The following is a 141165-nucleotide window of genomic DNA, read 5'->3' as shown; positions in this document are numbered from 1 at the left end:
TTCTGATTCTGAATAAAGGACAGTTTGAAGAATTGTGCAGGGTCTCTCACACACGCACTCACACTTAACTAGACTAGAAACACGAGAAAATCTGCAGTTGCTGGAAATCTAAAGCAACACACACAAACTCAGCAGGCCCGGCAGCATCTCTGGAAACGAGTAAACAGTTGACGTTTTGGGCTGAGACCTTCCCCTCCCCCCAACTTCTTATTCTGACTTCTTGCCTTTGTTTCTCGTCCTGATGATTCTGGCTGGTCTGCTAAGTTCCTCCAGCATTTTGTGTGTGTTGCTTTAAATAGATTAGAGCTGTGTTCTTTATGGCTTAGAGAAATTGTAGGGACCTCATTGAAACTTACCAATTCTTATTGCTATCAGCCTGCATGAAGATGGAGTAAGTTCAGAGGAGATATATGGGAGAGGTGTTTTACACAGAGAGTTGTGGGTGATGCTGGGGTGGTGGTGGAGACATATACTGTACGACAGAGGTGTTTCAGAAGCTCTTAAATAGGCATATGAATGTGCCGAGGATGGAGGGATATGGACGTTGTGTAGTCAGGGGTGGCACGGTAGTGTAGTGGTTAGCACAACACTTTTCAGTACAGGTGACCCAGGTTCAATTCCCGCTGCTGCCTGTAAGGGGTTTGTACATTCCTCCCATGAACACGTTCATTTCCTCCTGGTGCTCTGGTTTCCTCCCACAGTCCAAACACGTACCAGTTGGTGGGTTAGTTGGTCATTGTAAATTTTTGTGTGATTGGGCTCAGATTAAATTGGGGAATTGCTGGGCAGTGCAGCTCGAAGGGCCGGATTGGTCTATTCCACATTGCATCTCAATAATAATAAATAAAAGAAGGGATTAGGTTAGTTAGGCATTTCTCTAGTTTATCAGTTCAGTACAACATTGTGGGCTGAATGGCCTGTTCCTGTGTTGTACTGATCCTATAGTACTTTCTGCCCGTTACACCGCTGGCATTTAGGGCAGCAATGAAGTTCCTCCATCTGTCTGTGTAGAAGGTTTCTTCATTGCTGTTTCTGTAACAATTGTTTTCTTACCAGTCAGGGTGGTTAGTCCAGAGCTTAACCCCCGAACATGGAGAACCGGTGAAACAACTCTTCATCTGGCCTCTACCCTTTGGCCTGTTTAGCATGGGTAGCCCTACGAGCACAATGTCCTGACTCCACCCAATGTTGCTCTCAGAATCATTGAGGCACACGAGTCTCCAAACCACAACCAGGTTGTGCTCCTCTTGGAGGATGTTACTATCGGTCCCAACAGAAATAGTGTGAAAGTAGAGGATGAGCCATGATGTGGATGAACAGAGGAGCAGATCTGAAGGGTCAGATGTCCTGTGCCTGCTCCTTATTCTTCTCCTCTTCTGACCCAGCTGATCAGAACTGGGACAGGATTGTTCATTGGGCTTGAACTGGGTGGAAGGTGGGAATTGAAATTCCACGGGCTCCTGTCTTCCACACTGTGAGAACAGGTTTGAATGAGAGAAACCAAAACTGAGATAAAGACATTATCAGATCAGCAGAATTTGAAAATCTGCATGGCTTACACAGCCGTAATGTTCATCCATCTTAACATTATTTTTGGCAGCACCTTTTCTCTGTGAGACAACTGGCTGCCGGTGTTGACTGTGCCCCGAAATTACAATTTACTGTAGCTGGTAAAGCTTCTGCCTCACATCTTTGGAGATCCTGGTTCGATCCTTACCTCAGGAACTGTCTGTGTGGAGTTTGAGTTTGTTACCTCCCCTCAACAGAAGCTGGTAGATCTAGCCCAGTCCCTCACCAAATGGTTCAGTAATAGTTATTACCCTACAACTATCAGGCTCCTAAATTGCTGTGGATAACTTTACTCAGCTCAACTCTGAACTGACTCCACAACTTTTAAGAACTCAGCAACTAATGTTCTCAGTATTATTTATTTTTATTAGTACAATTTATCCTCTTTAGCACATCGGTTGTTTGTCTGTCTATGTTTAAGAATTTTTTTTTATATAAATTCTATTGTATTTTTTTTCCTTTAAATGCCTGCAAGAGTGAATCTCAGGGTAGTGTATGGTAACATACACGTTCTTTGATAATAAATTTACTTTGACTTTTTTTATCATTCATTTCATAAACTTACCAGCAAAACCCTAATCATTCCCTCACCATGACAACACTATGACTTCTTAGTGCTGCTGTAAACATTTTGTCCAAACTTCTAATTGCACCATATCGTAATTTTTTAATGTGATGCACGATATGGTACCCTAAACAACAAATTTCACAGCATAGTCAGTGATAATAAACCTGATTCTGTTTCGTCTCTTTCTTGCGTAATTCGGATAATTAATATTTAATTTATGTTTTTCTTGTGAGTGTTGTGTAACTGATACTATGTGCCTGTGATATTATTGCAAGTAAGTTTTTCATTGCACTTGTCCATACAGGAATTGTACACATGACAATAAACTGGACTTTGATACATTGTGCAACAGAAAATGTGTCAAACCAGAGGCCACCCATTTCAATTCTACTCCCCATTCCCATTCCAGCATGTCAGTCCCTGGTTTCCTCTACTGCCACAATGAGGCCACACTCAGGTTGGAGGAACAACACCTTATATTCTGTCTGGGTAGCCTCCAACCTGATGGCATGGACATTGATTTATTAAACCAGGTAATTGCTTCCCCCTCTCTTTCACCATTATCCATTCCCAATTCCCTCTCTCACCTCATCTCCTTACCTGTCCATCACCTCCCTCTGGTGCTCCTTCCGCCTTCCCTGTCTTCCATGATCTTCTGTCCTCTCCTATCAGACTGCCGCTTCTCCATTTCTTTATCTCTTCCACCAAACAACTTCCCAGCTCTTTACTTCACCCAACCCTCAACTGTATGCCTGTGAAAAAATAACCTCAGGGTTGTATGTGGTGACATATATGTATTCTATCAATAAAGTTGTTGAAATTTTAAATTTTTTTTCTTTTTCAATATCAATATTTTTATCATTAATTTCTACATAAAGAATACAGAGCATATATTATGTCAAAAAAAAGATAAAATAATACCAGTACATATTTGAATCACACTTGCAACCTCATTACTCTATATTCATGTAAATTAAATTAAATCATAATATTGAAATATGATAATTTTATTATTATACAGAAAAAAAATCTAAACCCACTACCAAGATCAAAGCTGCTTGGTAAAGGAAGAAGGAAGGGAAAAAATTCCTTATCATATAGTGAAATATGTTATTAACCAACATCTGTATTTTAACAACGAATCAAAGATTTTGAAAATAGTTAAAAAATGGTCCCACAATGTGTGAAAGTCTTGGCTAGATTCAGAAATTGAAAAACGGATCTTTTCTAAATAAAAAACATGACATAATATCATGTAACCATTGAGCGTGAGCAGGCGGAACGACATCCTTCCATTTAAGCAAGAACGTCCTCCTAGCTATAAGAGAAATAAAAGCCAAAAGGTGCAAATCAGATTTCTCCAGAATAATATCTTTTTCTCCAACAATACCGAGTAAAGCAGTCAAAGGGTTAGGCTTAAAATTTACTTTGAAAAGTACAGAGAAAGTTTGAAGTACTTCCTTCCAGTATTTCTCAAGACTCAGACATGTCCAAAACATATGAATTAGTGAAGCTTCTCCATTATTACATCTATCAGAAAAGGGAGATATATCTGAATAAAAGTGAGATAGCTTATCCTTGGTCATGTGGGCCCCATGGACCACTTTCAATTGTAAGAGGGAGTGGTGGGCACATAACGATGAAGTGTTAACCAATTTAAAAATTTCATTCCAAGTTTCCTCAGAAATTGAAGTCTGTAAATCTTGTTCCCAAGATTTTTAATTTTTTTCTAAAGGAGCATTTCTCATTCCCAGCAATGTAATGTAAATATTAGTTATTGAACCTTTATGAAAAGGTTTCAAATTAAAAATTGCATCTAGTAAGTTCTTATCAGGACTTTTAGGAAATGAATGTAATTGAAATCACAGAAAATCTCTAGATATCAAGAAAAGTGGGTTTTTGGTAAGCTATACTTAGCTGACGATTGCTCAAACGAAAACAGACTCCTCCGCAAACAAATTCTGGAAGCATTTAATACCCAATCTATCCCATTCTTTAAAAACTAGATCAATCATAGAGGGTTTAAAAAATAATTAGAAGAAGTGGGACTAGAAAGAGAAAATCTCAATAAATCAAAATATTTTCTAAATTGTACCCAGATCCTCAAAGTATGTTTAACTACCAAATTGTCAGTTAGTTTACTTAAAGATAAAGGAATTGAGGACCCGAGAAGAGAAATGATAGAAAATGTACTAACAGAGTTAGCTTCTAAAGAGACCCATACTGGACAGTCCTCACAGTTAACATAAAATGACCAAAACGTAAGGTTTCATATATTGACTGCCCAGTAATGAAACCTAAAATTGGGTAAGTCTAAATCTCCATTCTTTTTAGCTTTTTGAAGATGAACTTTATTTGATTGAAAATGTTTATTTTTCCATATATAAGAAGATAAAATAGAATCAAGAGAATCAAAAAAAGATTTAGGAATGAAAACGAGTAAGGCCTGGAAAAGGCATATAAATTTAGGTAAAATATTCATTTTAATAGAATTAATTCGGCCAACCAACAATTACGAAGGGGGCGACCAGTTTGATAGTGCCCTTTTAACATAATTCAGTAAGGTAAGAAAATTTTCTTTAAGTAGGTGTTTATAATTCTTAGTAATTGTTACACCCAAATAGGTAAATTGATTTCTTACAATTTTAAAAGGAAGGTTTGTATTAATTGATACCAAATTATTCAAAGGAAAAAGTTCACTCTTATGTAAATTCAGTTTATATCCTGAAAATTGATTAAAACAGGAGAGCAAAGAAAGCACAGGAGCTAATGAAGTCTTGACATTAGAAATAAAAGCAATAGGTCATCAGCATAGAGCAAAATTTTGTGGGTAGTACCTGTTCTTAAGATACCTGTAATAACATTAGATTCTCGAAAAATTAATAATAAAAAAATTGAAAAAGAAATTTTAACTATCATCTGCCACCTTGTACTTCTTCCTCCCCACCTTCCACCTTCTTATTCTGATTTTGTCCCATTCCTTGATGAAAGCTCAGCCCAAAACATCAACTGTTTATTCCCATGCATAAGTGCTGCCTGACTACTGAGCTCCTCCAGCACATTGTGTGTATCACTCTGCGGTATCTCTTGTGTCTATGTGGCTAACAGGCGCCACCAACTGGGCTTTACTGATACTGCAGCGCTATTTGCCATTGATTCCAATACAGTACATGAAACACACATAAAAGTTGCTGGTGAACGCAGCAGGCCAGGCAGCATCTCTAGGAAGAGGTGCAGTCGACGTTTCAGGCCGAGACCCTTCGTCAGGACTAACTGAAGGAAGAGTGAGTAAGGGATTTGAAAGTTGGAGGGGGAGGGGGAGATCCAAAATGATAGGAGAAGACAGGAGGGGGAGGGATGGAGCCAAGAGCTGGACAGGTGTTTGGCAAAAGGGATACGAGAGGATCATGGGACAGGAGGTCCGGGAAGAAAGACGGGGGCGGGTGGACCCAGAGGATGGGCAAGGGGTATAGTCAGAGGGACAGAGGGAGAAAAAGGAGAGTGAGAGAAAGAATGTGTGTATAAAAATAAGTAACAGATGGGGTACGAGGGGAGGTGGGACATTAGCGGAAGTTAGAGAAGTTGATGTTCACGCCATCAGGTTGGAGGCTACCCAGATGGAATATAAGGTGTTGTTCCTCCAACCTGAGTGTGGCTTCATTTTTACAGTAGAGGAGGCCGTGGATAGACATGTCAAAATTGGAATGGGATGTGGAATTAAAATGTGTGGCCACTGGGAGATCCTGCTTTCTCTGGCGGACAGAACGTAGATGTTCAGCAAAGCGGTCTCCCAGTCTGCGTCGGGTCTCGCCAATATATAAAAGGCCACATCGGGAGCACCGGACGCAGTACATCACCCCAGCCGACTCACAGGTGAAGTGTTGCCTCATCTGGAAGGACTGTTTGGGTACAGTCGATGTTTCAGGCCGAGACCCTTCATCAGGACAATGACTTGGCCTCCCCAGCTACCTGTGGTAATGAGTTCCATTGATTCACCACCCTCTAACCTTGTCCAGTCTGAGGCTGTGCCCTTGTATCCTTCCAATGGAAATATCCTCACAATATCCACTCCAGTCAGGCCTCTCAGTATCTGGTAGATTTTCAATGAGATCCCCTCTCATCCTTCCGAATTCCAGGCCAAGAGACATCAAGTGCCCCTCATTTGTTAACTCTTTCATTCCCAGTATCATCCTTATGGACCACTGTACAGTACCTCCAACTGTACTGAATCCTTATTATATTTATTGGAAGACCAAAGTCAGCACAGATTGGTGACAACACCTCCTGCTCACTGATAATCAACACAAGCATGCTTCAAGAATGGGTACTTATCCCACTGCTCTACTTCCCTCTATACATAAGGAACACCCACCCTTCCATACCCAGTCAGAATTTCAGTAAATCTGATCACTTGACTGTCCTTCTCCTACCTGCATACAGACAGAGGCTAAAGATCAAAGTTTCAGAGATCAAGACAACAAGGGGGTGGCCACAGGAGGCAGAGGAGCAGCTACAGGATTGGTGGATTAGATCACGTTCAAGGACTCATCTGGGGATCTGAATCAATACACCATGGTTGGAACAGACTTTATTAAAACAGTTGTAGGCCAGTGTGTCCCACAAAACCATTGGGAGTCTTCCCCATTCAGAAGCCCTGGATGAACCATGAGATCTGCAATCTGCTGAGGGTCAGATCAGTGGCATTCAAGTCTGGTGACCAAGAAAGTTACAAGAGCTCCAGGTGCAAGCTCGGGAAGCCACCCCATGGGTGAAGTGGCAATTCCAGATTAAACTTGAATCAACAAAGAATGGTCAACAGTTGTGGCAGGGCTTGAATACGATCACCTCTTGTGTCGTTAGATCAAGTGACAAATGACAACAGGGCTTCACTTCTAGGTGGGCTCAATGCCCTTTACGCTTGTTTTGACCAACAAAACATGGAGGAATCATCACAACCTCCCACAGCCCCTGACGATCCTGGGATTTCAGACTTTGAGGCTGACTTGCAAACAGCCTTCAGAAGGGTGAACCCACAACAAGCAACCAGCCCAGAAGGGGCATCTGGCCAGGTACTAAAAACCTGTGCTGACCAACTGGCTGTAGTGTTCACTGAGATCTTTAACCTCTTGCTTTGGCAGTCTGAGGTATTTCACTGCTTCAAGCAGATTTCATTTATAATAGTGCCCAAGAAGAACGTGGTAATCTGCCTCAATGACTATCATCCAGAAGCATTACATCCCAGGTCATGAAGTGTTTTGAGGGATTGGTTATGAAAGATATCAATTCCTGGCTGCGAAACAGCTTTTGTCATTGCATTGGATAGCATGTACAATATTCCTCTGTTTGTTTCAGCAAACACCAAATCCCTGTGTTTTTCACACCTACAAACACACTCAGACAGAAACTCATCCACCCCAAGGATCCTACTCCCAAACAAAACAGAGCAATATTGTATATGCTATCCCAATGCAATGAGAAGTGCACAGATCTGCACATCAGTGAGGCAAAACAACCACCACAAACAGGTGGCCCAACATAGGCAGTCTTGACCTCAGGTCAGGACTCTACTGTGTACAGTATCTACACCTAATCGACAAGGGATGCTCCCTTGATGATAATAATGTGAACATTTTGTACAGGGAGGTGTTAAAAAAGCCATCTTTGTTAATTTGGAAAACCCACCCCTGACCAGAGGGAGTGGGGCACGACATCACCTATCACTTACTTACAGTTCAGTCCTAGCATCTCTACCCCGGCATCTCCACAACAGTTCACACCTCTATTCATGCTAATAATAAAATAATAATAGGACTAATGACCCTCTCATTACTTCCACGATTCATAATGATTCTCATGTGATTGTTATGCATATAGATAACTCACGGAGTTTATAAATTGGAAAGTTACCTACCATGGATTAGAATTGAAGAAGCCCCTGGGATGAGTGGTGAAACATAAGCCAGCAAGTTCAGTTGTCTTGATTTACTACGGCTTGATATACAATGACCCGGATGACTGAGAACATTCATCGACATATTGGAAGTTACCTTTCTCCGTCTTCTTTCTTCTCCTCCCTCCTTCTCTATTTTTCCATTCTGGTTACCCCCTTGATCTTTCTCCTCACCTGCTCATCACTCTCTTTTCATTTCACTCCTTCTTCCCTTTCTTCCATGGTTTTACCTTTACCAGTTCTTTACCTCTTCCAATATCACCTCCGAACTTGTGACTTCACCCCCCCCCCCCAAAAATTCACCTGCCCTGTCACCTTGTCTCACCTATCACCTGACAGCTTGTACTCTTTCCCCTCCCCCACCTTCTTATTCTGGCTTCTTCCACCTTCATTTCCAGACCTGATGAAGGATCTTGGGCTGATTGGGAGGGATTTTCAATCTTTCAATGCTACAGTCAGAAGTTCCTACCTGCTTCAAAAGGGCAACAATTATACCAGTGCCCAAGAAAAGCAGGTGAGCTGCCTTAACGATGAGGTTAGTTATTGCTACAATTAACTCCCACCTCAGCAACGCCCTGGACCCGCTGCAATTTGCCTATCGCCACAATAGGTCTACGGTGGATGTGATCTCATTGGCTCTTCATGCAGCCTTGGACCTACTGACAATACAAATACCTATGTCAGGATGTTCTTTATTGACTACAGCTCAGTGTTTAACACAATCGTTCCCACAGTTCTGATTGAAAATCTCCAGAACCTGGGCCCCTGTACCTCCCTCTGCAATTAGATGCTGAACTTTCTAACTGGAAGACCACAATCTGTGCAGATTGGAAATGACATCTCCAACTCGCTGACAATCAACTGGTATACCTCATGGAATGAACGCTTAGCCCACTGGTCTCCTCTATCCACGCCCATGACTGTGTGGCTAGGCATACCTCTAATTCCATCTATAAATGTGCTGACGATAGAACTATTGTTGACAGAATTTCAGATGATGACAGGAAGGCGTACAGGAGTAAGGTTTATCAGCAACTTGAGTGGTGTCACAGCAACAACCTTGCTCTCAATGTCAGTAAGATCAAAGAACTGATTGTGGACTTGAGAAAGGGTAAGATGAGGTAACACACACAAGTTCCCTTGAGGGATCAGAAATGAAAAGAGTGAGTAACTTCAAGATCCTGGGTGTCAGTATCTCTGAGGATTTATCCTGGACCAATGCAGCTACAGGAAGGCATGACAGCAGCTATATCCATTGGGAGTTTGACGAGATTGGGTATGTCACCAAAGACATTTGGCCCCCTATTGAAATGATGATGTCCAACAAATATGAGTCTTTTCAGTTTTACACAAGAGATTCTGCAGATGTTGAAAATCCAGTCAACCACACAAAACGCTGGATGAGTTCAGCAGGTCAGGCAGCATATACAGAGTTCATTTCAGGCTGAGACTTTCATCAGGATTCTTGCCTTTTGAAGTTTTTATTAAGAGAGTTTCATTTCCTTCTCTATTGATGAGTCAGTGTGATGGTGAGATTATACGGAGTGTAAAACCCAGAGCTCACAGTGAGAGCTGACACAAGAAAGGGTGCAGTGTGCAGAGATTGGGTCTCGGCATCATGAGCAGCTGTCTGCTTCTTCTGGGTAAGTGTTAATTCTGGAATATTTTTCTTTCTGTCTCTAGTCCACTCTTTTCCCTCCCCTCTCCACACCTCTTCCTCTCCTTCCCTCCCCCTCCCTTCTTCCTCTCCTCTCCCTCCCCTCTATCTCCCTTTTTCCTAGACTTTACTTCCCCTCCCCTTTTCTTCCCCTCCCCTCTTCTTCTCCTCTCTCTTAACTGTCCTCCTCATATTCCTGTTGCATGTCCATTCCTTTCCATTTTCAAGACTACAACAGTACCCCCTTTTTTCAACAGTTTTGATGGAAAGGTTGGGCTTGGGGTGGAGAGAGTGGAAGCCAGTACGCTGAAAGGGCACGTGTTTCAAATTTTACTTATTTATTTATGTATTTATTATTATTTGTTTTGTTTTGGATTTGCATAGCTTATCTTCTTTTGCATATTGGTTGTTTGTCCAACTTTGTTTGTAGCATTCATTGATTCCATTGTGTTTCTTTTGCATCTGCTGTGAATGCCCACAAGAAAATGAATCTCAGGGTTGTATATGGTGACATATACATACTTTGATCAGATATTTACTTTGAACTTTGAAGACCAGAGCAAGGTGTCCAGGAAGAGGAGGGTGGTTGAAGATGAGAGACGGGGTCATTGGCACGCGATAGGGAATTCTCACTACGCTCGTGTAAAGGTAACTTCTTTCCACGGAGGGTAGTGAGCACCTGGAGTGAGCTGTCAGAGAAAGTGGTCAAGGTGGGCACAATTGCAACATTAAAGAGGGATTTTGATAGGTACATGGGGGGAAGTGTGGAAAGGGTCAGAGGGTTCGGGGTCAGATGAGTGCTATATTGATATTGGACATAGTCCCCTCTACCTAAAAGTAAAATTTCACTTTTATTCCAATTTATTTTATATCCCGAGACTATACCATAATTGTCCAGCAAGGCCCTAAGTCTTACCAAAGAGCCTGCCGGGTCAGCCAAATATACTAAAATGGGATCAGCAAATAAATTAATTTTATATTCTTCCTGGGCCACTTTAAACCCCTTTATGTCTGGATCCTGTCTAACAGCCTCAGCCAATGGCTCTATTGCCAGAACAAATAGAGCTGGCGATAGTGGGCAACCTTGTCTACTAGATCTATGTAGAGAGAAAACTGGCGAAATCTGCCCATTTGTAATTATTTTGGCCTTAGACCAAATAAAGTGCTCTTATCCAATTTATGAATATTTGGCCTAGACCAAATTTTTCCGTTGTTTTAAGTAAAAAATCCCATTCAAGTCTATGAAAGGCCTTTTCAACATCTAAAGCCACTGCTACAGTCGGGTCGGCCTTCGTCCTAGCTAAATGTAATATAGTCAATAGTCTGCCAATATTATCAGATAATTGTCTATTTTTAATAATTCCTGTTTGATCGGATTTAATCAATTTTGGCAGATATCGAGCTAGTCTACTAGCCACTGCCTTTGCTATAATTTTATAAAAGTGAGATAGGCCTATGAGATGCTGGTTTTAGCGGATCCTTATCCTTCTTAAGAATTAACGTAATAATTGCTGTTGAAAAGGATTCCAGTAGAGTACGGGTCTCCTCAGCCTGAGTCACAACCCTCATAAAAAGGGGCATTAATTGATCCTTAAATTCTCTACAAAATTCAGGGGGAAAACCATGATCTCCCGGAGATTTATTAGCCTGTAATAAGCCTAGGGCTCTTTCAATTTCATCCCTAGAAAAGGGGGCATTCAATTCTTCCTGATCTTGTTGACTCAGTTTGGGAAGTTGTAAATTAGACAAGAAATCATCAATTTTCAGTGAGTCACCCACTGATTTTGATTTATATAGTTCCGAAAAGAAGTGCTTAGAAGTATCATTTATTTCTTTTGGCTTATATGAAATCTTACCTTCCCCTGTTTGAATTGTATTTATTGTTCTGGAGGTTTCTTCCACCCTCAATTGCCAAGATAGTACTTTATGGGTTCTCTCTCCTAATTCATAATATTGTTCAGGCAGCATCTCTAGGAAGAGGTACAGTCGACGTTTCGGGCCGAGACTCTTCGTCAGGACTAACTGAAGGAAGAGCTAGTAAGAGATTTGAAAGTGGGAGGGGGAGGGGGAGATCCGAAATGATAGGAGAAGACAGGAGGGGGAGGGATGGAGCCAAGAGCTGGACAGGTGATCGGCAAAAGGGATATGAGAGGATCATGGGGCAGGAGGTCCAGGCCCCCCTGTCGACTGTACCTCTTCCTAGAGATGCTGCCTGGCCTGCTGCGTTCACCAGCAACTTTGATGTGTGTTGCTTGAATTTCCAGCATCTGCAGAATTCCTCGTGTTTACGATCATAATATTGTTGTTTTGATTTTAGTATCATTTTTTCTATTCTATAGGTTTGTTTTGTGTTATAGTCTAATTTTTTATTTAGTAATGTTTTATAATTTTCCTCTGTTGTTAAATTCTGACAATCTTTTTCTAATTGTGTTATTTCTTTCTCCAATTCATTTAATTCTATTACATATTTATTTTTATACCCTTAACCTATCCAATTATCTGCCCTCTTAAGTATGCTTTTAATGTGTCCCATAACAAGAAATTATTGGCAGTTGAGGGTGAGTCCATCTCACGGAACAATTCTATTTGAGCTCTAATAAAACTGCAAAATTCTGGTCTTTTCAACAGCAGAGGATTAAAACGCTATCTATATGATGTTTTTTGTTTATCAGGCATTTCAATTGATAAAATTAAAGGTGAATGGTCCAATAGTAGACCAGCGACATATTCTGTTTGAATGACCCTACTTTCTAATTTAGCTGATATTACAAATAAGTCAGTTCTAGAGTAGGAATAGAAAGAGTAGTCTCTTTCCCTTGGATGCTGCCATCTCCAAACATCTATTACATTCAAGTCCTTCATGAAGGCCAGGGTGGTTTTTGCTGCCCTGACCGTCACAATTTTAACTGACCTATCTAAAATTGGATCCAGACAAAAACTGAGATTCCCTCCAATTAAGATATTTTCATATCCTTGAACAACTTTCAAAAAAATATTTTGGATAAATTTCTCGTCATCATAATTGGGGGCATATAAATTCAAAAGTGACCAGGATTCTGAATATATTTGACAATTGACCATAACAAATCTCCCGGCCAGATCTATGATCGTACCCTTCATCTTTACTGGCAAATTCTTCCCTATCAATACTGCTACTCCTCTGGCTTTAGAATTAAAGGAGGACGCAATTACTTGACCAACCCATCCTCTCTTTAATTTGTTATGTCCTGTCACTGTAAGATGAGTTTCTTGAAGAAAGGTAGCAGCAATATGATTTTTTTTCAGATATGTCAGGACCTTTTTCCTTTTTATCGGCCCATTTATCCCATTAACATTAAGACTTAAAAATTTAATTGCTCTATTCGTAGTTATCGGATTTTATTGGTTGATAAATCCTGCCCACAAAAAAAGTATAATTTAATCCCACTTCTTTGAGTGACTCTGAGATATTTGGTGCCATTCTCAATAGAGTATAGAAAATAGAAAGGAAACCAAAGAGGAAAGAAAATAAAAGAAAAAAGAAATTTAAAAAGAAAGGGAGAAAAACCCTCCCTACTGGTGCTCCAAGTCCACGGCACCTTAACCCCTCTTACTGTGGGGTCCGATAAACATCATACTAAAGATGGACATTCTTTAACATATAACATAATTAATCTTTTTTTAAAAAAAAGAGGCAAAAAAATTATCCACTCCCCCAATAACTCCTTAGTTAAACATCTGTAAAAATAAATTATATTCCACACCCGTTATTATTAAATATCTAACATAATCTATAATATTGAAAGTAAATATCGTTAATATGGCAATATATCCAAATAAAGAATAGAATTAAAAGAAACTTACTAAATATAACCCTAAATATTGTAACTTAATACATATCCAGCAAACCAAAAATTAAACATATCAAAAGATGACATCTACATAATCAGAACTATTCATACTAATTATAACAAAATTAGATGAACTGTATAGTTCCTAAGTCGAATAGTTCAAAAAGACCATCCATAATCAATATTTTAAATCATAACAGTCTTCATCCATAATCATATAGATTTGGTTCAAGATTATAATGTTGTTAAAATTAATCTATATTAATAAAGAAAATTAATTAATTTTCTTCATATATTTTGTCCAAGATACATTTTTCTAGGCCTCTTATTCCAGAAGAATATTCTGAATCACGATGTCTCATATATTTTTTGAATAAAGTTTATCATCTCCTGGAGGTTAGTAAAAACTTTCCTCCCTCGATCCGACAGAGTAATTCACAGCTTTGCTGGATATAGTAAAGAATATTGAAGACCTTTATTCTTTAATAACCTCCTTGTTAAGTCAAAGTCTTTCCTTTTTCTTAACTAGACCACACTAATATCTGGAAAGAAGAATATCTTTCCCCCTTCAAACTCTAGTAGCCCATTTCTCTCTCTGGCCTCCATTGCTGCAGCTGGTAATACTTTTTGTTTATCTTAATACTTCAAAAAACGTATAAGTATAGAGTGCAGCCTTTGCCCTGGAGATGGTTGGGGGATTAAAGTCCTGTGGGCTCTTTCTATAATTAATTCTTTGTCAAAATGCTTTTTCCCCAGAACTTTGGGGATCCATTCTTGAAAGAAAGTTACTGTGTTTCTTCCTTCCAATCCCTCTTTTAAATCCACTATTTTGATATTATTTCTTCTTCTATAGTTTTCAAGGGAGTCCAGTTTGTCCATTATTTTTAATTTCTCAGTCCTCCAGGAATCTTTTTTTTCCAGGCTTTGTAACCTATTCACAACATCTTTCGCATTATTTTCTAAATCCTGGGTTCACAAATTTAAAGATTCCAAAGTCTGCTTCATTTCCTTAGATTCTTGCATGATAAGGTCTAAATAACTCTCAAATTTGTCCATCCTACCGGTTAAAGTCCGGACTGCATCGGCCAACTCATGAATCGCAGCCGCGAGGTCACTACCCGAGCCATCACCACGCCGGGCCGCGCTGCCGTCATCCTCGGACCTTCTGCAGGCTCAGAGGAACCATCTGACGAGCAGGCCTCATCACCATTGCTCCCGCGTCCCTCAACTCCAGACGCTTCCGGGAGTGCAGGGCCGGCAGCGATAGCACCAGTAGGATTTCCACAATTTTTTCCTTTTAACCATTGCTTTCATTAAGGTTATATGAGAGCCTTATAAACAGGTTGTAAAGAAGTTTTTGTCGGAGTTATTCAGGGATGCGCCCGATCAATGGCACAACATCACGTGACCTCTCAATTAATTTTATTTATTTAGTAATATAGTATGGAACAGGCCCTTCTGACCCAACAAGTCACACTGCAGCAACCCACCTATTTAACTCTAGCCTAATCACAGGACAGTTTACAATAACCAATTAACCTTTGGACTTTGTACGTCTTTGGACTTTGGGAGGAAACCACAACACTTGGAGGAAATCCACACACTCGTGGGGAGAATGTACAAGCCCCTCACAGACAGTGTCAGAATTGATCTCTGAACTTCGGAATAGCCTGAGTTGTAATAACGTTGTACTGACTGCTACACTACCGTGGCACCCCTGATGTTATTTTATAAATTCCATCATTAGAATCCACTTGTAATGGACAGCAAAATGTTTACAATTGTAAAGAATTTTTCCTCTTGACACAGATATCAATGAATGTGAAAATGTTTCATGTGGATCTCGCAAAGAATGTTTGAACAGTTGGTCCTTACAAGTGTCATTGTAAGCAAGGGTACGATGAACTATATCAGGTCTGTGAAGGTGAGGACTTTAAATAACTATGAAATCAAGAATAGAATTCAAGATCTGAATTATTTGTTCTGAATGTGTTAGAAACTGAATTAAACAAAATTATGAGGGGGATACAGTAGATAGGAAAAATGCAAACAGGCATTTTCCACTGAGGTTGGGTGGGACTACAACTAGGGGTCATGGGGTAAGGGTGAAAGATGAAAAGTTTCAGAGGACACGAGGGGAAACTTCTTCACTCAGAGGGTTGTGAGAGTGTGGAACAAGTTGTCAGCACACAGGGTGCATGCAAACTGGATTTCAATGTTTAAGAGAAGTTTAGATAGGTACATGGATGGTAAGGGGATGGAGGTTGATGGTCCCAGAGCAGGTCAATGGGAGTAGGCCGTTTAAAGGTTTGGCACCTACCAGATGGCCCAAAGGGTCTTCTTCTGTGCTGTACTTTTCTATGACTCTAGGGGGCACTGCAATAGAGTAACAGTTAGTGCAACGCTATTAGAGTTCAAGGTGTCAGAGCTTGGAGTTCAGTTCCTGTGCCATCTGTAAGGAGTTTGGACAGAAGTCTGGGCAGGGTAGTGGTAGATGAAATTTAACTCTGATCAGTGTGACGGTGGAGATCTCAAAGGTTAGATATATACCATGAATAGTAGGACCCGAGAGAGTATTGAAGGGTGAAGGGACCCTAATGTGTAGTCAGTTGATCCCTGAAGCGTTTCTCTGTCTGCACAGATATCGATGAATGTACTTCCACTCCGTGTGGCCATGAAGCAACTTGTCAGAACACAGATGGTTCATTCAAGTGTATTTGCAGCACAGGTTTTCAGTCGACTGAGAAGGCTGGCTCCAGTGGAAGGAGGAGCTGTGAAGGTAATGACCATAAATAACTGTGACATAGAATAAAGATCAAATTGCCAATCCCTGGGGTGGTGAAGGTCAAAGTCAAAGTTCAGTTTATTGTAATATGCACAAATAGATGTATGCACTAGTGGAATGTAAAACTTACCTGATGTCCCGAATGGCCTAATTCTGCTCCTATGTCTTTTGATCTTTCAGTCTTACCTGCAGCAGCATCGCAGGCACATAGCATCATGTAAACGTCATTCACAACGCTCTGATTAATTGGTCCATCGGTTAATCGGAGAGCTACTTCTTTGGGAGAACTCTGAAAGAATAAAAACTAATTGTGAACATTGCCAGTATTCCCTTTGGTTACCTGGGACACTGTATGCCATTTAATTGAGGCAGGACACTGTTGCAGAACAGTTTATAACTAGCGTCAGGCATGTGAACTTGTGTGCATGTTAGACTCTATACTCTACTTCGAGCAGAGTTTTTAATGCAGTGAATTCTAAATAATTGGGACACATCGGGACCAGTACATGTTGGCCCAATCAGTGGCTGCCCCAATTAGCCGAAGCTTCATGGAAATAGATAACACTTATTAAAAAGTCAAACTATCATTTAATTGAGTAACAATTTATGTAGTTAAATGAAACACAGACTAACTAGACTACCAATTTTATTACAGTACTATCAAACTGTGTATTAGTTCTTAATAGTTATCAACAAAGGAATTAATCTACTGTGTACTTATGATTGGTTGTAAATGAACAAAATCAGTGGAGACAACTAGTGCAGATAATTGACTGCCTTTATACAGTACTTTAGACGATTGCATCCTCCAAATCATCTTTTCATTAACAACATTCAAGATGATTGTCAAAACATTTGTAATTCCTTCTTGTTGAAGTAGTGAAAGAGTTTCATTTTCACTCATGGCCATGTCTGGTACCTTCGAGTCGGAACGGTTGAAACTCTGGTGAGCAAAACAGTTCCGAGTTGCCTTGCTGCTAATTTCTTGCCAGCTATCAGTGACAATGTGGCTGCTTTTTGAACACAACTGTTGCTGTTTAAAGGCTGATTGTTCTGAGCATGGTGTACATGACTCACACTAGTTAGAAACTGTTTGGAAAGGCTGCTGCCCCAATTAACTGGCATAGTTGTCCCAAATAAATAAGGGGAAACCAGGTTACTTTCTCAATTTAGTTTTTGTTCTTTAAGAGTTGTTCTAAATAAACAGCTCCCCTAATTAACTGATAGTTTAGTTAACCGGTTTCCACTGTAGCGTCAGTTGCGTGTTTGTTTGTCTTCAAAAAGCAGTGATTTTTAAGACAATTATGAGGGGGTTTGCTCACTGCAGTTTCAAGCACTGCAGCTTGGAGATGCCAGAAATGGTCGGGAATGAAATGAAACAATTTTACTACTTCAACAAGTTAGGTACCACAAAGAATTTGAAAGTATCTACAATCATGTAGAATGTTACAATGAAAAAGAAGCTTTGGAGGATGCAATCAATAGTATTGTCTGAAGTCAGTCTATTGTCTGTGCTCTTGGCCGGTACTGATTTTGTTCATTGCATACACTGGATGAGTTCCTCCGTTGATAACTATTAGGAACTAATACAGTTTTATAGTACTTCATTACTATTGGCAGTGTTCTAATATGTTTTGTATTTCATTTAAATATGTAAATTGCTTCTCAATTTGTCTCTTTTTTTTACTTGTATAACTATTTCCATCTGGCGCATGGCCAAGTCATTAGGGTGTTGGGCTAGCGATCTGAAGGTCGTGGTTTCGAGCCTCGGCCAGGGCAGCGTGTGTGTCCTTGAGCAAGGCACTTAACCACACAATGCTCCAGTCTACCTAGCTGAGAATGGGTACTGGCCAAAATGCTGGGGGTTAACCTCGCGATAGACTGGCGTCCCATCCGAGGGTGGGGGGAGAGACTCATACTCTCGTTCACTTCATGCCACGGAAACCAGTAAAGCACCGGCCTGATGGGTCACAAGGCTCGTGACAGACTTTAAAAACTATTTCCATGAAACTTTGGCTAACTGGGGCAGTCGACTAATTGGATCAAAATGTACTGGTTGCAAAGAGTCCCAAATAACCGTAATCCACTGTATAGAAATGAAATACAATTTTTCCAAGAAAGAACACAATTCAAACAAAAATATTCTATTTTCAGGCAAAATGATTAAATGATTAAGGTCGCTTGTCTTTGACCAACTCAGGAAGACCCAAAATTCGTATATTATCCCTTCTTGATCTATTCTCCAAAGCGACCATCTTTTGTCTTAAATATTCAACGATTTTCGATTGTTTGTCTCCGAGCTTTTCCAATTCATTTGTCTTAGTATCCAGTCTGGTTAAAGCACCTTCATGTTCTTGAATCTGAGTAGTATGTTCCTGTGAAGTTTTCTGCAAAGTCTGCAGCAGAATCTCCAATCGTTTAAGTTCTGTGGTAACTTTTAAACATACATCCGAAAGTTGTTCAGACGTTTCGCTCTGAGCTTTCCGAATTAACTCCACAATAGCTTCCATAGTCACAGAAGGATCCTCTTCTTTCTGAGTAAGTTTTAGCAAGAGACATCATAATACTCCAAAAGTAAGTTTTTCGAAGCAGATTGGTTTCAGTAATTTAAAAAGAATGGAGCCATTCAAGAAATACGTCTACTCCATGCAATACCAGTAGGAGGAGTCAGGGCAATTCCTAAAATTAAGGAATAATCTCAAAACTGAGCCTCGAAGTGCAAATGTCATGGATGGGGTAAGGTCAAAAAATAGTGGGAGTTATATATCTTTGAACAGATCTAATTATTAATGCTGAATAAAAGAGAGGACTGGAATATAAAAGCATGAATATAATGTTAAAGTTTTATAAGCATTGGTCAGACTGTATTTGGGCCCCTTATCTAAGAAAAAATATGCTGGCAATGGAGAGGGTCCAGAGCAAGTTCACAAGAATGATCCAGGGAATGACACAATTAATGTATGAGGAATGCTTGACAGTTCTAGGCCTGTGCTCTCTTGAATTTCTTTAGCAGAGGGTGGTGAATTGGAGGATTCATTGCTTCAGATGGCCATGGAGGCAATGCCACTGGATGCATTTAACTTGATAGATGATAGATTAGGAAGTGTGTCAAAGGTTACAGAGAGAGCAGGATAATGGCGTTGAGAGGGATAATAAATCAGCCATGATCGGATGGTGGAGTGGACTGGATGGGTCTATGTTTTATGATCTTATGGCTTAAATACTGCAAATTGTGAAATTAGAGCTCCCAAATGAGAGAGTGGAGAAGATCAGAGGACCAGGTAGCATCTGTGGAGAGAGGAACCGGGAAAAGTGAGAAAACGAGGCAGGAAAGTGTGTCTCTGATAGAGTGGTGAGACCAAGTTGGTAAAAGAGACACAATGCCTCCAGGTAATTAGATTAGATTAGATTATGAGGACACGCAGTCCTCTTTTATTGTCATTTAGTATTGCATGCATTAAGAAATGATACAATATTCCTCCAGTGTGATATCACAGAAACACAGGACAGACCAAGACTGAAAAACTAACAAAAACCACATAATTATAACATATAGTTACAACAGTGCAACGATACCATAACTTGATAAAGAACAGGCCGTGGGCACAGTAAAAAAATTCAAAGTCTCTCGAAAGTCCCACGTCTCACGCAGACGGGAGAAGGAAGAAAACTCTCCCTGCCATGCCCGGCCACAGTCCGACTGAGTCATCCGAAAACTTCGAGCCTCCGACGAGCCCTCCGACACCGAGAACCGAGCACCATCTCTGCCGAACGCTTCGCCCCTGCCTCGGTCACCAGCAGCAGGCAAAGCCGGGGATCTTGGGGCCTTCCCACCGGAGATTCTCGATCGCACGGTAGCAGCGGCAGCGAACCGGGCATTTCAGAAATTTCTCCAGATGTCCCTCTGTGCTTCTCACGTCTGTCTCCATCAAATCAGAATTGTGCACGGCATCCTACTTACAAATACGATATCATTTCACCGGAGAGCTGCATGCGCTGCGTCGCGCCGCCATCTTCTCCTCCCGCCTCCCGCCGATGGATGAACGACTGGCGTTAGAGAGAAAGTAAAATAAAAATGTAGGATATAGAGTAGAGCATGCTGGAAATCTGAAACCAGGGATGGTGCTGGAATCTCTCAACATTCTGTTTCTCACCCAGAGGTACTGCCTGACCTGCTGAGTATTTCCAATGCTGTATTTCCAATGCAGATTCAGGGAGGGAGTGGGCAATGAACTGAAATTTAAATGTGACTAAACCTGGTCTTGCCACAGTCATGTTAAAGATGAATGGAGCACTGAGAGTCCTCTTTCCTCCCTGCTCCCGTCCAATGAAAAGCAGCTCCAGTACAGAAGGCAGGGTTGCTGCCGACCTTCCACACCGTTATCGACAGTCCCATAGAATGGAGAGCAGGGTAACAACAATCCCAGTTTCTCACAGGTGACGGGACATTTGGTTCCTTGAGTCAATTCCATCTGCTCCTTAACTCCATTCACCTGATGTTCTTTCTCAAACCATAAGGCCTCTTCCCAAGAATACTCACTCAATCCTCTGTTCCAGCGGTGGTCTTCTCTGGATTAAACAACACAGTGCTGAGTTACTCCATCCCGACCCACAGAGCCCAGGTATAAAAGGGAGCAATCCATGTTTACCATTGAGAGAGATTTTCCCGGTTCACACAGATATCGATGAATTCAAGTCCTCACCCTTGTCACAAACATGCAACTTGTATCAACGTAATGGGATCCTACCAGTGCAACTGTAACACAGGGTTTCAGGCATCACCTGCGACCACCAACCTCACGGCAGGGAAAGTTCATGAAGGTAAGAACTTGTATCAACATGAAAATGGAGAATAAATCCCAACTGACTGAGGATATCAGCCTGTCACAATTCTCCTACAGAATCCTACAACTAAAGAAGAATTTAATGGGATCTGTACTGTGTATATTGCACAAAGGAGTCTTTGTGGGGAGGTAGGAAAGTTATCATTGTTTTTTTTATTGTTTCCTTTGATAAATCTGATCATTAGTTCAAATGGGAAGGCAAGAGGGACTGAAAAGTAAACGGGAATAGCTCATTGTGGTCAGCATGGATGAGATGGGCCAAAGGGTCTTTTTCTGTGTTTGACAACTCTGTGACTCTATACTTTAGAGTTTGAGAAATGAATTCATTGACCAATCACATTCCATTAGGAATAGGAGATGGAACACTGCATTGTCCAGGGACAGGTGAGTCTGGAATTGCAGCTCTAGCTGACAAGGTGATTACTACTCCAGTCTTGGGTCCCAAACTCTCACACAGTCTAAAGTCACTTCTTGGAGCAGGTTCAGTGATGGTCTAAGTAATCGATGGGGACACAGATGTGATCCTGAGAGGGAGGGGAAGAGGCAGCGATGGACCTGTCAAGATGAGAGCAGCTTGGAAATTGCCGTCTAAGATGATAATGTTTCTCAGTTCTGTATGATTGTAGGAAGCAGCATCAATGCAATTGTTGATGGACTGGAGAAAGGTTGAGTGAGATAGTCTGGACAGGATTGAAGCAAGGACCAAAGTCAGTTGTAGTTTGCCCCAGGTGAAATACCACAGTAACACCTTTGTCCCAGAGAATGTAAGACATGTTTAGCAGGAGCAAACAATGTTTATGATTGTGAAGGATTTTGTCTGTTCACACAGATATTGACGAGCGTGAATCCTCTCCATGTCACCATCATGCAACTTGTTCAAACATACTGGCTTCCAGGGATTAAGGCACCTGCTGTGAACACCAGACTCACCGCAGAGAAAGTTTGTGCAGGTAATAATTTCATATCACCCTGAAACCGGGGCCGGGGTTGAAGCATTCGGTAGAGATGGTGCTCGGTGCTCGGTGTCGGAGGGCTGGTCGGAGGCTGGGAGTTCTCGGACAGACTCAGAGTCAGACTGTGGTCGGGTGCTTCCAGGATGCTGCATCGGCAAGTTTGCGGCACTGGAAGCTCATGGCAGGAAGGGTTTCTCCCTTCAACCGTCTGCATGAGATGAAGGGACTTTCGAGAGACTTTGAGACTTTTTCTTACGTACCCATGGAATGTTCTTCATCAAATTACGGTATTGCTTTGCACTGTTGTAACTATATGTTATAATTATGTGGTTTTTGTCAGTTTTTTTAGTTTTGGTTTGTCTTGTGTTTCTGTGATATCATTCTGGAGGAACAAATTGTGTCATTTCTTAATGCATGCATTACTAAATGACAATAAAAGAGGACTGCGTGTCCTCATAATCTAATCTAATCTAATCTCATCTAAACTGGAGAATAAATCCCAAAGCAGTGTTGGTGTCAAAAGTCCTCCAGGATTGTTCTGAAGACCTTGGAATGAATGAATCCCTTTTATAGGGGCTACACTATGTAAATCCCACAGAGAAATTGTGCTGTTAGTAAATAGCATGGTTTTCGTTTCTTTTTAATCATTGTTTCCAAATATTTTTAGGTTCAGGGACAAGAATTTATGGACCAGGCAGATCCTTTGGAATCAGGAAACCACCATGCAACACAACCTTTCGGAGCACAATTCGGCAGTTTCAGCTACCATGGTCATGACTTTTTAAGTCCAGTATCCTAATGGTCCAACATCATAATGAAAGTCAAAGTAAATTTATTATCAAAGTACACATATTTCAGCATATACAACACTGTGATTCATTTATTTGTGGGCATACATAATAAATCCATGGAACATCTACCATAAAAGAATTAATTAAACATTGCACCAACTTGGGTGCAAAAGGCAACAAACTGTCCAAATAAAAAGTAATAATAAATAAATAATCAATAAATATTGAGAACATGAAATGAAGAGTCCTTGCAATTGAGTCCATTGGTCTTGGGAACATTTCAACGATGGAGCAAGTTGAGTGAATGTATCACTTTTGGTTCAAGAGCCTGATGGTTCTTCTTCTTGAGCCCTTTAGCTCCTAGTGGAGCATAGGCCACCAACGACCTCTCAGAAGGTTGGAGTACGTCAATGTTTCTGTAATCTGTTGCATCACTGGAGAAGGTGGGGCTACTGCTGACCTCCACCGGGATCTACAGATGATGACAGACAACTTGTGGATCCAATGAGCTACCAATCATCTCAGCCTCAGACAGGTAGGACCCCAGTGGTTTCCTGATTTGATTCAATCTGGGGTTGACTGTTCCTTAACACCAGCTATCTGTCTTTCTACATCAGCTTTTTAGGCCTTTTGCAAGAAAACCAATAAATAGTTTGTTGCAACAAGTGTGTTGTCTATGTCTAAGCAACATATCTATGTTTTGCTTCATTCAGACCCACAGTCCACATGTAACAGGTATCAAACGGTGTTTATCATTTGTGAAGGAATTAGTCTCTTTACACAGATATTGATGAGTATGAATCCTTGGCCTGTAACAAACACACAACTTCGAACAGCATAGTGGATTCCTGTAAGTGCAACTGCATTGCAGGTTTCAGGCATTGCCTGCGACCACCTGCCTCACTGCAGGAAAGGTTTGCAAAGGTAGGGACAATATTAACCATGAAATGGAGAAGCAACCCTGAATAGAGGTTATCACTGACAATACTAAGGGTTTGTTCTGCAGAGTCCTGGGATAAAGAAGAAAATCTCGGGCAGTGCTCTGTGTACATCCCACTGGAGAATCACTGTGATGGCTGTTGAGTTCATAACCTGCTGAGTTCCTCCAGCATTTTGTATCTGCCTGTGTTTTTATTTTGTTTCTCTTGACACAACTGATGATCAGCTCTGAATAATGCCGTTTGTTAAATAAATTTAGTGAACAGCTGACGGTGTAACAGGTTGGTCTGACCAGAGCTGCCATCTGTAGCTGGTATGGTGGTTACTATTCCAAACCTGATCTCAGCCTCCTCACGGTCCAACACCTGGGAGCAGTCTTAGAGAGGGGCTGGGAAATCTATGGGGACACAGCCGTGATCCAGAAAGGGAAATGCAAGACTTAGAGATGGACAATGTAACCATGAGGATAGCTGTAATGATCTTCTTCTTCATGTGCCTTGCGCGTTACACGCTTGGGCGATCACAGCTCTCCACATCGAACAATCCCTCACAGCGTAAATGATATCTCACACACTTAGAACTGTTAGTTCATTCACAGTGTCCATATATTTTCTTCTTTGTCTTCCTCTACCGTGTTTTCCAGGCATACGGCCTTGTAATGTAAAGCATTCTATTTCTCTCTTTCTGATGACATGGCCCAAGAATTTAAGTTTCCTCTCATTTAATGTTCTCATTAAAGATCTTTTTGTATGGGCATGTTGGAATACTGTCTCATTAGTTATCCTAACTCTATTTGATATGTTCAGCATTCTTCTAAGAAACCACATTTCTGTTGCTTCTAAGTTTCTTTGGAGTTCTGGTGTTATAGTCCATGTTTCAGAAGCATACAGCAAGATTGACCAGATGTAACATTTTAGTAGCCTAAGCCTTGTTGTCATAGAAATGCGTCTGTTGATACAAAAGAGCAAACGAGTTTCATTTTTTGGAAACTGGTTTGGCAATGGCAATTCATCTTTCTTTTTATTTCTAGTTTACTTCAAGAGCTGTAATGATAGGTAGCTAAAATGATCACCGTAGTAGCTAAAATGATCACCGTAGAGGCCAAGTCATTGTGTGTATTCAAAGCGGAGGTTCTTAATTAGTAAGGATGTTAATGGTTAGAGGTAGGAAGCAGGAGAATAGGGTTGAGAGGGATAATAAATCAGCTATGATGGAATGGCAGAGTAGACTCTATGAGTTAAATGGCAGAATTCTGCTCCTAGATTTCATGGTCTTATGGTTTTAAATACTGGAAATGGTGAAATTGGGACTACGAATTGAGGGTGGAGATGCTCAGAGGATCAGACAGCAGCTGTGCAGAGAGAAACTGGTTCGAGGAATGGAAATTGAGAAACAGGGGTCCCTGATGTGGTGGTCACCAGATTTGTAAAGGAGACACAATGCATCCAGTTAATAGATGAATGAGCAGGTTAGAAAGAAATAGAAATAAAAATGTAGGAAACAGCGTAGAGCATGCTGGAGATCTGAAACGAGGAATGATGCTGGAAGCACCCAGTATTATGATTCTCACCCACAGATGCTGCCTGACCAACTGAGTATTTCCAGTGCAGATTCAGGGAGGCAAGAGTCAATTAACTAAGACTCGAATATGACCAAACCTGGTCTTAGTGCAGACATATTAAAGATTAATGGAGTGATAAGAGTCAATTTTCCCTTTCCCACTCTCTCCCCGTGAAAAGCAGTGGCAGCAGAGAAAACTGGGCCACTGCAGACCTTCCACCTTGTTATCGACAGCCCCATGGGATGCAACCATCTCAGCTTCCAGCAGACAACTGAATATTTGGTTCCTTGAGTCAATTTCCACGCTCCACTTCATAGAAATGTTGACAATCTTCCATAAATGTGTAGTGGAGTGTATATGGACTGGCTATATCACACCATAGTTCCCTCTAAGTTGTGTGCATGTGCGCACGCACACACATTTTTTCAACCAGCGCGCAAAGGAAATTAATGTGCACACAAAAAGTTAATTACCTAAAATAATGTAATAGTTAATAATTATACTTATTGACAATAATCTTTTAGCTAACTGTTTCTGTTAACTAGTTAGTCGTTTTTTCAAATACCACAATGCACGTCACTGATTTACGTCACCTCACCTATCCTGTTCTGGTTTGTACAGCTGCATCACAGCGGCAGCCATGTTTGGCGGACAGTGTTCATATCGTAAAGTTTACAAAGATCTGTTTCAAATCCTGTAGATAGCTTACTAAGTTTTTATTGGAAAAAATATTGATTCACTATGTCGAATTCAAAAGAAGCGAAGGGTGTGAAGCGCAGAAGAACTGCAGATTTGTTTAAAGCAGAATGACCTGACAAAATAGTAGAAACTGTTACACGGAAAGCTCATGAGGTCATGAACGTTCAGCTACGAGAAATATTTATGTATGATTCGGAAACTGGAGTTATCTGTATTGTCGTGATGCGAAAGCGCTGGAGAATTTGCCAGTGGAAAGAAGTGGGATGATATTTGGAAACTTGACTTTTTGAAGCGTCATTTGGCAAGTAAATCGCATTTGGATGATGTACAAAAGCTCAGGCAACAGAACCCGTCATTTCCCGTTACAGGAGTGCTACACATGTTACGGTTGAGTGCAGATGAGCGAGAGCGAAAACAATCAAACCCAGAGGAGATTAAAGTTGAGGTACAAGAATGGTCAGCTTTTGATTTCTCCGCAATTACAGATTGTGACTTCACATTTGTCGATGAACTTATGTCTAAAATATCATGATTTTCTAGCTGAAAATATTGTAATAGTTAGACAGTTTACTGATTTCAAATTTTCCATGCAAGAAAAAATTAAATCCAAACTGATTTCAAACTTTGCTCAAATGGTGGCATTTGTACTTCAAAATGAACAGTTTTGCCACCTTGCACAGTTGATGGACATTGGGGGAACCTTTCTTGCATCTAGTGTGGACTGTGAGCGAGGTTTTAGCCTAATGAATCAACTCAAAAACAAGCTGAGAAACTGTTGAGGTGAACGTCATCTGGATATGTTAATGAGAATCAAAAGCTATCAATGGGATGGAAGTTCTATTAGCCAAGTTAGAGGTTGCAAAGAATGGGTAAATGCCAAAGAAAGGAGAGAGAAAAAATAACTGAATGACTTAAATATGATAAAAATTAAATATCTCCAACCTGATGGCATGAACATTGACTTCTCTAACTTCCGTTAATGCCCCTCCTCCCCTTCGTACCCATCCCTTATTATTTATTTTTCTTTCCCCTTTTTTCCCTCTCTTTTTTCTCCCTCTGTCCCTCTCACTATAACTCCTTGCCCATCCTCTGGGCTCCCCCCCCTTTTCTTTCTCCCTAGGCCTCCCGTCCCATGATCCTCTCCCTTCTCTAGCCTCATATCCCTTTTGCCAATCAACTTTCCAGCTCTTGGCTCCATCCCTCCCCCTCCTGTCTTCTCCTATCATTTTGGATCTCCCCCTCTCCCCCCCACTTTCAAATCTCTTACTATTGCTTCTTTCAGTTAGCCCTGACGGAGGGTCTCAGCCCGAAACGCCGACTATACCTTTTCCTATAGATGCGGCCTGGCCTGCTGAGTTCACCAGCAGTTTGTGTGTGTGTGTGTGTGTGTGTGTGTGTGTGTGTGTGTGTGTGTGTGTGTGACTTAAATATGTATGTTATTTTGTTGTTATTCTGTGCAGTTTTGTGTCAAATATTTTGTAAACCTACATAAACTGTCCCATGTGTGCATTCAGTGCGCACATACTTTTGTCGCAGTAAAAAAATTGCACAACATAAGATTTTTGCGCACACTGACTACTAAAAATTAGAGGGAACATTGATCACAGCCTGGTATTGAAACACCAATGCCCTTGAAAGACAAATCCAACAAAATGTCATGGATAGGGCCCAGTCCATCATTGGGAAAAGCAGCTTCCATCATCAGGGCACCTCCAACCAGTACATGCTCTCTTCTTGCTGCTGTCCTTAGGAAGAAGGTACCAGAGCCTTAGAATTCACACCACCGGTTTCAGGAATGGCTGCAACCCAAAGCCATCAGGCTCTTGAACCAGAGGAGATAATTTCACTCAGTTTCATTTGCCTCAGCATTGGCATGTTCCCACAAGCATTGATCTTACTTTCAAAGACTCTTCGTCTCATGTTACATTGAACATAGAAATTTACAGGCCCTTCGGCCCACAATGTTGTGCCAACCATGTAACCTAATCTAGAGACTGCCTAGAATTTCCCTAGCATGTAGCCCTCTATTTTTCTAAGCTCCTTGTATCTATCTAAGAGGTTCTTAAAAGACCCTATTGTATCCGCTTCCACCACTGCTGCATGCAGTGCATTCCATGCGCCCACCACTCTCTGTGTGAAAAACCTACCCCTGACATCTCCTCTGTACCTATTTCCAAGCACTTTAAAACTATGCCCTCTAGTGTAACCCATTTCAGCCCTGGGGAAAAGCCTCTGACTGTCCATACAATCAATGCACCTCACCATCTTGTGCACCTCTATCAGGTCACCTCTCAACCTCTGTCGCTCCAAGGAGAAAAGGCCATGTGCATTCAACCTACTCTCACAAGGTATACCCTCCAATCCAGGCAACATCCTTGTAAATCCCCTCTGCACTCTTTCTATAGTATCCACATCCTTCCTGTAGTGAGGTGACCAGAACTGAACACAATACTCTATGTGGGGTCTGACCAAGGTCTTCTGTAGCTGTAACATTACCTCACGGCTCTTAAACTCAATGCCATGGTTGATGAATGCCAACACACCATAGGCCTTCTTAACAACATTGTCAACCTGCGCAGCAGCTTTGAGTGTCCTATGGACACAGACCCCAAAATCTCTCTGATCCTCCACACTGCCAAGAATCTTATCATTTATATTATACTCTGTCTTCAAATTGGACCTACCAAAATGAACCACTTCATACTTATCTGGGTTGAAGTCCATCTGCCACTTCTCAGCCCACTTCTGCATTCTATCAATGTCTCACTGTAACCTCTGACAACCCTCCAGTCTACCCATAACACCTCCAACCATTGTGTCATCAGCAAACTTACTAACCTGCCCTTCTACTTCTTCATCCAGGTCATTTATAAAAATCACAAAGAGGAGGGGTCCCAGAACAGATCCCTGCAGAACCCCACTGGTCACCAACCTCCATGCAGAATACGAACCACCCACAACCACCCTTTGCCTTCTGTGGACAAGCCAATTCTGAATCCACAAAGCAAGGTCTCCTTGGATCCCATGCCTCCTTACTTTCTGAAGGAACCTTTCATAGGGAACCTTATCAAATGTCTTACTGAAATCCATATAACTACATCCACTGCTCTACCTTCATCAATGTGTTTTGTTACATCCTCAAGGAATTCAATCAGGCTTGTAAGGCATGACTGCCCTTGACAAAGCTATGCTGACTATCCCTAATCAGATTATGTCTCTCCAAATGCTCATAAATCCTGCCTCTCAAGATCTTCTCCAAAAACTTGCCACCACTGGTCAGACTCACAGGTCTACAATTTCCTGGGTTATCTCTACTCCCTTTCTTGAACAAGGGAACAACATTTGCAACAATCCAATCCTCCGGTACTTCTCCCGTCCCTATTGATGATGCAAAGATCATCACAAGAGGCTCGGCAATCTCCTCCCTGGTTTCCCACAGTAGCCTGGGGTATATCTCATCCAGTCCTGGTGACTTATCTAACTCAATGCTTTTCAAAAGCTCCAGCACATCCTCCTTCTGAATGTCTATATGCTCGAGCATTTCAGTCCACTGTAAGTCATCTTCACATTGCCAAGGTCTTTTTCCCTGGTGAATACTGAAGCAAAGCATTGATTAAGTACCTCTGCTAGCTGCTCTGACTCCATGCACTGTTTTCACTATCGCACCTGATTGGTCCTATACTCATACAGCTCATCTTCTTGCTCTTCACATACTTGTAGAGTGCCTTGGGGTTTTCCTTAATCCTGCTCAGCAAGGCCTTCTCATGGCCCCTTATGGCTCTCCTAATTCCATTCTTAAGCTCCTTCCTTGCAACTTTGCAATTTTCTAGAGCTCCAACAGTACCTAGTTTCTTGAACCTTTTGAAGGCTTTTCTTTCCTTCTTAGCTAGATTTTCTACCTACTTTGTACACCACGGTTCTTTAACTCTACTATCCTTTCCCTGCCAATCAATATTATGTTTTCAGTATCTATCGCCTACTTGCTTGCTTATCTATTTATTTATTTATTATTGTTATTATTATTATTTTTTGTTTGTAATAGCACAGTTTGGTTTCTTCTTCACACTGGTTGACCGCCTGTCCGCCTGTCAGGACATCAAAGCTGGGACTCAATTGCAGACCAAGTACTGTGCGCACTGTAATATTTACTGAGTGGCAAATTCGGGGGCGGGGGGGGAGGGCAACAAAGTCAGTGTCAAAGTTCAGGCAGAGATCAAAACATCCAGAAAAATCCAAAAACCAGAATCAGGAAACAGGCAAAGTCGATATTCAGACGGATAGAGTACACATACGAATGCTGGAATGGCTCAGGAAAATTCACTGGCACAATCTGGCAACAAACAGGTGAAAACACAGGACTGAAATGCACTGAGCAATAAACAGAGGGGCAGAGGATAGGTGGAGCACAATGAGACACAGGGGGCAGCAATACAGGTAGTAATGAGAAACAGGTGAGAGGCAGAGTATTCAGTAATACAGGGGCTGGAGTAGAGCAGGAACGGGGACAGAAGCACATGGGGCATGAAAACAAAGAAGAGCACAATGGCAAAACAAAACCACAAACTGACGGCTAGGGGGAAAACACACAAAAAGACAAAGTTCAACTGGAGGTACTGACACCACCCTAGTTGAGGTTCTTTCATTGATTCTATTATGGTTATTGTTCTGTAACTGTATTGAGGATGCTCACAAGGAAATGAACCTCAGGGTTGTATATGGTGACATATCCGGACTTTGACATTAAAACTTACTTAATGATTTGAACCGATTTCCTGCCTCAACACATAAGTGCCCTTCCTAACAACAGCTCTAATCTATTTAAAGCAACACACACAAAATGCTGGAGGAGCTCAGCAGGCCAGCCAGAATCATCAGGACTAGAAACAAAAGCAAGACGTCAAAATAAGAAGTTGGGGGGAGGGGAAGGTCTCAGCCGTAACATCAACTGTTTACTCGTTTTCAGAGATGCTGCCTGGCCTGCTGAGTTCCTCCAGCATTTTGTGTGTGTTGCTTTGGACTTCCAGCAACTGCAGATTTCCTTGTGGTTTCTAATCTATTTAATCTTTACTGTGTGTGTCTGTCCCTGCACACTTCTTCAAACTGTCCTTTATTCAGAATCAGAATTAGGTTTAATGTCACTGGCCTATGTCATGCAATTTGTTGTTTTTCTGCAGCAGAACAGTGCAATACATTGAAAACTGTAAATTACAATAATAAATCTGAACAAAGATAATGAGGGGGTGTTCATGGGTTGGTTAATTGTCTGTTCAGAAATTCAATGTGGAGACGACAAAGCTGTTCCTAAAATGTTCAGTGTGTATCTTCATGCTCCTGTACCTCCTCCCCGATGGCAGCAATGAGGAGAGAGCATGTCGGGAGTGATGGGAGTCCCCAGTGATAAATGCCGTCTTCTTGAAGCATCATATTTTGAAGATGTCCTCGATACTGGGGAGGATAGTGCTCATGGTGGAGCTGACTGAGTGTGAACCTTCTGCAGCTTTTCCCAGTGGTGTATAGTGGCCCCTCCAAACCAGACAGTGATGCAACCAGTTAGAATGCTCTTATACCCCTTCATAACTAGTTCACCCCCCTGTCCTGTTGAAGAATGTGAGGGTGGGGTAGACAGGAAATCTGCAGGAACTTTGTGAGACTTGGCAACCAGACTTTCTTCTGTAAAAATCCACTTCCCTGAAATAATCCTCATTAAAATACAAGTTGCTCTGTCTAGGTCCCTGAAACCCTTCCACCTGCATCAACAGCAACATCGGCTGCACAGGACCCTACACCAGTGAATCAGGTCTGTCCATCAGATTGTGATCAAGACCTTAGCCATGAGGCTCAGTGAAACTCCTAAATGCTGGAATTACTTGAGCACCTTCAAATAGATTAGAACATAGAACAATCCAATATAGTACAGGCCCTTTGGCCCACAATGTTGTGCTGACTCTTTAACTTACTCTAAGATCAAACTAAGCATTTCCTCCAACATAGCCCACCATTTTTCTATCATCCACATGCCTATCTAAGAGTTACTTAACTTTCCCTAATATATCCGCCTCTAGATTAGCCTGGCTTATCCTGTTGTTATATACAGGCTGCAATGAAGTTCCTTGTTTGCAAGAAGCCCACAGATTTACCAGTATACACAGCAATAATACACTGAAGGGCCACGTTATTCTGTGTCTCCTGTACCTAATAAAGTGGCCACTGTATATTTTCACAAATAAAACGATGTGAGGTGTTTTACATTTATGAAAAATGGTAACAATTCATTTATTATACCCCAAAACACTGAACACAAAGTGCGGTGACAAAATTCCATGTAATATGTCATCACGTTAGAACAGCCTCTTAAAGTGAATCCCAACTAATCGTCAGTAGTTGTGATTTCTGTATGTTTCCACCAATTACATTGCCGTACACAGTCCCCCTCAGAATTCACTAAAACTGGCATTGTGAGCCTGTCCGGAGATCGGATGAGCCGCCCGGCTCGGATCCCATGTCCTAGGGGTGGAGGAACCGCAGGTGTGTTGAGTATCGTAAGGGGGCCTCAGAAGATGTCGGTGGCCTCATGGAGGACAAAAACAAATGAGATGGAATGTGGGTCACCAGGAACCCAAGAGTGCTGTACACCATGAGGGAGGCAGGAATAGGTACAGAGGAATTGAATTTACTGAGGAGGGTGGAATGTTGTTGAGAGTCTGACCAGACAGTCACTGTGTCAGGAATGAAATCACCAGGCACTCGTAATGGCTGCCCGGGTACCAACTCAGCAGAGGATGACTGCAGCTTCTCTTGTAGAGCTGTTCTGAGCCCCAGCAGGATCCACGGGAGATGATGATGCCAACACTCATCCATCGGGGAGGCCCTCAGAACAGCCTTTAAGCAGAGGTGAAACTGCTCGGGAAGGCCATTGGACTGCATTGATACACTGTGGTGTGATGTAACCTCACCCCGAGGTTCTGGGTCATTGCAGCCCAGAGGTTTGATATGAGTTGAGGATAGAGGTCAGAGGAAATATCAGACGGTGTACCAAACCGAGCGACCCAGGGGCTGACGAAAGCCTGAGCCACGTCTGTGGCCGTTGTCGATGCTGGAGAGATGACCCCTGTCTACCTCGTGGTGCGATCCACCGCGGTAAGGAGGGATGTGAAACCATGGGATGGGGAAAGAGGACCAACAAGGTCCACATTGACATGGTCAAATATTGCTCAGGAACCTCAGACCATGCCAATGGCACTTGAACATGACGGTTAATTTTTGCCCACGGGCTGCAGTCCAATCACGTACATCCTTCCGAAGGCCGTGCCACACAAACTTTAGTGCAAACAGTTCCTGTGAGGCCTTCCGGCCCGTACATGAGAGGCCATGTATGGAGTCAAAAACAGTCCGTCTCTAGTTTGTGGGCACAGTGAGGCGAGGGTGACTGGTTGAGATATTGGAGAGGAGAGAAACCCCAACTTCCCCAAACCTAATGTCAGCAAACCACAGGCCCATGACTGATATTCGCAGACATGCCACCCTGCAAAAACTCATTTCAGGGAGGCAGCACCATCAATTTGCGGGAAACTTCCAGGAGAGGTGGAATGTCTGCAATAGAGTACCTCCTTAGCAGCTGGCCTGCTAGTTTAAATAACGTTAGCTATGCTAGTGAACGAATGATGCCTGTTAAACTCACCTCAACATGTCTTTTACAGTCTTAACCCACCATGGGCAATAGAAAAGTCACTGTTGCAAACAGTGCAGCGAGCAACGCTGCCATTATTTTTGACCCCTATTAGGCAGGGGTACACTTTAGTGTAGTCTGGGGTGACGTACATTTTATATTTTCTTTTTTTGGAACACTCTGCTACTCTGACTTTTTGGAACTCTCTCGCTCTTGCTCTCGCTCTCTGTCGTGCGTGTTCTCTCGCTCGTGGTCACTCTCACTTGCACTCGCTTTCTTGCTCTTGCGCTCGCTCTCTTTCATGCGCTCTCTCATGCTCGCTTTCAAAAAAATCTATTTCCGGGACGTTGTATATAATTTACGGGCATCCGGGAGCCGCTATTAATTTGTGGGAGACTCCGGGAACTTCCGGGAGAGGTGAGATGTCTCTATTCAGTAAGCCTGGGTCAGTAGCTTGTTTGGCTGCCATGCCAGCATAATCAACCCCTATTTGTATGGCCTCAATGTTTGGCCATGAGAGGCAATCAGCTACGGCATTATTTTTCCCCTTGATATGTTGTATATCAGTTGTGAACTCTGATATGTAGTCCAGGTGGTGTTGCTGACTTGCAGACCAAGGGTCTGATATTTTGGCCATCGCATGCACGAGGGGTTTGTGGTCAATGAACATTGTGAAATGGCAAACCCCTAGAAGAAAGTGAAAATGGCAGACAGCCAGATAGAGTCTGAGAGGCTCATGGTCTAACATTCTGTACTTCCTTTCGGACAGGAAGGAGCTGCTGACTGAAAAATGTGAGCAGCTGCCACACGCCTCTGACCAACTGTTCATGCCCAGCACCCACAGCATAGTCTGTATCAGAATGGGGAAACCCACGAGGACAATGTACAGACAGCAATGGAATTGAACTCTGAACTCTGACACCCCATCTCTGAAAGTGTTGTGTTACTGTGGCGCCCCGGTCCAATCCAACACTGCAAAAGCTGTTAATCGTTGGACTTCCTCACCATCAGGAAACAGCAGCAAGAATCAGTTCCTCAAACCTGATCCACCATCACGTCTAATCTGATTTTAACTGGAACTCCACAGGCGGCATAATGAGGGCAGAAAGTACAAAACCATTTCCCCATGGTGAAGCTGTCCACCACTATGGGACACACACTCAGTGGCCATTTTATTAGCTTAACTCGTATACCTGCTCGTTAATGTCAATATCTAATCCACCAATCATGTGGCAGCAACTCAATGCATAAAAGCATGCAGACAGGGTCAAAAGGTGCAGAAGAGCATCCCTGAATGCAGAACACATTGAATTTTGAAGTAGATTGCGACAGTGGCAGAAGACCATGAGCATACCTTTAGTAATGTCTATTGTGTACAGGAGGTAACTCATAAAGTGGCCACTGAGTGTAGGTGATTGGACAAAAATTATAAACAAGATGGATTCAACACAACATCGCTCCTTGCTGTCCCTGCAGGCTGCAAATTTTCTACCTCCCCGCACTACCCCCAATGGTGCATATTGGTGGCTTCCTGAGTGATAACAACACTGTGAGCAGCTAACAGTGTGAGAGCAGCACCTCCTGCCCTGGATGCAGTCATTTTCCAGCAAGCCCTCCCAGCAGCAGCTCTTTGAGGGTAGGAGCAGTCAGTGGGAGATGTGGATGGTGTTAAAGTGGTTTCCACAGTACTCTAATGCTCTCACTCCCCATTCACACCATATCCTATGTTTTCACTGCTCAGGGCTGATCTAAACATCAGCCCAAGCCTTGAGCCCAGTTTCTGTAACTTTCTTGCTTATCTCTTCAACATCCTTTTCACAATGGTTTTAGAGTAGCAGGGACAAAATTAATCACTTATTGTATGTTGTTTGGACTGGGTGGTGACCGTAACCTTCATTTGTTGAAGGATGTTAATTCTGTTCACAAGATAACCTTCAATGTTATAGTCATTATAACTACAGAAGTCCAAATGTCAGTGAAACAAATAAAACTCATTCAGGACTTCCATTTGGAAGCTCCCCCCACAGTCTGAATCGTTCCAGCAACTGAGGGAGGTGATGGGAAGGTAAGAAGAGAAGGGGTAGGAGGGTAAGCATGGGAATGGAAAAGGAGATAAAGGGGAAGGAGGAATTAGAGGAAGTTACTTTTCTCCCTCCTCGCTTTCCCTCCCTCCTTCTCTATTTTTCCATTCTGGTTAACCTCTTGCCCCTTCTCCTCACCTGCTCATCTCTCCCTCTTGTTCCTGTCCTCCTTCCCTTTCTTCCATGGTTTTACCTTTACCAGTCCTTTACCTCTTCCAATGATCACCCCCCCCCCAGCTTGTGACATCATCCCCCTCCCCCACACACTCACCTTCCCCTTCACCTGGTCTCACCTATCACCTGACAGCATGTACTCTTTCCCCTCCCTCACCTTATTATTCTGGCTTCTTCCCCCTTCATTTCCAGACCTGACGAAGGATCTTGGGCTTGTTGGGAGGGATTTTCAATCTCTCATTGCTACAATCAGAAGTTTACATATGCTTCAAAAGGGCAACAATTATACCAGTGCCCAAGAAAAGCAGGGCGAGCTGCCTTAATGACTATTGTCCAGTAGCACTCACACATATAGTGATGAAGTACTTTGAGAGGTTAGTTATTACCACAATGAACTCCCGTCCCAGCAATGACCTGGACCCAGTGCAATTTGCTTGTTGCCACAATAGGTCGACGGTGGATGCGATCTCATTCGCTCCTCATGCAGCCTTGGATCAACTGGACAATACGAATATCTATGTCAAGATGCTCTTTAGCACAGAAGTTTCCATTGTTCTGATTGAAAATCGCCAGAACCTGGGCCTCTGTACCTCCCTCTGCAATTGGATCCTCGACTTCAATCCACAATCTGTGCAGTTTGGAAATAACATCTCTAACTCGCTGACAATCAACACAGGTGCACCACAGGGATGATACGTAGCCCGTTGTTCTACTCTCTCTACACTCATGACTGTATGGCTAGGCATACCTCAAATATCATCCATAAATTAGCTGACAACAGAGCTATTGTTGGCAGAATTTCAGATGATGACAGGAAGGCGTACAGGAGTAAAGTTTATCAGCAACTTGAGTGGTGTCACAGCAACAACCTTGCACGCAATGTCAGTAAGATCAAAGAACTGATTGTGGATTTGTGAAAGGGTAAGGTGAGGGAACACACACAAGTTCTCATTGAGGGATCAGAAATGGAAAATGAATAATTTAAGGTTCCTGGGTGTCGGTGTCTCTAAGGATCTGTCCTGGACCCAACAAACCAATGCAGCTACAACGAAGGCAGGACAGTGGCTATATTCATTAGGAGTTTGAGGAAATTTGGTCTGTCACCAAAGACATTCGCAAATTTCTACAGATCTACTGCGGAGAGCATTTTAACTGGGTTCATCACCATCCAGTATGGGGGTGGGGGAGCTATTTCACAGGATCAAAATAAGCTGCAGGAAGTTGTGAACTCCGTCAGCCCCAACATGAGCAATGGCCTCCGTAGTATCCATGACATCTCCCAGGAGTGATGATTCAAAAGGGTGGCATCCATCATAATGACCCCCGGGTAATGCCTTGTTCTCATTGCTACCATCAGGAAGGAGGTACAGAAGCCTGAAACAGTCAACAATTCAGTCATTCCCTCTGTCATCTGATTTCTGAATGGCCATTGAACCACGAACATAACCTCACTAGTTTCTTTTATTTTTATTTTTACACTACTTGTTTAATTTAACTGTTCAATTATATATATATACTTAATGTAATTCATGTTTTATTCTAATGTTTTATTGTATTGTACTGCTGCAAAGACAAGTTTCACAACATATGCCAGAGATATTAAACCTGATTCTGATTTGAAACTCGGCTGTTTAACCTCCTGCAAAGATACTGCCTGATTTTCTCAATTCCTCCAGCATGCTTCGTGTCTTTGCTCAAGATCTCCAGCATTTGCCAAATCTCTTGTGTTTACTTGTTCTCTCTTGTTCTGTTATTGTGAACCACCACCCTTGAGTGACAGATACATTCCTGTGGCTGCTAATTAACGAGTCCACCCTGCTCACACTGATCTATTCACTGGGACAGAGAGTGTGGACTCGGTCATTGGAATGATGACTTGGTGCACAGATCCTGAACGGGTATTTGGACCCCTATTGAATTGGTGGTTGGGCCACAACCCCACGATGCCCAACTTCACACAAGAGATTCTGCAGATGCTAAAAATACATTCTAACATACACAAAATGCAGGAGGAATTCAGCATTTAAGGAGGGGAATAAGGAGTTAATGTCTTGGGCTATGACTTTCATCAGGTTCTTGCCTTTAGACATTTTCAGGAAGAGAGTTTCATTTCCTTCTCCGTCGTGGAGTCAGTGTGATACGGAGTATAAAACCCCAAGCTTACAGTGACAGCTGACACGAGAAAGGGCGAGGTGTGTAGAGAATGGGTTTCGGCAACATGAGCAGCTGCCTGCCTCTTCTGGGTAAGTGTTAATTCTGGAATATTTCTCTTTCTGTCCCTGGTCCACTCTTCTCCCTCCCTGCCCTTCCCTTCCCCTTAACTTTTCTCATTATATTTCTGTTGCTTCTCCATTCCTTTCCATTTCCAGTTCTACAGCAGTACCCCCTTTTTTCAGCAGGGTTGAAAAAATCTATCCAACATTGTTTTAAATATATTTACTGAGGTAGTCTCCACAGCTTCAGTGGGCAGAGAATCCCACAGATTCACCACCCTCTGGTAAAAGCAGTTCTCATTTCCATCCTAAATCTACTCCCACAAATCTTGAGGCTACGTACTCTAATTCTAGTCCCACCTGTCAGTGGAAGCAACTCTCCTGCTTCTGACTAATCTATCCTTTAATAATTTTATATGTTTCTGTAAGATCTCCTCTCATTCTTCTGAATTCCAGTGAGCACAGACCCAAGCGATTTGATTGGATTCAAAGTTGACTTGATCATAGAAAGTAGTGGTAGAGGGATGTTATTCTGACTGCAGGTCTGTGACCAGTGGTATTCCACAGGGATCAAAGCTTGGACCTCAGTTGTTCATGATATATAGAAATGACTTTAATGGAAATGTGGTTGAGTGAGTGAGTAAGTTCGCAGCTCATTCAAAAAAAGATTGGTGTTGTTATGGATAGTGTAAAAGATTGCCAAAGATTACAGCAGAATATAAATGAAAGTTTAAATTCAAATCCAAATTAAATTTATTATCAATGTACATATATGTCACCATAAACAACCCTGGGATTTATTTTCTTAACCGGCATTCACAGTGAATACAAAGAAACACAACAGAATCAGTGAAAAAAACACACTAAACAAGATACGTAAAAATTCACTGTGCAAAACCCAACAAATTGTTAATTAGTAGCAGATACGTTCAGGATGATGTCCGATGCAGTTTAATCTGTCCAAGTGTGAGGCATTGCACTTTGACACATCAAATGTGAACGGACAGTACACAGTTAATGGCAGGACCCTTAACAATGCTGATATTCAGAAGGATCTTGGGGTCCAAGTCTATTGTTCCCTGAAAGAGTCTGCACAGGTTAATAGGGTGGTAAAGAAGGCAATTAGCATGCTTGCCTTGCCTTTGACGAATTGAGTTTAAGATTAAAGAAATTATAACAAGAAGTCCTGATCTAACAATCAACCTAATTTGACCTTGTGTTTTATTGTCTGCCAGTCAGTGCATGATATTTTTAACATTATTCTGCAATCTGTTATTGTTTTCCCTCCTGCGACCTCAAAACACTGTTCTAATGAAATGATGTGTAGGGATGACATGCATAACAAAGTTTTTTGTTGGAACTCATTTAATGTGAAATTAATAAATCAACTGATCAGTTTACCAGCTGTGTAAAGTTCTGGTTAGGCTGCAACTGAAGGATTGCATTCAGTTCTGGTCGCTCTAGTCTGGGAATGATATGAGGTTTTGGAGAGGGTGCTGAAGAGATTTGCCGTGCTGCTGCCTGGATTGGAGGGAGTGTGTGGTAGGGAGAGGTTGCGCAAACTTTGGTTATTTTCTTTGGAGTGGCGGAGGCTGAGCAAAGGACAGATAGAAGTTGATAAGATTAGAATGGCAGAGATAGAACAGAGAGCTGGTATGTTTCTCTCAGGTTGAAATTTCTAATACTGGAGGATGTGTTTTTAATGGTGGGGGGGGTGTTTTGAATTGAGATGTGCGAGGCAAGTTTTTAACACAAGGTAGGGGTTACCTGGAATGTGGTAGGCACATGAATAAGCAGAGATGGATATGGACATTGTTTTCGTAGAAATGAAGTGTTTAGTTTAGTTACTGGTTTCATTAGTTCAACAAAATACCGAAAGGCCTGTTCTCTGTTCCTTGGCCAATTGAATGAGTCCAGAGCCCAGTAAAAGTATTCTTTGCCCATCCTTTTGAACATCTTCTCCTGGTTGAAGAGGGAGAGGAAATCAGTGGACCAGCCTTCTGAGAATGTTGGACCAGATCTCGGACAGAATGGATGTCACCCTGAAAGGACCAGCCATGAACTCATGGTATTGTTTAAAGTGGATTGCATGGGCCAGCACATGACCCAGGGGGAGACTAAACTCAAGCTTCTGAGGAAGTGAGAGTCAGCAGACCCAGGTTCAGTATTGATCTCAGGTACTTTCTGTGGACTTCACAATGTTCTTCCTGTAAATGTTCCTCTGGGTGTTCCAGTTGCCTCTCATATCCCAAAGATATACAGGGTTAATTTACATTGTAAGCTACCTCTTAGTGTAGGTAAAGAACAAAATAACGAAAGGGAAGTTGATGGGCATCTGAGGGAGAAGGTTGCCAGGAAACAGGGAAATAAGAAGGGAAGCAGGACAGATGGGATTGCTCTGCTGGAGCTAGTGTGGGATGGATGGGCTGAATGGCTTCTGTCTGGCACACAAGTGAGTAACATGGCAATGAGCACCCACTGTCACGAGAGGGATATCCACCCAGTCACATGGTTTTCCCAAATGCCTGCTTCCAGAATCTCTGAGGATCTCCAAGGTCATCCTGGCCTGCCCTGGTGACTGATCTTATTCAGAGTTGGTGGAGGACAATGGTCAGTTCCACCAATGTTCGGGAGTATCTGAGCCAATGTTTGGAAGGTCATCGTACAAACTGTGTGTGCATCCTGGCTGGATTGATTAGGCGAGAACATTTCTGTTAAAGGTACAGGCCAAGTCTCCTATTTCCTCTGGATCCTTGACTGGGAACAGAGAAGGAAAATGGTCAGAGATGGAGGACCAGCTATAATTATCATACTGACAGCACAGGCTTGAAGGCTTGAATGGTCTCATCCTATCTTCTATGTTTCTATGAGCAGGAGGGGCTGTCATTGAGCATATCTTCATGATCTGGTGAGGAAGCCTCCACCATTTCCTCACCAGTTAGAAGAGGGAGTCACAGAACAAAATTATCTGGGACCTTGCATATGAGTTTTAGTACATTATGAGCTGCAGGTCTGTTAGCAGACTCTTCAAACCCTGGTGCCTTTGTCCCGGGACAGGCTCTTTTACAGCTTGAGTCAGAGTCTCAGTCTGTGCCCATCTCCAGGAATTCCATCCCAGACCTCAGCCTCTGGTCTGCTCCCTCACATCTGTTTGATTGGATGTGGTGGAGGTAGCTTTACTCTGTATATAACTCATGTTGTCTCTGCCCATGATATATTTTTGGGACAATGTGAAGGGAGCTTCGTTCTGTACTTACCCCATGGTGTCCTTGCCTCAGACGTGCTTGTGGTACATTGCAGAGGGAGATTTACCATGTATTTAACCCATGATATCCCTGCTCAGAATATGTTTGATGGGATGGCACAGAGGGAGTGTTACTCTGTATTTAACCCACGTAGTCACTGCTCTGGGAGTATTTGATGGGGTAGTGTTGAGCAGGGATTCCAGACCCTTTTTTATGCCATGGAGCCTGACCTTTTCCCGAGGGGTCCATGGACCCCAGTTGTGAACTCCTGATATAGAGGGAGATTTAAGTTGTGTTTAGCCCTCTCCTGCCCTGTCTCTCTACATTTGCTTTGTGACACAGTGGATGAGCAACTCCCTGCACTCATTCAGTTGGAGTTTCTGATCAAATCCATTTCATCCTTGATCTAAATAATGGTTGGGGATGAATATTATTCCGACTCTAACAATTGCTGGGTGAATGGAATGTGTTGCCAGCGTGGTGGTTCAAAGTACATTTATTACCAAAGTATGTACACATTACAGAATCCTCAGATTTATTTCCCAATAAGCAGCCACGAAACAAAGAAACTACATATAAAGAATAAAATAACCCATACAAAGAAGATTGTGGAACACCCAACGTACAATGTAAAGCAAACATCATGCAGACAATAACAGCAAACAAATAGCGTTTCTGAACTGAAGTCCGTAAAGAGAGTCCCAGAGTCCAGCGCAGAGCCAAGGAAACGTTGTGGAGCAGCGATCAGAACCAGCTCATACTTCGCCCCAAGCCTCGACACCCTGACCTTTTCAATCTGGCCCAGTACTTAACTCTCCATACGAACAATGGGTTCTGCCACATGGATACACGGGACTTCGCCTGCTTGATTCAGCCTGTAAATCTCCATCCGCACATTGTGTTCAGTCGTTCGATACCGTCTGGTGCCTGGACCCCGTGGCTTCAATTCGGCCTATTCTTGACCTTTCACACTCTTCCACTCTCTTGTTGACAGGTCTGCCAGGTCGAATTGCCTCCAAATCCAAAGAGAAGTTATAGACAATTACTTGTGATGATTGTAGTATATGTCATTAATCTGCCTTGGAATTCATTTTCTTGCAGGCATTTTCTGGAACATAAACAAATGCGATAGAATTTATGAAAAACTATAAATAACAAAGGATGACTAAGAACTGAGTGCAAAAGAATTCAAATCATGCAAATAATAAAAAAGTAAATATATAATACAGAGAACATGAGATGTAGCGTTCCTGAAAATGAATCAATAGGTTGTGGAATCAGTTCATCGTTGAGGAGAGTGAAGTTATCCATGGTAGTTTAGGAGCCTGATGGTTGTTGGGTAATAACTGTTCCTGAACCTGGTGTTGTGGGACCTAAGGCTCCTGTATCTCACCATCCAGGTGTTTTCTGAAATGTCCACGAACTCACGAATACTATCTCATAACACCTTGTTTGCATATTAGTTAATATTTATAATTTAAATGTTCAATGTAAATATTTTGTCAGGGTAGGTATATATTACCATGTGCCAACCTGAGATTTATTTTTTTGAAGACATTTGCAAGAAAATAAAGAAATACAGCAAAATTTGTATAAAACTCTATATAAACGAAGACTAACAAACAACCAAAGTGCAAAAAGAAGACGAAACTTGGTTCTCACACCACTAGGTTCAGGAAGTTATTACCCTTAACTATCAGCCTCCTGAACCAGTGCAGATAACTTCAGCAGGTGATGTGGAGTCAAGTGAGCTTTGGACACCAGTGTCAGAAGTCAATACCGGTGGCTGGATTTTGGTCACTGAGAACAAAGCACAGACACTCCTGTGATCAATGCCATCAATCCAAAGACTGGTTTTGCCCAGCTCAGGAAGTGGGGCTATTAACTCTCTCTCCCTCCCATAGTTGTCACCAGCCCTGGTTATGTTCAGTATTGGGGTGTTGTGTTCCAGGAGGGAAGGAGTAACAATGACAGAACCAAAGTCTAACTGCTTCATTTTCATTCTTCTAGTTATCTTGTGCTGTGGTATGTTCCAAGACATTCTGTCCCAAAATCACAACTGTCCAGCAGGTCATCAATTTGAACCATCACAAAACAAATGTTTCGGTGAGTTTTAAATTCCCTCAGGTGACTGAGTTTGGTTGAGGTTTAAATGGGTGATACAATCCAATTAATGGTTTCAATGAATGTACATTCGGTGCCCACTTTATTAGGTACACATGTACCCCTGCTCATTAATGCAAATGTCCAATCAGCCAATCATGTGGCAGCAACTCAATGCACAAAAGCATGCAGACATGGTCAAAGGGTTCAATTGTTGTTCAGACCAAAGATCAGGATGGGGTAGACATGCGATGTAAGTGACTTTGGCTGTGGAATGATTGTTGGTGCCAGACAGGGTGGGTTGAGTATCTCAGAAACCGCTGATCTCCTGGGATTTTCACACACGACAGACTCTAGAACATCCAGTGAACAGCAGTTCTGTGAGTGAAAACACCTTGTAATGAGAAAGTGTTATTTTTTTTAACTCCAAAACATAAAACGAATTAAAAGCAAAACCACAGAGCCAGAGCCAGGGATAACTCATGTACATTTAGTTTTGTTTAAATGAACCAGAACACTTAGTCAAACAATATATTTACAATATTACTCAAATTACTCTGAGCCAAGGATACCTCATGTACGTTTAGTTTTGTTTATACTTTAGTGAGATGTGCGAGTATGATGTGGTGGCATGATGACGTACGCCATTCACATACTTTTATTTTTTTACAAATAACCCAGAATTAATTAAATGAATACAAAATGCTTCATCAAAGAATATATTTACAAACAGGTCAAATATTTCTGAGATATTAAATACACATCAGAAAGATCAGAAATACAATTTATTTTATTTTTCACTCTATATCTCTAAATAAAATATTCATTTATTTGAGATGTTGAGTGAAACAGGTCCTTCTGACCCAATAAGCCACACTGCAGCAACCCCCCTATTTAACTCTAGCCTAATCACAGGACAACTTACAATGACCAATTAGCCTACCAACCAGTACATCTTTGGGCATTGGGAGGAAACCACAGCACTTGGAGGAAATCCACACACTCCTGGGGAGAATGTACAAGCCCCTCACAGACAGTGTCAGAATTGATCTCTGAACTTCGGAATAGCCTGAGTTGTAATAACGTTGTGCTGACCGCTACACTACTGGGGCACCCCTGATGTTATTTTCTAAATTCCATCAACTACAGTAGAATCCACTTGTAATGGAGAGCAAAATGTTTACAATTGTAAAGAATTTTTCCTCTTTACACAGATACCAATGAATGTGAAAATGTTACTATATGTGGACCTCACAAAAGTTGTTGGAACACAGTTGGTTCTTACAAGTGTCAATGCAAGCAAGGGTACAACACAGTCAATCAGGACTGTGAAGGTGAGGACTTTAAATAACTATGAAAGAATGAATTTTAAGACTGGGTTATTAGTTGTGAATGTGTTAGAGACTGTGAATTGAACACAATTTTGAGGGTTATAGATAGGGCAAATGCAAACAGGCTTTTTCCACTGAGGATGGGTGGGACCACAACTAAAGATCATGGGGTAAGGGTGAAAGGTGAAAAGTTTAAGGGAAACATGAGGAGGCCTTTTTCTGTGCTGTACTTTTCTTTGACTCTATGAGGCACTACAGTAGAGAGGCGGTTAGTGCGACACTATTACAGTTCAAGGTGTCAGAGTTTGGAGCTCATTTCCAGTGCGATCTGTAAGGAGTTTGCACGGAAGTCTTGGCAGGGTAGTGGTAGATGAAATTTAACTCTGATAAGTGTGACGGTGGAGATCTCAAAGGTTAGATATATACCATGAATAGTAGGACCCGAGAGAGTATTGAAGGGTGAAGGGACCCTAATGTGTAGTCGAAAGATCCTTGAGGTGTTTCTCTGTCTGCACAGATATCGATGAATGTAATTCCACTCCGTGTGGCCATGAAGCAACCTGTCAGAACACAGAGGGTTCATTCAACTGCATCTGCAGCTCAGGTTTTCAGTCGACAGAGAAGACTGGCTCCAATGGAAGGAGGAGCTGTGAAGGTAATTACCATAAATAACCGTGAAATAGAATAAGGATCAAATTGCCAATCTCCAGGACGATCAACCTCAAAATCAAAGTTCAGTGTATTGTAATATTCACAAATATACGTACGTATGCACTAGTGCAATGTAAAACTTACCCGATGGGCCGAACAGCCTAATTCTGCTCCTATGTCTTTTGGTCTTACCGTAGCATCATCACAGGCACATAGCATGACATAAACATCATTCATAACACTCTGATTAACTGGTCCTGTTTGGGAGAACTCTGAAAGAACAAAAACTAATTGTGAATGTTGCCAGGATTCCCTTTAGTTACTTGGGACAGTATGCCATATCCAAGAAGAGAAGTTCTGGCAATGGAGAGGGTTTACAAGAATGATCCTGGGAATGACACAGTTAATGTATGAGGGACGTCTGATGGTTCTAGGCCTGTACTCACTTGAATTTCTTTAGCAGAGGTTGGTGAATCAGAGGAATTCATTGCCTCAGATGGCCATGGAGGCCAAGTCATTAGGTGTATTTAAAGTGCAAGTTGATAGATGATAGATTAGGAAGTGCATCTAAGGCTACAGGGAGAGGCAGGATAATGGGGTTGAGAGGGAAATCGGCCATGATGGAGCGGGCTCAATGGGCCTATGTCTTATGGCTTAAATACTGCAAATTGTGAAGTTGGAGATCCCAAATGAGGAAGTGGGGAGGCTCAGAGGATCCAACAGCATCTGTGGAAGGAGAAACTAGAAAAATGAGAAAATGAGACAAGAGAGTGTGTCCCTGATAGAGTGGTGAGACCAAGTTGTTAAAGGAGACATAATGCATCCAGGTAGTGGATGAATGACCGCAGTTAGAGAGAAAGTAAAATAAAATGCAGGATGCAGAGTAGAGTATGCTGGAAATCTGAAACCAGGGATGGTGCTGGAATCTCCCAGCATTCTGTTTCTCACCCACAGATGTTGCCTGACCTACTGAGTATTTCCAATGCTGTACTTCCAATGCAGATTCAGGGAGAGAGTGGGCAATGAACTGAAATTTAAATGTGACTAAACCTGGTCTTGCCACAGTCATGTTAAAGATGAATGGAGCACTGAGAGTCCTCTTTCCTCTCTGCTCCCGTCCAATGAAAAGCAGCTCCAGTACAGAAGGCAGGGTTGCTGCCGACCTTCAACACTGTTATCGACAGTCCCATAGAATGGAGAGCAGGGTAGTTACCACCCCGGCTTCTAACAGGTGACCAGCTGTTTGGTTCCTCAAGTCAATTCCGCTCTTCTTTAACTCCATTCACCTGATTTTCTTTCTCAAACCATAAGGCTCCTTCTCAAGAATAGTCACTCAATCCTCTGTTCCAGCAGTGGTCTTCTCTGGATTAGACAACACAGTGCTGAGTTACTCCATGCCGACCCACAGAGCCCAGGTATAAAAGGGAGCAATCCATGTTTACTGTTGAGAGAGATTTTCTCTGTTCACACAGATATCGATGAATGCAAGTCCTCACCTTGTCACAAACATGCAACTTGCATCAACGTAATGGGATCCTACAAGTGCAACTGCAACGCAGGGTTTCAGGCATTACTTGCTACCGCCAACCTCACGGCAGGGAAAATTTGTGAAGGTAAGGACTTTGTCTCAACATGAAAATGGACAATAAATCCCAACTGATTGAGGATATCAGTTGTCTACAATTCTCCTGCAGAGTCCCACAACTAAAGAAGAATTTAATGGGCTCTGTCCTGTGTAAATTGCACAAGGGAGTCATTGTGGGAGGTAGGGAAGTTATCCTTGTTTTTTCTGTTGTTTCCTTTGATAAATCTGATGATTTGTTCAAATGGGAAGGCAAAAGGGACTGACAAGCAAATGGGAATAGCTGATTGTAGTTGGCATGGATGAGATGGGCCAAAGGATCTTTTTCTCTGCTGTATTATGATTCTATATTTCAGAGTTTGTGAAATAAATTCATTGACCAGTCATGTTCCTTTAGGAACAAGAAACAGAATACTGAATTGTCCAGGGTCAGGTGTGACTGGAGGAGGCAACTCTAGCTGGCATGGTGATTACTATTGCAAACTTGGTTCCCAAACTCTCACACAGTCTAATGGCACCCTCTCAGCGCAGGTTCAGTGAGGGTCTGAGTAATCCATGGGGATGTGGAGGGGAATAGTCAACGATGGACCACACAAAGATGAGAGGAGCTTGGAGCTTGGCATCAAAAATGATAACGTTTCTCAGTTCTGTATGATTGTAGGAAGCAGCATCAATGCAATCGTTGATGGACTGGAGAAAGGGTTGATTGAGATGGTCTGGACAGGATTGAAGCAAGGACTCCTCCATGTGTCCCACCAAAGTTCAGGTGTAGCTTGGCCCATGTGAATTCCTACAACCACGCCTATGTCCACAACAAAGTGAGAGACGAGTAAAAGATACCAAGGAGTGCAAAGCCTCTCTGTATCACCCTCTCACAACTTGTTACAACACATCGGGTTCCTACCTGTGGAACTACATTGCAGGGTTTCAGGCATCTCCAGTGACAGCCAGCCTCACTGCAGGAAGGTTTTGTGAAGGTACAGACTTTATATCACCATGAAAGTGAGAATTAATCACAAGGCTGTGTGGGTGTCATCAATATTCCAGGATTGTCTTGAAGATATTCTTGGAATTAAAGTATTAACTCATAGGGTCTGCATTGTGTAAATCACGTGGTTGGTAAACGTTGGTGCTTTCTTTGTTTTATCGTTATTTCTAGATACTTTTAGATACAGGGACAGAATTTATTGGCCAGGCAGGTCCTTTGGACACAGGAGATCATGCAATACAACTTTGAGGACTGAGTCCAATCTGATTGACAGTTTTAGCTCCCGTGGTCATTACTACTACAATCCTGCATCCCAGATTCCCACATGGACCAACATGTCACTCTCTGAGCCCATTCAGTGGAGGGGCTGGGAAATCTATTGGGACTGAGATAGATGTGATCAACCCCAATCCGGGTTCAGGGCCACATTAAAGTTGAGTAGAGCTATGGGCATCCAGTGCACCTCCCCACTGCCAGCTATCCACCCCAGTAACACCCAGTCATTAATGCACGACTCCATCAGAATCAGATTCCTGTGTATTGTCACTGAAATCCGTCGTGAAATGTCTTGTTTTGCAGCAGCAGTACAGTGCAATACATAAAATATACAATTAATTATGATAAGAAATATGTATTTAAAAATTCAAACGTCCAATTTAATTTCAGAGAAATGTACATAATATACATCCTGAAATGCTTTTTCTTCGCAAACATTCACAAAAACAGAGAAGTGCCCCAAAGGATGAACGACAGATAGACATGAGAATCCCAAAATCCCCCCCGAGCTCCTCTTCCTCATGCGCGTAAGCGCAGCGAGCAACAATCCCCCCCCCTCCCTCCCACCAGCAAAAATAAAGCAAGTATCGGCACTGCCATCGAGCACTCATCGTGAGCAAAGCAATAGCAAAGACACAGACTTGCAGTTACCCCACAAACTTCACATTTCGTCCGGCATTCAACATACCACAGGTAAGGGAGAAGGAGGCGTCTCCATTTTTTCCCCCAGCGAGCAGGGAGACATAACAACAGCCCACTGGTTTACGATGTTAAAAGTCCATTACATCACTTTTTTCGAGCTCTGTGCCTGAAGTTCGCAGAGATCCCGGGTCTTCGGGCCCACAGCAGATATCCCAACTCCCCTGACGACACACGGGTCTCCTGCTGTGAAACCAACCCTCGATCCGCCCGTCTCCAGAGCCCCGAGATCTTAAGCTTCCGATTTCGAGCCAGATTCTCAGGCCAAAATCTTGGCATGCTGAAACCCTGAGAAAAGGTCCCATTCCTGCAAAGATCCGAAGTCAGGGATGCAGGGCAGGGTCTTCAAAAAAACCCTGAAAGGGAAAAATAAAGACATTAAAGATGGAAATAGGGGAGGGGGTGGCGTCAGTGTGCATGCTTATGGATTAGACGTGTTTGCTCAGTTTTCCCCTCTGAGGCCTCGATAAAATTACTACTATACCTTATTTTATTTATTCATGGGCCAACAGTGTGAGCTTACTCTCTTTATCTAAACTAAGTGTATGGAAAAGTTTGACAATGCTGAAGGCAAACAAAGCCAAGACCGCTGACTGCCAAACTACCGGAGCTAGTGCTAATGCTAACAACAGGCCTGTAAATAACTTCTCCGCGTCTGAGATACCGCCGGACAAAACTTACGCCATGTGCAAGGAATTAGGTCAGGAGATCTCTCAGTCATTTCTGCGCGGCATTAACGACCGCTTTGATGTTTTTGAGACCAAGTTCCAGACGCTTGTGGCCTCATAGGCCGATCTACAAGCCCGTGTGGCTAATCAAGAACTAACCGCTAGTGACCTCCAAGCATGCGTGCAAGTGCTTGAAGCTAAATACTCAGAGCTAATGAGACAAAACAGCCAGCTCCAAGCTAAAGTGCTTGACTTAGAGGCTTGTTCCCGGAGACATAACATTAAGATTGTAGGGATTCAAGAGGGTGAGGAGGATGGTAATCCCAATGAATTTGTTTCCAGACTGATTCTCAAGTTGCTTGGGGTAGAGCATTTCCCGCACCCGGTTAACGTTGACCGTGCACATCGCTCTCTCCAGTTGAATCCGGCCACCGGTGCCAAGCCGCGCACCATCTTGGCACGCATTCACCATTTTCAAGTGAAAGAGCTGATCTTGTGCCATGGCAAACTACGACCCATGGAGCATAAGGGAAACAAGGTCTTGATCTTCCCGGACTATACCAGTGAGGTGATGACTCAACATCGTGCCTTTTAGGATGTACTGCAAACTCTGCGTGATGGAGGAATCAAGAACGCCCTGCGGTACCCGACTAGGCTCTATATTTATCATCAGGATGGAGGAGCGCGTATAGTCTATGACAACCCGAAGGAAGCAGCACAATTCATGGAAAGGAATAATGCACTCAAAGGGGAGTAGATATACTGACACTGTTTATTCAGCTTATACTTGTGCCAGTTTATATGTTGGGATAAGGGGAGTGACCTGCTTGCTAAATGTAGTTTTACAATGCTGTATACCGCACTGATATTTAATTGCAGAGAATGTTTTGAATATGTCTGTTATTACAATGGTTAATTTTGAGTTGGTGTCATGAATGCCCAGCTTCAGGTGCGGACATTGGATAACTCTCCCCAGCCCTAATACCATTTGTATTGTATAGTTTGCGTTAAAAATTTTCTCGGAGAGGGGGCTTGTGATAATTGTGTAATGTTATTTACCTGCCCAGCAGCTCCTTTTTGGATGGAAATGGGGAACTATGTGTCCGGTTCAGGGAGACACGAAGCGGGGTGGGTTAGGGTGTGTGCTGTTCCTGTTTACGGCTCAGACATGTTTTTTTTGTATGTTGTGTTCTCATGAGGCTGCCGGTTATTTTGCATTGTTTGCTATGTTTGTGCTCAACTGTAATAATCTCTTTTTTATTCTCGTATGCAGGGGTCTCGTGGTAGAACGCAGCTGGGGGGAAAAGCTATTACAATAGTCTCGTGGAATGTTAAGGGGCTTGGTCATGTTATTAAGAGGGACAAAGTTTTTAGACATCTCAAATCTCTATCTGCAGACGTGATTTTTCTACAGGAAACTCATATCAAAGTAACTGAGCAACACAGATTGAGGTCTAGCTGGATATCGCAGGTTTCCCAGTCACCAGTTACTTCACATGCCTGTGGTGTGGCTATCCTTTTTAGGAAAAATATTCGATTTCAACTCACTTCCATGACCACAGATCCTCTTGGCAGGTATATCATGGCCTCTGGTAACCACTAATTCGTTTCCACTAACCTTCCTTAATATTTACGGTCCAAACACAGACGAACCAAGTTTTTTTAGGGAAGTTTTTGATTTACTTCCGGATGCCAGTAATTCAAATATAATAATCGACGGTGATTTGAGTTGCTATCTAGATCCATATTTAGATAGATTGTCCTCCCGCCCGCCCTCAAATATCGTGTCAGTGCAGGTCCTAAACAATTTGATTAAATCTTGGAATTTAGTAGATATCTGGCGAGTTCAACATCCCACCGACAAGGACTATTCTTATTATTCTCATGTTCACAAATTCTATAGTAGAATAGACTATTTTTTGGTTGGTTCTCATTTAATTTCTCGCGATACCAATACAAAATATCATAATCTATTAACCTCTGACCATAGCCCCTAGACAATGTCCCTAAATCTCTCTCTTCCCAAACAAATCTATTCCTGGCGTTTTAACCCTTCCCTACTCACTGATAAGAAATTTATAGAAAACATCTCCATCAGTTTAAAAGATTTTATAGAAATTAATGATAATGGCGAGGTGTCAGATTCCACACTCTAGGAGACATTAAAAGTTGTAATTCATGGGTACTTAATTTCATATGAATCCGCTGCTAAGAGGGAGAGAGAGGGGCGATTATTAGAGATTGAGAATACTTTCCCAACTCTCGAAGCGACATACCAGGCCTCGAAATCCTCTGAAGACTGCAATAAGATAATGAAGCTTAAATATGAGTACAATTGCACCTTGGGTAAATTAAGACAAAAGCATTTCGAAATGGGGGGACAAGCCTGGGGGGCTCCTGGCAGGGCAGCTTTAGGGGCGCTCAGGCCTCAAGGTCAATTGACTGCAGTAGATCCAGGGCGGGCACCCTGTTAACCAACCCCAAGGAGGTAAATGACTGTTTTAAAGAATTTTACAGTGAACTCTACACTTCTTAATGCGATGCCACTCAATCTGATTTGAATGACTTCTTTGACTCTCTTGTAATGCCGAAACTTAGTGACGCTGCTAGGGAGGACATAGATTCTGACTTCACATTGCAAGAAATAACTTCTGCCATTAAGTCATTTCTGTCTGGTAAGGCAGCTGGGCCAGATGGATTTGGCTGCAGATTTTATAAGAAATTTTGGGATATCCTTGCCCCACTTCTCCTCAGAATGATATTTTGCTCTAAGAGGGAAAAGCCTTGCCTAAAACATTGTACGAGGCCAATACTTCCCTTATTCTAAAGAAAGGTAAAGAGGAAACAGACCCGGCCAGCTGCCACGGTAGACCCCCTCGCCCTAAAAATAAGAACTCACCCAAATATTGTGGGTTTGAAAGTGGGAGGTATTGAAACACTTAATAGTTTCTGTGCTGACAATATGATACTGTACTTACAAAACCCAGAAAAATCAGTCCCCCTTCTTCTAGATTTAATCACTTCTTTTGGCAGACTATCGAGATACTCAATCAATTAGACAAAAGGTGACTTCATGCCCCTCTCCGAAGTCTACACGCTGGGTTTTTTTGGAAAGTGTCCCGTTTAAAGTAGTTAAAGATCACTTTACTTATCTTGGTTTGGTAATACCCAAAGATCGTAAATTAATATTTAAATTAAATTTCACAGAGTTTATTTCAAAACTTAAACAGAATATAGAAAGTTGGAAAACCCTACCTCTGTCCATGATTGGTCGTATAAATTCAATTAAAATGGTTTCCCTTCCTAGGTTTCTCTATCTTTGTCACAATCTCACCATTTTTCTTACATCAGCCTTCTTTAAAGAGTTGGACTCCATAATTTTGTCTTACATCTGGAATTATGAGAATCACAGGACTTCAAAAATCCATTTGCAAAAGCCCAAGTCTGAAGGATGGCTGGGATTACCTGTATTCAGACATTACTATTGGGCTGTCAATGTTAGGGCTCTAATCAACAGGGGGCTCCAGATAACTCGGTCCCTGGGGCCCCCTTGTGGCTATATATGGAGTCTAACTCTGTTGTCAATTCCTCCTTGCCAGCCATGCTGCTCTCTAAGTTAGAAAAGCCTGGGATTTTAAAAAGTTTAAGTTTTTTTGTTTTGAAAAATTCCATCAGAATTCTAAATCAGATTAGGAGCTTTCTGAATTTACCAGAGACCTCTGTACAAACACCAATCTGTTTCAATCACTCCTTTCTACCCTTAGGGTCAGATAAAACCTACCATGCTTGGAGGGAGAAGGGTCTGGTTTCTATCAAAGACCTGTACATAGAGGGACGGTTTGCAACATTTAGTCTGCTGAAAGAGAAATTTGAGCTGCCTCATTCGCACTTTTTTCGTTACTTACAAATTAGACACTGCATTCAATCTAACATTTGTGATTTTGAAATCCTTCCAGGGAAGCATATATTTTTTGATATCTTAAAGAACCCTCCTGACTCCAAGCATCTCATTTCTAAGTTTGTACATTTGTTCGATAGTTGTATTACAGCCTCTACTGTGAAGATCAGGGAGGCCTGGAGAAAGGAATTGGGCATTGAACTGTCTGAAGCTGCCTGGGACAAGAGTTTGTCATGGTACAGGCTTGCTCTATTAACGGCAGACACCAGCTGATCCAGTTCAAAGTTGTCCACCGTCTCCATTGTTCTAAACTCAGGCTGCACAGGATTTACCCTTCTGTCTCACCAATATGTGACAGATGTCAAGGGACGGAGGGCACGTTGTCACACACCATTTGGTTTTGTCCATCACTGACCGGATTTTGGTCCAAAATACTTGACTGGACTCAAAGGCCTATAAAAGTTCCTTCCCTTTGGAAGTTCGTCTCGCCATCTTTGGCTGTCCACAATCTACTTTATGCATCCCTACAACAGTCTCTGATGCTGGGGATGACTGTCGCCAAAAGACTTAACTTGAGGGAATGGAAATCACCCTCTCCCCCTTCCTTCCGGAGATGGATGGCTGGCACGATCTCAGTCATACAGATGGAGAGACTTAGGTTCTTCAGAACAAATTCAATTATAAAATTTTCAGCTATCTGGGATCCATTTCTTGCCTACCTAGACAAGACTGGGGGAAGATGAATAATTTCCCCACAGCTGATTTCTCACGGCCCTCATTTGAAACTTAAGGCTGCCTATACTTGTGCGTCAAATGTATGCCGTAGGTACGGCGTAGCTGCGAACCCTACGTCGTAGCCTAACGCGCACATCTCCCAAAATTTAATTACGCGTTGCGGCGTCGCAGACGGCAACAACTGTGATCGGTCCGCTTGGTAGCATCGCATTTCCTCCTACACTGCAATAGCTTGCCATTGGGCGACTGAAGGGCAGGGAAGGAACTCGGGCTGCAATGCTTTCCATAAAGCTTTACAGACTTCCGAAATTATGGAGGACCCTGTGCTTGATGCCAGTTTGTAGCTGGCTGCTACAGCCTGTTGACTTCCACATGAAGCTAAAACTCGAATGATGATTGCCAGTCTCTGAGTATACTGTGCGCACACTGATGCGAAATAAATGGTTGGAGACGATGAACCAAATCATCAAATCTACCTGCCGACATCTGAAAATATTTGAAATGCATTTCTTCGTCCATGTCTCTCAGTGGCCGGACAAGCACAGAACATTCACCGTCCTTCAGTTTCAGTCACCATTGTTTGAAGTTTGAGTTTCTTCGTGTTGAGTTTCAACACGAAGAAACTCAACATAGTGGCATAGAAACCCCACCGCCAACTAGCATTTTGGCGGTGAATTGCAGAGTGACGCAGACACACCAACGCATAAGTATAAATGTTCACAACGGCGTAGCCCACTTCCATAGGCTGCGGCGTAAGCTAGAACGCACAAGTATAAATCAGCCTTTAGAGATAGACCTTGTCACTGAAACTGCCTCACTGTAGGCTCGTAATGAATTAGTTGTCACTGTGAATTCAATCTCCACTGGTGATGAATGGAAAGGTGAGTCTTCTGTCACTATGATAGTGTAGTGAGTACTCGTGGAACAACCAACAGCAAAATTGTCAGTAGAAAAGATGTCTTTGTGTTCCAATATCTTATAAGTTATTCTCTTTTTCCATTCCTCTGGTATTGGTGAGTCATCAAAGTTGACTGACTTCAATGTCAACTTCCCTAACAGAGGAGACTATTTCTCTTCCTTTTTCTTTACTGGGAAACTAGAAACTCCTGACACCTCCTCCTGAGGTGTTGCTGACAATCACTGTTCTTCTGTTAGAATAGACAGCCAAAGATTTCTGTAGTTATGTCTCACCAGCACTCCTGCAGGCAAAAGTGAATTTTCTTCCTGATTGTCAGGAGCATCCACAAAAATGGCTGGGGTACTGGGCTCTCCTGAAAATCTGGGTACTCCAGTCACTCTAACTCCTCCGGCAGAAGGTACAGTGTCTGGTTTAGACTGAGTATACCACACATTTCCTCTTTATTCTCATCACCCTGCACAGGAGAAACTTGCACATTCTCAAAGGCAGCTCTGAATACAGGGAGAATAGATGAAGTTCTCAGAAAGTTCTCTCCCTTTCTCTTTTTACATGCTCCCATCAGCCTTCTCACAGTGGAAGAGTTTGTTCCCACAAGAATGGTAACTTTGCCTTTGACAACTGGATCCGGGCAAACCAACACAAGTGTATCAATAGTCTCAGCTACTGCAATATCTGCTCTTGAATACACCAGTGTCAACGACAAATAACCATCATGAGGGTAATCATCTGCACTAAGCCTCCAAACCCCAAGGGCACTGACAGGAGCCAACAGTAAATGTGTCAAATCCCTGTTGAAAAGGATCTGCAGAGTAAAGTAACTTGAGAACCCACGTCAAGTATGACTGTAGCACAAATACCTTCAGAATGTCTGGAGACATCAGAATTTGGCCCTACTAAGCCTTCAGGAATAATTTTTTGCACCTTAGTATTGCTGTTGATACACTGCTTGGAACGTGTTTGCTCCAGTACGTCAGACTGTTCCTTTACTGGGTCCATCTGTTGTTTTCCATCATTTTCTGTTTGATTATCCGCTGGTTTACTATTTGAAGATTTCCCTGTCTCTCACAATCTCGTTTGAAATGTCCGTCTTCTGCACATTTGTAACAGAGAATACCAGTCCTATCCTTCACCCATGCAGCAGCATTGCTCTGCTTTGTGATTTTCACAGGTGGGTTGGGCTTTCCAGTGAACACGTCATGTTTATCTGCAACATTAACAGATATCTACTGAGACATATCAGCTTGAATGTTTCTCACCTCATTTCTCAAAAGTTCTACTTCTGTGGTATCAATGGTTACTTTAGCAATAGGGCCTACATCTGAAGACATTACTTGGCTTTGGAAACATTTCACTCCTCAATCTTATTTTCTTAGTGACTCAGCAAAAGATGGTGGATCACACATCTTGTGGGTCATTGGAATACGTCGAGCAACCATAACTTGTGACAGTGTGCCCTTCATAACTTGCTCCACCCTCAAGCAGTTTATCTCAGAAAGTTGAATGCGTTCTTTGGGGCACAAGCAATGCGACAGTTTATCTAGCTGTAGGAGGGAAGCAGAGAGCTTCTCTCCTTCCTCTCGGAATCTCACCAGGGGTTCCGCTGAACTTTCAGTGGTGCCAAAACGTTTTTCAGAGCTTGCATAGAGCTAACGGATGTGGCAAAAGGATATTCTGCCTTTCGAAACCTCACTATAATCAGCAGCAGGACCCTCTAAACTCTCTAGCAGTCTCTGTGTCTCTATCTTGTCTGAGCACTGCCACTCATCCAGCTCAGCTCAAGTCTGATCCTTCTTCTCTACGCTTGACTGCAGAGAACATTCTCAGCTTATGGTAACCTTGGATATCAGCAGGTACACTTTGGCATTTCTCGACCAGTGATGTGATAGCAGAAACCAGCTTAGAACTTAGATCAACAACTGAAGGAGTTAGTAGATTCTTAACATCAGTCAGAGTTTTCCCTTCATTCTTCAGAAAAGAGAGCAACTTGAACTGAAAATCTTCACCCTCAGCAGCATCTGGAGTTGTTTCCTGAGCAACTCTAAACACATGAACTGGCCCTGTCACTGTTCCCCTGGTATTCCTATCACATCAGGCAGAGTGAGTTCAGTCACATCACTCCAGGTCTGGACTAGCACAAAGTATCTGCCAAATGATTTGTTGAAACGTCAATCATTCAGTGTAACTTTTCCCAGAGCTTTCAGAAGACCCAAGGCTTTAACTAAAGTGTCATTATTAACATAAGCAGAAAGATTGCTCGTTACACAAGCGCTGTGAGCAAATCACACTAAACACAAATCTGTGTGGTATTTATATCACCTTAATTATGACACACTTTAAATTGCACAGAAAATAACACTGGTGTAACGCTGACTTGAACACGAGTAAACAGGCTATCCAATCCTTACACAGACACAGTCGCACATTCATCACGGATGATGCTCCCAAAATGAAACCCTCTTGGCTTCAATTAGGGATGTCGTACTGGAGTAGTAATGACCACGGCAGCTAAAACTGCCAACCATTTTGGATGTGGTCCTAAAGGTTGTGTTGCGTGGTTTCCTGTTTCCAAAGTTTTATGTACGCTTGACAAATAATCAAGAATCTTGAAACCTGAATCTTGAGGATGGAAATATGGTGACCTTGCTTCAACAAGCCTGTGTGATGAGAAGCACCAATATGGTAACTCACAAATTCCCCATGAAAGGATCTGGAACTCAAGCAATGAACGCCTTATTCTGTTGTAATTGAACCTTATAAACCTGTGAAGTCTATCACCACAGCAAAGAGCATCAAACAGATGAAAAACACCATCATCTGCAATGTTCATCTCCCTGATCTGGAAAGAATTTGGAATTCAGAGCAATTTTACCAGAACAACTGCACCAATACAAGTAGTCAGCTCTTGAGCAAACTCTTCAGAGTGAAATGCAAGTCAAGTCTGCAAAAAGTGCTGAGCAGATCAAGTTGTGTCAGAGGTCATGAAGTGTGAAGAACTGCACAAAGATGAATTACAGTAGAACAAGCCAATTCTGAAGGAAACAGCAAAGCCAAGTTGCCTATACTCGTAGACTTCAGTATCAAAATGCTGATGAAAGCAGCTGCACTGTAGAGTGCTCACCCTTCACACTAACTGTTCTCTGACGCAACTTGATCTGCTAAGCACTTACTGCAGACTTGATTTGTATTTGCCAAAAATGCTCTCATTGCATGACTTCCAGGCTCAGGGGAATTTGAGAGTTATACATTAGTGGTTCTCATCACGCAGAATAGACTTAACAAGCTCACCATATTTCCATTCCCAAGATTCAGGTTTCAAGATTCTCGATGGTAGATAAAACCGAGAGTGAAATGTGTCATTTGTGCTAACAACCAGCGTACCCGAGGTTGTGTTAGGGGCAGCCCACGAGTGTCACCACACATTCCAGTGCCAACATAGCAGGCCCACAATGCTCAGAAGAACAACACAGAACACAAAAAGTAACAAAGCAACAACAGCAAAACCAAGCCCAGTTCCTCCCTCCCACCAACACACATACACAGTCCTTTAACCCCAGGACAGGCCTCGAGCGGACCAGACTTGGGACTGCAGACACCAGGTTTCTTCCTCCCCCGTGGACTCATGGAGATCTGCAGATCTGGCTCCAGCCAATGGGCCTTGACTTCTGGACTTCTGATTGGACCATCAGACCTCAATCATCAGCATCGATTCCAGGGCACACCGATCACCAAACACCAGGCCTTGACCACTGAACACCTATCGTGAATCCAGGGGGTCATTCCAGGAGGATATTACAGATGACCTTTTGAGACAATTTGTTGATTTTAGTGAGAGATATCCCTATGACAAATCATTTCCTAAATTGCAGCTGCTGTGGAGGAATTTGAATTACGATTGGACCCGGGCTGCTGGGCCTGTGGAGGAGCATCTGTAGTAGATGCAGCACTGTGTCTCCCTGATGCTAGATCCAGGGAAATCCATTCAGGAAATGGTTAATAAAATGTAATGTAGAGTATGAGGAACAAAGATCTGAGTGAAGCTCCTGTGGGACTCCATACACTATTTACTTTCCAGTCAAGACCTATTGTAATTTTCATCATCTTTACTCAGAGGGTAGAGTGAGAGTAGAACAAGCTGCCCGTGGAAATATTGGAAGCGGGTTCAATTTCAACATTTAACAGAAATTTGAATAAGTACATAGATTGGGGGGGGGGGGGTTATGGAGGGCTATGTTCTGGGTGCAGGTCAATGGGGCTAGGCAGAATAACAGTTCAGCACAGACTCGATGGGCAGCAAGGCCTGTTTCTGTCCTGTCCTCAATGACTACATCTGTGTTGGTAATATGTGTACCTCTGTTCCTCTCTACAACAGATGTGGATGAATGCCAGGATAAAAATGCGTGCGGAGTGAACACGATCTGTCGCAACTCCTTTGGGTCTTTGTACTGCGTCTGCAAAGCGGGATATTACCAGAACCAGGGAGACATTCAGCTGGCCTGTACAGGTGAAAATAGAGTGATTACTGAGAGCTGAGAATCAAAACAAACAATGCTGGAAACAGTACAGAAGTCAGGGAGAATCCGTGCAAAGAAGAAGAATTTGTGTTTCAAAGTGTTAATGAAGAGTTTTAAACTTTGAAACATCAACTCCATTTATCCCTACACAGTCTCTGACAAAGCTGCTGAGTTGTATATGTGTTGCTCTGGATTTCCAGAATCTACAGAATATCTTGCGTCTCTGCAAGTTTCTGAGTATCATTGACTGTCAGGAGACACTTTGGGGTGCAGAGTGAGGCTGGGGCTGGGTTAGTGTGGGGTGTGTAGGGACAGTGGGGTGAGAGGTTGAGGTTGGGTCAGTGTGGAGTGTGTAGAGGACGGTGGGGTGTGAGGCTGAGGTTGGGCCAGTCTGGAGTGTGTAGGGGACGATGGGATGTGAGGCTGAGGTTGGGTCAGTGTGGGGTGTGTAGGGACAGTGTGGCGTGAGGCTGAGGTTGGGTCAGTCTGGAGTGTGTAGGGGATGGTGGGGTGTGAGGATGAGGTTGGGTCAGTATGGGGTGTGTAGGGGATGGTGGGGTGCGAGGCTGAGGTTGGGTCAGTCTGGAATGTGTAGGGGACGATGGGGTGTGAGGCTGAGGTTGGGTCAGTGTGGGGTGTGTAGGGACAGTGTGGCGTGAGGCTGAGGTTGGGTCAGTCTGGAGTGTGTAGGGGATGGTGGGGTGTGAGGATGAGGTTGGGTCAGTATGGGGTGTGTAGGGGATGGTGGGGTGTGAGGCTGAGGTTGGGTCAGTCTGGAGTGTATAGGGGATGGTGGGGTGTGAGGCTGAGGTTGGGTCAGTATGGGGTGTGTAGGGGACGGTGGGGTGTGAGGCTGAGGTTGGATCAGTCTGGAGTGTGTAGTGGATGGTGGGGTGTGAGGCTGAGGTTGGGTCAGTATGGGGTGTGTAGAGGACAGTGTGGTGTGAGGCTGAGGTTGGGTCAGTGTGGGGTGTGTAGGGACAGTGGGGTGAGAGGTTGAGGTTGGGTCAGTGTGGAGTGTGTAGAGGACGGTGGGGTGTGAGGCTGAGGTTGGGTCAGTCTGGAGTGTGTAGGGGATGGTGGGGTGTGAGGCTGAGGTTGGTTCAGTATGGGGTGTGTAGGGGACGGTGGGGTGCGAGGCTGAGGTTGGGTCAGTCTGGAATGTGTAGGGGACGATGGGGTGTGAGGCTGAGGTTGGGTCAGTGTGGGGTGTGTAGGGACAGTGTGGCGTGAGGCTGAGGTTGGGTCAGTCTGGAGTGTGTAGGGGATGGTGGGGTGTGAGGATGAGGTTGGGTCAGTATGGGGTGTGTAGGGGATGGTGGGGTGTGAGGCTGAGGTTGGGTCAGTCTGGAGTGTATAGGGGATGGTGGGGTGTGAGGCTGAGGTTGGGTCAGTATGGGGTGTGTAGGGGACGGTGGGGTGTGAGGCTGAGGTTGGATCAGTCTGGAGTGTGTAGTGGATGGTGGGGTGTGAGGCTGAGGTTGGGTCAGTATGGGGTGTGTAGAGGACAGTGTGGTGTGAGGCTGAGGTTGGGTCAGTGTGGGGTGTGTAGGGACAGTGGGGTGAGAGGTTGAGGTTGGGTCAGTGTGGAGTGTGTAGGGGACGGTGGGGTGTGAGGCTGAGGTTGGGTCAGTCTGGAGTGTGTAGGGGATGGTAGGGTGTGAGGCTGAGGTTGTGTCAGTATGGGGTGTGTAGGGGATGGTGGGGTGTGAGGCTGAGGTTGGGTCAGTCTGGAGTGTGTAGGGGACGATGGGGTGTGAGGCTGAGGTTGGGTCAGTGTGGGGTGTGTAGGGACAGTGTGGTGTGAGGCTGAGGTTGGGTCAGTCTGGAGTGTGTAGGGGATGGTGGGGTGTGAGGCTGAGGTTGGGTCAGTATGGGGTGTGTAGGGGACGGTGGGGTGTGAGGCTGAGGTTGGGTCAGTCTGGAGTGTGTAGGGGACGATGGGGTGTGAGGCTGAGGTTGGGTCAGTATGGGGTGTGTAGGGGACGGTGGGGTGTGAGGCTGAGGTTGGGTCAGTCTGGAGTGTATAGGGGCTGGTGGGGTGTGAGGCTGAGGTTGGGTCAGTATGGGGTGTGTAGGGGACAGTGTGGTGTGAGGCTGAGGTTGGGTCAGTGTGGGGTGTGTAGGGACAGTGGGGTGAGAGGTTGAGGTTGGGTCAGTGTGGAGTGTGTAGGGGACGGTGGGGTGTGAGGCTGAGGTTGGGTCAGTCTGGAGTGTGTAGGGGATGGTGGGGTGTGAGGCTGAGGTTGGGTCAGTATGGGGTGTGTAGGGGACGGTGGGGTGTGAGGCTGAGGTTGGGTCAGTCTGGAGTGTATAGGGGATGGTGGGGTGTGAGGCTGAGGTTGGGTCAGTATGGGGTGTGTAGTGGACGGTGGGGTGTGAGGCTGAGGTTGGGTCAGTATGGGGTGTGTAGAGGACAGTGTGGTGTGAGGCTGAGGTTGGGTCAGTCTGGAGTGTGTAGGGGATGGTGGGGTGTGAGGCTGAGGTTGGGTCAGTGTGGGGTATGTAGGGGACAGTGGGGGTGGAGGCTGAGACTGGGGAACAGCTGAGTGTGAGGTGGACGGTGGGGTGTGAGGCTGAGGTTGGGTCAGTCTGGAGTGTGCAGGAGATGGTGGGGTGTGAGGCTGAGGTTGCGTCAGTCTGGAGTGTGTAGGGGATGGTGGGGTGTGAGGCTGAGGTTGGGTCAGTATGGGGTGTGTAGGGGACGGTGGGGCGTGAGGCTGAGGTTGGATCAGTCTGGAGTGTGTAGGGGATGGTGGGGTGTGAGGCTGAGGTTGGGTCAGTATGGGGTGTGTAGGGGACGGTGGGGTGTGAGGCTGAGGTTGGGTCAGTCTGGAGTGTATAGGGGATGGTGGGGTGTGAGGCTGAGGTTGAGTCAGTGTGGGCTGTGTAGGGGACAGTGGAGGTGGAGGGTGAGACTGGGGAACAGCTGAGTGTGAGGTGGATGGCGGGGTGTGATTTTGGGTCAGTTTGGGGTGTGTAGAGGACGGTGGGGTGTGTCGGGGACTATGGGGAGTGATTCTGGAACTAGGTCAGTGGGTTGGGGATAGTGCGGAGTGAGTCTGGGTCAGTGCAATGTGTTGGAGATAGTAGGGAGTGAATCTGGGGCTGTGTCAGTTTGGGGTGTGTAGGAGAGTGAGTCTGGAATACTGAATCTTCTTTTAGACCAAAGGGTCTGAAATAAAGCCAATCTCCACCATTCCACCCAGAGGGATCCCTGGAAGAAGTTAGAATACCTGCTATCTCACGTTTCCAAGGAAACCTTGTCCACGGGCCACCCCGGGGAACAAACTGGTCCCCTAAGAGCTGCTCCGTCTTCCTATATTGTTTCTATCTTCTATTGGGTGTTCCTGTTCATGGGTGCTGTCGTTAGGGGATCAGCAGGTTGGGTCCAAGCGGGCGGTGTTGATCCAGAATTGTTTTTCCAATTCCCTTTCTGGTGCTTGCCATTCCTGTTACCCATTTTACCTGCCTGTTAATTGTTCTCTACAAAGGACATAAACACTTAAGACAAACAGAGACGTACACTCAAAGACATAAAGTCGTATCCTCCATATAATTCTCTTTCCCTTTTTGATCGGCCAATGGGTCTGGGTTCTAATCCCAAGGTTTCAGTTGCCTTCGTTGTAATACCATTCTTTAATTGCTTTCGTTGTAATACCGTCCTTTAATTGCCTTCATTTTAATACCGTCCTTTAATTGCCTTCATTTTAATGCCGTCTTTTAATCAGAGCTGTCAGGCCCTTTCTTCCAAAGCCTGTCTTGTTCCGAGTCAGAATTCAGCAATGGCCACTGCCTTAATTCGTGAATTCATGGGGAACCTTTCCGCATGTCTCCGTCAACACGAGGTTACAATTCAAATTTATACAGTAAATCCAATTACACGAGGTCAGCCGGACACACTATTTCCACAATTTATACAATAGTAGCACCTATACAATCAGATTCTCATTGATCAGAGTACCAAACAAGCCGTTGTTGTCTCTCAAACAATTAGCACCCATGCAATTGGTTCCTCATCGATGACATGACCTATTGTCAGTTAGTACAAAGAAGACAGACTCATCGTGTTTTTTATCTCATGCTCTCCCCACGATTCTGCCAAATCCCCCAGTCCTAAAGACCATTCCTCCACAAGAGGGTTATGTTGATCTCCCTACACCCTCCACCACCACCCACCCTAAACTCCACATCAGCCTTGAATTTACATAAGGTTCATCCACCATCATCGATGAAGACCTCGACACCATTAGTACTGGTTACGAGGTCAAGTTTGACGCTCAACCCAGCACGTATGGAGAACATGCAGTGGAGCCGGCCGGATTCGAACTCAGGACCTCTTGCCCCGAAGTCCAGCGCTGATGCCACTACGCCATTAGCCAGTTTATGATGGCACTTGATTTGGATTTAAGTGAGGGAGAGTTGCGTGGCGTCAGCCTCACTCTCTCTTCCCAATTCCCATCTGGATCCAGTGGCAAGACAAGAGTTGAGACGGCTGGAGATGAGACTAGGTGCAGTGGATGACCAGGACATCTTCTGTGTCTTGTCCTGCTCTACATATTCCACGATGCTTGCAGAGGCTGCTTTCTTGGCCATTCGATCTTCCATTGGTCTCGTCTGCTCAATCCACTGGAGCCTGTCTTCACATGCTGGGATAGACAACTTCCTATCTCACCGAGAGTTTGAGACCCGTTGGCTACCCTCACCTGGTTTAGCCGGCTTGTCGAAGCCGTTGCCCGGGGTGTGGCCACAGTCGCATGCAAACAGCTACGGGGAGCCACAGGTGAGAGCTGAGTGCCAGGTGGGGACCAAAGGTGGATGAACCACCTTGAAAAGGATGTGACGTGTTCCCCACCAGAGGTGCTACCCCTCCCTGACACCCCATAGTGTTTTGAGAAACCACGGCTCACTGAATTCCAAAGATCTGCAGCCCTCTGATGAGGAATTCCTCATGACCCCAGAGCCCCAATCCAGAGACTGATCTCAGACACAGGCAGCTCACCCCAGATGCTCAGACCAATGGCTCCAGTCCTCAGGTCAGTCGCAAGAGGAACAGGTTAGACTTGTCCCTGTGAGTGGTGGGAAGGTGATGAGTGAGCAGAGAATGGGATTGTAGAGATGGAGGAGTGTAGACAAGATTATTTAACGTATAAAGAAGATAATTAAATTCAGCACCTTGTCACTTGGTGCTGAATGGTCTCACCCCAGCCCATTGAAACAACTTTAAATCAAACATGGGTCCTGATGTCTCACACAGAAAATGTTGGAGGAACTCGTCGGTCAGGTAGCATCCAAAAAGAGAAATAAATAGTCGTCATTTTGGGCTGAGACCCTTCATCAGGACTGGAGAGGAAGTGTGAAGAAGACAGAATAAGAAGATGGGAAAGGGAAGGGGACAAGCTGACAGGTGATCGGTAAAGTCAGGTGAGGGGGAATGTAGGTGGGACGGGGAGGGGTATGAAGTAAGAAGCTGGGAGGTGACAGCTGGAGAGAGTAAAACGGGCCGAAGAAGAGGAAAGCTTATAGGAGAGGAGAGTGAACTGAGGGAGAAAGGGGAGGAGGAGGGACACCAGAGGGAGATGATAGGTTGCTGAGGAGAAGAGAAGGGATAAGAAGAGAGCCAGAGTGGGGAACGGAAAAAGAGAGAAGGGAGAGGGTGAGAAATTACTGGAAGTTTGAGAATTTAATCTTTATGCTGTCAGGTTGGAGGCTAACCAGACAGAATATGAGGTGTTGCTCCTCCAACCTGAGAGGGCTGATCACTTACACATTTAACTGGTTTTGTGGCTGTGGAGATGTTGACAAATTGTCCCTCCCAAACCAACAATGAGGCCCATACTAACATTTCCACATTAGTGTGGCTTGTGTCAACATTACAAGTACAATGCCAGCCAGAGTATCAGTTCCTTTGGGTGCCAGTGGGCATGGGCTTGGGTGAGGCATTCACAGTTTTTCTTGGGGTCCAGAAGATGTGGCATCAAGTCACAGTACGGTGTGTCTGGGTCTGATGCTGCTCATTGTGGGAGTACATCAGCCTGGTGTTACAGAGATCAGCGCTTCCCTGCCTGATCGGTGAACACCAGGAAGGCAGTGGTAGAGTTGGCAGGTGGATGCACAGATCTCTAAAATGCCATTTTCATTCCAGTGGATCCACTTTCCTGTCCTGTCTCTGAGATGCAGAACTCTACGCTGTCACAGTGCAACTTGAATTATCCAGCAAACTCCCAGCAGGTATGAGAACTCCTTCCGTTTCTCCAAGATTCAAACTTAACTTCCATTATTCCCGGATGTGGATCTATTGGAATGTTTTCCTGCATATGCAGTCCTCACCAGAGTCTCTTTTCAATATTTTTATTAGTTTCAACATCGAGGAATACAGAGTACAAGAAAGTGTATATAAAAGGTCAAAAAAAGATTTTTAAAAATTACCAATTACATTATATCTATTCAAAATAACAATCTCATTACCCGGTATTCATGTAAATTAGTCAATAATTATATTGAAATATACTAATTTATTACAAAAAAGGAGTCTAACCCCTACCAAGAGCGAAGCTGTTTATTACGGAGGAAAAAGGTAAAATACCTTCTCGTATAATAAAAAAATAATAATAGCCAACATCTGAATTTAAACAACGAATTGAGGGTTTTGAAAGTTTTGAAAATAATTCAGAAAGGGTCCCCACAATGTTTAGAAATGTTCAGAAATTGAACAATGAATCTTCTCTAAATCTAAGCATGATATAAAGTCACATAACCATTGAGCATGAGTAGGAGGAAAAATATCTTTCCACTTAAACAAAAGCGCCCTCCTAGCTATAAGAGAGCTAAAGGCCAAAATATGTAAATCAGATGTCTTCAGCTTGGTATCTTGTCCTACAACAATACCAAATAGGGCCGTCAGAGGATTAGGCTTAAAATTGACTTTGAAAAGTAAGGACAAGGTTTGAAAAACTTGCTTCCAATATTTTTCAAGACACAGAGAAGTCCAAAACATGAATTAATGAAACTTCTCCATTATTACATCTGTCACAGTAGGAAGATATATCTGAATAAAAAGGAGATAGCTTATCTTTAGTCATATGGACTCTATGTACCACCTTAAATTGTATGAGAGAATGGCGAGCATATAGCGATGAAGTATTAACCAGTTTAAAAATTTCATTCCAAGTTTCCTCAGATATTGATGTCTGTAAATCTTGTTCCCAGAGATGCTTAATTTTGTCTGAAGGAACATTCCTCGTTTCCAGTAACATACCATAAATATTAGATATTGAACATTATGAAAAGGTGTCAAATTAAAAATTATGTCTAGTAAGTTCTTGTCTGAGCTTATAGGAAATGTGCATAATTGAGATCTTAGAAAGTCTCTGATTTGTAGATATCTAAAAAAGTGAGTTTTGGGTAAGCTATATTTAGCTGACAATTGCTCAAATGAGAAAAGATTTCCTCCAACAAACAGATCCCAAAAACATTTACTACCCAACCTGTCCCATTCTTTAAAAACTAAATCAGACATGGAGGGTTTGAAAAAATTGGAATAAATGGGACTAGAAAGGGAAAATCTCAATAAACCAAAATGTTTTCTAAATTGTATCCAGATCCTCAGAGTACGTTTAACTATTAAATTATCAGTTAGTTTACTTACAAATAAAGGAAGTGAAGATCCAAGAAGAGAAATAATAGAAAAGTTATTAACAGAGTTAGCTTCTAAAGAAACCCGTACCGGACAGTCTACACGTTCAATATAATATAGCCAAAATGTAAGATATTGTATATTAACTGCCCAGTAATAAAACCTAAAATTAGGTAAGGCTAAACCTCCAGACTTTTTAGGTTTTTGAAGATGAACTTTATTTAAATGAGGATGTTTATTTTTCCATATATAGGAAGATAAAATATGTTCAAGAGAGTCAAGAAAGGATTTAGAAATAAAAACAGGTAAAGCCTGAAAAAGATATATAAATTTAGATAGAATATTCATTTTAATAGAATTAATTCGTCAAATCAACGATATTGAAAGAGACAACCAATTTAATGATAACTTTTTTACATGGTTCAATAAAGTAAGGAAGTTTTCTTTAAACAGGTGTTTGTAATTCTTAGTGACTGTTTGACCCAAATAAGTAAATTGATTCCTTACAATTTTAAAAGGGAGATTAGTATTAATTGATACCAAATTATATAAAGGAAATAATTCACTCTTATGTAGGTTCAATTTATATCCTGAAAATGGGCTAAAATGGGAGAGAAAAGAAAGTACGCAAGGTAACAAGGTCTCAACATTAGAGATAAAAAGCAATATATCATCAGCGTAAAGCGAGATTTTGCCGGTGATACTTCTCCTTAAAATACCACAAATATCATTAGATTCTCGAAAAGCAATGACAAGGTGTTCTAAAACTAGATCAAAACTAGATCAAAAAACAAAGGACTCAATGGACAGCCTTGTCTAGTTCCGCAGTGAAGATTAAATGGTTTGGAATTTTGAAAATTAGTAAGAACCCGAACAGAAGGAGATAAATAAAGTAATTTAATCCATTGAATAAAATCTGGTCCAAAATTAAATATTTCTAAGGTCTTAAATAAATAATTCCATTCAACCCGATCGAAAGCCTTCTCAGCATCTAAGGATATCGCACATTCTGATATCGCCTGAGAAGGAGAGTAAGTAATATTTAATACACGGCGTATATTAAAATGGGAATGTTGGTTTTTAATAAATCCAGTCTGATCATCAGAAATAATAGAAGGTAAAATATTTTCAATCCGACGAGCCAGAACTTTAGAAAGAATTTTAGTATCAACATTGCGTAATGAAATTGGCCTATATGAAGAGCATTCAGCGGGGTCCTTGTTCTTTTTTAGGATAAGTGAAATAGAAACTTCATAAAAAGATTGAGGCAAACTATCCAATTTGAAAGAATCCAAAAGGACTAAGTGTAACTGCGGTATAATTAATGAAGAAAAAGCCTTATAAAATTCTCCAAAAAAATCCATCTGCACCTGGAGCCTTCCCCGAGTGTAATGAATATATCGCCTCGGCGATTTCCTCAGAAGAGGTGGGTTGATCTATCTGTTTGCAATTATCTGCAGATAGTGCAGGGATATTTAATTGATCTAGAAAATTATTCATTATAGTATTATCTTAAGGGGAATCAGAACTATAAAGTTTAGAATAGAATTCTCTAAGGGTATCGTTTATTTCAGAGTAATCAGTTGTCCTATCACCATTAGTTTTGCAAATTTCTTCAATTTGTCATTTAACTACAGAAGTTTTTAATTGGTTGGCCAATACATTGCCTGATTTATCTCTGTGAATGTAAAATTGAGTCCTATCTTTAAGAAATTGAGTTTCAATTGGATATGTTAACAGAAGATCATACTTAGTTTTAACTTCAACACGTCTTTTATATAAAACAGGATCTGGAGCTATAATATATTTTGGATCTAATTGTTTCAATTGATTGATTAATTCAATTCTTTCTTTATTAGCTTTATTCTTAACACTCACAGTATAAGAAATAATTTGTCCTCTAATATAGGCCTTGAAAGTATCCCATACAATAAGATTAGAAGTCTCTTCCTTATTATTCTCTTCAAAAAACAAAATAATATACTTCTCTAGAAATTTAAAAAATTTCTTATCAGGTAACAAAGTTGTATTAAAACTCCAAAATCTGTTGGTTTGAGGAAGACCAGGGAGTTTTAAAGACAAAAATATAGGAGGATGATCTGAAACAGCAATCTCTTTATATTCACAAGAGCGAACTAATGAAATAATTTGACTATCAATAAAAAAATAATCAATCCTAGAATATGTATGATGAACATAGGAAAAAAACGGACACTCCCTATCTAAAGGATGTAAAAAACACCAAACATCAACAATACCACACTTCAATAAAAAGGATTGAATAAACAAAGCTGATTTATTAAGAGACGCTGGTTTAGAGGATGATTGGTCTAAAATTGGGTCTAGCCAACAGTTAAAACCTCCTCCCATCGCCAAGAATAAAGATTCAGATCTGGTAAAAATGAAAAAAAACGCTCAAGGAATCCTGGATCAGCTGCATTTAGGGCATACACATTGGCAAATACTATTAATTTATTATCTAGTTTTCCTGAAACTATAACAAAACGTCCTTTAGTATCAGACACTACTTTATGTTGGACAAAGAAAAGTGTGTTATCTATAAGAATTGAAACTCCTGTAGATTTGGCCTGAAAAGAAGAGTGAAAACAAAGTCCGTTCCAACGGCTAAAAAAAACAGTAGTTTATCACATTTGTGTATGTGAGTTTCTTGTAAGAAAATAATGGGGACCTTAAATTTCCTAATATAAGCAAAAATCTTATTACGTTTAACAGCGCAAACAACAGGAATTCTGCAGATGCTGGAAATTCAAGCAACACACATCAAAGTTGCTGGTGAACGCAGCAGGCCAGGCAGCATCTCTAGGAAGAGGTACAGTCGACGTTTCAGGCCGAGACCCTTCGTCAGGACTAACTGAAGGAAGAGTGAGTAAGAGATTTGAAAGTTGGAGGGGGAGGGGGAGATCCAAAATGATAGGAGAAGACAGAAGGGGGAGGGATGGAGCCAAGAGCTGGACAGGTGATTGGCAAAAGGGATACGAGAGGATCATGGGACAGGAGGTCCGGGAAGAAAGACAAGGGGGGCAGGGGAACCCAGAGGATGGGCAAGGGGTATATTCAGAGGGACAGAGGGAGAAAAAGGAGAGTGAGAGAAAGAATGTGTGTATAAAAATAAGTAACATGATTCTCTCGTATCCCTTTTGCCAATCACATGTCCAGCTCTTGGCTCCATCCCTCCTCCTCCTGTCTTCTCCTATCATTTTGGATCTCCCCCTCCCCCTCCAACTTTCAAAGTTCTTACTCACTCTTCCTTCAGTTAGTCCTGACGAAGGGTCTCGGCCTGAAACGTCGACTGCACCTCTTCCTAGAGATGCTACCTGGCCTGCTGTGTTCACCAGCAACTTTGATGTGTGTTACGTTTAACAGGGTGATTTAACACTTTCACATTAAAACTGAGTAAATTAATAGTTTGGTCCATTTTTAATATTATTTAAAGGAAGGGTTAAAATCCCAAAACAGATTCTAAGAACAAAAATATACCCCCGCCCACCTCCCAAAGAAAGAAGACTGACCAACAGAAAGCCAGCATCTACAACTACGGACAACCCCTCAAAAAAACCTGGTGATCACTCCAATTAGTTTCAAGATTATTTATATTCCAAGCTAGACTAAACAATATCCAAACAAGAGATTTAATTCTCGTATATCAAAAATACAGTATTAAAAATATGAAAGGAAATTAGGTACAAAGGTTTACCAAAAGTAAAGGATACAACTATTCATACAGAAGGACATTAAACATTTAATCTTAAATCTCATGGGAAAGCAGACGAAGCACTTAGCCTTCAAATTTAAAAAATCTTTGTGCGTCAGCACTCAGACGAAACCATTCGAAGGATCCATCTTTAATGAGATTCTCAGTCAAAATGGGTAGCCAAGGGACAGGTTAAAACCCTTGTTAAAAAAAATTCCAACAAAGCTTGTTTAAACTGAGCACATTCCTGCATAACCTCAAGTGAATAATCTTCGAGAATCTTAATATTCCACCCTATAACCTATCATGCGCCTTTGACGGGATTAGCGAATTAAAAGTTCCTCATTTTATCTTGTGCCTTCATGTAAGGAGAAACTAAACAGCTGGCCTTCAGATTTAGCCTTCGGATTTTAAAAACCTGTGTGCTTCAACAGTCGAGCCGAACCATTTGAAATTTCCATCTGTAAGTGTGATTCTGAGTCAGGCTGGGTAGCGAAGGGAAGGCTTGAAACCCTTATTAAAAAGCTCGGACATAACTTCTTTGAACTTAACGTGTTCCTGCTTAACCTCAGGGGAATCATCTTTGACACTTCTAATCTTGCGACCATTATAATCAGTCATGCCTCTTCGATGAGATTCGTGAATTAAGAGTTCCTTTGTTTTAAATACCTGAAAACAGATTATTACTGATCTTGGTCTCTGACCCTTAGGAGGTCTAAATGCACGAGATCTGTGAACTCAATCGATCATAGGCACAGACGTCAAAATCTCCGGAAATAACTCTTGCAAAAAGTTTGCAAAAAACTCTGTAGGGTGGTTACCTTTCATTAATTCCTCGAGACCCAGAACCCATAGGTTGTTCCTTTTACTTCTATTTTCTAGGTTAATAATCTTCTGTTTTAAATTTTCGTTGGACTTCGATTGCTTTTCACCAAGCTTCTGCAATTCATCCACTTCCATTTCCAGAGATGACAAAATTAATTCATTCTTTTTTATACGTTTATCATGTTCATTAAGAGTTTGTTGAATAGAATCCAATTTACCATCTATTTGTTTAAATTCAGAGCTAAATTGTTGAAACTTCTCAGAGGCTTCTCATGTATGACTTTACAGCAAATCCATGATAGAATCCAAAGAAGCAGGGGAATCACAAGATCACAAGGCAAAGGAGCAAAGTAGGCCATCTGCTCCGCCACTCCACCATGAGCTAAACTATTCTCCCATCTAGTTCTAATTTCTGGCTTTTTCCCCATATCCCTTGATACCCTGACTAATTAAATACCCATCAATCTCCTCCTTAAACACTCTCAACGATCGGACCTCCACAGCTGTATGTGGCAACGAATTCCACAAATCCACGACCCTCTGTCTAAATACATTTCTCCTCATCTCTGTTTTAAATGGGTACCCTCTAATTCTAAGACTGTGGCCTCTTGTCCTGGACTCACCCACCAAGGGAAACAACCTTTCCACATCTACTCTGTCCAACCCTTTCAACATTCAAAATGTTTCTATGAGATCCCCTCTCATTCTTCTATACTCTAATGAATACAGTCCAAAAGCCGACAAACGCTCCTCATATGTTAGCCACTGCATTCCAGGAATCATCCTCATAAATCTTCTCTGAATTCTCTCCAACATCAGTACATCCCTTCTAAGATGGGGGGCCCAAAACTGCACACAGTATCCCAAATGAGGTCTCACCAGTGCCCCATAGAGCCTCATCAACACCTTACTCTTGTACATTATTCCTCTTGAAATGAATGCCAACATAGCATTCGCTTTCCTTACTGCCGATCCAACCTAGTGGTTAACCTTTAGGGTATCCTGCACGAGGACTCCCAAGCCCCTTTGTACTTCCGATTTTTGAATTTCCTCCCCATCTAAGTAATAATCTGCTCGATTATTTCTTCTTCCAAAATGTACAACTGTACATTCCTCAACATTGTATCTCATCTGCCATTTCTTTGCCCACTCTCCTAAACTGACCAAGTCTCTCTGCAACCTTTCTGTTTCTTCAACACTTCCTGCTCCTCCACCTATCTTGGTGTCATCCGCAAACTTAGCCACAAAACCATTTAATCCATAATCTAAATCATCGATATACATTGTAAAAAGAAGCGGCCCCAACACCAACCCCTGCCGAACACCAGTAGTAACCGGCAACCAATCAGAATAGGATTCCTTTATTCCCACCCTTTGCTTTCTGCCTATCAGCCAATGCTCCACCCATTCCAATATCTTTCCTGTAATTCCATGAGCACTTATCTTATTAAGCAGCCTCATATGCGGCACCTTATCGAAGGCCTTTTGAAAATCCAAATACACAACATCCACAGCCTCTCCCTTGTCAATCTTATTCGAGATTACCTCAAAAAATTCCAATAGGTTGGTGAGGCAGGATCTTCCCTTCATGAAACCATGCTGGCTTGGGCCTATTTTCATAACCTCATCCTTAAGGATCCACTCCAATAACTTTCCAACTACCGATGTCAGACTAATAGGTCTGTAATTTTCTTTTTGCTGCCTCCCTCCTTTCTTAAACAGCGGAACTACACTTGTGACCTTCCAGTCCTCCAGAACCATGCCAGAGTCTATTGATTCCTGGAAGGTCATTTTCAATGCCTCTACTATCTCCAAAGCTACCTCCTTCAGAACCCATGGGTGCACCTCATCCGGTCTGGGAGACTTATCTATTCTTAGTCCATTTAGCTTCCCAAGCACTTTCTCTAAAGTAATCATGACTGTACCTAATTCTATTCCCGGAGACCTCTGGCTATCAGGTATGTTGCTAATGTCTTCCACTGTGAAGACTGATGCAAAATACTCATTTAGTTCCTCTGCCACCTCTTTGTTACCCATTATAATTTCTCCAGCATCATTTTCAATCGGTTCTATATCTACCCATGTCACTCTTTTACTCTTCATATATTTTTTAAAAACTCTTAGTACCCTTTTTTATGTTAATTGCCATCTTCCTTTTGTAATTCATCTTTTATTTCCTAATGACTTTCTTAGTTTCCTTCTGTAAGTTTTTAAAAGCCATCCAGTCCTCAGTTTTCCCACTAATTTTTGCTTCCTCGTACACCGTCTCTTTTGCTTTTATTTTCACCTTAACCCCTCTCGTTAGCCACATTTGTGCCACTTTTCCATTCATGATTTTCTTTTTTCTTGGAATATGTTTTTCCTGCACTTTCCCTATTTCTTGTAGGAATTTCATCCAATTCTGCTCTACTAACCCTCCATTTAGATTACTTTTCCAATCGACTTGGGTCAGTTCCTCTCATACCACTGTAATTTCTTTTGTTCCACTGAAATATCGATACACATGATACCAGCTTCTCCTTTTCAAATTTGAAACTGAACTCAATCATATTATGATCACCACTTCCAAGGGGTTCCATTACCTCCAGCTCCCTAATCGCCTCAGGTTCATTACACAGTGCCCTGTCCGAAACAGCCAATCCCCTGGTGGGCTTATGGACAAGCTGCTCCAAAAAGCCATCCCATAGGCATTCTATGAACTCCCTCTCCTGAGATCCAGTACCTTCCTGACTTTTCCAATCCACTTTCATATTAAAATCCCCCATAATTATCTTGACATTTTCCTTCTGACATGCTTTTTCTCTTTCCAACTGTAACTTGTAGTCCATATTCCGGCTGCTGTTTGGAGGCCTGTAGCCTCCAAAATAGGAATCATCCTTTTTAGTACCCCTGGCCCTCCTTATATCCATAATGAAAGAACATCACACTTAAAAAATAAGTTTCAAGACAGGTTGGAAAGTGCAAGATAATTAGAGTTGGAGCAATGGCAGATTGCTGTTACTCCATCAGCCACCACCAGGATATCCAGTCCTCACCAGAGTCGACAGTGTTTCTTGGGCTGTCAATGATCATGTGGGTACCAAAGAGAATTAGTTTTAATTTGGCATCATGTTCAGCACAGATATTGTGGGCTGAATGGCCTGTTCCTGAGCTGTAATGGGCTATGATCTGTGTATTATGGAAAACAGAGCTAGAGAGGAGCAAATGTGAAGGGAGGGAGTGTGGACTGGGTAGAGAGGGCATAGGAAGGCCCAGAACTAGTGGGCAGAGTCTGAAAGTTAGGGCCACGCCTGTCAGGAGTGAAATTTGAAAAGTCTTGTACACAAAATGGTGGTGGAAACTAGTAATTAAACACCAATCTAAACTAATTCATTCTGCCCACACAACATCCATATCCATGACTCTCTGCATGTTCCTGTCCTTATCTAAGAGTTCTTAAGTGTCTCTGTCATGATGTAAAGAGAATATAAAGGAATGAGTTTAACATTAGCATCAATGGGAGTTTGAGGGTCAGCATAGACTCAATGGGCTGAAGGGCCTGTTTCCATGCTGTCTGAACTCATGACTGAATTTCAACTCGATCAGCTGATCATTGGTCCGTGGCTCTGGAGAGTTTGGCCAAGAACTGTACCACAGTTCTGCCAGACCCTATAAAGCGTGTTGGAATGCTCTGAGACTGCCATTGCTTGCTGCTTTTCAATGCTCAGAGGTGTCCTTTCATTGACACCATGACCTCTAATAAGAGTTGCCATTCGACACTATGTCAGAGTCGCCTGTGAAAGGCTTCATTTTCAGACTTTATTTTAGAGGCTACATCTTCAGACATTATTTTTTTCAGATTGCTTGTTGCTCTTGATTATTTCTGTTTGTTTGGTTGTCCTAGTACATTTAACTGTTGTCTTCTTCCTCTGCCCAGTTAAACTCTGCAGAAGACGTGCTGAAGTTAGCTGATTGCTACCGTGATAAAATCTGTCAGAATTTCAGTGGGACAAACGATACCAGGGTAAGAAATTAGAAGCCCAACAATTTTATCCTGTGGTAAAAATGGTGTGTTCCTGAGGTGGAGAGAGTAAAGAGGATATTTACAAGGATATAGTCAGGAAAATTTTGACTGAGGAATGACTGATAAAGTTGGCTTTCTTGGAGCAGAGAGCACTGAGGATATATAAAGGTCTGTTCACCTCTCCAGAAACATCAGTAACAATGGACAAGAAGTATTTGGAAGAAAGTTGGGAAGGAAGTTGAACAGATGCTTTCTTCAGCCAGAGGATCTTGAATACATTGTCAGAAAGAGAGGCAAAGATACTGTATCTAAAAAGTACAGTACTTGAGGGGGGATTTTTTTCTGCCAGAACTGGCAAGGTGACTTGTTATTTTCACATTACAATCTATAAGAAGGCGTTGGGCAAACTTGGGTCATTTTCTCTGGAGCATCAGAGGCAGAGGGTGACAGGGGCAGAGATAGAGTAAACAGTCAGAATCTTCCTCCCAGGGTAGAAATGTCAAATACTGTAGGACATGCATTTAAGGTGAGAGTGGGGAAGTTTAAAACAGATGTGTGGGACAGGTTTTCAACAGAGTGTTGGATGTCAGGAACAGGCTGCCAGACGTAATGGTGGTAATAGTGGTGTTGAAGACTCTATTCAATAAACACATGAGGTTTCAGGGAATGAAGGGACATAGATCATGTGGATACAGAAGAGACTTTGTTTTAATTTGGCATCATGTTCAGCACAGATATTGTGGGCTGAATGACCTGTTCCTGTGCTGTACTGTGCTATGATCTGTGTATTATGGAAAACAGAGCTGGAGAGGAGCAAATGTGAAGGGAGGGAGTGTAGGGTGTGGACAGGGTAGGGAGAGCAAAAGAAGGTCCAAAACAAGAGGGCAGAGTCTGAAAGTTAGAGCCATGTCTTTCAGAAGTGAAATTTGAAAAGACTTGTACCCTCAGATGGTGGTGGAAACTCAGAACACTCCTCAATGACCCATCAATTCTGGGTCAAAGATTGATTCTAAACCCAAGATGTTAACTGAAGGTAGTAACGGGATGGGGGAATTGTCACAAGATGGTGTTAGGTTACATGGGTGTTACAGAATGGCGGTATGTCCTTACAGCACCTTTCTCACGGAATCACAGGATATTCACAACTCAACAGGAGGCCATTCTGCCCATTGTATTTGTGCAATTCAACCCAATCCCATCTCAGTTTTGGCATCGTACTTTCTAAATGTGGTGAGAGTTTCTTCATCTGCCAGCCTGATGTGCCTTGTATTTCTGCCACTTGTAATATGGGCAGTTGAGCAGATGTACTGGAGATACAGGTGTCCTAAGTAGACATTGAATCTGGGTAGAATGAGGTGACACCAGAAAATGCATTTGCATCCCAGAATCGTAGAAGCCCAGCCCCAATGAAGCACCTTGACCTGAAATGTTGACTCTCCACTTCCCTCCATAGATGCTGCCTGACAGCCACTGAGTTCCTCCAGCTTGTAGTGTGTGTTGCTGCAGAAGATGCACCAACATCCAGAGCAGCACAGGATTGGAAATGACAGTTTTATGGGACAATGTCCATTGCTCTTGCCCACACAGTGTCTGCACTGGGATGGTTACCCCGAGGATAACGGAAAAGGCAAAGGGAGTCATGAAGAGCTAGAGAAAGAGTAAGGGTTGGGAAAGTGGAGCAGAGGAACAAAAGGCAATGGAGAAAGAAAGGAAGTCAAAGATGGAAAGCAAAGGGAGAGAAAAAGGGAGTGGAGTAGAAGGGGAGAAAAAAGGTGGAGAAAGATTCAACAATTAGTGCAGTAGGAATAAAAACAGGAAGGGGTACAAATCCTTCCATAAAGAAGAGAACTTCTTAAATGTAGGCTTTCAATAGCCCCAGGAAAATCAGCAGTCATGGAAAACTAAAAGAGCTGCCAATGTTCAAAGTAAATTTATTATCAAAGTATATATATGTTGCCATATACAACACTGTGATTCATTTCCTTGCAGGCATTCACTGGGAAATAAAGAAATAAAATAGAATTTATCAAAAACTATAAATAACGAAGGGTGACATATGACCAATGTGCAAAAGAAAACAAATCTTGCAAATGATGAAAAATGTAAATAAATAATACTGAGTCGTAGAGTCCTTGAAAGAGAGTCTGTTGGTTGTGGAGTCAGTTCAGTGTTGAGAATCACAGAATCAAGTCTATCATCACTGACATGCTGTGAAATCTGTTGTTTTGAGTACAGTACAAGACATAACAAATTATTATAATAATTTGACAGTCTTCATTTTGAATGAGTTCTATTGGGTTTCTTTGTTTTGTGGCTGCCTGTAAGGAAATTAATCTTAAGGTTGTATATAGTATATATCCTTTGATAGTCAATGTACTTTGAACTTTGAACTTTCAAATTATGACAAAAGTGGAATAGTGAGATTCACAGACCATTCAGAAATCTGGTGGTAGTGAAAGAAGCTGTTCCTGAAATGTTGATGGCGTATCTTTAGGCTTCTCTGCCTCCTTGATGGTAGTTATGAGAAGAGAGCATGTCCTGGTGGCGATGGTCCTGAATGATGGATGCTGCATTCCTGAGGCACTACCTTTTGAAGATATCCTCAGTGGTGGGGAGGGTTGTACCATGATAGGTCTGGTGGAGCGTACAACCCTTTTCAGTCTCTTTCAATCCTGTTATTAGAGCCTCCATTGCTGAACTCCGCAGGTCAGGCAGCATCTGTGGAGAGGGAAACAAAACTAATGTTTTTGCTCAATGACCCTTCATTGGAAAACCATCATTTTCCATTTTTTCCCAGACATCCAACATCTGTAGTATTTTGCTTCTCAATTCATGAGGTGTTCCTTTTCATCTGTAGGATTTGACAGTATTTGTAAACAGTGTTCTTAATAGTTCCTGGCTGAAGAGCATGGACACCACTCAAAGGCTGAAGGTGGTAAGGGCCACAGTGGACCTCTTGGAGAACATGGCAATGGCGATTGCTCTGAAACTACCTAGTTCAAAGGCAGCGATCATAGAAACAAATTCTTTTGGTAAAGTATTGGATTCTGGAAACATTGACTACTGGAGCAAAGGTCCTCATTGCTAGTTATCGAAACTGTGAAACTGGTTTCAAGTTAAGGGGAGGAAATGTGGAGATTATTTTCTCAGTAATCAGCTGGTTTTGAAAATGATTAATATGTGGGCTCTTGATAGAAATCTTTGTTTAATATTTCTAAAGCTTAAAAATCAATCAGGCTACAATGTGGAAGAAAGAAAAATGCTGGAAGTAGTCAGTAGTTCAGGCTGCATTTCTGGAAAGATAAATAGTTAATGTTTCACGCTGAAGAGATTAACCATTTTTCATTCGAATGTTTATGCCTGACCTGCTGAATTTACCAACATTTTCTGCTTTTATTTCTGATTTCATGAGGTTGCTTTGGAAGGCTGTGCTGAAACGCTCCCTGGGCAGGGCAAAAAGCATTATCAAGGATGCATCTCACCCTAACCATGGACTTTTTACTCTCCTCCCATCCGGTAGGCGCTACAGGAGCCTCCGTTCCTGCACCAGCAGGCACAGGAAGAGCTTCTTCCCTGAGGCTGTGACCTTACTGAACCTCACATCACAGCGCTAAGCAGTATTGCACCCATATTGTACTGTCTCAGTACTTTTATATTCGTGTGCTGTAGCACTTACTTCTTGTTCGCAGTTATTTTGTAAATAACACTATTCTTTGCATTTCTGGTTAGATGCTTTGTATCTATACTCAGCACAATGACAATAAAGTTGAGTCTAATCTAATCTGATCTAGACATGCCACATCACTGATTGTGAGTGTCCGCTCTCATGTTTTGCACAATTTACCCTCACCCTCACTGTTGTCTGTTGAACACACTGTCTAGGCTGAGGGGGTACCACACCATCAGAGTTGCCTGATTTTGCATGGGACATTCTGTCATTTGTTCTGTTGGTGGGAATGCAGGACATCATATCATAGAAGACCAGGAGAATTATACCAAAAGTCCCAGACAAGATTATCCACAAACCCTCATTCACATTATATAATCAGTTATTTAATTTCTTTGTGACCTCACTGTCTGCAAACAAACTACTCCAAAGAATTCACCAACAGTGTAGTATCATAGAAACGTTGTGCAGAAGGCCATTTTACCCAGTGAACCCATGCCAGGTCTCGACAGGATATTGCAGTCTGATCATCTCCTGTTTCTCAATAGACCTGTAATTATTTTCTCTCCAACACTCATGTGTTTTCCCATTTGAAAGCTCATGATGAAATAGCTCCACTTCCCATCCAAGCAGTCAGTTCTGTGACCACTCACTGTGCGGAAAGGGTTTCTCTCCTGGCACCCCTGGTTCAACAATAGTCACCTTTAAACCTCTGGTTATTGGTTCTCCATCCCTCTTCAATGGAAGACCATTCTCTGCCCAAACCATTGACAATCTTGAAGATTTTTATCAAATTATCTCTCAACCTTCACTGCTAAAGAAGAACAATGCCACATTCTCTGGTCTGTCAATGGATCTGATGTTCCTCATTGACTGCATTTTCCTGCTCTATCTTCTCTGCACTCCCTCTAAGCATGGTAACCGAACAAAAAGTAGCTCAATCATCTTTAATGTTAATTCCACCACACTTCAAAAATAACATGTAGGAGGACGTTCTGAAGTTGAGAAAAAGACTGAAGTCATGAAACTTCAGTCTTCCTGATATAGGAGTGGAACTCCTCACTAACTCTGGTAAGGAGTCAAGATCACTGTCCATGCTACGGATAAGAAGTGCTGATAAGATAGATATTAGACCTGGTGAACTAACATATTTGAGCCAGAATTTATCATTTTACCTGCTTTTGATCAGTGCCACCAGACAGTGAAGAACATGCAAGAGTATTTTCTCTCAGTTCTGTGGGAACTGAGATTAATTGTTTTCTTACTACAGTAAGCTAATTCAGCCCAAGAAAGCCCAGTTGCAAATTGTATCCACCAGATGGGATTCTCAGAATGCCTGAACAAGACCTTGCAGAGAGGCATTGATTAAAGAGTTATCAGCAGAGGTAGAGAGAGAGAGAGAGAGAGAGAGAGAGAGAGAGAGAGAAAGAGAGAGAGAGATAATATCCTTTTTGCCACTGAATGCTTCACCTTACTTTGCCTTTCCTCATAGTTCTTAAGGTCAAGGTGCCTAAAAGGAACAATGCGGGTGCAGACCAACAGGTGAAATTGGAAACTCAGAATAATTCCTTCGAGATTTACTGGAGAACTATTGCTGGAGAAAATAACACTGGTAAATTTTCTGTCTCTTTCCCATGCTTGTGTACACAGTATAAGAATGAGTTTGGCCAATGATTTACAGACTCATTCACAGGGGATGTTCTACCTTGCCCAAGTTGTTGACTGAACTATTACTCTGTGGGATCAGTCTGTGTTCCCCTACATCAAAGTATGCTGCTGTGTTTGGTCTTATTGAGTAATCCTCAGTGAAGACAATTCTGCCTTGAGTAGAAACCAAACACAGTTCAGAATGAGCAGTGCTTGGCCACTGTTTTTAATCCACGTGTAATCGACATTAAGATCCAATTTATGGTTTCAAACTCTGTATTAATCTGAGAGACCTCAGTATGTAGTTTGTAGGCTGACAGATATTTGCTACGTTCAGGATATCTGCTCATTTGATTGTGGAGAGGGTCAGCAGGAAGTTCAATAGAATGATTGTGAGAATGAAAGGGTTAACGTATGAGGGAGATAATAAGAATGAGGGCGGATCTCACTGAAATATGTCGAATGTTGAAAGGCCAGGGAGAGTCTTGCACCAGAGAGCACAGCCTCAGCATACAAGGACATCTCTTTGGAATAGAGGAGTGCAGGTATTTCTTCAGTCAGAGGCTCTGGAGGCCAAGTGATTGGGTATATTTAAAATGGGGCTTGACAGGTTCATGATGGTGCTGATAAGTGGCAACTCTTTGCATGCAACTCAGATGGGAATCATGAGGGTGTACCTTCAGGAACATACTGGACATTACCAAACCAAAACCCATGGATAAACCAGGAGATTTGTAGACTGCTGAGAGCTAGATATGTGGTATTCTAGACCAGTGATCCAGAACTACACAAGAAGTCCAGGTATGACCTACAGAAGGCTATTTTAAGAAAGAAAAAAACATGCTAATTGGAGTTGGAGATGCAATCAAATACACATCAGTTCTGACAATATTTACAAGCCATTACTTTCTCCAAGGAGAAACCTAACGTCATGAATGGCTTTGAAAGAGAGAATAAATCTATGCTTGTGTGAATCCCTGCAGCATCTGGTGACCCTGTGTTCTCTGTCTCAGAGGACCACATCAGAACGGCTTTCAAGAGGCGTCAGATCCTGATGGTGTGCCTGGTAGGGAAATGAAAACCTGTGCTAATCAACTGGTGGGAGAGTTCAAGAACATCTTCAATCTCTCAGTGCCATAGTCAGAATTTCCCACCTGCTTCAAGAGGGTGACATCCATACCAGTGCCCAGGAAGGGCGGGGTGAGCTGCCTCAATGACTACCACCCAGGTGTACTCACAACCACTGTGATGAGGTGCATTGAGAGTTTGCTCGTGGCCAGAATCAACTCCTGCCTAAACAAGGAGCTGGACCTGTTGTGAGGGTGCCAAGGTTGCATAGACACCTCGGGCATCAGAGTTCAGAGTTCAATTCCAGTGTCCTTTGGATGCAAGTTTGTACATTCCTTTCTGTGTGTGTATGCCTTTCTGCTGGGTGTTCCGATTTCCTCCCACCATTCAAAGTCAGTCCGGTTAGTAGTTTATTAGGCTACGGTTAAATCAGTGGGTTGCTGGGCAGCAAGGCTCAAAGGGTCAGAAGGGCCTGTTAAACGCTGCATCTCTATATAAAATAGAATAAACTTTGCCTGTCGCCACAATAGGATGCAGTCTCACTGGCTCTGCACTCGGCCTTGGATCACCTGGATAATAGCAACACTTACATCAGGCTGCTGCTTATTGATTCCAGCTCAGCGTTCAACACAATCATACCCTCAATTCTGATCAACAAACTCCAAAACCTGGGCTTCTGTACCTCTGTCTGCAAATGGATTCTTAACTTCGTCATCAGGAAACCGCAGTCAGTGCAGATCGGAAATAACCTCCTCCTTGCTGATAATCAAGACTGGTGCACCTCAAGGATGTGTGCTTACCCACTGCTCTACTCTCTCTACACCCATGACTGTGTGGCTAGGCACAGCTCAAATTCTATATTTTTTTGCTGATGACACAACCATTGTTGACAGAATTTCAGGTGGTGATGAGGTGTACAGGAGTGAGATAGATCAGCTGGTTGAGAGGTGTCACAACAACAACCCTACACTCAACATCAGTAAGACCAAGGAGCTGATTGTGGATTTCAAGAAGGGGAAGTTGAGGAAACACTCACCCTCATCAAGGAGTCATCAGTGGAAAGGGTAAACAGTTTCAAGTTCCTAGGTATCAACATCTTTGAAGGTCTGTCCTGGACCCATATTGATACAATACCAATATGCACGACAGCAGCTATGTGTAATTCAGAGTTTGAGGAGAAGTGGTACGTCACCAAGGACACATGCAAATTCCTACAGATGTTCTGTGGAGAGCGTTCTAACTGGTTGCATCACTGTCAGGTATGGAGCGGCCACTGTGCAGGATTAGAAAAAGCTGCAGAATATTGAAAACTCAGCCAGCTCCATCAGGGACACATTCAAAAGGCGATGCTCCAACAGGTAGCATCTGTCTTTAAGGACCCCCAGCACCCAGGACATGCTGTCTTCCCATTGCTACCATCAACGACGCAGAATCACGTACCTGAAGACACAGGACCCTCTCCGCCATCAGATTTCTCAATGGACAATAAAACCACGAACACTACCGTTTTACTTCATACTATCTTTTTGCACTACTTAATTAATTTAATTTTCTGTATGTATACTATTTATCGTAATTTAAAGGTTTATTATTATTATTGTTATTATTATGCATTGCAATGTACTAATGTCCTAAGAAACAAATTTCACAACATAAGCCAATGATGATAAATCTGATTCTGATTCTGGTTAGCAAGGTATCAACGTTTAAGGGGAGAAGGAAGGAGAATGGGGTTCAGAGGGATAATAAATCAACCATAATGAAATGGTGGAGCAAACCCGATGGGCTGAATGGCCTAATTCTGCACCTTTGTCTTATGGTCTTATCTTCTTTCCCAGAAAGACACCATTTTCTGTGGATCTCCAGATTTTGAACTATTCACAAGACACAGGTCAGGAATGTGATGGACTCTCACTTACCTGGAAGAGTATAGCTTAACCAACACAAATTAACTTAACACCATCCACGATAAAGCAGCCCACATAATGATCTCCTTGTCCATCCCCACTGAGAGCTGATTTTAATACTCAAAGACTTACAAAGCACTACTGCAATGGGTGTGTTTTGTGTCGACCTGCCTTTATATCCAGTTGCTGGTGTGTTTCAGTGATATTTCTCCACATTCACCAAAGGCTGATCTATTATCTCCACAGAGTTTCAGGCCGTTTCCTTAATTGTATTCAAAGACTTGGAATCCCTGCTGAACCAAGAGATTAAAGGTGGCCGTCCATCTCAGAACAATGTCTCATTAAACTCCAAGGTGATAGCTGCCACCATCAGCAACAAAGCCGTCAGCTCTAATCTGAAGGAAAAGTTCAATTTGACTCTGAAACTCAACCAGGTTTGTAGACAAAATCTGTGATGTTCCCCAATTGAAAATGAGCTTCCTGCTAAAATGCAAAATGGGAGGCTGAACAGCCGCTGAGCCTGAGTTTAGGTATGACATTTCCATGGAAGCTGGGTTTGGGCATTTCAGGTCAGTTTATGGTGGCCTTTCCAGTCACCATTACTCAGTGGGGCCTGACAGAGGAAGTGGAGATCCCTCATCTGAGAGAGACGGGGGATTGTTTAGAGACTGGTGGTGAGACACAGAGGAGGAGAAGCCCCTTGCTGTCATTTCTCAGGTCATTGAGTAACTGGTTACAAAGTACAACCACCATTTCACTGAAAGGAAAATACCCATTACTGCATTACTGTAATTACCCATTCAGCCATCGAGTTTGCACAGTAGCAGAAAGGTTGACGTAATGCCTTACAGTGCCAGCAATAAGACCCGCCAGTGTCTGTGAGGAGTTTGTACTTTCTCTTCATGACCACATGGGTCTCATCAAAGACTGTGTTGGTCTTTGATACAAATGATACATTTCACTGTAGGTTTCAAAGGTTTTATGTTCATGAGGCAAATAAAGGTAAACTCTTCCAATTCTGTTGCCCTGCACTTCACAAGCTTGATGGGACAATGTAGATGGAGCTTCTCTCTGTTTCTAACCAGTGTCTCCTGTCCTGTGACTGTGAATATTTAACTTGTTATTAAAATATTTTCAATAATGGTTTGAAGAATTTCTCCTTATCTGGAAACAGGAAAAGGAAGTCGGTGAAGAGCTAGAATGTGCCTATTGGAGTAATACCGAAAAGAACAGTGTCTGGAAATCTGATGGTTGTGAACGGATCGATTCCAATCAGACCCATGTAACCTGCCAGTGTAACCACCTGACAAGCTTTGCTATTTTAATGGCTCCAGTTAAGATTGAGGTAAGAAATCATTCAATAGAAAAATCTGTAGTCAGATAAAAAGGGGGGAATGAAGAGAGCCAGATTGAAAGAGACACAAACATAGAAACAGACCCTTCAGCCCACATTCTCCATGCTGACCATTAACAATCATCTACATTAAAATTTGTTCTGTAGCTTTCTATATATTGGTGATACAAATCCTCCTCTAGATGTAACTGAAATGTGGTGATGCACCTGCCTCTGCCACCCCCTCATGTGTTCCCAATGGGTGAAACAATCCTTCCATAAATCCCTTCAAAATCCATACCCCTTCCTCTCAACCTCAGCCGTCTGCATTTCGACGCTTATGCTATGGTGTAAATTTTCCCAGTATCTATTCGTTCCATGCTCTGTCAGCATCCTCTGCTCCAAGAAAAACAAAACAATGATGTCATGCAAGTCAAAAGGTGGTTCAGAAAGCATATGGTGTGTTGGCCTTCATTAGTCGGATGGGCCCGGGGGAGGTTGAGTTCAAGAACCACAAAGGAATATTCCAACTCGATATAACTGTGGGTTAGATCGCTCTCAGAGCACTGTGTTCAGTTCTGTTTGCCTCACTATAGGAATGATGTGGAAGATTTAGAGAGGCTTCAGAGGGGATTTACCAGATTGGAAAGCATGTTGACAGGAGGCTTGTAAGAGGGGGAGTCCCTCTGTCACGATTTCTCAGGAAATGATGTAGCCACAGTTACAGAGAACAAGTCCAGCAAATCACTCAACTGCACTCTAGCTGTGGTCTACACAATGTTGCTTGAAGTTTTACCATTTCCTGCCTGTACTGTATTTATATTTTATTCCCTGACTAATGCAGGAAGTAACCGATGCCTTCTTTACAGCCTTAGCAACCTCTATTTCCATCTTCAAGAATACATTGACTTTACACACTGTTCCTCCACACACCAGGTCCTCACCATTCACTCTGTAAGACCTACACTTATTACAGATATTCAGGGATCACAGACTGAGGAGCAACAAACAATCTGCTGGAGGAACTTAAGGGGTCGAGCAGCGTCTGTAGGGGGAAAGGAATTGTCAAAATTTCAGGTCCGAACTCTGTATCAGGACTGAGGTGACATTCTGGTTCTGATTCAGGATTTCAAACCAAAACACCGACAGTTCCTTTCCTCCCACAGACACTGCTCGACCCGCTGAGTTCCTCCAACAGATCAATTATTGCTCCAACCTTTATTAGTCATGCCAAGGTTATGGTACGGTATTAGTTATGGGTTCAAGCAGTTGGCAGAGATGGTACTTGGTGCTCGGTGTCGGAGAGGTGGTCAGAGGATCGGAGTTTTCGGACAGACTCAGAGTCGGACTGTGGTCGGATGCTTCTGGGATGCTGCATCGGCAAGTTGGCGGCACTGAAGGTTTACATTCTGCGTGGGATGATGGGACTTTCGAGAGACTTTGAGACTTTACCATGCCATGGCCTGTTCTTATCAAATTACGGTATTGCTTTGCACTGTTGTAACTATATGTTATAATTCTGTGGTTTTTGTTAGTTAAGTCGGTTTGTCATGTCTTTTCGTGATATCACTCTGGAAAAGCATTGTATCATCTCTTAATGCATGCATTACTAAATGACAATAAGAGAGAACTGCGTGTCCTCATAATCTAATCTAATCTAATATAATGCCATCCATGGAGACTCTATCACAGTAACTCTGTCCCTGGAGGCACTATCACAGTAACTCTGTCTAATGTTGTCCCTGGACACTCTATCACAGTAACTCTGACCCTGGACACTCTATCACAGTAACTCTGACCCTGGAGACTCTATCACAGTAACTCTGTCCCTAGACACTCTGTCACAGTAGCTCTGTCTAATGCTGTCCCTGGAGACTCTATCACAGTAACTCTGTCCCTGGACACTCTGTCGCAGTAACTCTGACCCTGGAGACTCTATCACAGTAACTCTGTCTAATGCTGTCCCTGGAGACTCTATCACAGTAAGTCTGTCCCTGGAGACTCTATCACAGTAACTCTGTCTAATGCTGTCACTGGAGACTCTATCACAGTAACTCTGTCCCTGGAGACTCTATCACAGTAACTCTGTCTAATGCTGTCCCTGGAGACTCTATCACAGTAACTCTGTCCCTGGAGACTCTATCACAGTAACTCTGTCTAATGCTGTCCCTGGAGACTCTATCACAGTAAGTCTGTCCCTGGACACTCTGTCACAGTAATTCGGACCCTGGACACTCTGTCACAGTAACTCTGTCTGATGCTGCCTCTGGAGACTCTATCACAGTAATTCTGTCTGAAGCTGCCCCTGGGGACTCTATCACAGTAACTCTGTCCCTGGAGACTTTATCACAGTAACTCAGTCTAATGCTGTCCCTGGAGACTCTATCACAGTATCTCTGTCCCTGGACACTCTGTCACAGTAACTCTGTCCCTGGACACTCTATCACAGTAACTCTGTCTGATGCTGCCCCTGGAGACTCTATCACAGTAACTCTGACTAATGCTGTCACTGGAGACTCTATCACAGTAACACTGTCTGATGCTGTCCCTGGAGACTCTATCACAGTAACTCTGTCCCTGGACACTCTGTCACAGTAACTCTGACCCTGGAGGCTCTACAGTAACTCTGTCTGTTGCTGTCCCTGGAGACTCTATCACAGTAACTCTGTCTAATGCTGCCCCTGGAGGCACTATCACAGTAACTCTGTCTAATGTTGTCCCTGGACACTCTATCACAGTAACTCTGACCCTGGAGACTCTATCACAGTAACTCTGTCTAATGTTGTCCCTGGACACTCTGTCACAGTAACTCTGTCTAATGCTGTCCCTGGAAACTCTATCACAGTAACTCTGTTCCTGGAGACTCTATCACAGTAACGCTGTCTAATACTGTCCCTGGAGACTCTATCACAGTAACTCTGTCCCTGGACACTCTGTCACAGTAACTCTGTCCCTGGAGACTCTACAGTAACTCTGTCTGATGCTGTTCCTGGAGACTCTATCACAGTAACTCTGTCTAATGCTGTCCCTGGTGACTCTATCACAGTAACTCTGTCTAATGCTGTCCCTGGAGACTCTATCACAGTAACTCTGTCTAATGCTGTCCCTGGAGACTCTATCACAGTATCTCTGTCCCTGGACACTCTGTCACAGTAACTCTGTCCCTGGACACTCTATCACAGTAACTCTGTCTGATGCTGCCCCTGGAGACTCTATCACAGTAACTCTGACTAATGCTGTCACTGGAGACTCTATCACAGTAACACTGTCTGATGCTGTCCCTGGAGACTCTATCACAGTAACTCTGTCCCTGGAGACTCTATCACAGTAACTCTGTCCCTGGACACTCTGTCACAGTAACTCTGACCCTGGAGGCTCTACAGTAATTCTGTCTGATGCTGTCCCTGGAGACTCTATCACAGTAACTCTGACCCTGGAGACTCTATCACAGTAACTCTGTCCCTGGACACTCTATCACAGTAACTCTGTCTAATGCTGCCCCTGGAGGCACTATCACAGTAACTCTGTCTAATGTTGTCCCTGGACACTCTATCACAGTAACTCTGACCCTGGAGACTCTATCACAGTAACTCTGTCTAATGTTGTCCCTGGACACTCTGTCACAGTAACTCTGTCTAATGCTGTCCCTGGAAACTCTATCACAGTAACTCTGTTCCTGGAGACTCTATCACAGTAACGCTGTCTAATACTGTCCCTGGAGACTCTATCACAGTAACTCTGTCCCTGGACACTCTGTCACAGTAACTCTGTCCCTGGAGACTCTACAGTAACTCTGTCTGATGCTGTTCCTGGAGACTCTATCACAGTAACTCTGTCTAATGCTGTCCCTGGTGACTCTATCACAGTAACTCTGTCTAATGCTGTCCCTGGAGACTCTATCACAGTAACTCTGTCTAATGCTGTCCCTGGAGACTCTATCACAGTAACTCTGTCTAATGTTGTCCCTGGAGACTCTATCACAGTAACTCTGTCCCTGGACACTCTGTCACAGTAACTCTGACCCTGGAGTCTCTATCACAGTAACTCTGTCCCTGGACACTCTGTCACAGTAACTCTGACCCTGGAGACTCTATCACAGTACTCTGTCCCTGGACATTCTGTCACAGTAACTCTGTCCCTGGAGACTCTATCACAGTAACTCTGTCCCTGGACACTCTGTCACAGTAACTCTGACCCTGGAGACTCTATCACAGTAACTCTGTCTAATGCTGTCCCTGGAGACTCTATCACAGTAAGTCTGTCCCTGGAGACTCTATCACAGTAACTCTGTCTAATGCTGTCACTGGAGACTCTATCACAATAACTCTGTCTAATGCTGTCCCTGGAGATTCTATCACAGTAACTCTGTCTAATGCTGTCCCTGGAGACTCTATCACAGTAAGTCTGTCCCTGGACACTCTGTCACAGTAATTCGGACCCTGGACACTCTATCACAGTAACTCTGTCTGATGCTGCCCCTGGAGACTCTATCACAGTAATTCTGTCTGATGCTGCCCCTGGGGACTCTATCACAGTAACTCTGTCCCTGGAGACTCTATCACAGTAACTCTGTCTAATGCTGTCCCTAGAGACTCTATCACAGTATCTCTGTCCCTGGACACTCTGTCACAGTAACTCTGTCGCTGGACACTCTATCACAGTAACTCTGTCTGATGCTGCCCCTGGAGACTCTATCACAGTAACTCTGTCTAATGCTGTCCCTGGAGACTCTATCACAGTAACTCTGTCCCTGGAGACTCTATCACAGTAACTCTGACTAATGCTGTCCCTGGAGACTCTATCACAGTAACTCTGTCTGATGCTGTCCCTGGAGACTCTATCACAGTAACTCTGTCCCTGGAGACTCTATCATAGTAACTCTGACTAATGCTGTCACTGGAGACTCTGTCACAGTAACTCTGTCCCTGGACACTCTGTCACAGTAACTCTGTCCCTGGAGACTCTACAGTAACTCTGTCTGATGCTGTCCCTGGAGACTCTATGACAGTAACTCTGTCCCTGGAGACTCGATGACAGTAACTCTGACTAATGCTGTCACTGGAGACTTTATCACAGTAACTCTGTCCCTGGAGACTCTCTCACAGTAACTCTGTCCCTGGACACTCTGTCACAGTAACTCTGACCCTGAAGACTCTATCACAGTAACTCTGTCCCTGGACATTCTGTCACAGTAACTCTGACCCTGGAGACTCTATCACAGTAACTCTGTCTAATGCTGTCCCTGGAGACTCTATCACAGTAACTCTGTCCCTGGAGACTCTATCACAGTAACTCTGTCTAATGCTGTCCCTGGAGACTCTATCACAGTAAGTCTGTCCCTGGACACTCTGTCACAGTAATTCGGACCCTGGACACTCTATCACAGTAACTCTGTCTGATGCTGCCCCTGGAGACTCTATCACAGTAATTCTGTCTGATGCTGCCCCTGGGGACTCTATCACAGTAACTCTGTCCCTGGAGACTCTATCACAGTAACTCTGTCTAATGCTGTCCCTGGAGACTCTATCACAGTATCTCTGTCCCTGGACACTCTGTCACAGTAACTCTGTCCCTGGACACTCTATCACAGTAACTCTGTCTGATGCTGCCCCTGGAGACTCTATCACAGTAACTCTGTCTGATGCTGCCCCTGGAGACTCTATCACAGTAACTCTGTCTGATGCTGCCCCTGGAGACTCTATCACAGTAACTCTGTCTGATGCTGCCCCTGGAGACTCTATCACAGTAACTCTGACTAATGCTGTCACTGGAGACTCTATCACAGTAACTCTGTCCCTGGAGACTCTATCACCGTAACTCTGTCTGATGCTGTCCCTGGAGACTCTATCACAGTAACTCTGTCCCTGGAGACTCTATCATAGTAACTCTGTCCTGGACACTCTGTCACAGTAACTCTGTCCCTGGAGGCTCTATCACAGTAACTCTGACTAACGCTGTCCCTGGAGACTCTGTCACAGTAACTCTGTCTAATGTTGTCCCTGGACACTCTATCACAGTAACTCTGACCCTGGAGACTCTATCACAGTAACTCTGTCCCTGGAGACTCTATCACAGTCGATTCCTGAACGTGGTTCTCCACTCTGTGCTTGCAGACTGATGACAGGCACTTGGAGGTGATCACCTATATCGGCCTCATCATCTCCCTGCTCTGCCTCGCCGCCTCCATTGCTGTATTTGTCAACTGCAAATCCATCCAGAATGCTAACACCAATCTTCACAAGCACCTGAGTATCACCCTCTTCCTGGCACAGTTCATCTTTCTGATCGGAATGCGGATTAAACAGCCGGTAAGAAAACCAAATTCCCGCCTCTAATTCTCATAGAGTTTCTGAATGTGCAGTTGGTCAAATTCTGCAGCAAAGGCAGACTTAACGTGGGTGTAGTGGTATCTCAGCCCCTCCACTCTCCTCTGGTGTCCTCTCCTTCCATTGGCTCATCGTGACCAGCGTGCCATCCCTTCAATCAGATCCTGATTGCAATGGTAGCCAAAACCTCCGAGCATTGGAGACTCACCCCTTCCCCACGGTCTTGTCACCACAGAACGTTGCCCTTTCTCTCCCTCTGCCCTCCTACCCAATGACCTCACTGGACACTCCAAGCCTCCTTATTCACATTCACCTTAGGGTGTAGTGGTTTACCCCTGTCACTGAGTTTACGGGTCCCTGGAGAATGAGTGACATCAGCACACTTTGCAGATCTGGAGCTGCAACAAGACCTTTTATAAAAAGTACCAAAGATGTTCTCAGTTTATGGACTCACAAGAGTTTGTAAACACTGGAGATCTGGAACAAATCACAAAGGAGCTGGAGGAACAGAGGAGGTCAGTCAATGTGAAACGTCTAATGTCCATGTCCCTTCATAGATACCTACTGACCCTTGGAGTTCCTTCATCTCCTTTGTGCATTATTCTAATTTTATCACTAAATTACTACTCATTAATCAATCTTTGGTGTATATCACCACCGTTTTCTTTATATGTTTGCGGATTATCTCTTCCATTGTGTACAGGTGTTTGTGTACTGATTTATTTCAGAGTCTCTGTGTTAGTATCTCTGATTTACACACACAAAACGCTGGAGAAACTCAGTGGGTCAAGCAGCATCTATGGAGGGGAATAAACAGTTGAGATTTCAGGCTGAGACTCTTCATCGGGATTGGAAAGGAAGGTGGCAGAAGTCAGAATCAGAGGGAGAGGAGAGGGGAAGGAATACAAGCTGGCAGGTGAGAGGTGAGATGAGGTGACGGGGAAGGAGTGTGGGTGGGGCGGGTTGAATACAGCAGCTGGTAGGTGATAGGTGAGATGAGGTGAGGGGGACGGAGTGTGGGTGGTGGTGGTAGGTGTTTGAATACAGCAGCCGGGAGGTGAAGAAGTTAAGGGGCTGAAGAAAGAGGATTCTGATTGGACGGGAACGTGGAGCAGGGGAGAAAGGGTAGGATGGGAACTGGGGGAGGTAATAGGCAGGTGAGGAGAAGAGAAGAGGTGAGAGGAAGCTGGAAAAGGTTGTCGGTCCATTTCTGATGCTGTGTGTTTTTCTCTGTGTCTGTATGAATGTCTTCAGCTGTGGTTATCTCTCTCTGTTTCTTTCCACTTGTGTGTCTCTGACTCATCTGTGCATGTTCCTGCCTGCATCCCTGTCTCTGACTGTCCTCTGCTTTTGCCCAGAGCTGCCCACTATCCACTGTGTTGCCTCTTTCTTTAGGTTGTGTGCGCCCTGATTGCCGGGTGTCTGCATTACCTCTTCCTTGCTGTCTTCGTCTGGATGCTCCTAGACAGTCTGCAGCTTTTCATCATGTCCAGAAAATTGACAGTCACCAATTACACTCGCACACACATCATCAAACGAAGATACCTGTACGTTTCTGCTTATGGTGTTCCTGCTGTGATAGTCATTATCTCAGCGGCAATATACCCCGGAGGCTATGGAACAGAAACCACGTGAGTATTAAATGATAAGGAAATGTGATAGAGTGATACAACTGACTGTGACGCAGAAAGAGGCCATTTGGTCCATCAGGTCTCTGCTAGCTTCCTGTGGAGACCCCATCAATCCCATTGCCCCTCCTTATCTCCCTCTACCCCTGCATCTTATCCTCCCACACATGGCCATCAACTCCCCTTTGATGCTTTCTCCACCCATCCACAACAAGGGGTAATTTATGTCAATAACACACCGTTGGGATGTGGGATCAAACCGGAGCTCTAAGGGAAATCCTGACACTGTGATGGAGACAACATGCAAACTCCACTTGGACAACAACCAAGGTCAGGATTGACCCGCGTCCCTGGAGGCAGCGGCGCAATTGGCTGCACCACTGCCCTAACGCAGGACGTGATCTGAGTCCTGTACCAGCTCTGAGAGCAAAGCATAAAATTCACCCGATATCCTTCATCTGAAACCTTGATAATATTGTATTAAATATTCTCCAGGTGGAGACTGCATGGAGAGGTGTGGGAAGCTGTGTTGAAACTTGTAAAAAGGAAAAGACTTGCGAGGGTTATTGTGGGTATTGTCTGAGTTGCTCCCGGGTACTGGAAAGGGTTTGAATTCACCCGCTGACAGATCCTGTCCCAACTGATCTCAGCTGCTGTACCACTGAGAAGTGTGAGATTGGCCCAGGGCCAGAGGAGAATCCTCAGAAGGCATAGGGGCAACAGAAGTCTACCAATCAACCATGACTGGAACCCATTTCCGTAGTCGTGGTCCACAGCTCTTTACACCCTGATCCATCACTCACTTCAGCAGCCTGTTGACCTGTGATCAAAGGGGAGAGTTTGCAATGACCTGATATCCTACTTATCTCTATCCAGGGACCTGCAGAATTAAGTCTGGCTGAGATCCCAGCATCACAGAACATTGCAGAGCTAGTCGGCTAATCCCCTCATCTTCTTCTGGGATTGACCACAGTGAGAGAGGAAAACAAGGCTTCTGTTGAAACACCAGTTGCCTGATGCTGTGAGACTTGGTCACTATCAACCCCAGTCTCTGCATGTGGGGCAGGGAGGGAGGCGGTGTGGCGCCCCTCCCCGTCCTTCTCAATTCTCTCCTGTGCTAGGTAGCTCTGCCCTCCCAGTTTACTGACAGTTGCTCAACTCTGTGTACAGAGATTGAGTTCCAGTGCAGAGCTGAGAAGGAGTCACATTGTCACTGCTGCTGTCATTGGAGGACATATCGGAGCCAAATCCTGTCTGTAGTTTTGGACGGACAGAACTTATCCCAACAAACCATATCAAAGGAGAGCGCAGGCCATTTTTCCCCACTTTCAGGCCAACATCCCTTAACCAATGGCATTGATTGGTCATCAGCGCACTGTTATTGTTTGGGATCTTGCCATGCAGAGATTGGCTGCCGCTTTCCTGCACTGTAGATCCACTGACGTTCTCAATGTATTTCACAAACTGACTGCCACTCAGTCACAAAACTCTTCCATCCTCACAGCTGTTGGCTGAAGCACGAGTTGGGGTTTAACTGGAGTTTCCAGGGCCTGGTCTGTTTCGTGATTCTGGTAAGCTTCCTGTTTCTCTCTGCATTGCAGCCATTCCAGACCGGGGTTCTCCAAAAGCTCAGTGGGGAAGGATCACAGTCAGGGGTGGTGCCTCTGCTGAGGGGCTGTGTCCAGTGTCACAACCCCTCACCAATCACTCATGGACTGTGAGAAGCATCCGTGTCCTCTCAATGTTAATGTGTCTGACACTCAGTGTGGTCGGCACATTTGATAACTGAAGAAATATCAGTGAAATTGCACCTCTGACCTAGGGGCTGGCCTTTGACCTCTGATCTGCTGCTTTCAGAATCAGAATCAGGTTTATTATCACCTGCATGTGTTGTGAAATTTGTTAACTTAGCAGCAGCAGTTTAATGCAATACATAATAGAAGAAGTAGAAGAAAAAAATAATAATAATAAGTAAGTAAATCAATTACAATATACGTTTGTTGAATAAATTAAAAATCGTGCAAAAACAGATATAATATACATTAAAAAAAGTGAGGTAGTTTTCACGCGTTCAATGTCCATTTAGGAATCGGATGCCAGAGGGGAAGAAGCTGTTCCTGAATCACTGAGTGTGAGCCTTCAGGCTTCTGTCCCTCCTACCTGATGGTAACAGTGAGAGAAGAGCATGCTCTGGGTGCTGGAGGTCCTTTATAATGGACACTGCCTTTTTGAGACATTGCTCCTTGAAGATGTCCTGGATATTTTGTAGGCTCGTGCCCAAGATGGAGCCCACTAAATTTACAACCCTTTCTCCTAACCCTGAGCCATTGCCCCTATCAACTCGAACCCTGTGTTATCCTGAACTCCAGCCACTGACCAACAAAAAGGATGCAGCCAGCCTACACATCCTGGGTAGTTCCCTCCATCATTACCCCTCCCCCCCAGACCCTCCCTGAGTCGTGTGTGCACTGGGCCCAGTGATACTGGAACCTTCATTGTTGCTTTCATCCCTTTGAGACATTGGCACATTTGCAGATTAGGTACCACTTTACCCCAAGTCTTGGGACAATTTGTAAAATGCTTCACTCTTTGGAGTTAATGAAAGATTTTGATCAAAAAGCAAGTTCCTGCTGTTAAAGTATGGTATCTCTTTCCACCATCTTCATCGTCCTATTACTTATCACTGAGTAGGGTGAGCCTAGGTTTGGGTTTGGTTGTGTCCGTCTGCATAATTAAAAGGAGCAGCAAGGAGGAATAGGCAGGTTGAGGGGCACCAGGTCTTTCATTCAGGGCAGGATGGAGGAAAGAAGCAGAGAAACTGGGGGCCTGCTTCCCAATCTTCTGGCCTGGAATTCCCAGCTGACAGATCCCACTGACTCACCAGAGTGGTGAATGGTGAACAATTCCCATTTAATTCTTCTCCTGGGCTTCCTAGTCATCCCAATGCATCAGGATTCTGTGGAAAATCCCACCCCCTGGAAGAATGTTGGTTTCCAAAATGTATGAGTGGAGAGTCTGAGGGGAAGACATGGGGGATAAGCAGAAACAAGAGAAAATCTGCAGATGCTAGAAGTCCAAGCAACACACACAAAATGCTGGAGGAGCTCAGCAGTCAGGCAGCATCTATGGAAAAGAGTACAGTCGACATTTCGGGCCAAGACCCTTTGGCACCATTCTCTGTGTGTTGCTTAGATTTCCAGAATTTGATTACTACACTGCTGAGTCCCTTCCAGGTATGGCTACCCTGAAGGAGTTTAAATCTCTCCAGAACTGCTGAAGGGTCTCAGCCCGAAACACTTTTCCATAGAAGCTGCTGGCCTGCTGAGTTCCTCCAGAATTCTGTGGGGACAAGCAGAATTTTAGATAAAGAAAAAGAGAGTGTCACGGGTAAAGCCAATAATCATTGAGAAGTAAGTGTGAGTGTCAGTGAATGAGAATGGAAAGTAGGAGGGGTGAATTGAGTGCGGGATTTGGGGGATCCGTTCTGCCTTGCTCATGAAAGTCAGTCTTTCTCTCACTCTTTCATTTTCCTTCCACCATTCTCTCACACACTCTTTCTTTCTCTCGCACACTCTTTTTTTCTTGCAATCTCTCTTTCTCTTGCACTCTCTCTTTCTCTCTCTCCAGGTCAATACAGTCCTTTTATTTGCAACTCTCTACTTACTGAGACGCCATTTGAACTCGCGCAACAAGGAGGTGTCGAAGCTGAAGGAAACCAAGTAAGTGACTTGATGGATGTATATAAGATGATATGAGGCATGAAGTGGACAGCCAGCATCTTTCTCCCAGAGCAACAATGGCGAATACGAGATGGCATAGTTTAATGTGATTGGAGGAAAAGTACTGGGGCGGGGGGAGCTCAGTAATAAGTTGTTCACACAGGGAGTGGAGGGAGTGTGGAGCACACTACCAGGGGTGGTGGTAGAGGCAGGTACATTAGGGACATTTGAAAGACTCTTAGATAGGCACATGGATAAATGTAGAGTGAAGCCCTCTGTGGCAGGGAAGGGTTAGCTTAATCTTGGAGTAGGTTAAAAGTTTAGCACAACATCATGGACGGTAGGGTCTGTACTGTGCTGTGTTCTCTGTTCTATGTTCCACTATGTCCATCACTAGCCTGGCCTCTCAGGACCCTGACATGGGGCAGAGTCCTGGCACGGAAGCTGCTGTTGTCCATGACCTGGCAAAACACAGAGACGCTCCTACTGAGAGCCAACAGCACATGACCCATGTGGCTAGGTCCCAAATGTCTCAGTCATCCTTGATTTTACAGAGTAAATATACGCACTTGCTTCCTCTTTGGATTATTATAGGGAGGGGACACCATGATCTCCTTGCACATACCTCACCTTTCAGAATCAGAATCAGGTTTGTTATCACTGAAAAACTTTATTATCACTGACATACTGATAGTCCCTTTATTAGGCATATCTGTTAGATACACCAACATCTTCTGCTGCTGTAGCCCATCCGCTTCAAGGTTTGATGTGTTGTGTGTTCGAAGAATCTTTTCTGAACACCACTGTTGTAATGCATGGTTACTTGAGTTACTGTCACATTCCTTTCAGCTTCAACCAGGCTGGTCATTCCCCTCTGACCTCTATCATTAACAAGGTGTTTTTTTCCCACAGAACTTCCACTCACTGGATTTTTTTTGAAACAAAATTTGTACTATTCTCTGTAAACGCTAGATACGGTTGTGCATGAGAATCCCAGGGTATCAGCAGTTACTGAGATATTCAAGCCACCCCATATGGCACCAACTGTTATTCCACAGTCAAAGTTACTTACATCACGTTTCTTCCCCATTCTGATTAACAACTGAAACTCCAGACCATGTCTGCCTGGTCTAAATTGCTGCCACATGATTGGCTGATTATATATTTTCATTAACAAACGTGGTTACCGATGTGCATAATGAAGTGACCACTGAGTGTATGTCATGATATTTGTTGTTTTGTAACAGCAAATGAACTGTTATCTTTTATATTAGTGTTTTGTTTTACAATTGATCCCGGGTGAGTGAGTGGGATGAGAATTAGCAGGTTCCCAGGAAGGGTCTCTGTCCATGGTGCTGATCTCTGCCGATGGTGACACTGGAAATGGGGTGCTAGTCAGGTCATTGGCCCAAAGTTGTTGGTGGAAATGTACTTGTGTACATGCCATGTGAGCACAGTGTCGGGACTGACACAGTTGTTGCCACTTACCCTCAAACCCAATGACCAGGAACGGGAGCACAGACAATGTAAGGTTGACGGTATCACCAAAAGATGAGACACATCATTAAGGTCTCATTCAGAAGATAATTCAATAATCTGAGCATGACCAAGCAGAGCCAACATTGTATCATAAGAAAAACTCATGAATCCCATCGTCAATCTAATAATAAATAAGGTAGAAAAGGAGGAGCCATTGGGTTTTCAGAAGGCATTTGGACTTTATGACAGAAGTACTCCTTCTGGGGCTAGATCTGCATAGACAGATGAGGTGATTCTCAGCAGCCCTAAAGGCTTCTTCCCACTCGCCCTGAGGTTCCATTCTCAGTTATGTGCACAAATTGACTGGTGTGCTCTGCAGAGAAGGTTTACCAGGCGGCTCCCTAGGCTGGGTTGATGTTCAAGAGACGTTTAAGCAGAATGGAACTTCACTCGGTATACTTTAGAAGGGTGAAAGGGACCAACTTTGCAAAACAGATGATTAGGAAGGGGGCAGATAAGATGTTGAGCAGATGATGGGGGCACTCAGAGCAAAGAATAGTTTCCGGATGGGAATGACACATTTCAAAATTGAATCAGGAGAGACTTCATACCTTGAAAGACTGTGATCAACCCCGGAGTGATGCAGATATGCAGTTATTGAATATTTTAAAGACAGAAATTGACAAATGTTTGAGCTATGAGAGAGTCAATGGGTTTGCAGAGAGCAGGTAAGTAATGTGGAAACCAAGATTAGACCAACCACGATCTTACCAAATCATATGGAATGTTCAAAGAGGCAATTCCTGCACCTGCTTCATGTCTTATGTAACACAACATCCTGAATTGGCAATATATCACTGCTCCTCTGCCATGACTGGGTCTAAAACCCTGAGGGTATGAAAGATCCCATATGAAAGGAATTTCATCGTTCCTGTATTTTACATTCACCTGGTCTCTTTTTCTTCTTCTCTACAGATCCCTAACCATTAAGGCTGCAGCACGGATGTTTGTTTTTGGATCCACGTGGATCTTTGGAATATTTCAAGTTGATAAGAGCACTGCAGTGTTCTCCCACTTATTCACGGTCATCAACAGTCTCCAGGGTCTGTTCATTTTCCTTATTTACTGCATTTTCAATCGCCGGGTAAGAATCTCTTCCCTACAGACACAAACTGTGAATGGTTGGGCACTCAGGGTGTAAAGGAACAGAGGAACCCAGGAGTATGAGTTTGAAAACAGTGTCAGAGGTGGACAAGGTGGTGAGAAAGGCATCTGGCACATGGGCCTTCATTAGTCAGGGCAATGAGCATTGGAGATAGGACATTATTGTGTAGCTTCATAAGTTCTTGGTGGGGATACACTTGGAATATGGTAGATACTTTTGGTCACTCTGTTATCAGAAAGTCGCGGTACATTGGAAATATTTGAAGATGTTTCCAGGATTAGAGGGCCTGAGTTATAGGGAGCAGTTGACCAGCTTTGGTCTCTAATCCTTGGAACGTAGGAGAATGAGAGTCAAAATTGCAGAAATGTTTATAAGTATGAGAAACATATATAAGATGGGTGATAAGTCTTTACCAGAGGATTGGGGAGACCAGAACTAGGGGGCATAGATTTAGGATGAGAGGGGAAAAATTTAAAAGGGACCTGAGAGGTACGGGGTGGTGAGTATATGGAATGAGCTGAAGAAGAAGTGGTTGAGGCAGGTACAGTGGTTTAATTTAAGAAATATTTTGGATATGTACATGGAGGGTTGCGGATTTGAGGGTTGTGGTTTGAAAGGAGCAGACTCAATGGGTCGAATGGACTAATTCTGCTTCAATATCTCATGGTGTAGCAAGGAATTTGGAACTAATGGGTGGGCACTGTATATGGCTTGAGCTTTTTGAAGGGCCTCTATTGAAACTGTATTGCTCTATGACTCCATAACTCTATGAATTTCTCCTCCTGATCTTACTCTCCGCATATAATCATAATAGTGATGAATAGTTAGAGAGCCTCTTACTAAACTATGAATTTGAAGCAAGAGTCAGCCACTTGGTCCTTTAGGTTTTCATTGCCATTTAATAAGATCAGGCTCATATGTTCATGACCTCTAATGTTCATTTTCATCTCACCTTCATAACCTTTCACCCCCTTATCCAGAAGCTCTCTGCATCTCTGTAAATTTTTTCGAAGATCATGATTTCATTGCTCTTTGATAAAAGAAATTTGGTGGACTTGCTTCTGTCTGAGTGATCCACTGGACGTGCCAATGGGACGCAGTTACAATATAAAATTTAATTCTTACTTGGTTTTAGGACTCTGAAGGGTGATTGAAAGGTAGTTTTATTCTGCTAGGTAGGAATTAACAAATTCTTTAAAGCATGCTACATCATAATAGTTAATGTGTAAAGGTTTCTCTCACCACTCAAAACCATCTTATGATATTTGCATAACCATCACAAAAATAGATAGTGATGACCATTGCAAAAATAAATAACAGAAAATGAAGGACAGGTTCAAAATTCATGATTAGCGCAAAGAATCAAACAATTTAATTGTGCAAAAATAAAATTCATTTAAACTGAGTGTGACTAATGTATCATTCTCATTTCATTGAAGGTGGTTGATGAATTTAGGAAATGGTTGACCAGTAAACAGAAGAGCATTACCACAGGGTCCTCACAGATGGAGATGAACACGACTGAGGTGAGAAGCTTTCTCCAGAAGGACAGAAACATTCAGAAGGTCGGGCTGTGTCCACGGAGGCAGAAATAAACTAAATGACTTGAGTCGATGATCTTCCATCAAAACTCCTCCAATGAAAGATCATCCACCCAAACCATTGATGGTCTCTTTTGACATCTGTAGAGGGAGAAAGAGTGAATGTTTTTGGAGCGTTCATTCCTCCAATCAGGCATGGGCTGTGAAATGGGAAATAATTCATAGACAATCACCACCTCCATCAAGAGCCCATCAATCCACTTACCCCTGAGATTCAATGATGTCATTGAGTCCCTTCCATCAACATCCTGTAGCTGTCACCATTAACTAACTGAACCAGACCAACCACATTTACTGTAGTATACATGTGGAATGAGCAGCCAGAGGAAGTGCGAGAGTTAGGTGCAAGAACAACTTTTAAATGGTAGTTGGATGTAAATAGATCAAAAAAGTTTAGAGAAATAGGGGCTCAAAGTAGGCAAATCGGATCAGCTAGGGTGGGACATCTTGGTTGGCATGGACTAGTTGGTCCAGAGGCCTGTTCCCTTGCTGTATCAGAATGGGAATCAGGTTGTAGGAGCAAACTGAAAGATCACACAGTTGATATTTGAAATAACGAGTGATTTATTCAAAACAGGTGCACACCATGCTTTTGCTTGCATGGTGGGGGGGGGGAGCAGTGTCAGTGATTTTGCTGGTGCAAGTGGGGGAAGGTGTGGGGGAGGGTCAGTGCTTGTGCATGGGAGAGGGGAGGGTGGGTCTTTGGGATTCTAATGTTTCTGTCAGTCATTCTTTGGGTATTGTTTGTTTTGTTGATGTCTGTGAAGAGTGAGAGTTTCAGGCTGTATACTGTGTACTTTCTCTGATGTTATTTTGAACCATTGAACACCATGAAACCAGGCAAAGCTGATCTAGCTGAGCGAGAGTTTGATGCAGCTTTTACACTCTCAGTTGATGAGATTACCTGTAAAACTACATTTTGTTAACAGAATGGTATCTATAGGAAGAGTTAATTGAGTCTAGGTCAGATTGCAAAATAAAACGATTATCCACAGGTCCAGCAGTTTTCCATTTTTTATCACAAGAATAAGTACATGCTATTGCATAAATAAGATTTATGCAGTTTCCTTTTACCACATTAGCACAATCCACATCACTATTTACTAATTATTAACCCTCACAATTCTTTTCCCGACAATACAGGTTTATTATGTTGTGAAATTACTTGTTTTCTGGTCCCAGCACTGTGCAAAAGTTACCAAGAGTTACAAAATAAATACTGTAACTGGATAGAGTTCATGGTCTGTTCAGAAATCTGATGATAGAAGGTTCCTATACCTCGTCCCTGACGGTAGTAACAAGAAGAAGACATGTCCCGGATGGTGAGGGTCTTTAAAGATGGATGCACCTTCTTGAATCTCCTCGAACTCCTAATGAAGGAGATGGTATTTGAGCAGGGCCGAGCCACATGAGTTTGAATCTCCTCGAACTCCTAATGAAGGAGACGGTATTTGAGCAGGGCCGAGCCACACGAATTTGGACAGAGTGGAGACATGAGCTCAGCACACATCCTTGACTGTCAGTGAGGAGGAGATGTTGTGACTGATCCATAATGATTGGTCTCCCGACAAGGAACTCTATGACTGTGAATCACTTGGTGACAATAGTGGGCCTGACACACTGCTGGATTCCTACAACATTCTCTCATGATCTCAGATCGAGACCCACACACCACCCAGAACCACCAATTTAAGTCCCACGTTGGTGAGGTTACTACTCCTGGTCATAGTCAGTGTCCCACTCAGCTAAAGCTCTGATCCATGGAAATAGTGAGAATACTTCTGCTTCCACTTGGCTTTTTGCTGCCCTCTGCTGTTGCATGAGATCTGATGATTGAATAACAAGTCAGTTTGCTCCCCTTGCTGGGAATGGAGTCTGCAGGGTCTCGGCAAGGTATCTTGACCTTGCCCCATCCCCTGCCCACCACACACAAGTAGGCACCAGCTTTCCAACAGGCTATTGTGGGCCAACACAGGTGATGAACACACTGTGGTTCTCGTTCCCATTCAAGCCCTCCTGCTGACCATGAATCCCAAGGAACTTTGACTTTACTGGCAGAACCCCCCAGGGCAGTGAATAGAAGAATTTTACCTCCTTAAAGTTGTCTTAACTCGATTTTGTCTGGACCAAGACAAATAATAGGAATCTCATTTTGCTTTATCTAGACTTATAAAGTAAAACAATCAGAGGCATTCAAGACCTAATGACAAGATTCTTCTCAGCGGAGTTTCTTTCTTTCATTCTTTTTCATTCTCGCTGTGCGTCTGGCTCTGAAGATCGTGGGTTCAAGACCCACTCCCAAACACAGAGAGCTCTGTTGGACGATTGGTCATACCTGCAGAATTATTTGGCTTGCACTGAGCTTGTAAAAAGGCACGATCTAACTGGAATTCTAGAACTGTCTGTATATGAAAGTGAGTCTGTATAGGAATACGTATGAGATTTGGTGTTGTTATGAGTGTGATTATAAATAAGTTTCAGGATTTGCTAAATTTTCAAGTTTTACACAGATATCCTGTTATTCTGATTGTTGTTCCTTATGAGATATATGACTTTGGTGTCAACATCGTTGAGATATTTCCTAAACTCAATGTGAGATACGAGATTTGAATTTGACTTTCATAGTCTATGAGCCAGTGGGGTTGGTCGGTACCATCTGAGGGGAATAATGCTCAGTGATTTTTGGCAAGGTATACATCTCTAGAGTTAGAAAGTATGTGATAGCATTGCACCAGTGGTAGCTTTATTACTTCAAATAAGTCATCACTTTTTGTATACATTCCATATTAACATCAGTCTGTCTGTCTGTCTAGGTACCATATCTGATGTGGACTTTGGTGACCATGGTTTTCCATATAGATCTATCCCTCGTTCTTTGGATGACTTCCATTTCCTCGATGTGTAGCCACCTGGCTAGGCATTTGATGTACATAAACCAAGGTCTTCCTCTAGATTTTCTCCCCTCGATCTTTCCAGAGAGTATGAGTTTTTCTCGTTCATCTTTCCACATGATGAGTTCTAGGAATCTGAGTTGTCTTTCTCTTATTGATGGTATGAGTGATCTAACTGCTTGGGCTCTTCTGAGAACTTCTTCATTTGATCTGTATGTGGTCCATGATATTTTTAACATTCTCCTGTAGAACCATCTTCTAGTCTCTTTTCCATTGCTAGGGAAATGGTCCAGCATTGACTTCCATAAGTCAGGATAGAATAAATATAGCACTGTAGTATTCTGTTTTTAGTGTACGTGCTCATATTTCTGTCTGTTAATATGGTCTTCATTTTTTGGAAAGCTTCTTTTGCCATTGCTATTCTGTATTTGATATCTGTGTCGCACCTGCCATTACTTGTTATTAGGCTGCCAAGGTATCTGAATTTGTTGACTTGTTTGATGTTTGTATTTCCGATCTTGATCACACTTTGTGGGATGTTTGTCTCTCTGGAGATGACCATGCTTTCTGTCTTCTTGGTGTTGATTGAGATGCCTCTGCGATTACTTTCTGCTGCCACTATAGTGAGTAGTTCTTGAAGTTTTGTTTCTGAGTCAGCTATTAGTACGATGTTATCAGCATATCTGATGTTATTTATATTATGGCCTCCAATTGTGAATCCTTTGATATCTTTGATACTTCTCAAGATATTTTCACTATACAGGTTGAATAAGTCTGGTGAAAAGACACATCCTTGCCTGACTCCTCTCATGATATTCACATACTCACTCACTTCTTCTGTTCTGATAGATGCTGTCTGGTCCCAGTAAAAGTTTTTTAAGAAACATATATCTTTCCCATCTATGTTAAGATCTTGAAGCATTTCCAGAAATTCTTGATGTCTGTCAGTGTCAAAAGCTTTTGTATAGTCAATGAAACATCAGTACAGCAAAAAATATTACTCCCCCCCCCCCCAAAAGGTAAAAAACCTCATTTGGAGAGATTTCTGGAGTTTTATCAATGTCATGATATTTTCCATATTTTTGTATCAAATCAAAACAATCTTAAGCTTTTGTCATGGTATATAGAATTACAGTACAAAAATTCAAATATGGGGTTCCACATGGCCATAACCTAGGCCCCATTTGGTTGTAAAATGAATATATTTAATCAAAGACTGCTTTCCATACCTTGTTTTCCATACTTTCATAACCTATTAATAATCATAGTAATTTTCCAAGTCTTCCACATCTTCCTCTGAACTTTCCACACTCTCTGAGGTGGATGCCTGGTTCTCACAGTCTGCCAGTCTACACATGTCAGTACACCTGAGGGCATTTGCAACACACATACATCTTGGGAGTGAACATTTTTTTGGACGGTTACAGGCCAGTAGATCCAGGATGGCATTGGGTGCTGGCTGGCCTTCCATTCAGTCCACCACCAACTGTTCAGCTTCCTCTTCTCTCTCCATCTTCCATCCTTTGCCAACAGGGCTTGGCACTTGTGGGTCCCTCTCCAAACATCTTCTCCATATACCAGCCTGGTAGTTGGCTCGCTGTTCATGTTTTGTTAAGCAGTCCTTGCATGGTGGGAGTTGATGACTTTCGATTTCACCTTTTTTGGCACAAAAGGTGATACCTGAGCTCATTGACCTTGGTGGTCGATGCTTTTGGGGCATACAGGGGACATGTAAATGCCTCCAGTTTTTCCATCAGTTCTAGGGAGAGGTCCCATTCCTGACCCAACTCTAAGAATGTGTCCTGAGTTTCCCTGTTGCTGGTCAGAAGTTATTATAGGGCACTTGTCTTCCCTTTGCCTGCAAAAGCTCCTACAGTGTCACATCCTGTATATGCGTGTAACCCAATGACAGCCCTACAAACCTCTATGCCAACAGTGACAGCAAACTTCCTGATGTCTACAAGCCTTGTACAGGTTCTAGTGCCACACTTCTGGAACAATGGGGCCTCAATCTTATCACAAAATGCTAAAGACATGATAAAGTCATCTCTGTCTTCTGAACAGATCACTACAGATTAGTATCCCTCTCTCGTGGCACGGGCAGCATGGAGAAGTAGGCGGCCATCTGCTTCTTCTTGTTGACACTGAAGAGCTGACGCCTGCTCACTGTCCTGAGATGTGATTCTGTAACATTTGTCATTCACAGTTGCAGACAGAATCTTCTCCTGTAGCTTTGCTCTGTACTCCGCCTTCCTCCATTCATGGACTATGAAGCTAATGAGACTATTTTTGTTACTGACTTTGGTCAGGAAGCTCCTCTACTGCCTCACCATCTGTGTGTCTGTGATACGTTGCAACTCATGACCAGTCTCTTCACCCCATAGAGATCTTTCACTATTCTTGATAGAGTTCTCCTTCTATGTGTCGAACACAACATCTATTCTGCTACTCTGACTGCCTTCCCTCAGAGCCATACCCAGAATTGTTGTGGCAACATCTCTGAAAGTATCTTGATCACCTTTCACTCTTTGGACCAAGTTCATTCATCAACCTCTGTAGCAGAGTTTCCCGGGAGTTGCTCTTTTACTGCTACATTTTTCTGCAAGGTTGTGGCTAAAGTAGCTTTATTTGTCTTTCTCAGCAATCCTTCTGGTGTGGACAGGGCCCAGGCAATGGTCCAAGGGGATGAGAAAGGATATCCTCCATACGTAGACTGCGCCCTTGTGCCATCACTATGATGCGTCCAAACAAAGACTTGTCTGCTTTCAAGATGATCGCCCTCCCATTTGATTTCACTTTTCTCTTCTCATACATATCACTGAATGTTTTCAGCTTGTTGGTTTTCATTGAGTCATGAAGTTTCTTTGCTGGTGGGTCTTCCTCTAGTCTCTCATCCTTGAAGGTTATATAGCATTGCTCACCAATCTCATATGCCTTCATCAGGTCAGAGGCAATGTCCTTGGGGGCTGCCTTTACTGTAGAGATGCTAATGAGGTCCCGCTTCTCTGCAAATGGGTTGACCCACTCATGTGTGAGGCTAACCACTGCTGAAACTGCTTCCTTATCTTTCTAGATTCTTGGCCGCTGTAGCTCCGCATGACAAAGCGCTGATTTGTTGCCCTGCACCATCTCCCTTAACTGTCCCAGGAATGCACTGTGGTGCTCAGCTGTTATGTAGTAACGCTTGATAGCTCCAGCATTCAGGCTGAACCGTGATGTGCCTCCAGGAGTCTGTGTGTCTTTGTTCACTGTGGCTTCAATAGCCTAGTCCACAGGGATCTGCCCAAAGGGGTTGTTACGTGACAGCTGCACTGAGAATTGGCCTGTCTTGAAGGCCTCATACACAGAAAGACTCTTCTCTGGGAGGTTCGTCATCTGAGCAAAGTAAGGGGACAGGTACCTGGCATAATTCATCTTATCATAGGCAAAGCACCATGGGATCATGGTTTTATAGCATGGAGGTCACCATGCAAGCTACCACCGCTGCAACGCTATCACATATTTTCTAGCACTAGGGGTGTATACCTTGCCAAAAATCACTATAAGAATTATTCCTCCCAGATGGTACCGGTGGCCTAAATTTGGGTCCTGGCTCACGGACTATCACCTAACATATTGCATCTGTACAGCTTAGGCATAAAGATCAGGTACACAATGCACACCAGACTCTTAACGGATACAAAACCCATGTAGCAGATTGGTACAGAACCTGGATATGTGCACAGTTCATGTTCACACGCAGACACTCACTACAGAGACCGAAAGCACATGTATAGCAGAAACATACACACAAATGCACACGTGCACACACTGGCACACATAAAAGGCAAACGTGCACATGTACACAGAGCTCTGAAACACACGTGCAGCAGAGACACAAACATACGCTCACACAGACGCACACAGAAAGGCATATGCACACGTGCGGGCGCGCACGCACACACACACACACACACGTACACCATTCAAGTGCTGATTTTAGCCTGTGGTTGGGTAGCAAAGCACACTTAACCATCACACCCTCTCCTCTTCTGCCATTATAAATGGAAACTCACAGTCAGTCTTGCTTTCTACATCCAGTTTGAAACCATCTGTACAAGAAATGGATATATTTTTTAGTTGGATTAAGGCTCTTTATTTACCAATTTGTGCATGCTTGAAAATCACTTTATTGTTGAATTCATAAAATAAAAGTATCTTAAATAAATATACCTTATTGCACTAACAGTGCAATGTGTAATAATTAAAAATGAATGAGATTTTGAACTGTAGAAAGGGGGTTGTACATGGATTATCACATGGTGAGGGGAATGGCCCCCGGTCATACCAGAGAGATGGGTGTGGCAACACGAGTCAGAGATGTTACGTCAGGGGCCTGTCCTCGACTGACCTGAAGACCCATGAGATGTGTTCTTGGCACAGCCTACTGGAACATCTGTCTCCTTCACTGCCCACAGACACCAGATCATGGTCTCCAAACAAGGCACCTTTCAGCCCAAATATTCCCCACAACCAGCACAGCTTCTGGGGGCTGGTGCTGGAGGGATTAATGTCTCCGATCGGATGATCCTGGAATGATTCCCAGATCCCAGCACAAATTCCCTCTCCTCTCTCCCCCGTCATCCCACCAATGTATCTTGTAGGAGGCCCAGTAAAATGGGAATCTTAGAAAAATCAGAGAAGGAGATTTTCTGTTGGTCCATAGACCCTGTTTTTGGCCAAGTCAATGGCTTCTCATCCTAAGGATACTCCCTCTGTTCTGTGAGTTAAGGTTCACCTACAAGGAATTATAGGAAAAGACATTATTGTCCACAGACTCCTTCCATTGTGCACGCCCTACTAAAGATGTTGAGGACATTGCTACTGGCCCATTTCTACTGAAGTTGTTGCTATTTTGCTGAGTTACACAACCATTCCTGACCTCTCCTAAGCCCCTACTTCTCTAACTAACTCTCCTTTCAATCCCCATCCTCCTGACCTTCTCAGTCCAATTAACATCTCTTAACTCCACCTCTGGTGTTGCCCCCCAACCTCATCCTTCATAGACCATTCCTCCACCCATGGTCTCCCTGCATCCTCTCGGTTCTGGATGGAGTGGGAAACGGTGGAGATCACAAAGTGAAAGTCTACCTCCTTTGGGATCTGGATCTTGGTGAGTTTATTGTTGTTCTCTGGGTCTTCAGTTACAATAAAACCATAAATAAGCAGTACAAGAGAATAGTGAGGTACTGTCCATGAAAAATCCTTAGACCTTTCAGAAATTGGATGGTGGAGAAGAAGAAACATTTCCTAAAATATTAGATGCGGGTCTTCATTTTTAAGAGGTGGTGCAGCGTCCATCACTAAGGACTCTCTCTACCTGGGACATGCCCTTTTCTCATTTTTTCCATCAGGAAAGAGGTACAGGAGCCTGAAACCCAACACCCATCATTTCAGGAATAGCTACTTCTTCTCCGCCATCAGATTTAGAATGGTCCATGAATTCTACCTCACTATTCATCTTCTGCTCCATTTATTTGTTTTTATAACATATAGTATGTTTTATGTTTTACATTGTACTGCTGCCACAAAACAATTCATTTCATGATATACTATATGTCAGTGTAATAAACCCAATTCTGATTCTGACCTTGGTGAATTCATTGTCAGCTCTCTGGTCCTCAAGCCTGTGTTTGGGGTCTGTCTCCATGCCCCTCTAATTCTCACAGGTCCACCAGAAGTTGCCCTCCCCCTCTCTGAACTTGGACCTCAGGAAGTTGTGGGCTGCAGACTCCCCACCTGAGAGCTGCATTGATATGAAAGGGTTTTCTTTCCTTCCTCTCCTGAGGACCCGCTCTGTGTCGGTCTATTTGTTGTGGTGTAGACAGCTGTCCCATTCTTGCAGCTCTCAATGTCTCCCCCCCCACCCCACACGTGACAGGCTAGGCTTTGCAGACACACACACTCCTGTTCTGCTGTTGTCCATTCCTATCTCTACAGTCTCGTCCCATCCTTTCCTCCAGTTCAACAGCAGCCAGCAATTGCCAGTCACCTTAGATAAAGGTAAAGATATAGATCAGCTGTCACGTACCCTCTGACGGGTTAAAGAACCTGCAGAAATGGAAAACACTTTGGAGTCCAGTATTGCTATTAACTAATGGTATTTATTAGTAACTACGCAATACAGTAATATAAATGCAGATAAATCAAACAGGTTAGCAATGATTATATATAAGTAAGTGTGAAAATATATGAAAACCAAGCTTCTTCAAGACTAGGGGCAAATGGATAGTCTTACGATGATGAGTAAAGTTCAGTTCAGTTCGTGGTGTTGAGTTGAGTAGTGACAGAGAGAGAGGGGGAGCTTCAGGTGAGCTGACACCGTTGATCTTCCCATTGTCCTTCAAAATCCTTCAGAAGTCACCAACTGTGACCACAACAAAGGGGACCATTCTTCTGTGGTGGAATTATCAACCCAGGCGAGGGTCGGTCACACGAACAATTCCCCACCGGTCACACCCTTTTCACACTGTCAGAGCCATTGATTGATCTACCTGATCGATCCTCCAAAACCCAGCTTTTCTGTGGGCACAACAAAGCTCATTCAGTGTCCAAAACCATGTGTCTGTAGGTCTAACAGTTGACCTTCTATTTATCTCACCATGCTGAACACCAACTCTCCATCAAGCAGCTCCTCCTTTCTCTCTCTGTATGAACTTGGAAGCTGCCAGTGTCCTTGCAAAGTGTAAACGTGCTGCAGAGAAACCATAACACCATGTCAAAGCAGTTTTCGCCTCTCTCTTAATAACAAGCTGTCTGGTGTTGAACAACTCTCCCTCTTTTCAAAAGCACAGTTCACAGGGGTAATTAGATTAGATTATGAGGACACACAGTCCTCTTTTATTGTCATTTAGTAATGCATGTATTAAGAAATGATACAATATTCCTCCGGTGTGGTATCACAGAAACACAGGACAGACCAAGACTGAAAAACCGACAAAAACCACATAATTATAACATATAGTTACAACAGTGCAAGCAATACCATAACTTGATGAAGAACAGGCCATGGGCACGGTAAAAAAAAGTTCAAAGTCTCTCGAAAGTCCCACATCTCACGCAGACGGGAGAAGGAAGAAAACTCTCCCTGCCATGCCTGACCACAGTCCGACTCTGAGTCATCCGAAAACTTCGAGCCTCCGACCAGCCCTCGAACACCGAGTACCAAGCACCATTTCTGCCAAGCACTTTGACCCCAGCCCTGGCCGCCAGTAGCAGGCATAGCCGAGGATTTTGGGGCCTTCCCTCTGGAGATTCTCAATCGCACAGTAGCAGCAGCAGCGAACCAGGCATTTCAGAAGTTTCTCCAGATGTTCCTGCGTGCTTCTCACGTCTGTCTCCATCAAATCAGAATTGTGCACGGCATCCTACTTACAAATACGATATCACTTCACTGGAGAGCTGCAGGCACTGCGTCGCACCGCCATCTTCTCCTCCTGCCGAGGACCCCGTCACAACACCGAAACATACAATGAAATCAAACATGTGCTTGGGTAGCTCACAAGCATTGCTACAGATCTGGCAACAATGTGGCATGCCCGCAGCTTACCAACCCTGACCTGTATGTCTTTTTGGAATGTGGGAGGAAATCAGAGCATCTGGAGGAAAACCACACGATCACAGGGAGAACTTATAAACTCATTACAGATAGTGTCAGGAATTGAACTCTGATCTTCTGATCACTTGTGCTGTAAAGTGTTACGCTGACTACATTACTGTGTTGTCCTCAGTTCAGCACCATGCCATCCTATTGTCATGGTCTGGTCTGTGAAATCCAGATTCTGATTCACAGTCTGGTTCATTGATGCTTATTCCAGGTTTTCCTGTTTTCCCTTGTTCCATTGTGTGCCTTAATTGAGGCACCTGATTCTCGTTTTGGGCTGGCACATAAAAACCTCTGCAAACCAAGGATTGGCTGCTGGACTGTTCCCTTCCCCTCCCCATCTGAATCCCCGAGTTACCTCGGCATTCATCCCGGCCCTGCGTCCTAGGAGGAGTCCCGGCTCCGTACCCAAGGGCCTAACTGAGCGGAGTCCAAGAGCTGAGCCTAGCCTAGTCCAAGAGCCAAATCCTGGCCTGGAGTTCCTCACCCAGCCTAGGAGAACCTTGCCCAGCCCAGTGCTGGAGTTCCATCGTCCTGTGCTGGAGTTCCTTCTTCTAGCCTAAGCCACGTCCAAGAACCTCATCTAGTCCAAGCCATGTCCAGAGGAAGAGTAAAATGGGGTGATTCACCCAGCATCAGCCTGGACTCTGGATCGGAACTGGTCAAGTTGCTCCAAGCCTGGCCGACCTTGCAGCATTCTCCGCACAAATATCCATGGACAGGGAGAGCCATCCCCCTGACTGAGGGTGTCACATGGGGGCGCTGGGAGCAGACGCAAATGCAAGACACAGACACGTCTTGTGAGGTTAACTAAATTGAGTTTATTGCTCGTTACAAGGAGAGCAAAGCAGAAGCGGGAATAGCGTTATGGACAAGGATTCAGGCCCTGGACTAGGTTGGGACTAAGGGTCTGTGCCAGGACTCGGAAGGCGGACCTCCGGAGCCAGGGACTCGATTCTTGAAACCTCCGGAGCCAGGGACTCTTCTTATTCACGGGACAGACTCAGACACTGGACATAAATCACTGAGCCGGGAATCCTCCTTAGATACAGGACGGAGTCGGGACTCTTCTTGACACGGGGTCAGGACCCTACCAGGGTACAGGACCGGGACCCCTTTTCGACGCAGGACATGAATACAGAGACCACACAACGATGGATAGTACTATAACTGGGCGCAGGTACGCTCCAAGCAGCGGCGAGCTCTTGTCTCACCCCGGCGGGTTAACTTTGACTGACCCGCTCTGGCAAGAGAAGGCGGCTTGCTGGCACTTGCTTCGGGAGGAGACTAGGCCTGCTCCGGCCACATGACATTGGCTCGCACCAGCTTCGGTGACTTATTTAGCGTTCTCACGGGGAACGGCTGAAAGCCGCAGACTATAAACTGCCGGTTCAGCCGAGAGTAAATTGACCCTAATCACCAAGCCCGAGGGACACGGGAAAACAGGGAACCAAAGGGAAACAGGGAGTCAACGGTCCGGATTGTAACACAAACAAAGTAAATTTAAAGGGACCCCGATCCGGACCATGACAAAGGGAATGTGATAGCTCTGTGTACATTGCTTGATGGCCGGATACAGAGCCGATCCTCAGGAAAAACCGATTCACACAGAGGCTGCAACCAACTCCTTTCATTGATTCTCAGATGGGGAGTCTGCTGTCCACACCTTCATGTGTGAGTTTAGGGAGGAGAAGGACAACCTCTGCTGAACTTGTGAGGATTACAAGGACATAGAGATGACACCAAGGATGGGAAAAGGTCAGGAAATTTAACAGTTATTTTCTTCAGCAATAGTTCTGCAGAAAATCTCTGAGGAATTATACTGAGCTTCTAATTTCCCCAATGGCTTCCCACTCACATTTTTTCCCTCCAGGCACCTGGATCTGAAGAATTATGAGGAAAGGTAAGGGAATGTGAAGCATCCAGCTGCAAAAAGAACGTCCTCTCTCTCTGCCTCTGATGATAATTCTTTCATCAATGCTTCCCAGCAAAGTCTTGTTCAAGCTTCCTGAGAATTCCACCTGATGGATATAATTTGTGCAGAGCTTTCTTGGGTTGAGTTCGCTTAATGTAGCCAGAGAAGATAATCTGTCTCAGCACCCACAGAACTGAGAGAAAAAATATATCTGACCTTCCCTGTCAGGTAGCTCTGATCAAAAGTAGGTGAAAGGAAGATTCAGGATCAAGTGTGTTAGTTCTCCAGTACTTGTTGGCCATGACACGTAGTGATCTTGCCTCTTTTCTGGAGGTACTGTAGACTCCCAGCTGTGTGTGTGAGGCCATACACAGATTATGTTGCCTTGGCAGCCTACCAAGCTACTAACCCAGAGGTCCAGCCTCACTGAACAGCAATCACGGGCCTACGGTTGGCGGAGATTAATTTCGGGGAAGCTGGAGTTTCTCTCCTGTGTGATGTCTCAACCGGTAACCTTCGTCCCAGAGGGCCCACGAAGTGGAGGCAGGCTGTTTTTGACTCCATATGCGGCCTCTGGTATTCGGGCCAGAAGGCATCAGGGAAACTGGTTGCACTAAAGTTTGTGTGGCACAGCCTCAGAAAGGACTGCATGATTGGACTTCAGCCTGAGTGGAGTGTGTGAAATTAATCATCACGTTCAGGCACCGCTGGCCACTGGCACTTTATAGGGTCCCTGAGCAATGGTTTGACCATGTTAATGTGGACCTTGTGGTCCTTTTCCCTCCTCCTGCATTTTCGCTCACTTCCATACCATGGTGTTCTGTACCACCAGGTGGCCAGAGGTCGTCCCTCTAACATCAACAATGGCTGCTGACATGGCTTGGGCATTCATCAGCACCTGGGTTGCTTGGTTTGGCACCCCAGCTGATACCTCCTCTGACCACAGTCCCCAAATCTTGAGAAAGATTACATCATACCATGGTGTATCACCTACAACCCAATGGACTACGCGACCGGTTTCATCACTCCTTAAGGTCTGCTCTGAGGGTTTCCCTGATGGATGAATATTGGCATGATCATCTTCCGTGGGTCCTGCTGGGGCTCAGAATAGCTCCAAAAGAGGACCCCCAGTTGACCATGGCTGAATTGGTATACAGGCAGCCGTTATGAGTGCCAGGTGATTTTATTCCTGAAGCCACGACCGTCTGGTCCGCCTGTCAACAGCATTCCCCTCCACCCTCAGTAAATTCAATTTCTCACATATTCCTACCCCCATCATAGTATACAGCACTCTTGGATTCCTGTTGACCTACATTACTTATTTGTTTCGTCCAACATGACACACACCAACATCCCCTTCCAACTCCTTAAAATGGCCCGTTCCATGTTTTGGAACTGAGAGAAAAGAAATCGTCAAAGAAAAGAGGGGTAAATAAGAATGCATTTTGTTAGATCGCCTTAAACTGGCCCTCCAAGATTTGGAGGACTCTGCTATCATGCCCTTGCTTTTACGACATGACTTTGAGCAAGTCCTCACAACCAGAGGCCTCAGCTGTTCCTCCACCCATGGAACATAGGACCTGTGTCAGGCCATTCGCCCGAACTCCGGTCATGCTCCTAACTCCAGTTTTAGTGAATTCTTGGCAGTGCCTGTGTAGGGTAACGTAATTGGCAGATATGCACCTAGTTCACAACTACCAGCATTGAATGGTGCTCATTTGAAAAGGTTTTTCTGATATTATGATGTAATTATGGAAAGAAATTTTACCGCTGTTTGCGTTCGGGTTTTGGTGTTCAATAAATAAGTTGATACGGTTTTTCTAAAACATAAAGTGCTTCTGTTATTATATTTGTGACAATCTACATGGTTATATGTTGGGGGTGTGTCCATCATTGGTCAAGGAGTATGGTTATATTTCGGGGGGGGATGTCCATCATTGCACAAGGGGTGTGGTTATATGTTCGGGGGGGTGCCTATTATTGGTCGTGGTGCATGTATCATTGTTCAGGGTTGTGGTACGATTTGGGGGAAGTTTCTATTACTAGTCATGGTCTGTGCATCATTGGTCAGGGTGTGGTTGTAGTTTTGGGTGGGTCTATCGCTGGTAAGAGGTATAGTTATATTTTATGGGTGTGTCTGTAATTGGCAATGGTATATTTGGGATTGGTTCATCATTGGTTGGCCAGTGGTGTAGTGGCATAAGCACTGGACTTTGAGGTGGGTGGTCCTGAGTTCCAATCCGGTCTGGTTCCAACTGGGCAGCACCAGTATCTGCGTGGAAGAAAGGCCTGGTAATCTATTTCTGTATCTTGCCACAAAAACCCTACAGACAATTACACTATCCGTAGAGTTACCATGAGTCCAGGATGACTCGATGGCAGTCAACAAGTTTCCTGTGTCACAACCATGGATTCGGCAGCGCAGTAGATACGGCATTTACACTTGTGAATTTGTACATGTCAGGTAATTATTATTTCATTGTGATAGTATTTAACTCCATTCTTGTCGTCATAGTGCTTATCTCAACGTCTCGCTGCTGTTTTGTATTCGGCCTTCCCTGAGATATTGGACTTTCAAATCACTGACTCTGAAGACCAGCGGTATTTGTATAGTGTTTAGATGTTCTTTTCAGCCGCAGTATAGGCGTGGTTTTCCCGAGAGTTTTAGTTAACTGCCCTGTTTTGGCCTAGCGTTTATTGCTTTATTTTCCCTTTAACGCTGTTCGTATTAAGGTCCGTGAACTATCGACCTGCTTCAGTGTCTCTCACTCTGCACTTGGGCAATATCTGAACCGCGGTGACAACAAGTCTCGACCAGAAAGATAGACCCAGCAGAGAGAGAGCAGCTGAACTTGACTGTGAGATTCATTGGTCAGGTAGGAGATAAACTACAGGCAATGGAATCCGTTCTCAGTGAAGTAACGGAGGCAATGAGGCAGATAACCTCGTGCCGACAAGCCCAGTCTCATTTGAAGGAACAGGTATCTTCCCTAGCCGCAGCTATTCAATAGCTCACCACAGACAATTGGACTCGGGTGTTTGCGATTTCCGCACTCACGGCCGCAGTCCACGAACTTACTGTGAACAGCCAGCATGAGCTGACAGCCACTAACGCTCTCGCCAGCTCAATTCAGCAGCTTCAGGCCGCTTCAGTCCCATTCCCAGCATCTCGCAGGTCCTCCTTTTCTGCTGCGCCGACAATCTCTGCGACTAATGCTCCCGCTCCCGGACCAGAGCCGACTCCCACGGCCGTTCAGGAACTGAGTATTCCACAACCAGGCAGATATTCTGGTGATCCCGATGGTTGCAGGAATTTTATTACTCAATGCGAGCTGACATTCCAAGCCCAGCCTGATCGTTTTGGTGATGATGCGCGAAAGTTGGCGTACATGGTCAATCTTCTTGACGGACCTCCACTCAGCCTGTTCAACGCTTTACGGGAGCAAGGATACCCCGCAACCCAGTCGTTGTGGCGGAATTAAGGAGGGTTTTTGATATTCCAGAAAGGGGTCAGGAGGCTGCCCACCGACTCTTGGACCTGCATCAAGGCAGAGGAACGGTGAGAGCCTATGCAGCCAAATTCCATACCCTAGAGAAGGGATGGAATGAGAGATCCCTCATAACCGCCTTCCAGCGTGATCTGAATGCAGGGGTTCCGCATGAGATCGCTGTCCAGGACGAGCAGGATAGTCTGGATAATCTGATTATTCTGACCAATCGAGTTGACGACCGGGTAACTGAGTGGCGCAGGGGAAGAATGTTTCAAACTTGCAACGCACACCAGATCACCGTCCTTCCTCGCCCTCTCCCCCTGCCTCACCAGATCACCGTCCTTCCTCGCCCTGTCCCCCTCCCTCACCACCCAGCACCCAATCCACCGACGAGTCTATGCCAGTGGGGCGCATGCGCCCGTCTCAGGAGGAACGAGCGCGGCGCCGCAGGACAAGTTCCTGCCTCTACTGTGGAGATCCAGGACACTTCTGGGTGGCATGTTCCAAGCGTCCAGTAAAAGAGAATACCCGTCAGCAGGGAGGGGAATCCTGACGGGTCGGTTCTCTCTTCAGTCAGCTTCCCCTCATTCTGTAACGCCCTCAGTTTCCTTGTCGTGGAGGTCTCAGACCCATGAACTTAAGGCGTTTATTGACTCCCGTGCAGCCGGGAATCTTCTTATGGACATCTCTGTCGCTCAGAGATGGGGACTTCCAACTCAGGAATTAAGAGCAGATGAACGTCAAGGCGCTGAACGGTCCACCTTTGGGAACCGGTCAAATCCAGCTTTCCACCCAAACCCTCCAACTGGTACTCGAAGGCAACTATCATGAAGAAGTATCTTTCTATCTGGTTAATTCACCTGAACTGCTACTGGTTCTTGATCTGCCCTGGTTATCCCGACATAATCCACAGATCGATTGGTCTCTGAAGGTACTCCAAGAGTGGGGACCAGCATGCCTGTCTACCTGTCTGGGTCCAGCTCAAACTCCATCCCATGAATCCCCTCCTGTGTCAGCTAAGGATGTGGGCCTGTCTGGGATTCGGGCTGAATATGCGGATCTCCTTGATGTTTTCAGTAAAAGAAAAGCCGCCACCCTGCCCCCACACCGGCCATCCGACTGTGCCATAGACCTCCTACCTGGCACTAGTCCTCCCCGGGGCCGGCTCTTTTCCCTCTCTCGTCCTGAAACGGTGGCCATGGAGGAATACATTAAGGAGGTATTCAGCATGGGGTTTATCCGTCCGTCAACCTAGCCGGCAGGAGCGGGCCTCTTTTTCGTGAGCGAGAAAGATGGGAAGCTCCGTCCCTGCATTGATTATCGGCCCCTGAATAGCATCACTGTGAAGAACCGCTACTCTCTTCACCTGCAGGTGTCTGCGTTTGAACATCTCCGGGGAGCAACAATATTTTCCAAAGTTGATCTGCATTCCCGGCAGGCTGATCGGCTCCGTTGACAGGTCAAGCCATTCAAGCCAGGATAGGAGGCTCTGGTTGGCATCAAGGGATTTTCCCCTGAAAGTCGAGAATGGGAAATTGGCACCACGCTACATGGGTCCGGTTGTAGGGGAAAAGGCTGTCAACAAGGTGTTGTATAGATTGCATCTGCCAGCATTGCCAAGGATCCATCCAGTATTCCATGTTTCCCAGCTCAAGCCGGTTACTACCTCTGCCCTGGGCCGATAACCTCCCCCTCCTCCCCGCCTGATAGATGGTTCCCTTGTGTATACTGTGCGGCGCTTCCTGGTTACATGATAGTGATGGTAAGAATTGGAGGAGATGGCAGATGAATGCGTGGCTGAGGAGTTGGTGCAGGGGGCAGGGTTTTATATTTTTGGATCATTGGGATCTCTTCTGGGGAAGGTGGGACCTGTACAGATTGGATGGGTTGCACCTGAACTCGAGGAGGAGCAATATCCTTGCAGGTAGGTTTGCTAGCATGGTTCGGGAGGGTTTAAACTAATTTGCAAGGGGGATGGGATCTGGAGCGATAGAGCAGTGAAAGAAGTGCATGGAGTAAAGCCAGATCTAACATATAGAGAGGCTTTGAGGAAAGAGAAGTAGAATAAAGGGTGTAGAGGTAGTAAGGTAGAAGGGCTAAAGTGCAGGTACTTCAATGCAAGAAGCATCAGAAACAAAGGTGATGAACTGAGAGCTTGGATACATACATGGAATTATGAAGTAGTGGCCATTACAGAGACTTGGCTGGCACCAGGGCAGGAATGGATTCTCAATATTCCTGGATTTCAGTGCTTTAAAAGGGATTTTCAGGGGGGAAGGGAAGGAGGGGTGGCATTACTGGTCAGGAATACTATTACATCTTCAGAAAGGGTGGGTAATGTAGCAGGATCCTCTTTTCAGTCAGTATGGGTGGAAGTCAGGAACAGGAAGGGAGCAGTTATTCTATTGGGGGTATTCTATAGGCCCCCTGGTAGTAACAGAGATACCGAGAGCAGATTGGGAGGCAGATTTTGGAAAGGTGCAAAAATGACAGGGTTGTTATCATGGGTGACTTTAACTTCCCTAATATTGATTGGCACATGATTAGTTCCAAGGGTTTAGACAGGGCAGAGTTTAAGTGTGTCCAGGACGGATTTCTGTCACAGTATGTTGACAGGCCGACTAGGGGGAATGCCATACTAGATCTAGTATTAGGTAACGAACCGGGCCAGGTCACAGATCTCTCAGTGGGTGAGCATCTGGGGGACAGAGACCACTGCTCCCCGGCCTTTAACATTATCATGGAAAAGAATCGATTCAGAGAGGACGGGAAAATTTTTAATTGAGGAAGGGCTATATGAGGCTATAAGGCTAGAACTTGCGGGTGTGAATTGGGATGATGTTTGTGCAGGGAAATGTACTATGGACATGTGGTCGATGTTTAGGGATCTCTTGCAGGATGTTAGGATAAATTTGTCCTTGTGAGGAAGATAAAGAATGGTAGGGTGAAGGAACCATGGGGGACAAGTGAGGTGGGAAATCTAGTCAGGTGGAAGAAGGCAGCATACAGGAGGTTTAGTAAGCAAGGATCAGATGGGTATATTGAGGAATATATGGTAGCAAGAAAGGGGCTGAGGAGAGCAAGAAGGGGGCATGAGAAGGCCTTGGCGAGTAGGGTAAAGGAAAACCCCAAGGCATTCTTCAGTTATGTGAAGAACAAAAGGATGACAGGAGTGAAGGTAGGACCGATTAGAGATAAAGGTGGGAAGATGTGCCTGGAGGCTGTGGAAGTGAGCGAGGCCCTCAATGAATACTTCTCATCGGTATTCACCAATGAGAGGGAACTTGATGACGGTGAGGACAATATGAGTGAGGTTGATGTTCTGGAGCATGTTAATATTAAGGGAGAGGAGGTATTGGAGTTGTTAAAATACAAACGTACATTAGGACGGATAAGTCCCCGGGGCCTGATGGAATATTCTCCAGGCTGCTCCACGAGGCCAGGGAAAAGATTGCTGAGCCTTTGGCTAGGATCTTTATGTCCTCATTGTCCACGGAAATGGTACCGGAGAATTGGAGGGAGGCAAATGTTGTCCCCTTGTTCAAAAAAGGAAGTAGGCATTTATATAATGTTTATATAATTTTTTTTCCTTGAGACATTGTAAATGTTGTTTACTTTGATGTACTCGTGTTTATTTTGGAAAAAAATAATAAAAAGATTTGAAAAAAAATAAAAAAGGTTGTAGGGATAGTTCGGGTAATTATAGACCAGTAAGCCTTACGTCTGTGATGGGAAAGCTGTTGGAAAAGGTCCTCAGAAATAGGATCTATGGGCATTTAGAGAAACATGGTCTGATCAGGCACAGTCAGCATGGCTTTGTGAAGGGCAGATCGTGTCTAACAAGCCTGATAGAATTCTTTGAGGAGGTGACCAGGCATATAGTTGGGGGTAGTGCAGTGGATGTGATCTACATGGATTTTAGTAAGGCACTTGATAAAGTTCCACATGGTAGACTTATTCAGAAAGTCAGAAGGCATGGGATCCAGGGAAGTTTGGCCTGGTGGATTCAGAATTGGCTTGCCTGCAGAAAGCAAAGGGTCGTGGTGGAGGGAGTACATTTGGATTGGAGGGTTGTAACTAGTGGTGTCGCACAAGGATCGGTTCTGGGAACTCTACTTTTCGTGAATTTTTATTAATGACCTGGATGTAGGGGAAGAAGGGTGGGTTGGCAAGTTTGCAGATGACACAAAGGTTGGTGGTGTTGTGGATAATGCAGAGGATTGTTGAAGATTACAGAGAGACATTGATAGGATTGAGAAGCCGGCTGAGAAGTGGCAGATGGAGTTCAGCTCAGAGAAGTGTGAGGTGGTACACTTTGGAAGGACAAACTCCAAGGCAGAGTACAAAGTAAATGATAGGATACTTGGTAGTGTGGAGGAGCAGAGGGATCTGGGGGTACATGTCCACAGATGACTGAAAGTTACCTCACAGGCAGATAGGGTAGCTAAGAAAGCTTATGGGGTGTTAGCCTTCATAAGTAGAGGGATAGAGTATAAGAGTTGCGAGGTAATGATGCAGCTCTATAAAACTCTGGTTAGGCTGCACTTGGAGTACTGTGTCCAGTTCTGGTCACCTCACTATAGGAAGGATGTGGAAGCATTGGAAAGGGTACAGAGGAGATTTACCAGGATGTTGCCTGGTTTAGAGAGTATGCATTATGATCAGAGATTAAGGGAGCTAGGGCTTTACTCTTTGGAGAGAAGGAGAATTAGAGGAGACATGATAGAGATATACAAGATATTAAGAGGAATAGATAGAGTGGACAGCCAGCGCCTCTTTCCCAGGGCACCACTGCTCAATACAAGAGGACATGGCTTTAAGGTAAGGGGTGGGAAGTTCAAGGGGGATATTAGAGGAAGGTTTTTTACTCAGAGAGTGGTTGGTGCGTGGAATGCACTACCTGAGTCAGTGGTGGAGTTAGATACACTAGTGAAATTTAAGAGACTACCAGACAGGTATATGGAGGAATTTAAGGTAGGCGGTTATATGGGAGGCAGGGTTTGAGGGTCGGCACAACATTGTGGGCCGAAGGGCCTGTACTGTGCTGTACTATTCTATGTTCTATGTTCTATCTCACCGGGTACGTGGTAAGGTCCAGTACCTTGTGGACTGGGACAGTATGGCCCAGAGGAACGTACTTGGCTCCCAGCGAAGGACATCTTGGACAAGTCGCTGATCCGGGACTTCCAGCGGACACAGCTCTGTGGCGTCTCAGGGGCTATGACTCGAGAGGGGGGCCCTGTCACAACCACGGATTCAACAGCGCAGTAGATGTGGCAATTGCGCTTGTGAATTTGCACGTGTCGGGTAATTATTATTCAGCCTGATAGTATTTAACTCCATTCTTGTCGTCGTAGTGCTTGTTGAGACTTGGACAGAGCATAGCAACGCTTCGCTGCTGTTGTGTATCCGGCCTTCCCTGAGATACTGGACTTTCAAATCAACTGACTCTGAAGACTAGCGGTATCTGTTTAATGTTTAAATGTTCTTTTCAGCCACAGTGTAGGCTTCGTTCTCCTTTTAGAGTTCTAGTTAACGGCCCTGTTTTGTCCTCGCGTTTATTGTTTTACTTTCCCCTTAACACTGTTCGTATTAAAGTCTGTGAACTATCGACCTGCTTCAGTATCTCTCACTCTGCACTTGGGCCATATCTGAACCGTGGTGATACTCCTGTATTATTTCCTTTCGAAAGTTGCATGGCTTGGACAGAGTAGATGTGCATAGGATGTTTTCCATGGTGGGGGAGACTAGGGCAAGAGGGCACAGCCTCAGGATAGAGGGGGTCCATTTAAAACAGAGATGCGAAGAAATTTCTTTAGCCAGAGGGTGGTGAATTTGTGGAATTTATTATCACAGGCAGCTGTGGAGGTGTTGGTTGGTGTATTAAAGGCAGCGTTTGATAGGTTCTTGATTGGACATGGGATCAAAGATTTTGGGGGAAGACTATGAGTGGGGCTGAGGAGGGGAAACAGGATCAGCCATGATTGAATAGTGGAGCAGACACGATGGGCCAAATGGCCTAATACTGCTCCTATGTTTTATGGTCTTGTAGACCATTGGTCAGGTGTGTAATTATTTGTTGGGAGTGTGTCCATCATAGGTCAGCATTGTGGTTATATGGTGGGGTGTGTTCATAATCGGTCAGGGGTGTGTCTATATGTTGGGGTGTGGCCATCATTGGTCAAGGGAGTGACTATATATTGGGGGCTAGCCCATCATTGGTCAGGACTTGGTCAAATTTTGGAGTGTATCTATCGTTGGTCAGTGGTGTGATTATGTTTTGGGTGAGATCATCATTGGTCAGGGGAGTGGCTACATCTTGGAGGTAGGTCCTTCATTGGTTAGCGGTGTGGTTATATGTTGGAGGTGTGTCTGTCATTAGTCTGAGGTGTGTTGAGGAAGGGGCCTGTCAAGGTACTCCATGGGAACCACCTGTTGCCTCTGGGTCGGGAGGTGAAGGTAGACCCAGAGCCCGAATGGGAGTTTACGGCTAGGACAAGGACTCTGCGAGGGCGCGGGGTGAGGGAAGAGCCCGCTACGGAAGAGACGGGGCCAGTCCCCACCTCGAAAAGGGATACGTCATCAGAAGACGATGATTCGGACGTGTGGTACCTGTTTCCATTCGCTGATTCCCCAGTGCCGGGAGAAGAGGCTGCTGTCCCTTGCCTCACTGAGTTAGAGGAAATGAGGGAGGGTGTTGCAGAGCCGCCTGTATTACAGCCGGGACTGGGGAGGAGAGGATGGAGCCAGAACCTGAGGCAGAGTTCTCACAGGTGCTGAGGGGTCCCCGTGAGGGTGAGGGTCCAACAGGTAGGCCCGGGGTGTCACCTGGGGTGTCTGAACAGGAAGAGTCAGCAGAGGAAGTACAGAGGTCTCAGAGGAGTAGGCACCCCCCCGGAGAGGTTGATGTATACAGCGCCGGGAGAACAGGGTGTGATCTCTACAGCCCTGGGAAGTTATGTCACTTCTTTATGCACCTGGGTTGGGTTTTGTGTTTTACAAGAAGCACTGGTGAACCCTGTTAATGTCATGAGGGCTTGACTTTTATTTGGTGGGGGGAGAGTGTACGGGGTCTTTCTTTTTTGTATGTTAAATTTAAAATGGCTTCTTTGTTATGTTATACTGGGGAATGCTTCTTTGTTATGTTAAATGCTGAGAAAGTCTCTAACTAGACAGTTGCTTGGGTTAATACAGATAGCAGGGTGCTATTAGCCAGTGGGTGGTCATGTATCGTTTTGTTTTCGGATGATAATACTGTCTCATATGTCTGGGGACGGGGTTTTGGCGGGGAGTCTGAGGGGAGACGGGGTTTTTGGGGGGGAGTCGGAGGAGAGACGGGGAGTCGGAGGAGAGATGGGGAGGATGGCGGAGAGACGGGGAGTCAGAGGGGAGACTGGGAGTCGGAGGAGAGACGGGGTTTTTGGGGGGGAGTCAGAGGAGAGACGGGGAGGACGGCGGAGAGACGGGGAGTTGGAGGAGAGACGGGGAGTCAGAGGAGAGACGGGGAGGACGGCAGACGGGGTTTTTGACGGGGAGTCGGAGGAGAGACGGGGAGTCAGAGGGGAGACAGGGAGGACGGTTGAGAGATGGGGAGTCGGAGGAGAGACAGGGAGTCAGAGGAGAGACGGGGAGGAAGGAGGAGAGACGGGGAGGACGGTGGAGAGACGGGGAGTCGGAGGAGAGACAGCGAGGACGGCGGACGTGCGGAGAGGCTCCGGTCGATCACTTCCGGTGATCCCGAGCCTTGAGTCGACAGGGTCTGGGTGGTCGTCACGAATTGATTGAGCCTCAACGGTTGTGCATGAAGAACTTGGACTTTGATAAGTCTGGCGCCTCTTTTTTTTTCCATTTCTTCCTTTTCTGTATCGAATTTATATTAATGTCATAGAATTAGTAATATCTATAAAGTGTACTTGGTAAAACGTACTGGGTGTGCTGGCTGATGATTGATGTTTGGGATTGATTCGTGCAGCAACCGACTCCGTGGGAAGCGTTGAGGCAGGTGCTGGGTGGGATTTCCCCCAGACATATACGAGCCAATATAACTGAGCGTTACAGGTGTGTCTTTAGCATTTGTCAGGACATGGTTTTATTTTGTGGGTGAGTCCATAATTGATCATGGAGATGTATGTTGGGGTGTGGCTCCATCATTTGGGTAGATATAGTTATACGTTGCAGTGGGTCTATCATTAATCAAGTTAGTTAAGTTTGGTGAGTGTTCATTGTTTTGTGTATGGGTATTTATTGTGTTTCCATCAATGGTCAGTGTCTGCTGATATGTGGGAGTGGATCTATCATTAGTCAGGGTGTGTTTATCAATTGCAGTCATTAATATATTGGCCAGGGTGTGGTTATGTGTTGAGGTGTGCCAGTTATTGGTCAGCATGTGGTTATATTTTGCAATTTCTCCACTACTGGTCAGGTGTGTTGTTACACACTTTGTGGTGACTTTATTAGGTACAAGAGTGGAATATGGTGTTGTCTTCTGTTGTTACTGTTGCCTTCCTTTCAGCTTGAACCAGTTTGGTCATTCTCCTCTGAACTGTCTCGTTAGCAGGGTTTTTTGCCCATAGAGCTACTGCTCAATGGATCTTTTTTGTTTGCTTTTTACGTCATTTTCTGTAAACTCTACAGACTGCTGTGTATGAAAATCCCTGGACATCATCAGTTTCTGAGATATTCAAACCAACCCATCTGCACCAACAATTATTCTACAGTCAGGGTGTTGTTATATTTTGGAGGTGGAGATATGATTGGTCAGGCGTGTGGCGTATTTCCATCAATCGCCAGGGTGTTGTTATATTTTCGGGGTGGAGTTATGATTGGTCAGAGGTGTGGTAATATATCGGAGATGGGATATCATTGTTCAGTGTGTGGTTATATTTTGGTTTGTTTTCTACATTGCTCTGCGTTTGATTATGTGTCGAGGTGATTCCATTACTGAGGTTATCATCCTGTGGCTCTCTTTGGTCAAACTCTACACTGACCGAGTTCCGAGGTTAGGATTGAACCTGGGACAGTGGCACCTTGAGACAGACGCTCTGTACCACACACATTTTACAGAATGTTTTACACATTTTCAGCACTCCTGAGTGCCAATGTTGCAATATTTCAGACCTGTTTTCATAGCTGGATCTGAGTGAATTTCACTGACACTGGGATGAACTGAGATCGGAGCATTGGCACGGGAGGTCAGCAGGTGACTAGGTCTGAAGAAGGTAGAGGAAGAAAAAGGTGGAGGTGGAGACTTCCTCCAACTAATTATCATCATTGACGATTGTTATCACTGACAATCACAGGTATCCATTGTTAAAGGACTATTAAATGGTCCCCTAGCACAATATGGATTAACTCGATCTCACAATCTACCCCTCTCTCTGCTCTGCACTTTCTCTGTAACTATAAAACTTCAATTAATTTATGAATTTTATTTAGACATAGCGAGGGACAGGCCCTTCCGACCGTTTGAGCTGCACTGCCCAGCAAACCCATGATTTGACCCTAGCCTAATGACCTATTAACCTACATAATGATAAATTTTTGGACAAACTCCACACTGAAGTTCACTGTCATTGAGATGAACTGAGATGGGAGTGTTTCACTTTTGAAGGCTTCCCGCTTAGCAAGTACACCTTTGCCCAAAAGCAACCTGTACCGTTCCACACCGCTCAGATCCTTTCTGATACCATCAAAATAGGCCTTTGTCCAATTTAGAATCTCTACCCTGGATCAGAACTTCTCCATTATTGTCTTGAAACTAATGGCATTGTGACCACTTGATGCAAAGTGTTGCTCAACACAATCTTCTGTCACCAGTACTGTCTCATTCCCTAACAGGAGATCTAGCATTGCACTCCCACTAGTTAGGACTATATATTGATGAAGGAGACTCTCCTCTATACATTTGACAATCTCTATCCCATCCTGTCTGGCATCTCTACTGTCCTAACTGAGCGGATGTAGAGCGAAGAAGGGTAAAAAAAAACTTCACCGAGAGCTTTTTTGCCTTCTCTTCACTGATGACTCTCTTCACTGAAGCCTTGATGAGCTGAAGCCTCACCACTTTAACTCTATCCACTCAGACTCTATCCACTCACACTTTCCCCTGCCTGCCTGGAATTTGCACTTGCTCATCAATCCCGAACACTGATTGGTCACTGGGCAAAGATCAGATAAACTGCTGCAATCTTGTGCTGCCTTTTTCCACTCAAGCACTGGACCTGGATAAAATCCCCCCTCACAAGCACCTGACATCCAGACAGGTTGCTGGTGAGAGTTCAAGGACACTGGGGTTTCCATACCAGGCAGTGATGCTGCCAGCCAATATACTCCCGACTACCCATCTGTAGAAGTTTGTCAAAGTTAGAGAGTGGAGACTCAATGGTAGAATTTGTTACCACAGGTACCTGTGGAGGCCAAGTCATTGTGTGTATTTGTAGATTGTTAAGCTCTTGATTGGTAAGGGCTATTAAGGGTTATCAGGAGAAGTTGGGAGAATGGACTTAAAAATCAAGTCATTATTGAATTGCAGAGCGGATTCAATGGGCCAAATGGCCTAATTCTGCTCTTATACCCTGTGGTTTATACAGCTGTACCCCTTCGATAAACCTCTTTACCTATCGATTGAACAATATGCGGAAACTCTCTCTGAGTTGGGGTGAATGGAATTGAAGAATTTAGAGGAAAGATGGATAAAGGGACAGAATGATGGGCTGATAGTGGGAGCGAACTTTCAGAAAGAGAAACACTGCCACAGGCTCGATAGTCTGTCTCTGTATGCATTCTGTATAACCAGATGGAAACCTGTACAGGTCCTTACAATATTTCTAAGTTAGACATTTTTCACAAGAAGAAAATGTTATACAAGCTACAATAAGATCCGAGAACCATAAAAGAAAAACTCCTTCCATTACCTGCAGGTTGGTGAGCATTCATGTATTGGAATTAATGGCAAAAAGCACTGCAGTATCAATAAAGCTCAGTTGGGGGCGCCAGTTAGCCACATAGACACACGAGGTACTGCACCACGCTGGAGATCGAGAGTGATACACACAATGTGCTGGAGGAGATCAGCAGGTCAGGCGGCATTTATGAATCGGAATAAACACTTGACATTTCAGGCTGAGCTTTCATCAAAACTGGAAAGGAAGGGGACTAAATTCAGAATAAGAAGGTGGGAGGAAGGGAGGAAGTTGTAAAAGGTGGCAGGTGATAGTTAAAAGCTTGCAGTAAAATTTACTGTCAGAGTACATACATGACACCACATACAACCCTGAGATTATTTTTCCTGTGGGCACATTTAGAAACTAGGAGAGGGGAAGGGGTGAAGGAAAGAGCTAAAAGTTGATTGGCAGAAGAGATAAAGGGCTGCAGAAGGGGCAATCTGATAGGAGAGGACAGAAGACCATGGAGGAAAGGGAAGGGGGAAGGAACACCAGAGGGAGGAGATCGACAGCTAAGGAGATGAGGTGAGAGAGGGAATTGGGAATGGATAATGGTGTAGGAGAGGGGAAAGCAATTACCTGAAGTTTGAGAAATCGATATTCATGCCATCAGGTTGGAGGCTACCCAGACAGAATATAAGGTGTTACTCCTCCAGTCTGAGTGTGGTCTCATTGTGGCAGTGGAGGAAGCCATGGACTGACATGCTGGAATGGGAATGGGGAGTAGAATTGAAATGGGTGGTGACCGGTTTGACACATTTTCTGTTGCACAATGCATCAAAGTCCAGTTTATTGTCATGTGTACAATTCATGTATGGACAAGTGCAATGAAAAACATACTTGCAATAATATCACAGACACATTGCATCAGTTACACAACACTCACAAGAAAAACATAAATTAAACATTAATTATCAAACTATGCAAGAAAGAAAAGAAACAAAATCAGGTTTATTATCACTGACTTATGCTGTGGAATTTGTTGTTTTGGGTAGCATATTGTGCATCAGATTAAACAATTACAGTATGTTATAATTAGAAGTTTCGAGAAACTGTTTACTGCAGTGCTAAGGAGTCATAGTGTTGTCATGGTGAGGGAGTGATTAGGGTTTTGCTGGTAAGTTCATGAAATGAATGATCAAAAAAGTCAAAGTAAATTTATTATTAAATTATGTGTATGTTACCATACACTACCCTGAGATTAACTTTCACAGACATTTACAGGAAAATAAATACAATAGCATTTATGAAAAATTATACTTAAACATAGACTGACAAACAAGCAATGCACTAAAGAGGATAAATTGTAGAAATCAAAATAAATAATACCGAGAACATAAGTTGCTGAGTTCTTAAAAGTGGGTCTGAATGGATCTGGAATCAGTTCAGAGTTGAGGTGAGTTAATTTATCCAAACCAATTCAGGAGCCTGATAGTTATAGGTGTAATTACTGTTCCTGAACCTGATGGTGTGGGACTTATGGCTGCTGTACCTTCTGCCTAATGTAGCAGTGTCACGTACCCCGTGACGGGTTAAAGAGCCAGCAGAAATGGAGAACACCTTGGAGTTTGGTATTGCTATTAACTAATGCTATTTTATTAGTAAGCACAGTTCATAAGGGATAATTCAGGATCCTGTCACACCTTCCTCCTTCTAGGAAAAAGTTTGATGAAGCAGTAAAGTTTTTAGTTTTACTGTAGATCACAAAGTTTGAAACAATACATGTATGATTATCAGATAACAGAGCAAAACATGTACAACTTCTAACTTAACATCTGGGATAAACAATCAGATATAATGTTGTCAGTACCTTTTACATATTTTATTTTCAGGTCATATTCTTGCAAGATCAGACTCCAATTTAATAACCTTCTATTCTTATCTGTCATTTTAGTTAAAAACACCAATGGATTATGGTCCGTGTAAACCACAAATGGTTTCTGGGCAGGGCAAACATAGACTTCAAAATGCTGTAAAGCCAGAATAAGTGATAGCAACTCCTTTTCAACAGCAGAGTAATTTTTCTGGTGCACATTAAATTTCTTTGAGAAATAAGCTACTGGATGTTCAATTTCATTATCATCCTTTCGCAATAATACTGCCCTGGTAGCGTCATCACTAGCGCCTACCGCGATCAAAAATGGTTTATTAAAATCAGGTGCTTTGGGCACAGGATAATAACACAGGATGGTTTTCAGGCGTTCAAATGCCTCCTGGCAAAGGTCACTCCATACAAATCTTTCACTCTTCCCTAGTAATTTTGTTAGGGGGAGTGCGATATCAGCAAAGTTCTTACAAAACTTACGATAATACCCAACCATTCCTAAAAACCTTCTTAAAGCTTTCTTGCCCATCGGAATGGGAACCTCAGCAATAGGTTGAACCTTGGCCTGTACAGGAGCCAGTTGGCCCCTGGCCTACTGCATAGCCAAGATACGTGACAGCAGCATGACCAAGCTCACTCTTAGCGAGGTTCACAGTAAGATTTGCATTGGACAGCCTTTCAAACAGTTTTTCTACAGCTGCAATAAGCTCTTCCCACGTGTCATTCCATACAACCAGATCATCAATATAAGCCCCTGTATTTTCTGAGCCCTGACTTACTGAATTCATCATCCTTTGGAATGTCCCTGGAGCTTTTTCCATCCCAAAGGGTAAAACATTATCTTCATACAGCCCAGAAGGTGTGACAAATGTAGATACTGCTTTAGCCCTCTCTGTCAAAGGAACACACCAATATCCTTTCGACAGGGCAATCTTTGTAAGGTATTTAACCTTTCCCACTCTATCGATACAATCACCACTCTCTTTCCTTGTTCCTTCTTGTTTCCAATTTCTTGTTCAACCATTCTATTTTCCTCTAAGTTCATTCTGTAGGGATGCTTTTTGATCGGCTCGGCTGAGCCTACAATGACCTCATGCACTGCAGCCGTGCACTGTCTTGGAATGTCAGGGAATAAATCTTTATACTTGCTAATTATTTTACCAATTGTTTTTGCTGTGCAGGCTCCAACTGATGAACCTTGTCAGTAATGTTTTTCAAAATAAAGGAATTCTCAAATCTTGTTGATACTATATTCAGCTTGTTAAAATTACCTGGTATCTGATTACCAGCTTCCATGACTCCATTTGTTTTCATAACAGTACTCACAGGTGCTATCCTATCAAACCAGTGTTCCACTTTAATTTGGGAGTTTTGCAAATTCTGCTTTGCAAGGTCACAAGCCTTGTTAAGCCTTTCTCGAAATTTCAAAACATAATCCAGTACACTGACACATACCTCTGGACCAGACCACTGTTCTCTGAGTAGGGTCAAAGGTCCTCTGGGCCTGTGACCAAAAACAAACTCAAACAGACTACACCCCAATGATTGTTGAATCGAATCCCTAACAGCAAATAAGAGTAGGGTAACCCCCTCTTCCCAGTTTTTTCCATTTTCCACACAATATGTTTTAATCATGGTCTTTAGAGTGAAGTGGAACCATTCCAAGGCTCACTCGGACTCTGGGTGATATGCAGATGACACAATGTGCTTAGCTCCCAGTTCTCCAACTATCCTCTGGAATGTTCTCGAAGTAAAGTTACTACCCTGGTCAGATTGAATTTCTTTGGGCAGACCTACCAGTGTGAAGAAATTGATGAGTGCTTTTACCACAGCCTTGGCCTGGACATTTCCGAGAGGCAGGTCTTCAGGGAACCTAGACGCAGCACACCTAATTGTTAACAAGTAAAATGACAAGTTGCAGTCTTTGGCAATGGGCCAACACAATCCACTATGACCCTAGGAAAATGTTCACCAAAAGCAGGGATCGGTTTAAGTGGAGCTACTTGAATAACCTGATTAGGTTTCCCCAGAACCTGGCAGGTATGGCAAGTCCTGCAAAAATTCACAACATCCGTTCTTAAGTTAGGCCAGAAGAATTCCTTCATAATCCTGTTCACTGTCTTTCTCACTCCAAAATGTCCACCTGAAGGCATACTATGAGCCATATTTAGGATCTCAGCCCTGTAAACTTTCATAACCAACACCTGCTGCACAATAGTCCAATCCTCAATTGCAGGCACAGTAGGTAGTCTCCACTTCCTCATTATCACCCCATCCTTAAGATAATATCCTATTGACTCTTTCTGAATTTCATTCAGGAGAAGAAGAAGGCGGGAGGAGAAGATGGTGGTGCGCCTGCGTGTGCGCAGCTCTCCCGTGAAAAATGATATCGTGTCTGTTAAATAGGGGCCGTGGACAATTCTGATTTGATGGAGAATGGACGTGAAAGCACAGAGGAACATCTGGAGAAATTTCTGAAATGCCCGTTCGCTGCTGTCGTTAGTGTGTGGTCAGGAACTTTCGGAGGGTGGGCTTCAAAATCCCCGGTCTTGCCTGCTTTTGGCAACCGAGAAGGAGGTCGAATTGTTCGGACAGAGATGGCGCTCAGTACTCGGTGTCGGAGAGCTGATCAGAGCTCGAAGTTTTCGGATGACTCAGAGTCGGATTGTGGTCGGCATGGCAGGGAGAGTTCTTCCTTCTCCCGTCTGCGTGAGATGTGGGACATTTGAGAAACTTTGAACTTTACTGTGCTCACAGACTTCTTCATCAAGTTATGCTATTGTTACACTGTTTGTAACTATATGTTATAATTATGTGGTCTTGTCAGTTTTTTCAGTCTCGGTTTGTCTTGTGTTTTTGTGATATCACACTGGAGGGAATAATGTATCATTTCTTAATGCATGCATTACTAAGTGACAATAAAAGAGGACTACGTGTCTTCATAATCAACATCATCCTCGGAGAGAGCTGTCTTCCTTAAAACCACAATTTCAGAATCTTGCTTCTGTTCCTCTATAAATTCCTTTCTAGACAAGGACAAACCTTTCTCATCTACCTTACTCTCATCAGCTTTATTACCCAAATCCTGCTGTAACATGGAAGTTAAAGAAGTCTGTGACAAACCATACTGATTTGAACTCCTGGTTTTGCTATCATGGTTCTCAAAATGCCCCTGCCCCGAAGTATCTGCATCAGCAGACTTTTTAGACATGCTTCGAGTGACTGCGCAGGCAGAGTAAACATCAGCCTTTCTGTATGGGTCATTAGCAGCTGCCTTGCTCGTTAACTGAACTGCTGGATAAACATCACCTTGAATAGGTGTCAACCTCCCCCCCATTGCTTACTAAACTTAGCACTATCACCAGACTTACGAAAACCAAGTTTAATTGTGAAAAATCCCAAACAATCCATTTATTTTATTTCTACAACCTTTATCTCGATCTGTCTCCATAGTAATTCCCGGAAACAGCTTCTCAAAATCAAAACAGACCTTTTTCTCCACAACACCATCGTGAAAAGCAACTTCATAACCTTGAAGGTGTTTACAACCAAATGTTAAAACAAAATTCGACAGAGTGGCACATACTTCATTAGCAGGTGTCACGTGACTGGCAACAATGAATATAGAATTGAATTGAGTCAGGTTTTATAAAACAATCAAACATTTATTGAACTCTGCTCAATATATAAAAAAAACAAAAAATAATCTTAACCAGAAGTTAACTGCTTTGCGGCCATTTAACAAGCCACCACTCAGTACTAGTTCTTAAAGCGATAAATGTGAAAGCAGTTCTTAAAGCGGTAAATTCAAACACAGTTCTTAGAATGGTAATTTCGAAAGTCCAAGAGATTTATACAGTCAATTAGCAGAGAATTTCCTGAAGTAAAGAATACCTCGAAGACACGACGTCACACCAGCTGCATATGCCTTGTCCGCAGGATTCATGACGACTGAAATAAAACAGTTTAAAGGCACTGATCTTTCCCTCTGGATACTAGATCCTGCACAGCCTTTTCTGCCACTTTTAGCAGAGGCTATCTCATGCAGATCACTGTTTCTTGAACGAATTCAATAATGGTTGATCCTTTCAACCGTCGAACGACTCCTTCATGTTCCCGTCTTCACTCTCCAATACTACTGAAAAGATACATCAACAAACCTGGCAGCGATTGATTAAATTGCTGGCCCAAGACTGTTGTACCTTACAATAGAACGTAACACTTCGTTTTAAATCAAAACTGCGTCATAAAGCAAATACGCAGCGGAGCGGAGTATCTGGCTAACGTTCTAACTGGAAAACAAAAAAAAACTGCATATATACCTGGTGAGAATAGGTCATCATGTGACCTCCACAAGACCATTACATTATCCTCATAAGACAGTCACAAGATATCCATGAGGTATGTAACACAGGCCATTGTCCTGAAAACAGGGTCAAAGGTCGCGAAACTAATCCAAACTTCACAAGTACTTTATTCCAAAGTCCAGAAACAACACTTTTCTCAATATCTGCAGTAACATTTACCTCATGAGTTTTCATCTCATCGCTAACTTTTAGAACAATGGAGGGTTATGGGCTGAGTGCAGGTCGGTGGGACTGGGTGAGAGTAAGAGTTCGGCACGGACTAGAAGGGCCAAGATGACCTGTTTCCATGCTGTAATTGTTATATGGTTACATGGTTAATACAAGTGACTGAGAATCCTCAATTTCCACTGGTACCAAGGTTAACCCCTTATTCAATGAACCAAGACCATCTGACACAAAAGGACTACATTCCTTTCCAAGTGAGTCAGACACCTCAGACCTTAACTGAGCTTCAACATTAGGTTCAGTACCCCATGAATCCACAGGTACTTCAACAACCTGAAAACAGGCAATCGGGACAGCTGCCTCTTCTGGGCTTTCATCATTTGTCCCAGTTTCAAATTCAAGGTTACACTGATCTTCCCTGCTACTTTCTGGGAAACTCTCATCTGGAGTAAACTCAACCTTGTGGGTGAAAACAAACCTGTCTGCTTATCTAGCAGACTCCCGCAAGGTAGCGGCATCCTATTCATCTAGGTATGCCCTTACATCATCAGGAACACACTTCTTAAATGCTTCAATCAACACCAGCTCTTTCAAGCTGTAAAAATCAGCAGGGTCCAACACTGGACATCCCAGCTGCCACATCTCCCTCTCGAACTGTCTCCGCTTTTCTGCCTCCTCAGCCTCGAGCCGTTTTAATTGCAATTCATGCTCCATCTTTAATTCTGCCAACTGAAGCTGAAACTCAGCCTCAGTAGGTTTACCTTCCACGAACATTTTCAACACATCCTCAGTAAATTGCTTCATCGAAATATAATATTCAACTATTTTTCTTTGAATTTCTACCTTAGTCATATCCTTCTTCACCGTCTTAAGTTCCAGTTCCTCAACAATTTTCCGCAACTCATCCTTTCTAGCTCTCTTCAAAGCCACAGGGTTTGCGGATGCCAGAAATTTCCTAACATCCATTTCAGCTGTTTTTCCACACAACCAAATCAAAAGGGATTCCCCCCCACCCCAACCAATTTTTAGAATGGCTCCCACCAATTCGTTCATATCCCGGACGCAGACCCCAATTTTGTCACAGACCCCGTGACGCGTTAGAGAACCAGCAGAAATGGAAAACGCCTTGGAGTCTGGTACTGTTATTAACTAATGCTATTTTATTAGTAACTACGCAATACAGTAATATAACATCAGATAAACCAAGCAGGTTAGCAATGATTATATTATATCAGTGTGAAAATATAAAAGACCAAGCTTCTTCAAGCCTGGAAGTAAATAGATGCAGCCTGACGATGATAGGTAAATTTCAGTTCAGTTCGTGGGATTGAGTTGAGTGGTGATAGAGAGAGAGAGATGTTGTGGTTGTCCGAGTAAGCCGATGCTGTCAATCTTCCTGTTGTCCTCCAAAATCCTTTAGAAGTCACCGGTTGTGACCACAACAAGAGGACCGTTTTATGTGGTGGAGATATCAACCCAGGCGAAGGTTGGACACGCTAATAACTTCCCACCGATCACACCTTTTCCACACTGCGAGAGCTTCTGATCGATTCTTCTGATTGATCCTCTAAAAACCCACCTTTCGGTGGGCACAAAAAAGCTCATCCAGTGTCCAAAATCATGAGTCTGTCTGTCTACCAGCTAACCTTCTATTTGTGTTAGCATGCTGAACACCAGCTGTCCATCAAGTAGCTCCTCCCTTCTCCCTCTGTAGGAACTCAGAAGCTGGCAGTGTCCTTGCAGAAATTCCAAACAAACCATGAGCAATCTTTGCCTCTCTCTTAATAACAAGGTGTTTGTGCTGTATGCACTCTCTCTCTTTTTAAAAGCACAGTTCATAAGGGATAACTCAGGATCCCAACACAGTAGTGGGACGAGAGCCTGGCCTGGATGGTGGAGGTCATAGTTGATGAATGCTGCTTTCCTGTGTCAGAACTCCATGGTGGTGACGTCCTGGCATCTGATTGGCTGGGCTAGATCTACCAGCTTCTGCCAAGGGGAGGTAACAAACTCAAACTCCATACAGACAGTTCCTGAGGTAAGGATCGAACCTGGATCACCGGAGATGTGAGGTAGAAGCTCTACCAGCTGCAGTAACATGTGATTTTGGGGCACGGTCAACACTGGGTGCTACTTGTCTCACACAGAAAGGGTGCTGCCAAAAATTATTTTAAAATGGATGAACATTACCACTGTGTAAGCCATGAAGATCATCGAATCCTGCTGATCTGATAATGTCCTTATCTCAGTTTTGGCTTCTCCCATTCAAACCTGTTCTCACAGTGTGGAACACAGGAGCCCGTGGAATTTCAATTCCCACCTTCCACCCAGTTCAAGCCCAATGAACAATCCTGTCCCAGTTCTGATCAGCTGGGTTAGAAGAGGAGAAGAATAAAGAGCAGGCACAGGACATCCGACCCTTCAGATCTGCTCCTCCGTTCATCCACATCATGGCTCATCCTCTACTTTCACACTATTTCTGTTGGAACCGATAGTAACATCCTCCAAGAGGAGCACAACCTGGTTGTGGTTTGGAGACTCGTGTGCCTCAATGATTCTGAGAGCAACGTTGGGTGGAGTCAGGACATTGTGCTCGTAGGGCTACCCATGCTAAACAGGTCAAAGGGTAGAGGCCAGATGAAGAGTTGTTTCACTGGTTCTCCATGTTCGGGGGTTAAACTCTGGACTAACCACCCTGACTGGTAAGAAAACAATTGTTACAGAAACAGCAATGAAGAAACCTTCTACACAGACAGACGGAGGAACTTCATTGCTGCCCTAAATGCCAGCGGTGTAACGGGCAGAAAGTATTATAGGATCAGTACAGCACAGGAACAGGCCATTCAGCCCACATGTTGTACTGAACTGATAAACTAGGGAAATGCCTAACTAACCTAATTCCTTCTTTTATTTATTATTATTGAGATGCAGCGTGGAATAGACCATTCTGGCCCTTCGAGCTGCACTGCCCAGCAATTCCCTGACTTAATCCGAGCCTAATCACACAAAAATTTACAGTGACCAACTAACCCACCAACTGGTACGACTTTGGACTGTGGGAGGAAACCAGAGCACCAGGAGGAAATGAACATGTTCATGGGATGAATGTATAAACCCCTTACAGGCAGCAGCCGGAATTGAACCTGGGTCACCTGTACTGAAAAGTGTTGTCCTAACCACTACACTACTGTGCCTACACAACGTCCATATCCCTCCATCCTCGGCACATTCATATGCCTATTTAAGAGCTTCTGAAACACCTCTGTCGTACAGTATATGCCTCCACCACCACCCCAGCACCACCCACAACTCTCTGTATAAAATAACTTTTCCCATATATCTCCTCTGAACTTACCCCATCATCATGCAGGCTCTCTAGCAATAAGAATTGGTATGTTTCAATGAGATCCCTACAATTTCTCTAAACCCTAAAGAACACAGCTCTAATCTATTTAAAGCAACACACACCAAATGCTGGAGGAATGCAGTAGACCAGCCAGAGTCATCAGGATGAGAAACAAAGGCAGGAAGTCAGAGTAAGAAGTTGGGGGGGAGGGGAAGGTCTCAGCCCAAAATGTCAACTGTTTACTCGTTTCCAGAGATGCTGCCAGGCCTGCTGAGTTCCTCCAGCATTTTGTGTGGATTTCCAGCAACTGCAGATTTCCTTGTGTTTCTTATCTATTTAATCTTTACTCTGTGTGTGTGTCTTTATTCAGAATTAGGTTAACATCACTGCCCTATGTCATGCAATTTGTTGTTTTTCAGCAGCAATGCAGTGCAATACATTGAAAACTGTAAATTACAATAATAAATCTGAACAAAGATACTGAGGAGGTGTTCATGGGTTGGTTGATTGTCTGTTCGGAAATTCAATGTGGAGAGGACGAAGCTGTTCCTGGGTGATACGGTTCCTAATGACAAATGCTGCCTTCTTGAGGCATCATCTTTTGAAGTTGTCCTCGATACCGGGGAGGATAGTGCTCATCACCCAGTAGCACATACATCGAGAGTGGTGAAATGCTTTGAGTGGTTTGTCATGACCAGACTGAACTCGTGCCTCAGCCAGGACCTGGACCCATTGCACTGAGTGTCATAGGAGGTCATTCCTGCCTGTGGCCATCAAACCTTACAACTCCTCCCTTGGAGGGTCAGACACCCTGAGCCAATAGGCTGGTCCTGGACTTATCTCCTGGCATAATTTACATATTACTATTTAATTATTTATGGTTTTATATTGCTATATTTATACTCTATTCTTGGTTGGGGCAACTGTAAGGAAAATCAATTTCCGTCGGGATCAATAAAGTATGACTATGACTATGATGATGACTATGACTATTTGCCTATCGCCACAATAGGTCAATGGCAGACACAGTCTCAATAGCTCTCCACATGGCTTTAGCCCACCTGGACAACACAAACACCAATGGTACGATGGTGTTCATCGACTAAAGCTCTGCATTTAATACCGTCATTCCCACAATCCTGATTGAGAAGTTGCAGAACCTGGACCTCTGTACCTCCCTCTGCAATTGGATCCTCGACTTCCTAACAGGAAGACCACAATCTGAGCGGATTGGTGGTAACATCTCCTCCTCGCTGACGATCAACACTGGGGCACCTCAGGGGTGTGTGCTTAGCCCACTGCTCTACTCTCTACATACCCATGACTGTATGGCTAGGCATAACTCAAATATCATCTATAAATCTGCTGATGATACAACCATTTTTGGTAGAATCTCAGGTGGTGAGAGGGCATACAAGAATGAGATGTGTCAACTAGTGAAATGGTGCCACAGCAACAACCTGGCACTCAACGTCAGTACGACGAAAGAGCTGATTGTGGACTTCAGGAAGGGTAAGACGAAGGAACACATATCAATCCTCATAGAGGGAATTGAAGTGGAGAGAGTGAGCAGTTTCAAGTTCCTGGGTGTCAAGATCTCTGAAGATCTAACCTGGTCCCAACATATTGATATCGTTATAAAGAAGGCAAGACAGCAGCTATACTTCATTAGGAGTTTGAAGAGATTTGGTATGTCAACAAATACACTCAAAAACTTCCATAGATGTACCATGGAGAGCATTCTGACAGGCTGCATCATTGTCTGGTATGGGGGAGCTACTGCACAGGATCAAAAGAAGCTATAGAGGGTTGTAAATTTAGTCGGCTCCATCTTGAGTACTAGCCTACAAAGTACCCAGGACATCTTCAAGGAGCGGTGTCTCAGAAAGGCAGCGTCCATTATTAAGTATCTCCAGCACTCAGGTCATGCCCTTTTCTCACTGTTATCATCAGGTAGGAGGTACAGAAGCCGGAAGGCACAAACTCAGCGATTCAGGAACAGCTTCTTCCCTTCTGCCATTCAATTCCTAAATAGACATTGAACCCTTGGACACTACCTCACTTTTTTTAATATAACATATTCCTGTTTTTTGCACTTTTTTAATCTATTCAATATATGTATACTGTAATTGATTTACTTATTTATTTTTTTTTTTCTCTCTCTCTTCTATATTATGTATTACATTGAACTGCTGCTGCTATGTTAACAAATTTCACGTCACATGCGGTGATAATAAACCAGATTCTGATGATAGAGCTGGCTGAGTGTGAACCTTCTGCAGCTTTTTCCAGTGCTGTATAGTTGCCCCTCCAAACCAGACAGTGATGCAACCAGTTAGAATGCTCCTATACCCCTTTATAACTGGTTCACCCCCTTGCCCTGTTGAAGGACGTGAGGGTGGGGTAGACAGGGAATCCACAGGAAATCTGCAGGAATTTTGTGAAACTTGGCAACCAGACTTTGTTCTGTAAGAATCCACTTCCCTGAAATAATGCTCATTAAAACACAGATTGTTCTGTCAAGGTCCCTGAAACCCTTCCACCTGCACCAACAGCAACATCGGCTGCACAGGACCCTACACCAGTGAATCAGGCCTGCCCATTAGATTGTGATCAAGACCTTAACGATGAGGCTCAGTGAAACACACAAATGCCAGGGATACTTGAGCACTTCCAAATAGGTTAGAACATAGAACAATACAACATAGTACAAGCCTTTCAGCCCACAATGTTGTGCTGACCCTTCAACTTTCCCTAAGATCAAACTCACCAATTCCTCCCAACATAACCCTCCATTTTTCTATCATCCACATGCCTGTCTAAGAGTTGCTTAAAATTCCCTAATGTATCTGCCTCTAGTTTAGTTTAACTTATCCTGTTGTTATATACAGGCTGCAATAAAGTTCCTTGTCTGTAAGAAGCCCACAGATCTACCAGTATACACAGCAATAATACACTGAATGGCCACGTTATTCTTT

At 43.6% G+C, this 141165-nt stretch overlaps 1 protein-coding gene across 4 annotated transcripts; it reads left to right on the top strand.

Annotated features, from left to right (window-relative positions):
- Positions 1-38247: 38247 nt before the first annotated feature.
- LOC140191200 (adhesion G protein-coupled receptor E3-like) lies at positions 38248-133220 on the top strand. 4 transcript variants are annotated; one of them, XM_072248364.1, is made up of 19 exons: positions 38248-38310; positions 43536-43631; positions 44843-44962; positions 45477-45614; positions 47083-47223; positions 59745-59876; positions 66032-66117; positions 75976-76062; positions 78920-79094; positions 81222-81341; positions 84598-84785; positions 85526-85696; positions 91798-91992; positions 93406-93641; positions 95143-95209; positions 97266-97357; positions 99812-99980; positions 101441-101527; positions 132628-133220. In XM_072248364.1, exons 1-19 carry the CDS (start codon positions 38271-38273, stop codon positions 132694-132696), a joined length of 2409 nt encoding a protein of 802 aa, XP_072104465.1. In that variant the 5' UTR covers positions 38248-38270; the 3' UTR covers positions 132697-133220. The 4 variants fall into 4 exon arrangements, with proteins under 4 accessions (XP_072104465.1, XP_072104466.1, XP_072104464.1 ...); XM_072248365.1 differs by lacking the exon at positions 132628-133220 and adding an exon at positions 103768-104263; XM_072248363.1 differs by lacking the exon at positions 132628-133220 and adding an exon at positions 102746-102916.
- Positions 133221-141165: the final 7945 nt, after the last annotated feature.

Source organism: Mobula birostris, chromosome 32 (genome assembly GCF_030028105.1).
Source record: "Mobula birostris isolate sMobBir1 chromosome 32, sMobBir1.hap1, whole genome shotgun sequence".
NCBI classification, from domain to species: domain Eukaryota; kingdom Metazoa; phylum Chordata; class Chondrichthyes; order Myliobatiformes; family Myliobatidae; genus Mobula; species Mobula birostris.
The sequence above is the reverse complement of the archived record's forward strand: the minus strand, read 5'-3'. Positions and strand labels throughout refer to the sequence as shown.

Bases quoted from the DNA above. Each gene is read 5' to 3' on its own strand.
- LOC140191200 (XM_072248363.1), top strand. From the start codon at position 38,271: ATGGGTTTCGGCAACATGAGCAGCTGCCTGCCTCTTCTGG. The intron at 45,615-47,082 runs GTAATTACCATA...CTGTTCACACAG, and splicing joins TGGAAGGAGGAGCTGTGAAG to ATATCGATGAATGCAAGTCC. The intron at 76,063-78,919 runs GTAAGAAATTAG...TTTCATCTGTAG, and splicing joins GTGGGACAAACGATACCAGG to GATTTGACAGTATTTGTAAA.